This window comes from Neolamprologus brichardi, chromosome 18, assembly GCF_056152115.1.
Source record: "Neolamprologus brichardi isolate AB-2024 chromosome 18, ASM5615211v1, whole genome shotgun sequence".
Taxonomy (NCBI): domain Eukaryota; kingdom Metazoa; phylum Chordata; class Actinopteri; order Cichliformes; family Cichlidae; genus Neolamprologus; species Neolamprologus brichardi.
In genome coordinates, this window is record NC_142121.1 from 7,365,612 (window position 1) to 7,509,790 (window position 144,179).

Below are 144,179 nucleotides of genomic sequence, written 5' to 3' on the forward strand. Positions count from 1 at the left end.
AATGCTCTGACGTTTTCGGAGACGTCCATTTTTTTTTCATGCTTTGTGGCAGCTTTTGAACATCTGTGGCATCTATTAATGTCAAATCTAGCCTTTATTTAACAACATAAGCAATCTCTATGTTACAATAATTGCACAGCCATTAAGGATAAAATCAGTTTCTGAAAACTGTTCTGCTTTTTCTCCCTCTGCTTGCTTCTTACTGTCTTTGAGGATCGGGATCAGCACTCCTGTTGTTGGACAGAAAGACATCAACTCAGTGGTAAGTATTTCGGTTTTCCAATATATTAGCAACTGTCAGTGACATTTATATTAATCAGGCTGAACTTTAATCATACTTTAGATCAGCCTGTTTTACTTATCGTTTTATTCGTGCTTTGGTTTGGGGAAGTTGTTTCTTTACTGATCTTTTCCTGTCTTCTGTTATTAGACTTGAGATATGACTGCACTATGCTGTTGCTGGTGACTCCAGTTAATTCTACAAGACATGCTGTGTAAGTAAACAAACAACAACAGTTTGGTCTGCATTTCTTGAAAGATCACATCCCCCAAACTTAGTTTAGAGGGTCTACACTGTATATAGTGAAGTCTGCAAGTTTTCTAACAGCAACATTTGTTTTGTTCCCAAATCATTTTGCACATCATTAGAATGAAAGTTATTGGCCATGTTTGCATAGCCCTTTTTAAAATGATGCTTTCATGGCATTATTGTGTGTCGGGTGGGGGTCAGGGCTGTCCAGACTGACAATTGGGACATTGAATGTCACCTCTCTGGTGGGGAGGGAGCCTGAGATTGTGTAAATTGGAGTCTGTTTTATACCAAATGCAGGAAAAAAATGTTTTAAGAAAGCAATTAAGTTCATGTTCCAAAAAATATGATTGTTTGCTCGCAGGACACCAGGAGAGATGAGTCCTCCGTCACAGATGGTGTGGTCAGTGAAGATGGTCGCCTGCAGGTTCAAGCTCATTGCATCTCCAACCCACATCCACTGCCACTGTACTTAAGGGAAGTTAAAGACCTTCTTCTGCACTTACATTTGGATCACCTCGATCCATGACAGTCATTCGGGCAGTAATGCCTGGACTGGAAACAAGCCATCCTTAAAACATTACAACATTCCAGCTCCTGTGTTGGAATGAAAAACAAATGTGTTGTTTAAATCAGAGACTGCACTTGTGACAGAACAATAAATATTTTATTTTGATTATATAAGTAATGTAAGTACAAAACAAACTTGTGGTAGGCCTAAACTTCTTTTCAGAATAATTACATCTGAGACTTTGTTTCATTGTAAGATTATAACAGTGATGGCAATATAATTGTTTGTTGTTCAGCAGAACAGTGTCCAGTATGTTGGCTGTTATACTTTGTTGTGTTTGAAAATAAAAGTTGGGCTGATTTTAACATCATTACAAAAAGTGTTGTTAATTATTTTTAATCATATTCAGGTTACCACAAATAGTTTTTTCATTTAGTTGAACTTGAAATGTTTGTCAGTAGGTAAACGATTAAAATTGTACAGTCAGAAATATCAAGTTATTCTTAATACTGCAGACTTGCAATGTGTAAGTTGTCCTAACAGTCATCTTAAGTAAGCTTTACTTAGTTTTTTTGAGGCAACGAGTTTCCTCAATTTTTTTCGAGTTCTGGGAACTAACAAGGCTGTACAGTGTACTCAAAATGAGCCAGGTACAGCGTGTGGTGGTGGTGCACATGCATAGACCATGGTGTGGTGGCAGGTTGAAAGGTTGTGGTGGTGGATGCATGACTTGTCTTAGCAGTAAAAATCCATCTGCAACTGAACTTGTCTCTCAAGAGTGACTTATAATTTACTGTGATGTTCAGAAGCTGGCCTCTCAGATGACTCCATCATATCCAGAATTCTTTTCTTCATCTGTATGTCCACCTCTGCAACATTACGCAAATGTGTTTCAGTTGAAAGTCTTCTTTTAAGTCTGTCCTGTCTGTAGCCCTTGAGTTTTGCCTTGACAAAAGGTAGAATAATGAAAAAGAAATGAACCACAATAAATGTTAAAAATAAATGAGTGGTGGAATGCCAAGATGAATATTTCCTTAAGTGCTCCACTTAAATATTTTAGGTTAAGTGTTGTCTTTTCCTATACTTTTAAGTGTACAAGATTGTTGAGGTAGGGATTGAAGAGCAACACAGTTACACTGCAGATTGAGATGAATATAAATGTGTGATTATGATGAGTTGGTATAGGTTAAGCTACACAGTAGTTAAAGAAATGAAGGCGAGCTGTATGATTACTAGGTGAAAGCTAAAGGAAACGCTTGTATGCGTCTCCCGGTCCCCCAAGCAAGGGCCGTGGCAAGTGAGTTCGTGAGGGATTCGAACTGGCGGCCCTCTGTACCAGAGACTTCCGCCACATGTCATACGCCAAGCGGCCGGCCGAGAGATCGATTGAAAAAAAGGACATTTATCTTTTCGTCTTCAGACAGCTTCTTTTCTCATCGTTTTTACAAACTACACATTAAGCTTCTTCTGCAATATTCTTACACACTAATTACACATGGAAACCTACACTGTACAATGGAATATTCTGTTTCATTTTAAATATTAAATAGGCTCAACTCAATTTTTAACTATTTCTTATTAGAACTACATTTAAATAACTTACCAGTACTTTTTATGCAAAAATGCTGACAAACTCAATTTATTTCACTTGTCTTAACTTACAAAAACTAACTAAGCTGCAAGTTTTGCTTCACAGGGCGGAAGGATGAAAGATGTGTTTTGAAAATGCCACGTCACTACCGTCCTCCTCCCTCTCGGATCAGTCCGCATGTTCACGGTGCCAGCATTTGTTATGGAATATGTTGAGCAAACCTGGAGAAGCCTCAGCTCAACATATTATTGTCATTGCTGTGGATCTTTAGCTGATACACTGACTTGGTGAGTAAATGTTTACTCTTATTCAAACTGATTTTGTGGCTTCTCTTAGTTTAGCACCAGGATTATAATCTTGCTAGCTAGTTAGTGTTAGCCTAGCGTTGCTGCTGCCGCTGGGCTCATGTTACTTAAAAATTAACACCACAGCCTTAAAAACCTTACATAAAACTATGTCTGTGAAATTTTCTGTTGATTGTTTGAAATAAAAAAGTGAGATAAGAGCCCAGACAAAATTCTTCGGGAGGTGTAAACGGACAACATTTATAGAATGACTATTAAAAGTCAGCGAGTGTCAATAATGTTAATGTGGTTATGTTAGTAATACACCGAGTGCTAATATAACAGCTTTAAGATGCATTTGTAGATATTATTACGTGTTTTACCGTCTTTATGGTGCTAGCTTAAAGTTACGGTGTAAACGTTAGCTTATATTGGAGTAAAGCTGTTACTGTTTAAACGATGTTAGCACAGAAATATTAGCTTCTGTCATAACGGATGAAGTTACTAGTTAGTAAAGTTTCCAGTAAAGTGTTTAATCGCAGCCACAGATTGACAGCAAATATCTCGATTAGCTTCAGTGCATCTGTAATAAATATGTGCAAGTTTCAGTGCTTCGTTTAAACTGTATGATACTTATACTGACCCAGGGTCAGTGTAAAATACAATCCTAGCTGTGTGAACAAAGCCTGGCTCCTTTAATCCTGCATGACAAACCTCAGGATGCAGGTTATTATTACTCTTTCCTGCTGGCACACCTGTCTCACCTGAGAGTCAGCTAGAAACGTACAGTGACGTGGACATCATGCAAAGACTGCCAGACTCTGTAATACTGTAAATGATCAGTGACTCAGGTTAACACTAAACTTTAAACAGTCCCTCTGTGTCTCTGTGTGCTGAACATTTAGGATTGAGTCAGGCTGCATTGACTTTATTTATTGGGACTTTAATGTGTTAAAAGCAGGTTGAAGACGGCTCAGAAACATTTGAAGATTAAAATTTAGCATTATGGCTGCTGGTGGTTTGTAAAGCCTCTACTCAGCTGTATTTTTGTTACTAATTTATGTTTGTTGTTGTTTAACACAGATTTCAGAAGAGCAAATATGCTTAATAGTTTAACTAGATTTCATTTGTCAGTGTGGGACTGCTGAGTCACCTGAAGAACTCATGTCCTTCATTCTCCACATGATGTTCATTTACAGAAATGTTTCACAGGAACTGATTCCTCCCAAAAGGGTGAACTAGTGTGTTTCCATAGATTATCTCTGTATGAATGTACTTCTTAAATGAAGGCAAGTGTTTGTCCTTTTTTGTTCTTCAGTTACAGTACGTGATATCAAGGGCAGGCGGTCAACACTGGGGGAAGACAAGAAGCAGACGTACTTCCAAGAGGGAGCTGCAGTGAGGACACAGCCAGGTCACTGAGGTCAGAGGTCAGAATCTGAAACAGCTCGTGTTTATATTTTAGTTTGATTTATAAAAAATCAAAATGTATTCATGAAGAAACCTTTAAATAATAGTCATAATTATGATTATTATAAGAAATATCCAACATTTAAGTGGATTTTCTGTTACACATATTGTGTTAGCCCTGCAATAAACTGGCAGCCTGTCCTGTCTTTGTCCTGTATCAGCTGGGATAGGCTTCATCCTCCCGCAACTCTGAATTGGATACATTGTATTCCAATTATGTAATCTGATCATTTACAAACTCAAGGTATCTAATCAAAATGTAAGTAATAATTATAAAATGGGAAAGCAGAAATAAGTGTGACATAAATGTAAATGTGTGAGCTGACATAGAGGACAGCTACATGCAGTCTGAAAAACCTTTGTTGTCAAGTTTGCAGGTCTATCAGCACGAGACATTCTTACATAGAAGAGACTGTTAAAGTCTCTAACTCAGTGAAGCATTATTGGTCCAGTCTGTTTGGATAAATATAGTAAGTTGATGTTTGTCCATTTATTGACACATTTTCTTAAGTGCTTATCCAGTTCAGGATCACAGTGGAGCTGCAGCTGGATATGTTCACTAAATAAACCTTACAAACGTTAACAATAAACCTGCATCCCTGTATGTTGTTGTCCACAGGATGAGAAAATCAAACTGGAACACTGTGGAACATGTTAATAAATGTTTGTGTTTATCCCTGTGTCTTTCACAGGAGGCGCTGGACGGTTTCCCTAATAGTTCCTGGTGAATCAAAGCAGAACCATAAAGGTTGCTGGATTGCATGATGGCCTTACCCCTGAGCAGTCATCCTGTTAAAGGAGGAACCAGTTAGAAGCTGTTTTCCAAGTAGCTGAGCAGATTTCATCTCAAGTAAGCGATTAACTGTTTGTTCATCTGTTCTGCCACTTAAAGAGCATTTAAGGACGTCTTTTGAGTGTCCAGTTGAATTAATTCTACTGGCTCTCATGGTCATTTGTTATTATAGACATATTTTTCATGTTCATCCAGCTATATAGTAAATTCTATCTATTTAGTAATATCCGTCAGCTATAAAATGTAATATAAATATAAAAAATATCTAAATATCTCCTGCCCTTTATATTTTAATGATGTAAGTCTGTTATCGTGTTACATTAGCATTCCTCACATATCAATGAGATGCTGTACAGTACAATCCTACTGACACAGCAGAGGGATAACGACGGCTATTCAACATCGTTACACGACACATTCGAGCGGCATGACACAGACAAAGTGACTAAATCATCTTTTTTGTGGTTTATTGTCTTCAAACCAGCAGACAAAGCTGATGGCAGAAGATGTCGGAGAAGAACTTCAGGCCGTGTACTCTATAGGTATTTTTTTCTTGTTATCAAAAGACATTTGGAGTGACGGCTTCTACAACTGGTTGTGCTAAAGTAAAGCTTACAGTCTAAGAAATCACAGTGTTGATATTCAGCACAAAGAGAAAAGCTCACTTGTTTGAATTTATTTACAATCATAGTTTTATAAATGCTGACTGTAAACATCTTCTACAGCTTTGATATTGTTTGACACTAGATATCAGGTTTCATTTAAAGGTTTCTGTGTCCCAATGAGCCATTTACACTGACCAGTGTTTGCATTTAACTGGAACACATTCATTATTTAGTTCCAACATTTCTAAGAGAAATAACTGAATGTAAAAAAATGGCAGCACTCAGGCCAGGTTTATAGAGATATATGCATGCATTATGAAATTTATGTATCCCAGATAATTGTTATTCATCTAGTCATGGCAGACCCACCCCTTCCTCCCAAGTTAACTGCAACCCAAAAGAACTAGTGGGGCTATTTACACACTCACAACCAGTGTGGGGTAAAAAGAGCCACCAAAAAGCTGTCAGCCACAGATGTGCTAGAAGAGTTAGAAACTCTACTTATGGAGAAACTTTCTAAGTCTAACAGGGGACAGGTACTCCTGCCCAAATAACATGATATAACCCCACATACAGCCCAGCCATAAAATGAACCAAGTCATTTAGTTAAAGACAGCATGGGACCAAATGCATGTAACCAGCCTGCACCAACCTGGCATTTCTTCCTCCTGAATTAAAGGAATGAATGGATGAAAGTTAAATGACTACAAACCTAAAGCCACTAGTTCCCACACTGGAGTTCCCTGACACTGTGTGCTAACCGTATTTAGCTTGTATCAACAGTTGTAACAGGCTAAGCCACCTGAGACACTGCATTGAATGATTGTTCCTGTCTTAAAGATTTCAGCTGACTGGTTTCAGCTCAGATGTTCTGCTTTTTCCTTTCAGTAGATCAAAGCAGCTCGTGCTCCTTCTGCTTCTATTTTAATGGCAAGAAGAAGAAGAAGAAGAAGAAGAAGAAGACTGCTTCAGCGAAGCTGCGTTCATGGTCTCAATGAACAGTCATGGTCACACACTGCATGTGGTTTTAAAAGCAACATGTCTGTTCACCACAACAATGGAGATGTGTAATATTAGTGCAGCTACGGTTTGTTCTTGAACATCAGTTCTGTTTTCTACTTTGATCACTTAGACCAAAAAAGTGTTGTTTTCAGATTCTTTCTTTTAAATCTATAAAGCACCTGTTCATTTTTATTACAATTAGTTTCACATAAATGTTAGTGTTTCCTTTATGATCTTTTAATGCTTACACTACACTGTACATGTCTACATTAGAGACATTTCTGTTACCTGTTTCTGTTGACTCAGAGTTGTGAAATGTTCTTTTATTTGATGCACAATATGAAGTTCATAATTTGCTTACAAATAAAACTATAATGACAAACATGAACAGCTGTGCTTATTTCTGAGACATGATTTTGTTTTTTGAATGTGTTCATATTTAGACAGTGTGCATTTGTATGCTGAAACTGTAATGGTGAACCTGAGGTGATGGTCAACAGAAGGCAAATATATATCAATATAAAACAATATTGAAGTAACGTCTTTACCCTGTGCAGCGTGTGGACGCGCTGTGCACACAATCACCTTATTTACTGTAGTAAACGTGCGCCGCTAGCTCACGTGACTGACTGTCTCCATGGTTACATCGTATATTATTAGCTATGTAAACAGTTTCCAAAGATACTGCCATAGCTCTCTACAGCTGTAACACTTTCACACTTTGCAAATCATTTCACGTTTTTGATAGTTATGAAGACAGAATATGTTTTTAAGGTCATGCTAGGTGGTTGCTATGGTGGTTGCTGTGGACTTGGGTGGACCGCGTCCGATTCCTGTTATTAGCTGTCCGCCGTAGGAAGGCTGCGTTCCATTTACAAGTAGTGACAGTCTGCCGCAACTCGAACTCAAACCCCGCTTTGTTCTTTAATTATAGGCCTTTTATAGCCGTTCATGACACGCACACACACACATAAAGCACTTTGCCTCACAATGACAGTGCAACTTTACCTAACCTAACCTTTAAAGTATCTGATATAGGATAGAAAAATGAAGCAACCAGAGATTTAATGATGAAGACTCTGGGTTCTGTAGTTCACGTTTTACAGTCCTGAATGACTCTTTGCATATAATTTATTGAAGAGGACTTTAGAATGCACTTTACATTTAGACTGTTGCTGTTTAATTTTTTACATTGTTGCCGTGTTATGTCATGCATAAGGTTCACCTGCTGGGGGTTTGATGGATCAGCTGGACAATACAGTCAAAGACAGACTTCATTCATCATATGCAAGAATCCTAGTTGGATTTTTGTTTTCACTCATATTTTTGAACCAAATATTGAAAACAATTCTGACAGACTGGACACCTGGTCATGTGTACATTACCTTGTACTCAAGCATCCCAGGACAGAGCCCTGCCCCACCATGAGCCTGGGTGGATACGTGGTTATAATAATATAATACAAATTAGTAATAAGGGTTTCTCTGCGCCCTTATCTACCCCATACTCAAAGAGCTGCGGGCAGAGAGGGTGACAGGAGAGGATGGCACTGAAGAGAAGATGCTCGGTTTCTGGAGTCTCCTGGTCCTGTCAGTATTAGTAGGATGCATCTGCTGTGTCGTCTCGTGGATGCTCACCTACCTTGACTCGTTCCAGCCTGGTATGGATTTCCCAACACTGCGGACAGTGGCCCACGTCAGAGACGTTTAATATTGATTACATATGTCTGAATTGCTAACCCTAACCCTAGCTCAACAGACCACAATGCCCTGTCAGTATTATTACATGCTGTGAACATAAGTAGCTTTGATCACAGTTTATGTTGTAAAAGAGAAGGAATGTTGAAAAAAGATCAACATTGTGATATTATTTCTTCCAAACTGACCAGAAACATGCTTGTCAGACTCTCACAGCAAAGGATCAGACTCACTGTGCATGACGGCTCGGGCCAATGATGTCTGTTAGATTGTCAGTTGTTTAGTGTGCTTCTGTACAGTTAGGGTCACCGTCTCTATTTCAGAATAATTAATATGCGGAAAACACTAAAAGTTGACTGCCTTCCAATATTCTAGCATAATTAAAAAAATTAGACTTTGTAAGTACATATTGTTACAGTCCTAATTCCAATATGATTCCTCATAACTCCTGCTTTGAAATACTGAACTTTAAAATTTACCTGATGAAAGATAATTTACAATGGCACTCTGTCAGGATCATTCTGACTATAAGATCACTGTATTAATCTGAATCCTTCTGAAATGTGCTGTGAATGAATGCTGATGCAACTCACTGTGGGAAAGCTGTTAATAAAATGAATCTGTGACACATGCAACACATTCACAGAGGAAGAGGACACAAAGGGAGGACACGCAGAGGCTGTGTTAAAGTCAGAAATCCAAATCTTTAGTCAAAAACAGGCGGCGGTTACAAACAGGAAGACAAGCAGTCCATCAAACAGTCTACAGGGTCAAACATACAGAGAATTCAAACAGCAGTAAAAAATAACTGGACTCTGAAAAACTTAAAGCAATGTGTGACGCAATAAAAGTATATTCACTGTATTATCATCAATTACAAAAGAGAAAAAGAGAAAAGGAGAAAAACGATGATTTCTAAGAAAATAAACCTTGATGGAAACATACAGAATGTAAACTGTGTGAGTTTGGTGAACTTTGTTAGTAACAAATGAGGAAAAACAAGAGAGAGACAAAAACTCAGTATTCATTAATAATTAGAAAACATCTAAACATTCTGGTCGTGGATTTTTACAGTCTTAGTTCTGCTCGCTGTCATCATTATAATCATCATGATCAATGGCGAGGTCCTGAGGTGGGCGGGGCTGTCTCTGATGATGTCACCATGAAGGAACAGCATCTGGCACGTGTTGCTGAAACATCCCAGTACACTGGTGTAGTTTCCTCTCCAGCTGTTTGACACTTCAACATTAAGGGGAAGAAGAAGAAACCGTGTTAGGTCAGGTGACCACATGGTTTCTAAAATAACTGACAGGAAGTAACCAGGCCATTGGAAATGGATGGCATGTGTTTAGAGTTACTGTAGTTGGGTAACTCTACTTACCAAAAGCAGAAGCACACAGATGACAGATCAGATGCTGAATGTTGCAGGAACATGCTCACGTGTGGTGATCATCCAGTGCTGCTCCGGCAGGTTACACAGTCCAAGACTGAGATGCTGCCCATCTGAGAGTTTGAAAACACACATGCAAAGATTTATTTTGTATTACAGTCAAAGTTGGATGTTCATTTTTGTCCTTTAAAAATGTTTGTGTATTTGAAAGCACTAACATTTAAGGATGACTTGGATCGTCTCCTTTAAAGGGGAGACAAGTGTATCCACTGATCTACGTCACTTTACCTGGATGATGACTCCTCTCTCCCTCACTCAGAAACACTCCTAATATAACCAAGCAAATATATAATAGTCAAGATTTACTTACATCATTACAAAAACAGCAAAAACATCTCCCTTTGATTCTATTTCTCCATTCCTGCTGAACATCAGGCAAGAAATATCTCAGTAAATCACAGTAAAATGTAAAGCACATATTTTCTCTGCTTTGTCTAAACTCTGCAGAGCCTCTGTCAAGAAAAACATATCTGTAAGCATAAAACAAATATACATTTCATAACACTGCACTGGACAAACCTCGGTCAGTTGATTTCCTCTGTGTAGTGCAGACGAGCATCAGTCAGCAAGTCCAGATGGTGAGATGGACTGGTGTCCTTTGTGACTCTGCTGGTTTTTCTGAGGAAACACCACCGTCTCTCCACACCGTCACCATCTGTGAGCACAAACTGCCGCTCTGCCAGCATGTAGGAAATCACATATCACACACACAGGGGTGAAGAACCATTAGAGCTCAACTTTGAATACTTTAGATCTAAACAGATCAAACTAGCTCTTAGTTTCAACAATCAGTGAACAGACAAACAATGATACTGATTCTGTATGAATACAATACGGTATTTTCAATTCAGGTGTCAAATTAATTTATTAAAACTAATACAGATATATGTACATATATATATTTTTTTTGATAAATTAGTTTGCTAAATTATAAGAATACATTTTATTTTTTTTCATTTAACAATTGCAACTGAAAGAAATTAAATATTGAACAAAAATATATTGTCACATTCTGAGCATGCTCAGCATGCTGACAGACTTGAAGTTGCTACAGATTTTAAGAAGTGATAATTTTATTTTTCATCTGTTTAATCAAACATTTGATGCCTCAGCTGTCTCAGTCCTATAGCGTTCTGCAACTACAACTAACCTGAGGCTTGGATTTGGCTGCAGGTGCCCCTGTACATCCTTCTCAGCAGCACACATGTGGGTACCATTTAATCACACTTCTTCCTGAGCTTTGCTTCATCACAAGACCAAAGGTGGCATCCCGTGTCACGGTCTTATCATCATCCAGAAGAAACATTTGAAGAAACATCATGGAGAAGAAACATTTACACGCCTCCTGGTTTTGTTTTCTGATCCTGCAAAAAGACTGAGGACAACAAAGCCCAGAGAACACGAGATACACAACATCCAACATTCAGACTCAACAGCCTCCATCAATGAAGAGCACCAGGTTGGTTCAGTTATAGTAGATATAAGCATACTTCACATTACTGGGTATGAATAATAATGAGGAGGTAAACTTTGAAGATGCAGAGCATGATGTCCCATCATCAGACTGTAAACAAACATCCACCAGGCTTCTTTGCTGTCAGAGGTGATGATTCTCCCATCAGGGATCAGTAGAGTGTATTAACCTGTGGTATAAGCAGCAGTCACTGAAATATTACTGTTTCAGATAAGAAATCTAGCAGATAAAAGCCAGGGTGGGAGGGATCTCTGCAAACTGACTTACCTCTGCAAGTGTGAAGCTCAACAAAAATCTGACTCTCCAGTCACAGACAAACAAAAAACTCCAGCTGGGAGATAGAAAACGCTGTCTGGGTCTTGCTGGATGTTGCTGGTCAGAGTCCACACATTAGCAGAGTGCTTCTTGGTCCCACTGACCCATGTGGACAGCGACTGTGGAGAACTGTTCTGGAAAATGGAAAAGAGAATTAAAATAACAAAAAGCCAAACAGGATTTCCACAAAGACTCTCTTGGAATCAGCAATAAAAACACTGGTTCATATTTCAATTAAATATGAACAGGTTCCTTAAATGCACGCAGTTCAGATCTGATTTCATTTAATTTCCTTCACACAGCACATTTGTCCAGGCTGACAGGTAAACATAGAATTAATCTCAGGTAACATGACTCATAGTAGAGATTCAGTAAGAAAGATTGTCAGCTCTAATATTATTACCACACAATCCAAGGACACACCAACAGCTCAGATTTCTAGAACTATTTAAACAAATGTCTTCTGAATATTCAATTCAGCTTCACAGTGGGAGGGTGGGGGGTGTCGTGGAATTTTTTAAATAAAGTCTGCAACACAGAAAGAGCTGTGATCAAGCTATTTATTACTGCGCGCAGGAGAGCCAACACACATCAAACATCACAGTTCAGTCATGTCAGCGCTGCCACAGAAGTGGTGCTCCTACTCCTTTATGCATTCCAAGGAAGTTACAAACTGATCCTACCACACTTCACGTGTCTCGTTATGAAACCTAACGGATCAATGGTTACGCTGTTTTGTGCCCTTGGCCTTATCAGCACCTGTAAAGGGATTTGTTTTCTCAAACTGCTGAAGTAAGTTCATCTAGTTTTAGAAACTTTCACTGAACAGTCTATAACAGTGTCACTAAGCATATGCATAAGCACTTAAAAACTTTAAATGAGAATAACAGAACATTTCTATTACAGAGGCTAGAGCCTGTCCCAGTAGTCATAGGTAGAGCACACCTGGACAGGTCACCAGTCTGTCAGAGGACTAACACAGAGACAGACATCAGAGTAACAAATCTATTTAAAATTAATGTAAGTTTGCTGCAGCTGTATGTATGAACATGTGTTTCTGTGCTCACAGTCCACCTCTGAGGAACCTGCAGTTCATTTTAAGTCTACTTTAGACAGACCTCACAAAAGGCTGATGTGGCTGGATCAGTACTCTGATTTAAGTACGATACCTTTGGCCAGGGATTAATCTGGTGCATCGCTTCACTGCAGTCTTATGTATTTTCCCCACACCTGAATTTAAAAAAATACCGATATATACAAATAACAGCTTCAGCTGATGCAGCCTGACTCAATCCTAGATGTTCAGCACACAGAGACACAGAGGGACTGTTTAAAGTTTAGTGTTAACCTGAGTCACTGATCATTTACAGCATTACAGAGTCTGGCAGTCTTTGCATGATGTCCACGTCACTGTACGTTTCTAGCTGACTCTCAGGTGTGACAGGTGTGCCAGCAGGAAAGAGTAATAATAACCTGCATCCTGAGGTTTGTCATGCAGGATTAAAGGAGCCAGGCTTTGTTCACCCAGCTAGGATTGTATTTTACACTGACCCTGGGTCAGTATAAGTATCATACAGTTTAAACGAAGCACTGAAACTTGCACATATTTATTACAGATGCACTGAAGCTAATCGAGATATTTGCTGTCAATCTGTGGCTGCGATTAAACACTTTACTGGAAACTTTACTAACTAGTAACTTAATCCGTCATGACAGAAGCTAATATTTCTGTGCTAACATCGTTTAAACAGTAACAGCTTTACTCCAATATAAGCTAACGTTTACACCGTAACTTTAAGCTAGCACCATAAAGACGGTAAAACACGTAATAATATCTACAAATGCATCTTAAAGCTGTTATATTAGCACTCGGTGTATTACTAACATAACCACATTAACATTATTGACACTCGCTGACTTTTAATAGTCATTCTATAAATGCTGTCCGTTTAAATGGTCTTACCTGTAAACACTGCTGCATCCACCGGATTCCAGCCAGAGTGGATTCTGGAGTCTTCCCACGCTCCTGTTAGTGATCCTCCATCTGGATGGATGATAACAACCTTCTGAACAATCTAGCAGGAGATGGCCCATATCTATGGGACTGATTTGTGCTAATAACGCCCATTGTATGGACTGATAACAGCCGAAGCGGGTGAATAAAGTCACCCAGTCGCTAGCTGTGCCATTACCCAGCATACATCACTCCCTCCATAAATGCAATAAACGATACAAAAGTATCGTTTTCCTGTTTTTCAGGTAGTTGTTTACATTATATAATTTATTGTGTTCAGTATACGTCACTACAATGTGATTTCGGAAATATATAAATATACAGACAACAGGCTCTTCCGCGGCAATCTCTTGTCGTCAATAAGCAACGTTAAGGGAGCAGCATAGTATTCAACAGGGGCGATTCTAGAATCAGAGCTTTGGGGGTGCTGAGCACCCAGAGAGCTGCCCAGCCAGGCAAGATAAACCTGTCTCTGTCAGTCCCTGCATCCTTAAATGTTGTCCCGAGTTCTCTCTGACTGTCACTTTGGTGCATTTAAACCCCTGTTCCTCCCTGTCCTCATCGTCTTTTGTATTCATCTCCATTATCAGTCATCATAATTTTACCATCTCTGTGTAAGTCTGCAAATTTCTTTATTAAATCATAAGATTCTTAAATTCATCAAGTCTGTCTGTGCCTGGGTCCTCGTCACAAAACATGACATCACTGTTTTGTACATTTTAACACAATTTAATCCCCACATTTGTGAAAGAAAAGCAAAACACTTTTTTGAAAAGTCTGTAACAAAACCATCAAATCTGATAAAGGTTATTTAAATTCTGCTAAAGAAGAATGGATTCGAATAGAAAAAAAAATACATATCCTAACCTTAATTACTGGGTGAGAATAATGAATGATGCTCATAGTGAGTAAGAAGTAAACTGAGTGCATTTTTTGGACAGAGATTCACATTTAATGTGTATGTATAATACAATACAGATACATAAAAAACACTCCCAAAACAGAATAAATTGTTACAAATAAATTATTACATAATATTAATAAAAACTATAAAAATGGAGGCAACTTTGTCTGTGGTAGAATGTATACAATGTGTACAATGTATGCAGATACTAATTTTACTAATTTAATAATACTAATTTTCTGTTGTAAGATTTATGAGTTTCATGCTTTCATAGTGGTACTTAGGAGAGCTTGACATTTTCTCAGGTGGTACACACTGTAAAAAGTTTGAGAAACACTGAGAAGTGTATGTGTGCTTTTGGAAAACATTTAAAGCTGCTGTACAGAATCTTTGAAACAAGCTTAAAACATTTTTAGAATATAAACAGAGCACTCTGCTTCTCTTTACAGCTCCTCACTCCACCAGGGCTGTTTGGCACTTTCTGATAGTGAGCAAATGTGATGTACGTACTGCAGCAGTCATACAGACAACTGGACGGTCCAAAAGCTGGCCTACCTATTACTGGCTGAGGTTTTAGAAGAGTTGTGGCTGAACCACATAAAAATATATCATTAATTTTAATCTCCCCAATCAATTATAATGTTATGTTGGAATGTTGTTAAAGATGGTCAAAAATGTTTCAACCCAGTTTGTTTTGCAGATTCTGTATAACAGCTTTAATATAGGGAGGACACAACTTCCAGATTGTGTGAGTTTCTGTTGTGCCTGTCACTGTTCCCTGTCTGTTCCCTGGCAAGGTCAGGTTCTTCCTGACCTTGCCCTTTCTCCTCACATTCCCCTCTTTCCTCTCTCCCTCTTTGGACTGACAATCATACACAAATAGATTGTATTAAATTAGAAGAAAATTAAATTAATATGAAAAAATACTATTAAGATCACTAATAAAAAAGTCCTCTCTCAGTGTACTTTCAACCAAAAGGCAAACAACCAAACCACATGAACATCTAATAAAAGATATAAATATTGAAACACTGATCCAACATTATTCTTGATTGACGGATCATTTGATTTTACACTTTTACCTGAATGTGGCTCCTGTTTTTTTGAAAAAACTTCCTCATATTCATTATGAACCTGGCTGTCTCTCTGTACGCACACACGCACACACACACACACACACACACACACACACACACACACACAAACACAACAGGAGTTATAAGGTTAATGGGCATTCAGTCAGTTAGCTAGTTAGTATCCATTTAAAACAGGACAGTGGTAACAACTTTAGGCTACGGAAAATTTAAAGTTTTAGATTTTTAAATAGGCTGTATACATTTCAATGGGAGGAACAGGACGGTGAAATGTCGCTGAATTTACTACAAAGCAGGACGGATTGTAGGGTAGCAAACATTGTCGGAAAACACGTTTTCAACACTGCAGGTTACCTGGGTGTAATGTTTTTCAGTTAAAACGAAACATGGTCTGACTCCTACCTAACTATATAAAGAGTAACTGAAGGTTAAATGCAGCTAATATGTCCTGTTTTAAGCCAGGCACTCACACCTCCGCTCCGCTGTGTCTCAGCCACCATCGCTCTGGCAGCAAGAGCGCTAGAGCCAGAGCAGGAGAGAGCTGGAACAAACCATTTTGGGAGGGGGGGGGTTATCTATACTTTTGTTGTTAAAATGTTACGTCTCAAACAAGTACAGTACTGTATGCTTTTTATATTTTTAGTAGTGTGTCACACAAACAGCAAATATTGTCAAAAAAAGTAAGAAATCTTTGGGGGTGCTTTGATTCATTTTGGGGGTGCTGAAGCACCCCCAAAAATGGGCTAAAATCGCCCCTGATTTCAAGTTATAAAATAATTTAATAAAAATGTCTAGGGATTTTACAGTAAATTACTACTAGGATTTTATGTTTTTGTGTGATTTCAGATCAGTTAATCAATATGTCAATGAAAAAACCACCAAATTCAGACACATGAGGTTGTGCTGAAAAGAATGATACCAAACAAGGCCAGGAAAAAAAATTAAATGAAACAATTTAAAGGTGAAATACAAATGTAAAATGAAAAGGAGTCCAAAGTGTCCAGTTATATTTTGGACCTCAGAGGGTAAACCCAACAAATTATGAAAAATTAGGTTTCAGTTTTCGTTCATGACAGTGCAGATTTCTGACATTTTGTGTAAATTTAAGTCACAATTTGATTATTTTTCTAACAAAAAACTGTGTGAAACTTAAGTTAGACTTGTGTTTGTCAATGAACCGCCCCATGTTGTGTAGCTTTTGGATTGTATACTTATTGGGCTACATATTTATTTACTATACAGGCTATACAGCACATAAAATCAAAATTCACATGTTTTGTGTAACTGAAAATAATTAAGTTATAGACTATGTTTATATGAAACGTGTATACTTAATGCATTTGAATCATTTTAACCATATGTAACCGCCTGCATAGGTGTTTGAAAAAAAAGGCTTTGATTTTGCCACCCCATTTGATTTTCATGCCACCCTTATGCCATCCTAGGGAAATTTCTCTAGATCCGCCCCTGGCACCACTCCTCCATGTCTCAACTGGACACCCACTCAGCTATCCACTCCCTCCTCCCGAGCGTCTCTCCTCCACCTGTACGTAAGACCCATCAGTATTAGTTTCCACCCATAATCGTCTTCCCCGCTCTACCTCACCTCTCCCTCTGTTACGGTGCCTTCGCCCTGTGACTCATCCTCCGAGTCTGTCTCCTTCTTGATTACCTGTTTGCGACAGACCAAGGGTATGGAGAGCCAGGAGTGACAAAATGACTTAATTAAAGACACCATTAAACAATTAATTAAGATTTCATTAACTATTTAAAATTGCAATGAATTAATTAAATAAATATTGTAATAATTATTTAAATGCCCATTCATGTAATTTAAAACATTTAATAAATTATTTAATTATATATTTCTAATTTTGTTTAATTAATGTCACATGTAATTATTTAATTAGATATTTACACCGAAAGTAGTGAGGTCGTGTTTCCGGGTGAGCGTGCGCTGGCGTGTCTTTCTGCCGCTGCTCTCTGTGTACGTGTTCGTTTGCTTCGCTCTGTTTTAATTTTTAGCCTGGAAAACCTGGATTTTATCGTTTTTCCTGTGATCGACTCTCCTGGGGACCTGACTCACCAGGCTAACGCGAGCCCTCGCTGCCCTTCTCCGTGTACTACTGTCTGGCCGGTCACCGCATTCAAGTGTCTGCCTTCTCAAGTTGCTGACGTTATGCACAGTGCCAGGTGGGTAATCACAGCTACTTTTCTGGCACTGGGCTGTAAATCGTGGCCCTGTGGCATGCTGGGTAACGTGGTTTAAAGGCTGCATTTTAAGGCCGATTACGTCACAGCGACGCGACGAAGGCTGTCCCAATTCGAAGGCTGCTCGAAATGCGGCCCTCAAATGCGTCCTTCATTTCCCTGAATTTTAAGGATGTGGCGGTGTAGACTTCGTGGCCCAACATATCCCAGAATGCACAGCGCGGCGGTGGGTGTGGATAATTTTGCCAAAAAAAACGGCAGAAGCGGAGCGGCGAAGAGTAAACTTTTAAAAGTAAGTACTGAATATGATGTCACTTATTTATGTGTGAATGTTTAATAATGAAGAACATTAAAACATTACTGTTGGCCACATGTTGGCAAAGTTATGTGACATTAGTGACGTTTGTACTAACTTTGTTTTAAAGCCTTTGCTGTAAAATATACGCCGTTCAATAGTCGGTTTGCAGTCCTGAATATGACGGCACAAGCAGGATTCACTGCACTGTTAATGTTAGCTATGTTATATTGCTGCCTCTGTTCAGTGGTGTCGAGCCAAACGGACTTTAACGTGTGTTTGAACGAGCTGACGGTTCACTCGTTAAGCTGAAAGAAAGATGCTTTAATCACAGGAGTCACACATGTGTCCACTGTACCATCTGTTTAGCACTCGTAATAACACAAACACTAAATCCTCAGATCAGTTCCATCTAGACCAGCTGTAACAGGAAAATGCTGCTTACACTTTGATGCATCACTTTCAGTTTGTCATATAAGACAATATATCAGATTGAGGCATTATTTTCCTGCAGTGAGTAAATCTACTTTGTACTTTACTCTTTTCTTTTAGGTAAAGGGTCTAAACAGTACTTGTACACTGTGGAAATCCCATAAGAACGTCTCCTGAACTCTGAAAAATAACAAAACAAAGACTAAAAGGAGGTCATGGGTGCTGATGATGATGATGATGAGGAGGAGTAGCATGCATTTAAAAAGTGACTGATGTCCTAGAATACAACAGAACAGTGTCTCTACAAACTTATGAAAACATGACAGTCTTGCATTAGTTTGTATTCTTATGATTTCAAAAAACGAGGGAAAAATCTCCTTGAAATCCACAATTCCTTTTTGTTATTTCTTAGTGTGTGACGTATTTTATTGCCTTTATGATTGGTGCAAACAGTTTCCTGATTCATAATGGAAATAGATTTTAGACACAGGAGGAACACGCAGTGATCAGCAGGAGCAGCTTGGAGTCCAGTCTTCTTCACAATGAGGAGGGACATATATGCAGGAACAGTTGTCATAACTGTTACAACCACCAGATGGCGAAAGAGTCCCACTGCAACTTTAAGCCATGAAGGATGTGTCTTGATGTTTGCTTGTGATAAATCTGCTTTATGTGAGTCTTTTTCAGAAAGTAACAGTAATATGTCTGATTATATGTCTTTAATCAGTAAAGTCTCGCTTTGCTGGAAATAAATCAATAATAAAATTGTAAACATGCAGCTGTATGTTAGAAGTCAAAGGGTCCTTAAGTCTTCTGTAAATTGACGGGGATCAAATGAAGGAAGACATCCTCAGACAGAATTAAATACATACATAAACACAGCCTGGTGCCAATAACACAGCTAATGACACTGCTGTATCACTGGCTTTACTGATTAAAGACCATATCTGAAGGAAATCTTTGAACACAACAGAAAGTGACCTTTTAAACCTGCGACACTGATGCTGCATTCAAGGACCATTACAAACATCTGAAAGGACTTAAGAACATGAAGAAAATGTGACTTGTTTCTCTGTAATGAAGCTGTTTTAGTGGAGAAAGTTGAAAGGTCACAGAGCGACTGCTGAATCTTCTGCTCTAAACATGAACTCTGAACTTTGTGATGAAGGACACAAGTATCTGTTCTTACTCTAATAAATGCTGCTTTAATATCCAACAGACTATTTTCCTTCCTCATCAGCAGTAAACAGCTCGACTGCGTCTGTGCATTTGTGTCCTCCATACTTGTTTACACAGACATCTCAGGCTTGATGCCACGATGCAGTGTAGAAACCTGACAACCCTCTGACTCATGTTCAAATGTTCAAGGACATTTCTCAGGATCATGTATGACCCCTTTTTGACATTTGGACTTTCATTAATAATATTTGTGTTTCTGAGTCATTTTTGTGGAGACTTCTGTCCAACGTAGTGTCCAAATGAAGCCTGAAGCTTTTCTTCACCCTCTTGTCAGATGGTCAGCAACTAAACTCTGTTCCAACCAATGTCTGATAAGAGATGAGACACAGCAGCTGAGCAAATGATCATTTCATGCTGAAGACATCCTCAGACAGAATGAAATACATACATAAACACAGCCTGGTGCCAATAACACAGCTAATGACACTGCTGTATCACTGGCTTTACTGATTAAAGACCATATCTGAAGGAAATCTTTGAACACAACAGAAAGTGACCTTTTAAACCTGCGACACTGATGCTGCATTCAAGGACCATTAAAAACATCTGAAAGGACTTAAGAACATGAAGAAAATGTGACTTGTTTCTCTGTAATGAAGCTGTTTTAGTGAAGAAAGTTGAAAGGTCACAGAGCGACTGCTGAATCTTCTGCTCTAAACATGAACTCTGAACTTTGTGATGCTTCAGGAGGAAAACTGCTTCAGTTATTCTCTCAGATTAGTTTCATATTTTCTGCATCAGATTTGAGTGAGATCCTGGAATGAAGACAGAAGAAAAGACTTTGTTCAAAGTTTGATTTATAGTCAAACCTTCCAGGTTATTCACACAATAAAACATCAACACAATATATGAATTCATTCATTAAAATCACAGTTTTTCCTCATTTGTTTGATGATTTTGACAAAAACAAACACAAACACACACACATGGTCTGCCATACTCATAAAGAGAAATGTCGACATTTTTCAATACAAATATTCCAGAAACATTTAGAGGATAGAGAAGTTTACATTTTCATGTGGAGAAATATTTTAGTAAATCAAAATGATGATGAGCAGTGATAGCCTCCATAAACAGTCACAGGAAAGATCTCCTTTAAAAACTCAGAAACATCAAGAGAACAACTAGAAGATGTGGAGGTACCACCCATAATGTTTGACTGACAGCTGATCTCTGTGCAGAAATGATGGAGAGAAAATAAAATGAAACTAAAATACAGATTTAAACCCACAATATGAAAGACTTCAGTCTATTTCACTTTAATCAGCTTAGCAGTGTCTCCATAATTAAACCAAAATGTTAGTCCAGCATAGAGCGGCTGAGTGAATGTGGTCTGGACTCTGTGGAGGAGAGTCATGGTTTCAGAGACGCTGTAGAAGGACAAAATACCTGCTCTGTGATCCAGGTACACTCCTACTCTGGAGGAACGAGGACCTGAGACACGAGTTTGCATGTTGTTGTACCAAAATGTGTAACTGTTGTTGTCACAATCTAATGACCAAGATTTGTCATTATGTCCAAATCTACATTCATTACCCTCTCCTTTTCTGCTGATATTCTTGTATGCGACTGCTACATCAACTCCTTCCCCTCTCCACTCCACCTCCCAGTAACAACATCCAGTCAGACTCTCTCTACTCAGGACCTGCCACGGTCCAGTGAATCTGTCTGGATGATCAGAATAAGACTGTTGTTGTTTCATTACTTTTACTTTTCTGTTCCCCTCTGATAATAACAGCTCTTTGTTTGCTGTGTTTGGATCCAGTGTGATTTCACGTGAATATTTTAAGAATCCAGCTCTGGTCTTTGGCTCTGGTGGATCTGACAGTAAAACATCCACTTCAGTGACTGTCAGTGAGATGTTTGTCCATTCCTCTCTCAGAATGTCCTGTAGTTTATCTCTGACCTCTGACACAGCTGCTGTCACATCCTCAAAGTAGCTCAGAGGACGGATATTGATGCTGGATGAGTCTGTAGACTCACTGAGTGCTGACAGTGAGGGGTAGTTGTGTAGAAACTGGATGTGATCCTCTGTGTGTGAGAGCTGCTTCAGCTCAGCATCTTTCCTCTTCAGCTCAGTGATCTCCTGCTCCAGCTTCTCCTGAAGCTCTTTGACTCGACTCACTTCAGTTTCCTGCTGGGATCTGATCTGCTGCTTCACATCAGAGCTTCTTTTCTGGATGAGATGGATCAGCTCAGTGAAGATCTTCTCACTGTGCTCCACTGTTTGATCAGCAGACTGATTGATGGCCTCCACCTCCTGTTGAAGCAGCTTCACATCTTTCTCTCTGTCCTGGATTCTCTGCTGGATGTTTTGTCGACTCACCTCCAGCTCTCTCTGCCTCTCAGTCCTTTCTGCTGCAGCTGAGACTGTGTCGTGGCCTTTATGTTCATCCACAGAGCAGAGATAACAGATACTCTGCTGATCAGTACGGCAGAACATCTTCATCACCTCATCATGACGAGAGCAGATGTTGTCCTGGAGCTTCTTGGAGGGCTCCACCAGCTTGTGTTTCTTGAATGTAGGTGAATCATAATGAGGCTGAAGGTGTTTCTCACAGTAAGATGCCAGACAGAATAAACAGGACTTGAAGGCTTTCATTTTTCTTCCAGTGCAGACATCACAGGCCACATCTTCAGGTCCAGCATAGCAGTGATCAGCAGGAGCAGCTTGGAGTCCAGTCTTCTTCAGCTCCTCCACTAAATCTGCTAACATGGTGTTTTTCACCAGGACAGGCCTCGCTGTGAAAGTCTGTCTGCACTGAGGGCAGCTGTAGATTTTCTTCTTTTCCTCTTCATCCCAGAAGCTTTTAATACAGTTCCTGCAGTAGCTGTGTCCACAGGGAATAGTCACCGGATCCTTCAGTAGATCCAAACAGACTGAACAGCAGAATTTTGTTTGATCCATTTGATTCATGTGCTGTGCCGTTTCACCGTCTCTCAGTGACTGTCACACAGTTTCACTTCCTCTGAACAGAAACAACCTCTGTGCTCTGAAGGGAAACAGATCTCTGCTCTTTTTCACCTCCTACAGGAAATGAGGCTCACCAGCAACTGCATTTACACCATGTTGTTTAGACCCATCCTGATACAGACACATCTGTGAAGGGAGGCACTAAAGAAATATTCTTACAGAGCGACCAAGAGCCATTCAAATGATGCAGGGTGTGGTATGTTTGGTTACAACATGCAGTAAGAAGTCTGACGCAGGTAAACTGGTTTAACTGGTTTAAACTGTTAAAATTAGTTTCAACTGGTTCAGCCCAGTTTAACTTTTCTTGAGTTATGACAGTCAACACTCAGTGAGTTCATTTTATATTTTAAAAAGTTCAGCAAAGTTTAGGATGCTGTGATGAATAAAAATAAATCACACTTTATATTTTGACATTTTCTAATCTTAGTTCATTCTCACACTTACAGAATGATGCATGGAAACAACTGACTCCACTTAATCAAACATAGGTTTGATTTAGTGGAGTCAGAAAATTGCAGATTGCTGGATCCAGGGGCATCACTGGGTTTTAAGGACAGGGGGGGCTTAGCCCCCAAGAGATGCACAAAATTTCACAAACAGAAAACAAAGACTGAGAAATTGCTTTCCTACTTTTTTGGACAGATTAAACATCCTAGACCACCAATAGATCTATTGTTTTATTTCAGTCTGTTTTATAATACAGTACAACAAGAAAACAGAGGAAATGTGTTTGCTGCATCAATAACAAGAAAAAAACTGAAAATAAAGAAGTACATCATTTTTATGGCTGCAATCACCAGTTACTTGGTGGGTGGAAGCATCAAAGAATGACGTCTGTTTTTAAGAGTGGCAAATCGGTCAATCGCTCTGTTGTGACTCAGATACTGAAGCGTGTCTTTTTCAATAGACATGACTGCAAGACTGTGAAGTCTTTTCTGACCCATTGTTTGACGCAGCCTTTTGTCTTGGCACCTGGTTCAGGGATACTGTGGGTGTTACACAGGGCCTTGGTTTTCTCATACAACTCTGTAGCAAATGCATCTGAGTGTTTGTCGGGTGCATTGTGTGCCGGGTGGCGGCCAGGAGCGGAGGCCCTGGCGGACTGACCCCCGGCTGCCAAAACTGGCAATAGGGACATGGAATGTCACCTCTCTGGTGGGGAAGGAGCCTGAGTTAGTGCGTGAGGTTGAGAGGTACCGGCTAGATATAGTCGGGCTCACCTCTACGCACGGCTTGGGCTCTGGAACCAGTCTCCTGGAGAGGGGCTGGACTCTGTCTCAGTCTGGAGTTGCCCCTGGTGAGAGACGGCGGGCTGGGGTGGGTATTCTAATATCCCCTCGGCTTGCTGCCAGTACGTTGGGGTTTTTCCCGGTGGACGAGAGGGTTTGTTCCCTGCGCCTTAGGGTCGGGGAACGGGTCCTGACTGTCATCTGCGCTTATGCGCCGAGTGGCAGTTCGGAGTACCCAGCCTTCTTAGAGTCCCTGGGGGGGGGGGGGGGGGGGTGCTGGAAGGTGCTCCACCTGGAGACTCTGTTGTCCTGCTGGGAGACTTCGATGCTCACGTGGGTAACGACAGCGAGACCTGGAGGGGCGTGATTGGGAGGAACAGCCTCCCTGATCTGAACCCGAGTGGTGCTTTGTTATTGGACTTCTGTGCTAATCACAGTTTGGCCATAACGAACACCTTGTTCGAACATAAGAGTGTCCATAAGTGCACGTGGCACCAGGACGCTCTAGGCCGTAGGTCGATGATCGATTTTATAATCGTATCACCAGACCTGCGACCATATGTTCTGGACACTCGGGTAAAGAGAGGGGCTGAGCTGTCAACTGATCACCACCTGGTGGTGAGTTGGATCAGGTGGCGGGGGAGGACGCTGGACAGACCTGGTGCACCTAAACGCGTAGTCAGGGTGTGCTGGGAACGACTAGCAGAGGCCCCAGTCCGCGAGATCTTCAACGCACACCTCCGGCAGAGCTTCAACAGCATTCCGAGGGAGGCGGGGGACATCGAGTCCGAATGGACCATGTTCAGCGCCTCCATTGCCGAAGCTGCTGCATTGAGCTGCGGCCGCAAGGTGGTTGGTGCCTGCCGTGGTGGTAATCCCCGAGCCAAATGGTGGACACCAGAGGTGAAGGGAGCCACCAGGCTGAAGAAGGAGTCCTATCGGGCTTGGTTAGCCAGTGGGACTCCGGAGGCAGCCGACAGGTATCGACAGGCCAAGCGGAATGCGGCTCGGGCAGTGGCTGAAGCAAAAACTCGGGTGTGGGAGGAGTTCGGAGAGGCCATGAAAAAAGACTTTCGGACTGCCTCGAAGAGGTTCTGGCAAACCGTCAGGCGTCTCAGGAGGGGAAAGCGGTGCTCTACCTGCACTGTGTATAGTGCTGGCGGAGCGCTGCTGACGTCGACTGAGAAAATTGTCAGGCGGTGGAAGGAATACTTCGAGGACCTCCTTAATCCCACTGACGCGTCTTCCAAGGAGGAAGCAGAGTCTGGGGATGAGGGGAATGACCCGCCAATTTCTGGGGGCGAGGTCACTGAGGCAGTTAAACAACTCCTTGGTGGCAGAGCCCCTGGTGTTGATGAGGTCCGCCCCGAGTTCCTGAAGGCTCTGGACGTTGTAGGGCTGTCCTGGTTGACACGCCTCTGCAATGTTGCGTGGAGATCAGGGGCAGTACCCGTGGATTGGCAGACCGGGGTGGTGGTCCCCATCTTTAAGAAGGGGGACCGGAGGGTGTGTTCCAACTACAGGGGGATCACACTCCTCAGCCTCCCCGGGAAAGTCTATGCCAGGGTGCTGGAAAGGAGAGTTCGTCCGCTAGTCGAACCTCTGATGCAGGAGGAACAATGCGGTTTTCGTCCGGGTCGCGGAACACTGGACCAGCTCTTTATCCTCTCGAGGATACTTGAGGGTGCATGGGAGTTTGCCCAACCAGTCTACATGTGTTTTGTGGACTTGGAGAAGGCATTCGACCGTGTCCCACGGGGTGTCCCGTGGGAGGTGTTGCGGGAGTATGGGGTGTCTGGCCCATTGCTACGGGCCATTCGATCCCTATACAACCGTTGCAAGAGCTTGGTTCGCATTGCCGGCAATAAGTCGGACTCGTTCCCGGTGGGTGATGGGCTCCGCCAGGGCTGCCCTTTGTCACCGGTTCTGTTCATAATTGTTATGGACAGGATTTCTAGGCGCAGCCAAGTGGCGGAGGGCTTTCGCTTTGGTGGCCTCAGGATCTCATCTCTGATCTTTGCGGATGATGTGGTTCTGTTGGCTTCATCGGGTGAGGGCCTCCAGCTCGCACTGGAGCGGTTCGCAGCCGAGTGTGAAGCAGCGGGAATGAGGATCAGCACCTCCAAATCTGAGGCCATGGTTCTCAGCCAGAAAAGGGTGGAGTGCCCACTCCGGGTCGGGGATGAGGTCCTGCCCCAAGTGGAGGAGTTCAAGTATCTCGGGGTCTTGTTCGCGAGTGATGGGAGAAGGGAGCCGGAGATCGACAGACGGATTGGGGCTGCAGCTGCAGTAATGCAGACGCTGCACCGGTCCGTCGTGGTGAAGAGGGAGCTGAGTGTAAAAGCGAAGCTCTCAATTTACCGGTCGATCTACGTCCCTACCCTCACCTATGGCCACGAGCTGTGGGTAGTGACCGAAAGGACCAGATCGCGGATACAAGCGGCGGAAATGAGCTTCCTCCGAAGGGTGGCTGGCATCTCCCTTAGAGATAGGGTGAGAAGTTCGGCCATCCGGGAGGGGCTCAGAGTAGAGCCGCTGCTGCTCCACATCGAAAGGAGCCAGCTGAGGTGGTTTGGGCATCTGATAAGGATGCCCCCTGGGCGCCTCCTGGGTGATGTGTTCCAGGCATGTCCCACCGGGAGGAGGCCCCGGGGCAGACCCAGGACACGCTGGAGAGATTATATCTCTCGGCTGGCCTGGGAACGCCTTGGTGTTCCCCCGGATGAGCTGGAGGAGGTGGCTGGGAAGAGGGAGGTCTGGGCTTCTCTGCTTAGGCTGCTGCCCCCACGACCCGGCCCCGGATAAAGCGGATGAAGATGGATGGATGGATGGATGGATGTTTGTCCTTAAGTGTGTCGCACACAGCTTGTTTGCAGATAAAAGCTTCTGAGTCTAAAGTCTCTTTCTGCAGGAATTTGTGGAGTCCTTCGGTTACAGACAGAATCGACTGAAACATCAGTAGTGCATAGACTGCTGAGAACTTGTAGAGCTTTACTCTGAGACCAACAGCTATGGGGGATCCAATTGCAGATAGGCACTCCAAAATGGCAGGCAATGTCTCAAGAACTGCACTGATTGATCGCAAAGTGTTTGAAAGTTGCACAAGCTCAGTTTTTGTCAATCCAAGCTTTGCCTGAGTCTCCATGAACTTATGATGATTGACTAGGGAGGTGCTGAAGAAACAATTCACAAACTCCAACAAGCTGAAAAGCTCCACAGCCTCTGGGACAGCCTTGCAAGTATTGCACAAAACCAGGTTGAGTTGATGAGCATAACAATGCACATAGATAGCCTCAGGATGGAGCAGTGGCGTGTCTAGAAAATTTTTGTTGGGGGGGGGGGGGGGGGGGGGCAGGTGGGGGCACAGATTTGGAGAAGGGTGGCAGATGTAATTGGCAGATAATGTTAAAAACAATTCTACCAACCGTTAACCATAATTCAATAACCCTATAAACCTAATAACCGAATGTGCTTTTAACTCTTATTAGAATGAGATTTTAACCACTACGGTGCAAAGTTTTTAGATACTGTGTTGATAAAGTACAAGAGATACAATCAGTCAGTGTTTATTCAGCAGTCAAGGACATCAATATTTGCATAATATTTTTACTGACATATAGTGCACATATGTTTTGGGCAAAAACATTTTTGAATATTAAAATATAAACATTTTAACATACAATTGGCAAATTAGCCAATGCAAAACCAATGCCTATTAAAAAAAGAAGATAATCTTCTCTCAAACTGGTGTTTGATTTTGAAACAGGAAAAAGTGGGGAAACAAATGAAAAGACTAACATTTGAATAAAACCTGAACGCAAGTAAATACTTTCTATGCTGCCTTATGGTAAACTTTGGTAATATTGATGTATAAAGAACAACACTGGCTGATGATGAAATACAGTCAGCTGGCATGGTGACACTGCCAGTATTAACCTGCAGGGCTGGACTGGGACAGAAAATTGGGCATTTTCACTACAGACTGGCCCACCAGGTATTAAAGCCATAAAGCCTTTGAATGAAAACAAACGCTGTTGTGACAGTGATGTACAGTCTTATTGGTATATGTATGATTTCCATACATTTTACGTCAGATAAAAACTTTGTTCGCAAGATTCAGATAATTATTTAATAAAAGCTGGATATTTTAAATGAGAATAAGAAAGAAAAGTATTTCTTTGTGCCCACCTCTCCCTGTTAATGCCCTACCTGGCCCCCTGGCAACACTTTGCTAGATCCGCCCCTGCACAGCTATCAGCTGTCAGCTACTTAGAAAAGGATTCTGGTGTTATTTGTCTCTCAGAAACAGTTCATAACTTCCCTTCAACTCATTCATGTCACCTAAAAGGTAAACCTGTTTCTCCATCACCTGTTCGGCTCTGATGATTCAGTAAGGACATCTCCTGGTTTCATCTTCATGTTTCCCTCTCACCAGATAACCAAACCGACATCATGACCAGCAGCTTTACAGCTGTGGCTCCAGCAAACATCAGCTGATACTAGAAATTAATATTAAATGAATTCTAACAACAGCTGATCAAGCTTAAACGTGCTGCTGTTGTTTAGCGGGACATCCGCTGGCTTCCTGTTTCTGGCGCAAAGTGGGGGATGAATAAACAAGAGAGCCGATCAGCTGATCATTGATCAGTTTCATGATTGAAGTAGAAACAGGAGAGGGAGGGGGAGAGAATGAGAGAAGAAGAGGCAGCTGCAGCGTAAAGACAGAATAACTCCAGCTTTGTGTCTTTTTCCATTCTAGCTAAAGTACGGGACAAACTGCGTCTCTTCTCAGCTCAATACAAAACGTGTAATGTTTTCTCTGAAAGAGGGACCATTCCATTTTTAAGGAGCCGTTGGCAACTCTATTAACTAACCTTGTGAATAAAATAAAATTCACTATCAGTAACATCATAGCAACCGAACAGCTGTATAGAAACTCCGTCATGCTAGCTCACGCAGTACAAGTTATTGTAACTGACTGTAAAAAGTCAGCACAACGAAAATAAACTCCACCTAAACTTGCTTTATATCTGACCCAGATAGACTGCAGGTCATAACTTCTTACCTGAAGTTCAGTTCACCTGACACTCAGAGCGGTGTTCCAGATCTACTGGCGTTTAGATCAACTGGTCGAACAGATGTGTGGCAGTCTTGTGTTTCAGGAGCTGCTACCTACAAACCAGCAAAAAAAACGCCAAATGTGTCATCTGTGACACTTGTGAGGTTATCTCAAACACACTCCGTCAGTCTTGATGCTGTTGAACAACAAAATATTTAAAAATGTGGCGAGTTTACCTGATATCCTCATGCGCGACGCGATCGCGAAAACAGCAAACAATTAACACCACGCCGATGTTGTTCACCGGACAGCAAGAGTAAACGATCAGTAGACTCTTGCCGTCGTTATCGTTCCCCTCGCACGTTTTATTTCTCCAAATTCAGCGTTTTTGCTTCACAACTAAAGCGAGTGGTTTACTTTGTGCACTAACATGGACTCGAGTCAACCAGCGCCACCTCTGGCCAAGTGCCACAGCCTACAGCCAGATCAACTTGTTGTTCGACCAACGCCAGTTGATCTAAATGCCAGTAGATCTGGAACACCGGTCAGCTATTGCGCTGGTGGATAACAGAGCTCTCCGAAAACGTGGAAGCACTTTTGCAAATATGTGATATTTTTATAAATTAAGTAGAAATTTGAGCATTACACAGCTACATTCTCGCCTGAAAATATCTTAAAAGGTTATTTTGTGACCCAGAAAGGGTAGTCTGGGGAAAAGGAGGAGGGTGGTCATTGGAGCCTGTGCATACTTGTAAACGCAGCAATGGCAGAGGAGCGCAGCTAAAAAACTTATTACTTTTTCTGGGTCACAAAATAAACTTTTAAGATATTTTCAGGCGAGAATGTAGCTGTGTAAAGTTCAAATATCTGCTCGATTTATCAAGACATCACATATTTGCAAAAATGCTCTGACGTTTTCGGAGACGTCCATTTTTTTTTTCATGCTTTGTGGCAGCTTTTGAACATCTGTGGCATCTATTAATGTCAAATCTAGCCTTTATTTAACAACATAAGCAATCTCTATGTTACAATAATTGCACAGCCATTAAGGATAAAATCAGTTTCTGAAAACTGTTCTGCTTTTTCTCCCTCTGCTTGCTTCTTACTGTCTTTGAGGATCGGGATCAGCACTCCTGTTGTTGGACAGAAAGACATCAACTCAGTGGTAAGTATTTCGGTTTTCCAATATATTAGCAACTGTCAGTGACATTTATATTAATCAGGCTGAACTTTAATCATACTTTAGATCAGCCTGTTTTACTTATCGTTTTATTTGTGCTTTGGTTTGGGGAAGTTGTTTCTTTTCTGATCTTTTCCTGTCTTCTGTTATTAGACTTGAGATATGACTGCACTATGCTGTTGCTGGTGACTCCAGTTAATTCTACAAGACATGCTGTGTAAGTAAACAAACAACAACAGTTTGGTCTGCATTTCTTGAAAGATCACATCCCCCAAACTTAGTTTAGAGGGTCTACACTGTATATAGTGAAGTCTGCAAGTTTTCTAACAGCAAAATTTGTTTTGTTCCCAAATCATTTTGCACATCATTAGAATGAACGTTATTGGCCATGTTTGCATAGCCCTTTTTAAAATGATGCTTTCATGGCATTATTGTGTGTCGGGTGGGGGTCAGGGCTATCCAGACTGACAATTGGGACATTGAATGTCACCTCTCTGGTGGGGAGGGAGCCTGAGATTGTGTAAATTGGAGTCTGTTTTATACCAAATGCAGAAAATTTTTATTTAAGAAAGCAATTAAGTTCATGTTCCAAAAAATATGATTGTTTGCTTGCAGGACACCAGGAGAGATGAGTCCTCCGTCACAGATGGTGTGGTCAGTGAAGATGGTCGCCTGCAGGTTCAAGCTCATTGCATCTCCAACCCACATCCACTGCCACTGTACTTAAGGGAAGTTAAAGACCTTCTTCTGCACTTACATTTGGATCACCTCGATCCATGACAGTCATTCGGGCAGTAATGCCTGGACTGGAAACAAGCCATCCTTAAAACATTACAACATTCCAGCTCCTGTGTTGGAATGAAAAACAAATGTGTTGTTTAAATCAGAGACTGCACTTGTGACAGAACAATAAATATTTTATTTTGATTATATAAGTAATGTAAGTACAAAACAAACTTGTGGTAGGCCTAAACTTATTTTCAGAATAATTACATCTGAGACTTTGTTTCATTGTAAGATTATAACAGTGATGGCAATATAATTGTTTGTTGTTCAGCAGAACAGTGTCCAGTATGTTGGCTGTTATACTTTGTTGTGTTTGAAAATAAAAGTTGGGCTGATTTTAACATCATTACAAAAAGTGTTGTTAATTATTTTTAATCATATTCAGGTTACCACAAATAGTTTTTTCATTTAGTTGAACTTGAAATGTTTGTCAGTAGGTAAACAATTAAAATTGTACAGTCAGAAATATCAAGTTATTCTTAATACTGCAGACTTGCAATGTGTAAGTGTTCCTAACAGTCATCTTAAGTAAGCTTCACGTAGTTTTTTTGAGGCAACAAGTTTCCTCAATTTTTTTCGAGTTCTGGGAACTAACAAGGCTGTAAAGTGTACTCAAAATGAGCCAGGTACAGCGTGTGGTGGTGGTGCACATGCATAGACCATGGTGTGGTGGCAGGTTGAAAGGTTGTGGTGGTGGATGCATGACTTGTCTTAGCAGTAAAAATCCATCTGCAACTGAACTTGTCTCTCAAGAGTGACTTATAATTTACTGTGATGTTCAGAAGCTGGCCTCTCAGATGACTCCATCATATCCAGAATTCTTTTCTTCATCTGTATGTCCACCTCTGCAACATTACGCAAATGTGTTTCAGTTGAAAGTCTTCTTTTAAGTCTGTCCTGTCTGTAGCCCTTGAGTTTTGCCTTGACAAAAGGTAGAATAATGAAAAACAAATGAACCACAATAAATGTTAAAAATAAATGAGTGGTGGAATGCCAAGATGAATATTTCCTTAAGTGCTACACTTAAATATTTTAGGTTAAGTGTTCTCTTTTCCTATACTTTTAACTCTACAACATTCTTGAGGTAGGGATTCAACACCAACACAGTTACACTGCAGATTCAGATGAATATAAATGTGTCATTATGATGACTTGGTATAGGTTAAGCTACACAGTAGTTAAAGAAATGAAGGCGAGCTGTATCATTACTAGGTCAAACCTAAAGGTGCTAAAGGCATCTATAATTGGGCTACTGAAATACAGTAGGGCATTGGTTTATACATGTATGGTAGGCTAACCTTATTTCCCCTGACAAGTCTCCCAGTCCACGTTTTCTTGTTTTTTTTGCTGTTTCATATTCCAGTGTGATATTGAGGAATAATTCCACCTCACTGTCTGTCACATGTACGACTCCGTTCTGCTTCTATGCGATGTCTTATCAGATTTTGTGCTTTTTTCCCAAAATGTGCTATTTGGCTATACTCATGGCAAATTTTTATATTTGTTGTTATTGTTGTTCTTGAAATAAAGTTGTAAGTAAAAAAAAAGTTGCGCTGTCTAACTAAGGCATGAGTGTAAGCGTGATTGTGATTTTGTTGGGGTAATAAAAGGTAATAAGAGAGATGTAGAGCGGATGGAGGACTTGGCGAGAGCAGGAAAAAGCAAAAAGGAAACGCAAGTATGCGTCTCCCCGCCCCCCAAGCGAGGGCCGTGGCAATGAGTTCGTGGGGGATTCGAACTGGCCGCGCTCTGCACCAGAGACTTCCGCCACGTGTCATACGCCAAGCGGCCGGCCGAGAGAACACTTGAAAAAAAGGCCATTTATCTTTTCTTCTTCAGCCAGCTTTTTTTCTCATCGTTTTTACAAAGTACACATTAAGCTTCTTCTGCAATATTCTTACACACTAATTACACATGGAAACCTACACTGTACAATGGAATATTGTGTTTAATTCAAAATATTAAATAGGCTCAACTCAATTGTTAACAATTTCTTATTAGAACTCCATTTAAATAACTTACCAGTACTTTTTATGCAAAAATGCTGACAAACTCAATTTATTTCACTTGTCTTAACTTAGAAAAACTAACTAAGCTGGAAGTTTTGCTTCAGAGGGCGGAAGGATGAAAGATGTGTTTTGAAGATGCCACGTCACTACCGTCCTCCTCCCTCTCGGATCAGTCCGCATGTTCACGCCAGCATTTGTTATGGAATATGTTGAGCAAACCTGGAGAAGCGTCAGCTCAAGATATTATTGTCATTGCTGTGGATCTTTAGCTGATACACTGACTTGGTGAGTAAATGTTTACTCTTATTCAAACTGATTTTGTGGCTTCTCTTAGTTTAGCACCAGGATTATAATCTTGCTAGCTAGTTAGCGTTAGCCTAGCGTTGCTGCTGCCGCTGGGCTCATGTTACTTAAAAATTAACAGCACAGCCTTAAAAACCTTACATAAAACTATGTCTGTGAAATTTTCTGTTGATTGTTTGAAATAAAAAAGTGAGATAAGAGCCCAGACAAAATTCTTCGGGAGGTGTAAACGGACAGCATTTATAGAATGACTATTAAAAGTCAGCGAATGTCAATAATGTTAATGTGGTTATGTTAGTAATACACCGAGTGCTAATATAATAATATAACAGCTTTAAGATGCATTTGTAGATATTATTACGTGTTTTACCGTCTTTATGGTGCTAGCTTAAAGTTACGGCGTAAACGTTAGCTTATATTGGAGTAAAGTTGTTACTGTTTAAACGATGTTAGCACAGAAATATTAGCTTCTGTCATGACGGATTAAGTTACTAGTTAGTAAAGTTTCCAGTAAAGTGTTTAATCGCAGCCACAGATTGACAGCAAATATCTCGATTAGCTTCAGTGCATCTGTAATAAATATGTGCAAGTTTCAGTGCTTCGTTTAAACTGTATGATACTTATACTGACCCAGGGTCAGTGTAAAATACAATCCTAGCTGGGTGAACAAAGCCTGGCTCCTTTAATCCTGCATGACAAACCTCAGGATGCAGGTTATTATTACTCTTTCCTGCTGGCACACCTGTCACACCTGAGAGTCAGCTAGAAACTTACAGTGACGTGGACATCATGCAAAGACTGCCAGACTCTGTAATACTGTAAATGATCAGTGACTCAGGTTAACACTAAACTTTAAACAGTCCCTCTGTGTCTCTGTGTGCTGAACATTTAGGATTGAGTCAGGCTGCATTGACTTTATTTATTGGGACTTTAATGTGTTAAAAGCAGGTTGAAGACGGCTCAGAAACATTTGAGGATTAAAATTTAGCATTATGGCTGCTGGTGGTTTGTAAAGCCTCTACTCAGCTGTATTTTTGTTACTAATTTATGTTTGTTGTTGTTTAACACAGATTTCAGAAGAGCAAATATGCTTAATAGTTTAACTAGATTTCATTTGTCAGTGTGGGACTGCTGAGTCACCTGAAGAACTCATGTCCTTCATTCTCCACATGATGTTCATTTACAGAAATGTTTCACAGGAACTGATTCCTCCCCAAAGGGTGAACTAGTGTGTTTCCATAGATTATCTCTGTATGAATGTACTTCTTAAATGAAGGCAAGTGTTTGTCCTTTTTTGTTCTTCAGTTACAGTACGTGATATCAAGGGCAGGCGGTCAACACTGGGGGAAGACAAGAAGCAGACGTACTTCCAAGAGGGAGCTGCAGTGAGGACACAGCCAGGTCACTGAGGTCAGAGGTCAGAATCTGAAACAGCTCGGGTTTATATTTTAGTTTGATTTATAAAAAATCAAAATGTATTTATGAAGAAACCTTTAAATAATAGTCATAATTATGATTATTATAAGAAATATCCAACATTTAAGTGGATTTTCTGTTACACATATTGTGTTAGCCCTGCAATAAACTGGCAGCCTGTCCTGTCTTTGTCCTGTATCAGCTGGGATAGGCTTCATCCTCCCGCAACCCTGAATTGGATACATTGTATTCCAATTATGTAATCTGATCATTTACAAACTCAAGGTATCTAATCAAAATGTAAGTAATAATTATAAAATGGGAAAGCAGAAATAAGTGTGACATAAATGTAAATGTGTTAGCTGACATAGAGGACAGCTACATGCAGTCTGAAAAACCTTTGTTGTCAAGTTTGCAGGTCTATCAGCACGAGACATTCTTACATAGAAGAGACTGTTAAAGTCTCTAACTCAGTGAAGCATTATTGGTCCAGTCTGTTTGGATAAATATAGTAAGTTGATGTTTGTCCATTTATTGACACATTTTCTTAAGTGCTTATCCAGTTCAGGATCACAGTGGAGCTGCAGCTGGATGTGTTCACTAAATAAACCTTACAAACGTTAACAATAAACCTGCATCCCTGTATGTTGTTGTCCACAGGATGAGAAAATCAAACTGGAAGACTGTGGAACATGTTAATAAATGTTTGTGTTTATCCCTGTGTCTTTCACAGGAGGCGCTGGACGGTTTCCCTAATAGTTCCTGGTGAATCAAAGCAGAACCATAAAGGTTGCTGGATTTCATGATGGCCTTACCCCTGAGCAGTCATCCTGTTAAAGGAGGAACCAGTTAGAAGCTGTTTTCCAAGTAGCTGAGCAGATTTCATCTCAAGTAAGCGATTAACTGTTTGTTCATCTGTTCTGCCACTTAAAGAGCATTTAAGGACGTCTTTTGAGTGTCCAGTTGAATTAATTCTACTGGCTCTCATGGTCATTTGTTATTATAGACATATTTTTCATGTTCATCCAGCTATATAGTAAATTCTATCTATTTAGTAATATCCGTCAGCTATAAAATGTAATATAAATATAAAAAATATCTAAATATCTCCTGCCCTTTATATTTTAATGATGTAAGTCTGTTATCGTGTTACATTAGCATTCCTCACATATCAATGAGATGCTGTACAGTACAATCCTACTGACACAGCAGAGGGATAACGACGGCTATTCAACATCGTTACACGACACATTCGAGCGGCATGACACAGACAAAGTGACTAAATCATCTTTTTTGTGGTTTATTGTCTTCAAACCAGCAGACAAAGCTGATGGCAGAAGATGTCGGAGAAGAACTTCAGGCCGTGTACTCTATAGGTATTTTTTTCTTGTTATCAAAAGACATTTGGAGTGACGGCTTCTACAACTGGTTGTGCTAAAGTAAAGCTTACAGTCTAAGAAATCACAGTGTTGATATTCAGCACAAAGAGAAAAGCTCACTTGTTTGAATTTATTTACAATCATAGTTTTATAAATCCTGACTGTAAACATCTTCTACAGCTTTGATATTGTTTGACACTAGATATCAGGTTTCATTTAAAGGTTTCTGTGTCCCAATGAGCCATTTACACTGACCAGTGTTTGCATTTAACTGGAACACATTCATTATTTAGTTCCAACATTTCTAAGAGAAATAACTGAATGTAAAAAAATGGCAGCACTCAGGCCAGGTTTATAGAGATATATGCATGCATTATGAAATTTATGTATCCCAGATAATTGTTATTCATCTAGTCATGGCAGACCCACCCCTTCCTCCCAAGTTAACTGCAACCCAAAAGAACTAGTGGGGCTATTTACACACTCACAACCAGTGTGGGGTAAAAAGAGCCACAAAAAAGCTGTCAGCCACAGATGTGCTAGAAGAGTTAGAAACTCTACTTATGGAGAAACTTTCTAAGTCTAACAGGGGACAGGTACTCCTGCCCAAATAACATGATATAACCCCACATACAGCCCAGCCATGAAATGAACCAAGTCATTTAGTTAAAGACAGCATGGGACCAAATGCATGTAACCAGCCTGCACCAACCTGGCATTTCTTCCTCCTGAATTAAAGGAATGAATGGATGAAAGTTAAATGACTACAAACCTAAAGCCACTAGTTCCCACACTGGAGTTCCCTGACACTGTGTGTTAACCGTATTTAGCTTGTATCAACAGTTGTAACAGGCTAAGCCACCTGAGACACTGCATTGAATGATTGTTCCTGTCTTAAAGATTTCAGCTGACTGGTTTCAGCTCAGATGTTCTGCTTTTTCCTTTCAGTAGATCAAAGCAGCTCGTGCTCCTTCTGCTTCTATTTTAATGAGAAGAAGAAGAAGAAGAAGAAGAAGAAGAAGACTGCTTCAGCGAAGTGGCGTTCATGGTCTCAATGAACAGTCATGGTCACACACTGCATGTGGTTTTAAAAGCAACATGTCTGTTCACCACAACAATGGAGATGTGTAATATTAGTGCAGCTACGGTTTGTTCTTGAACATCAGTTCTGTTTTCTACTTTGATCACTTAAACCAAAAAAGTGTTGTTTTCAGATTCTTTCTTTTAAATCTATAAAGCACCTGTTCATTTTTTATTACAATTAGTTTCACATAAATGTTAGTGTTTCCTTTATGATCTTTTAATGCTTACACTACACTGTACATGTCTACATTAGAGACATTTCTGTTACCTGTTTCTGTTGACTCAGAGTTGTGAACTGTTCTTTTATTTGATGCACAATATGAAGTTCATAATTTTCTTACAAATAAAACTATAATGACAAACATGAACAGCTGTGCTTATTTCTGAGACATGATTTTGTTTTTTGAATGTGTTCATATTTAGACAGTGTGCATTTGTATGCTGAAACTGTAATGGTGAACCTGAGGTGATGGTCAACAGAAGGCAAATATATATCAATATAAAACAATATTGAAGTAATGTCTTTACCCTGTGCAGCGTGTGGACGCGCTGTGCACACAATCACCTTATTTACTGTAGTAAACGTGCGCCGCTAGCTCACGTGACTGACTGTCTCCATGGTTACATCGTATATTATTAGCTATGTAAACAGTTTCCAAAGATACCGCCATAGCTCTCTACAGCTGTAACACTTTCACACTTTGCAAATCATTTCACGTTTTTGATAGTTATGAAGACAGAATATGTTTTTAAGGTCATGCTAGGCGGTTGCTATGGTGGTTGCTGTGGACTTGGGTGGACCGCGTCCGATTCCTGTTATTAGCTGTCCGCCGTAGGAAGGCTGCGTTCATTTACAAGTAGTGACAGTCTGCCGCAACTCGAACTCAAACCCCGCTTTGTTCTTTAATTATAGGCCTTTTATAGCCGTTCATGACACGCACACACACACATAAAGCACTTTGCCTCACAATGACAGTGCAACTTTACCTAACCTAACCTTTAAAGTATCTGATATAGGATAGAAAAATGAAGCAACCAGAGATTTAATGATGAAGACTCTGGGTTCTGTAGTTCACGTTTTACAGTCCTGAATGACTCTTTGCATATAATTTATTGAAGAGGACTTTAGAATGCACTTTACATTTAGACTGTTGCTGTTTAATTTTTTACATTGTTGCCGTGTTATGTCATGCATAAGGTTCACCTGCTGGGGGTTTGATGGATCAGCTGGACAATACAGTCAAAGACAGACTTCATTCATCATATGCAAGAATCCTAGTTGGATTTTTGTTTTCACTCATATTTTTGAACCAAATATTGAAAACAATTCTGACAGACTGGATACCTGGTCATGTGTACATTACCTTGTACTCAAGCATCCCAGGACAGAGCCCTGCCCCACCATGAGCCTGGGTGGATACGTGGTTATAATTTAAAAGGACCAATACTGAATATGAATATTTCATGAAAATTGAATTATAATACAAATTAGTAATAAGGGTTTCTCTGCGCCCTTATCTACCCCATACTCAAAGAGCTGCGGGCAGAGAGGGTGACAGGAGAGGATGGCACTGAAGAGAAGATGCTCGGTTTCTGGAGTCTCCTGGTCCTGTCAGTATTAGTAGGATGCATCTGCTGTGTCGTCTCGTGGATGCTCACCTACCTTGACTCGTTCCAGCCTGGTATGGATTTCCCAACACTGCGGACAGTGGCCCACGTCAGAGACGTTTAATATTGATTACATATGTCTGAGTTGCTAACCCTAACCCTAGCTCAACAGACCACAATGCCCTGGACTGTCAGTATTATTACATGCTGTGAACATAAGTAGCTTTGATCACAGTTTATGTTGTAAAAGAGAAGGAATGTTGAAAAAAGATCAACATTGTGATATTATTTCTTCCAAACTGACCAGAAACATGCTTGTCAGACTCTCACAGCAAAGGATCAGACTCACTGTGCATGACGGCTCGGGCCAATGATGTCTGTTAGATTGTCAGTTGTTTAGTGTGCTTCTGTACAGTTAGGGTCACCGTCTCTATTTCAGAATAATTAATATGCGGAAAACACTAAAAGTTGATTTTCTTCCAATATTCTAGCATAATTAAAAAAATTAGACTTTGTAAGTACATATTGTTACAGTCCTAATTCCAATATGATTCCTCATAACTCCTGCTTTGAAATACTGAACTTTAAAATTTACCTGATGAAAGATCATTTACAATGGCACTCTGTCAGGATAATTCTGACTATAAGATCACTGTATTAATCTGAATCCTTCTGAAATGTGCTGTGAATGAATGCTGATGCAACTCACTGTGGGAAAGCTGTTAATAAAATGAATCTGTGACACATGCAACACATTCACAGAGGAAGAGGACACAAAGGGAGGACACGCAGAGGCTGTGTTAAAGTCAGAAATCCAAATCTTTAGTCAAAAACAGGCGGCGGTTACAAACAGGAAGACAAGCAGTCCATCAAACAGTCTACAGGGTCAAACATACAGAGAATTCAAACAGCAGTAAAAAATAACTGGACTCTGAAAAACTTAAAGCAATGTGTGACGCAATAAAAGTATATTCACTGTATTATCATCAATTACAAAAGAGAAAAAGAGAAAAGGAGAAAAACGATGATTTCTAAGAAAATAAACCTTGATGGAAACATACAGAATGTAAACTGTGTGAGTTTGGTGAACTTTGTTAGTAACAAATGAGGAAAAAAAAGAGAGAGACAAAAACTCAGTATTCATTAATAATTAGAAAACATCTAAACATTCTGGTCGTGGATTTTTACAGTCTTAGTTCCGCTCGCTGTCATCATTATAATCATCATGATCAATGGCGAGGTCCTGAGGTGGGCGGGGCTGTCTCTGATGATGTCACCATGAAGGAACAGCATCTGGCACGTGTTGCTGAAACATCCCAGTACACTGGTGTAGTTTCCTCTCCAGCTGTTTGACACTTCAACATTAAGGGGAAGAAGAAGAAACAGTGTTAGGTCAGGTGACCACATGGTTTCTAAAATAACTGACAGGAAGTAACCAGGCCATTGGAAATGGATGGCATGTGTTTAGAGTTACTGTAGTTGGGTAACTCTACTTACCAAAAGCAGAAGCACACAGATGACAGATCAGATGCTGAATGTTGCAGGAACATGCTCACGTGTGGTGATCATCCAGTGCTGCTCCGGCAGGTTACACAGTCCAAGACTGAGATGCTGCCCATCTGAGAGTTTGAAAACACACATGCAAAGATTTATTTTGTATTACAGTCAAAGTTGGATGTTCATTTTTGTCCTTTAAAAATGTTTGTGTATTTGAAAGCACTAACATTTAAGGATGACTTGGATCGTCTCCTTTAAAGGGGAGACAAGTGTATCCACTGATCTACGTCACTTTACCTGGATGATGACTCCTCTCTCCCTCACTCAGAAACACTCCTAATATAACCAAGCAAATATATAATATTCAAGATTTACTTACATCATTACAAAAACAGCAAAAACATCTCCCTTTGATTCTATTTCTCCATTCCTGCTGAACATCAGGCAAGAAATATCTCAGTAAATCACAGTAAAATGTAAAGCACATATTTTCTCTGCTTTGTCTAAACTCTGCAGAGCCTCTGTCAAGAAAAACATATCTGTAAGCATAAAACAAATATACATTTCATAACACTGCACTGGACAAACCTCGGTCAGTTGATTTCCTCTGTGTAGTGCAGACGAGCATCAGTCAGCAAGTCGAGATGGTGAGATGGACTGGTGTCCTTTGTGACTCTGCTGGTTCTTCTGAGGAAACACCACCGTCTCTCCACACCGTCACCATCTGTGAGCACAAACTGCCGCTCTGCCAGCATGTAGGAAATCACATATCACACACACAGGGGTGAAGAACCATTAGAGCTCAACTTTGAATACTTTAGATCTAAACAGATCAAACTAGCTCTTAGTTTCAACAATCAGTGAACAGACAAACAATGATACTGATTCTGTATGAATACAATACGGTATTTTCAATTCAGGTGTCAAATTAATTTATTAAAACTAATACAGATATATGTATATATATATATTTTTTGATAAATTAGTTTGCTAAATTATAAGAATACATTTTTTTTTATTTTTTTTCATTTAACAATTGCAACTGAAAGAAATTAAATATTGAACAAAAATATATTGTCACATTCTGAGCATGCTCAGCACGCTGACAGACTTGAAGTTGCTACAGATTTTAAGAAGTGATAATTTTATTTTTCATCTGTTTAATCAAACATTTGATGCCTCAGCTGTCTCAGTCCTATAGCGTTCTGCAACTACAACTAACCTGAGGCTTGGATTTGGCTGCAGGTGCCCCTGTACATCCTTCTCAGCAGCACACATGTGGGTACCATTTAATCACACTTCTTCCTGAGCTTTGCTTCATCACAAGACCAAAGGTGGCATCCCGTGTCACGGTCTTATCATCATCCAGAAGAAACATTTGAAGAAACATCATGGAGAAGAAACATTTACACGCCTCCTGGTTTTGTTTTCTGATCCTGCAAAAAGACTGAGGACAACAAAGCCCAGAGAACACGAGATACACAACATCCAACATTCAGACTCAACAGCCTCCATCAATGAAGAGCACCAGGTTGGTTCAGTTATAGTAGATATAAGCATACTTCACATTACTGGGTATGAATAATAATGAGGAGGTAAACTTTGAAGATGCAGAGCATGATGTCCCATCATCAGACTGTAAACAAACATCCACCAGGCTTCTTTGCTGTCAGAGGTGATGATTCTCCCATCAGGGATCAGTAGAGTGTATTAACCTGTGGTATAAGCAGCAGTCACTGAAATATTACTGTTTCAGATAAGAAATCTAGCACATAAAAGCCAGGGTGGGAGGGATCTCTGCAAACTGACTTACCTCTGCAAGTGTGAAGCTCAACAAAAATCTGACTCTCCAGTCACAGACAAACAAAAAACTCCAGCTGGGAGATAGAAAACGCTGTCTGGGTCTTGCTGGATGTTGCTGGTCAGAGTCCACACATTAGCAGAGTGCTAACCCTAACCCAGAGAGGGTGGGGGGTGTCGTGGAATTTTTAAATAAAGTCTGCAACACAGAAAGAGCTGTGATCAAGCTATTTATTACTGCGCGCAGGAGAGCCAACACACATCAAACATCACAGTTCAGTCATGTCAGCGCTGCCACAGAAGTGGTGCTCCTACTCCTTTATGCATTCCAAGGAAGTTACAAACTGATCCTACCACACTTCACGTGTCTCGTTATGAAACCTAACGGATCAATGGTTACGCTGTTTTGTGCCCTTGGCCTTATCAGCACCTGTAAAGGGATTTGTTTTCTCAAACTGCTGAAGTAAGTTCATCTAGTTTTAGAAACTTTCACTGAACAGTCTATAACAGTGTCACTAAGCATATGCATAAGCACTTAAAAACTTTAAATGAGAATAACAGAAAATTTCTATTACAGAGGCTAGAGCCTGTCCCAGTAGTCATAGGTAGAGCACACCTGGACAGGTCACCAGTCTGTCAGAGGACTAACACAGAGACAGACATCAGAGTAACAAATCTATTTAAAATTAATGTAAGTTTGCTGCAGCTGTATGTATGAACATGTGTTTCTGTGCTCACAGTCCACCTCTGAGGAACCTGCAGTTCATTTTAAGTCTACTTTAAACAGACCTCACAAAAGGCTGATGTGGCTGGATCAGTACTCTGATTTAAGTACGATACCTTTGGCCAGGGATTAATCTGGTGCATCGCTTCACTGCAGTCTTATGTATTTTCCCCACACCTGAATTAAAAAAATACCGATATATACAAATAACAGCTTCAGCTGATGGAGCCTGACTCAATCCTAAATGTTCAGCACACAGAGACACAGAGGGACTGTTTAAAGTTTAGTGTTAACCTGAGTCACTGATCATTTACAGTATTACAGAGTCTGGCAGTCTTTGCATGATGTCCACGTCACTGTACGTTTCTAGCTGACTCTCAGGTGTGACAGGTGTGCCAGCAGGAAAGAGTAATAATAACCTGCATCCTGAGGTTTGTCATGCAGGATTAAAGGAGCCAGGCTTTGTTCACCCAGCTAGGATTGTATTTTACACTGACCCTGGGTCAGTATAAGTATCATACAGTTTAAACGAAGCACTGAAACTTGCACATATTTATTACAGATGCACTGAAGCTAATCGAGATATTTGCTGTCAATCTGTGGCTGCGATTAAACACTTTACTGGAAACTTTATTAACTAGTAACTTCATCAGTCATGACAGAAGCTAATATTTCTGTGCTAACATCGTTTAAACAGTAACAGCTTTACTCCAATGTAAGCTAACGTTTACACCGTAACTTTAAGCTAGCACCATAAAGACGGTAAAACACGTAATAATATCTACAAATGCATCTTAAAGCTGTTATATTAGCACTCGGTGTATTACTAACATAACCACATTAACATTATTGACACTCGCTGACTTTTAATAGTCATTCTATAAATGCTGTCCGTTTAAATGGTCTTACCTGTAAACACTGCTGCATCCACCGGATTCCAGCCAGAGTGGATTCTGGAGTCTTCCCACGCTCCTGTTAGTGATCCTCCATCTGGATGGATGATAACAACCTTCTGAACAATCTAGCAGGAGATGGCCCATATCTATGGGACTGATTTGTGCTAATAACGCCCATTGTATGGACTGATAACAGCCGAAGCGGGTGAATAAAGTCACCCAGTCGCTAGCTGTGCCATTACCCAGCATACATCACTCCCTCCATAAATGCAATAAACGATACAAAAGTATCGTTCTACATGTTTTTCAGGTAGTTGTTTACATTATATAATTTATTGTGTTCAGTATACGTCACTACAATGTGATTTCGGAAATATATAAATATACAGACAACAGGCTCTTCCGCGCAATCTCTTGTCGTCAATAAGCAACGTTAAGGGAGCAGCATAGTATTCAATGAGAGGACCCTGCACGTCGATAAGTGAAGCAGAGGGAGCCTGACCATGCGTCACACATTTGACGAGTTGGGAGTGAGAACGTGTTGATTAAACATCTCACACAGCCCCTCATCTGTGACCCTTAGCAAACCCACTGGATATCTACCTGTACATAAAGGAGATCAGATCAGTTCCATCTAGACCAGCTGTAACAGGAAAATGCTGCTTACACTTTGATGCATCACTTTCAGTTTGTCATATAAGACAATATATCAGATTGAGGCATTATTTTCCTGCAGTGAGTAAATCTACTTTGTACTTTACTCTTTTCTTTTAGGTAAAGGGTCTAAACAGTACTTGTACACTGTGGAAATCCCATAAGAACGTCTCCTGAACTCTGAAAAATAACAAAACAAAGACTAAAAGGAGGTCATGGGTGCTGATGATGATGATGATGAGGAGGAGGAGTAGCATGCATTTCAAAAGTGACTGATGTCCTAGAATACAACAGAACAGTGTCTCTACAAACTTATGAAAACATGACAGTCTTGCATTAGTTTGTATTCTTATGATTTCAAAAAACGAGGGAAAAATCTCCTTGAAATCCACAATTCCATTTTGTTATTTCTTAGTGTGTGACGTATTTTATTGCCTTTATGATTGGTGCAAACAGTTTCCTGATTCATAATGGAAATAGATTTTAGACACAGGAGGAACACGCAGTGATCAGCAGGAGCAGCTTGGAGTCCAGTCTTCTTCACACTGAGGAGGGACATATATGCAGGAACAGTTGTCATAACTGTTAAAACCACCAGATGGCGAAAGAGTCCCACTGCAACTTTAAGCCATGAAGGATGTGTCTTGATGTTTGCTTGTGATAAATCTGCTTTATGTGAGTCTTTTTCAGAAAGTAACAGTAATATGTCTGATTATATGTCTTTAATCAGTAAAGTCTCGCTTTGCTAGAAATAAATCAATAATAAAATTGTAAACATGCAGCAGTATGTTAGAAGTCAAAGGGTCCTTAAGTCTTCTGTAAATTGACGGGGATCAAATGAAGGACACAAGTATCTGTTCTTACTCTAATAAATGCTGCTTTAATATCCAACAGACTATTTTCCTTCCTCATCAGCAGTAAACAGCTCGACTGCGTCTGTGCATTTGTGTCCTCCATACTTGTTTACACAGACATCTCAGGCTTGATGCCACGATGCAGTGTAGAAACCTGACAACCCTCTGACTCATGTTCAAATGTTCAAGGACATTTCTCAGGATCATGTATGATCCCTTTTTGACATTTGGACTTTCATTAATAATATTTGTGTTTCTGAGTCATTTTTGTGGAGACTTCTGTCCAACGTAGTGTCCAAATGAAGCCTGAAGCTTTTCTTCACCCTCTTGTCAGATGGTCAGCAACAAAACTCTGTTCCAACCAATGTCTGATAAGAGATGAGACACAGCAGCTGAGCGAATGATCATTTCATGCTGAAGACATCCTCAGACAGAATTAAATACATACATAAACACAGCCTGGTGCCAATAACACAGCTAATGACACTGCTGTATCACTGGCTTTACTGATTAAAGACCATATCTGAAGGAAATCTTTGAACACAACAGAGAGTGACCTTTTAAACCTGCGACACTGATGCTGCATTCAAGGACCATTACAAACATCTGAAAGGACTTAAGAACATGAAGAAAATGTGACTTGTTTCTCGTTAATGAAGCTGTTTTAGTGAAGAAAGTTGAAAGGTCACAGAGCGACTGCTGAATCTTCTGCTCTAAACATGAACTCTGAACTTTGTGATGCTTCAGGAGGAAAACTGCTTCAGTTATTCTCTCAGATTAGTTTCATATTTTCTGCATCAGATTTGAGTGAGATCCTGGAATGAAGACAGAAGAAAAGACTTTGTTCAAAGTTTGATTTATAGTCAAACCTTCCAGTTTATTCACACAATAAAACATCAACACAATATATGAATTCATTCATTAAAATCACAGTTTTTCCTCATTTGTTTGATGATTTTGACAAAAACAAACACAAACACACACACATGGTCTGCCATACTCATAAAGAGAAATGTCGACATTTTTCAATACAAATATTCCAGAAACATTTAGAGGATAGAGAAGTTTACATTTTCATGTGGAGAAATATTTTAGTAAATCAAAATGATGATGAGCAGTGATAGCCTCCATAAACAGTCACAGGAAAGATCTCCTTTAAAAACTCAGAAACATCAAGAGAACAACTAGAAGATGTGGAGGTACCACCCATAATGTTTGACTGACAGCTGATCTCTGTGCAGAAATGATGGAGAGAAAATAAAATGAAACTAAAATACAGATTTAAACCCACAATATGAAAGACTTCAGTCTATTTCAATTTGATCAACTCAGCAGTGTCTCCATAACTATAGTAAAGCCAAAGTCCAGCATAGAGCGGCTGAGTGAATGTGGTCTGGACTCTGTGGAGGAGAGTCATGGTTTCAGAGACGCTGTAGAAGGACAAAATACCTGCTCTGTGATCCAGGTACACTCCTACTCTGGAGGAACGAGGACCTGAGACACGAGTTTGGATGTTGTTGTACCAAAATGTATAACTGTTGTTGTTACAATCTAATGACCAAGATTTGTCATTACATCCAAATTCAGATTCATTTCCTTTTCTGCTGATATTCTTGTATGCGACTGCTACATTAACTCCTTCCCCTCTCCACTCCACCTCCCAGTAACAACGTCCAGTCAGACTCTCTCTACTCAGGACCTGACACCTGTCAGTGAATCTGTCTGGATGATCAGAATAAGATTGTTGTTCTTCCATTAATGTTACTTTTCTGTTCCTCTCTGATAATAACAGCTCTTTGTTTGCTGTGTTTGGATCCAGTGTGATTTCACATGAATATTTTAAGAATCCAGCTCTGGTCTTTGGCTCTGGTGGATCTGACAGTAAAACATCCACTTCAGTGACTGTCAGTGAGATGTTTGTCCATCCCTCTCTCAGAATGTCCTGTAGTTTATCTCTGACCTCTGACACAGCTGCTGTCACATCCTCAAAGTAGCTCAGAGGACGGATATTGATGCTGGATGAGTCTGTAGACTCACTGAGTGCTGACAGTGAGGGGTAGTTGTGTAGAAACTGGATGTGATCCTCTGTGTGTGAGAGCTGCTTCAGCTCAGCATCTTTCCTCTTCAGCTCAGTGATCTCCTGCTCCAGCTTCTCCTGAAGCTCTTTGACTCGACTCACTTCAGTTTCCTGCTGGGATCTGATCTGCTGCTTCACATCAGAGCTTCTTTTCTGGATGAGATGGATCAGCTCAGTGAAGATCTTCTCACTGTGCTCCACTGTTTGATCAGCAGACTGATTGATGGCCTCCACCTGCTTTTGAAGCAGCTTCACATCTTTCTCTCTGTCCTGGATTCTCTGCTGGATGTTTTGTCGACTCACCTCCAGCTCTCTCTGCCTCTCAGTCCTTTCTGCTGCAGCTGAGACTGTGTCGTGGCCTTTATGTTCATCCACAGAGCAGAGATAACAGATACTCTGCTGATCAGTACGGCAGAACATCTTCATCACCTCATCATGACGAGAGCAGATGTTCTCCTGGAGCTTCTTGGAGGGCTCCACCAGCTTGTGTTTCATGAATGTAGGTGAATCATAATGAGGCTGAAGGTGTTTCTCACAGTAAGATGCCAGACAGACTAAACAGGACTTGAAGGCTTTCATTTTTCTTCCAGTGCAGACATCACAGGCCACATCTTCAGGTCCAGCATAGCAGTGATCAGCAGGAGCAGCTTGGAGTCCAGTCTTCTTCAGCTCCTCCACTAAATCTGCTAACATGGTGTTTTTCTCCAGGACAGGCCTCACTGTGAAAGTCTGTCTGCACTGAGGGCAGCTGTAGATTTTCTTCTTTTCCTCTTCATCCCAGAAGCTTTTAATACAGTTCATGCAGTAGCTGTGTCCACAGGGAATAGTCACCGGATCCTTCAGTAGATCCAAACAGACTGAACAGCAGATTGTTTGGACAATCCTGCTTTGAATGGGATGGAGCGCCACCACATTTCTGACAGGTTGGCCCTTTTTTGCCGTCTTCTCGGAATCCACGTGTTTTAGCTTGACGACTATCAGTCTGGAGCAGTTTGGTTCTAACAGGCTTACGACTGATTTTATGCACTCTATCTACTGACTTAGCATCGCTAGCCTCAGCTCTAAAGTCACCTCGCAAGGAGGATTATTGTCGCTTTACCTCTTCACTTTGCCTCGCCATGTTGATAGCCCTCTGCAAAGTCAAATCTGGGTCAAGCTGCATGCGTTCTGACAGCCGTTTGTCTGTGAGACCGACAACGAGCCTATCACGTATCAGCACATCATGTAGCACTCCATAGTTGCAATGTTCTGCTAGCGCATACAGTGGTGTCACAAAAGCATCCACTGTCTCATTTTCTCCCTGTCTGCGCATGTTGAATTTGGCGCGCTCATAGATCACATTTTTCTTCACAATGAAAAAAGCCTGGAAACCATCACGTACCCCCTCATACGTTGTCCTTTGCTCCGCTGTTAAACTCAGACCGCGAAGCACATCGTCCGCCTCGTCTCCCATGCAGTAAATCAACGTGTTGACTTGGTTTTCCTCCGAGCTGACGCTCAAATTACTGGCGAGACGGAATCTCTCGAACCTCCGTATCCATTTGGACCACTCCTGCGGTTTTGAAAAGTCGAAGGATTCCGGTGGCTGGATGCTGAATGTCGCGCTCGGCCCCGCCGGTGCTCTCTGTGCAGTCTCATCCGCCATATTTTCCCCTCGTTTTTCCGCGAGCTCCGCCAGACACAGGTTAGATAAAACTTTATTAATCCCTCGGGTGGGTTCCTCTGGGAAATTTGTTTTTCCAAAAAGCACAGCACCGACAGAAGTTACAGAGTTAGGAATATTATATATATATATATATATATACACACATATATAAATACAAAGACATATATAGATAAAATATACAAAGGGATAAATAGAATAAATAGGAATAAAAATAAAAATAAAAATAAAAATAAAAAATACAAGTGAATTGCACATTTCAAGTATGAAGTCTATTGCACTGCTGATTATTAACAAGTATTGCACAAAAGGTATTGCACAGTGAAGAGAAGAGGTACTACAGCTTAGTTGTTCCCCCCTCCTTTGTCCTCCTGTTTCCCCTCCCTCTCCCCTCCAGAGAGGAGTTAAACAGTTTGATGGCGTGTGGGACAAAGGAGTTTTTAAGTCTGTTGGTTCTTGTCTTTGGGAGAAGCAACCTGTCACTGAACAGACTCCTCTGGTTGTTTATGGCCGTGTGCAGAGGATGCCCAGCATCGTCCATAATGTCCAGCAGTTTCTTTAGTGTCCTTTTCTCTGCCACTGTCACCAGAGTGTCCAGCTTCATGCCGACCACAGAGCCAGCCTTCCTGATTAGTTTTTCCAGCCTGGATGAGTCCTTCTTTGCTGTGCTGCTCCCCCAGCACACCACAGCATAGAAGAGTACTCCAGCAACCACCGACTGGTAAAACATCCTCAGGAGCTTCCTGCAGATGTTAAAAGACCTCAGCCTCCTGAGGAAGTACAGTCGGCTTTGGGCTTTTTTGTACAGGTGCTCTGTGTTGCATGACCAGTCCAGTTTATTGTCCACCCACAGCCCGAGGTACTTGTACTTGTTGACCACCTCCACCTCCTCCCCCTCTATCTGAACCGGCAGTGGACCTGCTCTGGACCTCCCAAAGTCCACAACCAGTTCCTTAGTCTTTGAGGTGTTGAGTTGCAGGTGGTTTGTGTGACTCCATGTGACAAAGTTCCTCACCAGACTTCTGTACTCCTCTTCCTGATCATCCCAGATACACCCCATGATGGCTGTGTCGTCTGCAAACTTCTGAATGTGGCATAATTCAGAGTTGTAGCAGAAGTCAGAGGTGTACAGGGTGAAGAGAAGAGGGGACAGCACAGTTCCCTGTGGTGCTCCTGTGCTGCTGACCACAGTGTCAGACGTGATGTCCTTCAGCCTGACGTACTGTGGCCTGTCGGTGAGGTAGTCGGAGATCCAAGCCACCAGGCAGGGGTCCACCTCCATCCTGTTCAGTTTCTCCTGGAGCAGACAGGGCCGGATGGTATTAAAGGCACTGGAGAAGTCAAGAAACAGGATCCTGACTGTGCCTTTTCCCCCATCCAGGTGTGAGTGGGCTCTATGCAGGAGGTACAGGATGGCATCGTCCACTCCGACACCCGACTTGTAGGCGAACTGTAGTGGGTCCTGGGCATGTTGTACCTGTGGTCGGAGAAGGTTGAGGAAGAGCCGCTCTAGAGTCTTCATAAGATGTGATGTCAGTGCCACCGGTCGGAAGTCATTCAGCTCATTGGGCCGGTTCCTTTTGGGGACCGGGACGATGCAGGATGTCTTCCATAGGGCGGGCACTCTCCCCAGTCGCAGACTGAGATTGAAGACTCGTTGTAGCGGCTCCCCAAGTTCAGCAGCACACGCCTTTAGCATCCTCGGACACACCTTGTCCGGACCTGCTGCCTTCCTGGGGCGAAGCTTCCTCAGTTGTCTCCTGACCTGATCCACTGTGACACTGGGAGATGATTGGAAGGAGGGGGGGGAAGATGTCCTGCTGCTGAGAGAGGGATTGGAGGAGGGGGGTGTCATCATAGTGTCAGGAAGGGGGGGAAGCAAGGGAGGTAGGAGAGTGGGGAGAGGGCTCTGTAGTAAAGGTGAGGGTGAGGGTGGGGGGGTTGTGGGCTGGTCAAACCTGTTGAAGAAGTTGTTGAGTTCGTTTGCCTTCTCCACAGTCCCCCCCACTGTGCTGTTCTTGGTGTTGTGGCCTGTGATGGTTTTCACACCATTCCAGACCTCCCTCATATTGTTCCTCTCCAACTTCTGCTCCACCTTCCTCCTGTAGGTGTCCTTTGCTTCCCTCAGGCAGCGTTTCACCTCCCGCTGTGCTGCTTTCATCTCCTCCTTCACTTTGCTCCTGAAAGCCTTCTTCTTCATGTTGAGGACAGCTTTGACTTCCTGTGTTACCCACGGTTTGTTATTAGGGTAACACCGTACCGTCTTAGCAGGGGCGACCGTGTCCACACAAAAGTTGAGGTAGTCTGTAAGACAGTGTGTCGCCCCCTCTATGTCCTCACCATGTGGGCTCAGAAGCACGTCCCAGTCTGTGGTGTCATAACAGTCTCTCAGAGCATCCTCCTTTTCTGGGGTCCATCTCCTGATGGAGCGTGTTGAGACAGGCTGCCTTTGGACGAGGGGTGTGTATTGTGGCTGTAGGCAAACCAGGTTGTGGTCTGACTTCCCTAGTGGGGGGAGGGGGGTGGCTCTGTATGCATCTCTCACATTAGCATACAGTAGGTCAATTGTCCTGTTGCTCCTTGTGGGACAATTCACAAACTGGTGAAAAGCAGCCAGAGTAGAATCCAGTGTGGCATGATTAAAGTCTCCAGATATAATAATGAAAGCCTCGGGGTTTTGTGTCTGAAGTCTTGCTGTGACTGTGTGTATTTTCTCACAGGCAGCTGTTGCGTCGGCTTTCGGAGGGATGTAAACACACACACAGATCACATGACTGAACTCCCGCGGTAGATAATATGGCCGCAAGCTAACAGCTAGCAGCTCCAGGTCGGGACGGCATACCGAAACTTTAACGGAGACGTGTCCGGGGTTGCAGTATCTGTTGTTAACGTAGACAATGAGTCCCCCACCTCTGCTTTTTCCGCTGGCCTGCGTGTCCCTATCGGCTCTCACGGATGTGAAACCGCATAGGTCTACGTTAGCCTGTGGCGTTAGCTCGGTTAGCCACGTCTCCGTGAAGATAAACAAACTGCACTCACGGTATAGTCGGTGGTTGTTCAGAGCACACAGTTCGTCCATTTTATTCGGTAGCGAGTTCACGTTGCCCATTATCACTGTCGGGATTGATGGTTTGAATCGCCTCCAGTGATCCGCTTTCCTCGCTCCAGCCTTGCAGCCTCTGTAGCTCCTCTTTATCTCAGCCGGGATGTTGTGTCGCATGCCGGTCTGTCCCTTTGTTCTTAGAGCCAGCAGCTCCGCTCTCGAGTAGATGAAGGAGCTGGTTCCAGAAGTTTTAAAAAGTGCATTATCCATCTTGTATCGCTATATCTAAGAGGTAGAAGTACAGTAACTAGAGGAAGGTGAAATAAAGTTTGAAAGCCTAGTCTAAAAAAAGTTAAAAGTTAAGAAAAAGTGCGGTGTTGCAGAGCTACTTGGAAAGGCTGCCGTCACTCCAGCGCCATCTTACAGGTTTGTTCAGTCGAGGTTATATGGATAAGTACAGGACTTCTGACACCATGTCGTGTTATTCAATTATACGCGGGTCCACTTTACGATTCATAACCACGCTTTATTTTCTTGTTCTTGCTCTGCCCCCACATAACATAACATTCTATACAAAAACACACCGGTCTCGCCCTCTAGCTGCCATCAGCCTAACTACACTGACCGGCTGCATTAACATCTACTGTACAATGCAATTACACCACAGTGTGTTGTGTTGTCTTATGTAGTTAGTCTGTTGTGTAGTCATTGTTTTGTTTTTTGTGTCAGTGAGGGCACTAATGAAAGTCACAAAGGCAGACTGCATTGTAAACGCTGTCTCCTTGGTGGAAGACAGAAGGCGTGATAAACCTCCTGGTTTCAGGCCTTCATTTTTAGAATAATAGTTGTATATGTTTAAAAAATTTGTACATAAATTTGCAAAATGTCCCATTTATATTTTACGGAGCCCCGCAAGGGACATGGGAGAAAAAAAATTAAGATAAACTTTTGCGAGATCTCGCAAACGTTTTAGCCGCATTCGGAGGCCGCCAGCTCGAAGCCGACCGGGAGGTCGAGGCACGATGTGCCGAGAGAGCGGTGTTCCCCCCGGCTATAGTAGGTCTTGACCTCCCGTTAGCTTCGAGATGGTGGGTGTCAGACGTCTCCGAAAACGTCGGAGCACTTTTGCAAATATGTGATGTCTTGTAAATCGAGCAGATATTTGACGTTTACACAGCTACATTCACACCTCAAAATATCTTAAAAGTTAATTTTGTGACCCAGAAAGAGTAATATTACAACTAAGTAGCTGCCGCCATTGTTGGAATTCAACTTTTGCGAGATCCCGAGTTACCTTTGCGAGATCTCGCAAAAGTTTTTCATTTCAAGTTATAAAATAATTTAATAAAAATGTCTAGGGTTTTTACAGTAAATTACTACTAGGATTTTATGTTTTTCTGTGATTTCAGATCAGTTAATCAATATGTCAATGAAAAAACAACCAAATTCAGACACATGAGGTTGTGCTGAAAAGAATGATACCAAACAAGGCCAGGAAAAAAAATTAAAAGAAACAATTTAAAGATGAAATACAAATGTAAAATGAAAAGGAGTCCAAAGTGTCCTGTTATATTTTGGACCTCAGAGGGTAAACCCAACAAATTATGAAAAATTAGGTTTCAGTTTTCGTTCATGACAGTGCAGATTTCTGACATTTTGTGTAAATTTAAGTCACAATTTGATTTTTTTTCTAACAAAAAACAGTGTGAAACTTAAGTTAGACTTGTGTTTGTCAATGAACCGCCCCATGTTGTGTAGCTTTCTGGATTGTATACTTATTGGGCTACATATTTATTTACTATACAGGCTATACAGCACATAAAATCAAAATTCACATGTTTTGTGTAACTGAAAATAATTAAGTTATAGACTATGTTTATATGAAACATGTGTATACTTAATGCATTTGAATCATTTTAACCATATGTAACCGCCTGCATAGGTGTTTGAAAAAAAAGGCTTTGATTTTGCCACCCCATTTGATTTTCATGCCACCCTTATGCCATCCTAGGGACATTTCTCTAGATCCGCCCCTGGCACCACTCCTCCATGTCTCAACTGGACACCCACTCAGCTATCCACTCCCGAGCGTCTCTGTGCTGTCTGCGCTGTCTATCTTGCGTGCTGCACAATAGCGTTTAATATTTAGTATCTACTGTTATCTACTGCTAGCTAGTTTATTGTGATGGTGCTGTTTTTATTATGTTGCTCTTTTTTTGTTTGCTTTCTCTTCTGTTTTTTTTCTCCATACAGGTGATCCAGGTGTTTTGTTTGTTTTTCTTTCTTTCTTCCCCCCTTTCTCACCGTCTCTTCTCCCCTCTGGTTTTCTTTCTCTCCCTCTCTTTCTTTCATTCTTTCTCTCTGTCCTATCCCCCAGTCATGTCTGTCCTGTTTGTAGCAACCGAAAATAAAATAAATACATAATTATAATAAAGGTCAATCAAATGGACCAATATGGCAAGGCCATGATGATCCACTTGGTAAAATAAATCTGCTTGGCATCTTTCTTGGCCTTAAGACAACAAGGCTAGGACCGCCACTGTATTTAATACAGAAAGTAAGATCCTAAATACACAGTTAAAGTAGCCAATAATGTGTTACATATAATTTTTTATGTTTATCAAGTTTATTCAAATTTATGTTGAGTTTAAAAAATGTTCTCTGTAATAAAAGTTGTTCCTCTCTGAAAAACCATATATTATATATTACACAGTAAACAAAACCAAAAAGTTAAAGGCAGACATCTGAAAACAAGACGTCACTGAGCAACAATGTGACAGAACTGTTATGATCCTGGGTCAGTGACCCAGTGTTTTTGGTTTTTGTACTTTTACTTTTGATTTCATCATGGTTTGTGACTGTTTGTGTTTTGGGTTTCTGTCCTAGTGTTTCTAGCTCCCTAGTTTCGTGGTACTTCCTGAGTTCTGATTTTTAGCTTTTGTTATTTGACCTCCCAGTGTTACTTCTGTGCTCCCTCTGTTCTGTGTCTTCCCTGCCTGTGTATCCCCTCTAGTGTAGTCAGGTCTCTGTGTAAAGCCCGCGTCTCTGAGTCTGTGTCTTCGCGTGTGTTTTGAGTTTCCTGTTTTATTGTGAAAGTCTGTGTCTTATGCCAGTGTGTTCAGTCAGAGTTTGATCATTAACAGGGAGCAGCAGGGTACAAAAGTCACGCAGAGTAGCTGAAAGTATCCAAGTACATGTAAAACTGTCCTTTATACTTTCAGGGACTTTAATCAATAATCATTTTTTCTACTTATGTGCTGTTTTGCACTTCTTGCAGCTGAAATTGTGGCACAACCTTCAGGTTAAGTTTTAAATAAAAAACAACAACAACTTGTTTTCCCCTCTCACAAAAAGCAGCTGTTGCTCAGCGCCACTTCAGATGTAAATGAATTTTTAGAAACTCAAACAAAAATCATGACGAGAGCAGATGTTCTCCTGGAGCTTCTTGGAGGGCTCCACCAGCTTGTGTTTCTTTAATGGAGCCACATCATAATGAGGCTGAAGGTGTTTCTCACAGTAAGATGCCAGACAGACTAAACAGGACTTGAAGGCTTTCATTTTTCTCCCAGTGCAGACATCACAGGCCACATCTTCAGGTCCAGCATAGCAGTGATCAGCAGGAGCAGCTTGGAGTCCAGTCTTCTTCAGCTCCTCCACTAAATCTGCTAACATGGTGTTTTTCACCAGGACAGGCCTCGCTGTGAAAGTCTGTCTGCACTGAGGGCAGCTGTAGATTTTCTTCTTTTCCTCTTCATCCCAGAAGCTTTTAATACAGTTCCTGCAGTAGCTGTGTCCACAGGGAATAGTCACCGGATCCTTCAGTAGATCCAAACAGACTGAACAGCAGAATTTTGTTTGATCCATTTGATTCGTGTGCTGTGCTGTTTCACCGTCTCTCAGTGACTGTCAGACAGTTTCACTTCCTCTGAACAGAAACAACCTCTGTGCTCTGAAGGGAAACAGATCTCTGCTCTTTTTCACCTCCTACAGGAAATGAGGCTCACCAGCAACTGCATTTACACCATGTTGTTTAGACCCATCCTGATACAGACACATCTGTGAAGGGAGGCACTAAAGAAATATTCTTACAGAGCGACCAAGAGCCAATCACATGATGCAGGGTGTGGTATGTTTGGTTACAACATGCAGTAACAAGTCTGACCCAGTTAAAGTTTAATAGTTTAGCGAGTTCATTTTATATTTCAAAAAGTTCAGCAAAGTTTAGGATGCTGTGATGAATAAAAATAAATCACACTTTATATTTTGACATTTTCTAATCTTAGTTCATTCTCACACTTACAGAATGATGCATGGGAACAACTGACTCCACTAAATCAAACCTATGTTCAAATGAAATCACTGTACAAGACAGGCAGCAAGCTTGATTTCTTGATTATTTTTTTTAAATAGTAAAATATATGTAAAACTATTTAAAAAACAAATACAGATAGTGTTTTCCAATTCTACATTCTTTAGTAATTTTTCCTGTGTACCAACATGGATTTCAAAACAATACATTAATATGTGCTTTAAATGCAGACACTCAAATATAACTCAACATTCACACTGAAGATACACAGTAGACATAAGAATCAGTTTTCATGCCCTTTGTTTATTCTTTCATTTAAAATCTTTGTGGTAAAGATCATCATAATTACTCATTAACTTTCATGTACAGCTTAAATGTTTCACTACACTGTTGGCAGCAAAGATTACACAGCAAAGCCGATTAAACTAGAAGCTAAACGACTGTTCAGTCCAAGGGCGTAGATTTGGCATGGACGGAAGGGACCCACCAATATCCAGCGATTATTGAATTGTCCCCACCAATAATTAGAAAGAAAAACAAACCAGATAGAAAGAAAAAAACGATCTGTCAGCGTCTCATTCACCCAGCGGTGCAGAAAGAGTTAAATTACGTTCTCTACTGGAGTCCTACGTCACGTGACAAATATGGCCAATGTGATTGGAGCTCTGTTTAGTTTTAGCAGCGGCAAGCCTGCGCTGCGAGGAGGAGAGGAGGACGGCAGCAACAAGGAAGAACCTGGATATAAGAAAGTATTTTTCAAAGAAACCTGTAAGTCACTTAAAGTCAAGCTCACTCATAACATGTGTCCGTCACAATAACGTTACAGGCTATGCTAGGCTTTGGCCCACATCAGTCTAAAATTGTATGTAACCATGAATAACGTGTTTTGTAAACTAACTGCACAGCAGGCAGCACTATCAGTTCTCTCAGTCTCAGAGCAGCATTTCTCATTTTGATTGAAACTGTCAGAGAAAACGGAGCCTCGAGCGAGCCAGGATATTAGTTTACAGAGGCTGTTAAAATTATATGTCTAACGTTAAAATGTTGGTGACACAATAATTTTATCCTAATGGTACTGACATATTCATAGCGTTAATTTTTGAGACAAAATATCATGAGGTAGTCAGGATTTTGCAAATATTCCACCTTGTAGTGCAGTTTGCACAAATTGTTGTAAAAATGCACTCACACTACAAACATTACTGACGAGTCAAGATCTGCACAAATTGACAGAAACACTGAAGCAGCTCCACATTTTATTCTTATTGTCATGTATGTCCTATTTGTCAGGTGATAGAGAGTAATGGTGACACAAGATCACAGGTGAAATTGGATGATGACCTGATGGTTCATGACTGTATTTGAAGCACATGTGTGACTGCATGTATGTTGAATGTCTCACTGTTATTTATCAGGTGACAGAGGCAGCTCTGCCATGTTGTAGCTCAGACAGAGGTGAAGAGGTGAGGTCACAGGTGACTGACTGATGATTTGGTGCTATAGATTAACTAGTATTTATTATCATGACAATTGTTAGGCTTCTGATGTAAATTGATTCATTAGTGTATATTTGACAAAGAATCTGAATTGACACGTCTCACTTTTTATATGGCACGAATCCATGTGTTATTTTATCAGGTGGCAATATGTCCTAGTGCAGTCAGAGGGGAAGAGCCAAAGGTGAGGCACATCAAGCACAGAATAATAATTTTAATCTGAGGATAAAACTCATGTACTGAGGCTGAAAGAAGCTTCAGTGCTCTCAGGAGACTAAAAAGATGGCTAAGGTCAACAATGACTCAAATGAGATTAAACAATGCTGCTGTGTGTCCACCAGGAGAGACTGGACAGTATAGATGTAAAACAAACATGCCAGCAGTTTATCTCACTTAACGAGAGGAGCAGGCATGTGTTTGGCTGCTTCACATAGTGGACATTGAGTTGTTGTGTGGGTCACCAGTAGTCCATGTCTGTTGCTGTAGCAGTAGTTCATGTTTAGAATAAAACATCCCAGCTCACTGATTTGATCGGGGCAATAGTGCCTAAAATGTTGCATAATTTTGCTGAGAGATCTTTTACTTTGTGGTAATCTTAGACGAGTAGTTTTATGGACAAAACCCACCAGGTCATTCAGTGTTCCCTTAGTGCTAATGTGTCAGAGATGTTGGTGTACTATAACTGAACTAATGTTGTTAAGTCCTTAAAGTCATTTTCTTTTATTGTCATGACTGTATTTGAAGCTATTTTTATTTTTGTATGATACCTGATTTATATGGAATATGACTGAAGTAAACTAAAGTCTAAAATACTTAGTCAGTCATTTGTTTAATAGTAATTTAACATTATCTAATTCACATATAAAACGATGAATTGTAATTTTAAGTGGTTTAAAAGCATGTAGAATAGGATATGTAGGCAAGTATATTTCTCCTTTTTTTTTCTTTTATCAAGAAGCAAAGACAAGAAGGACAAAAAAAAAAGGAAACAAGGCAGGGTTCGATGGTTGAATCATCCGTCCCCACCAATGCCAAAACCAAATCTACGCCCTTGGTTCAGTCCTCTTTTGGAAGCAGTCTTTAAATGACAAGCATTAACATTTGTCATAAACTGTATAACCACCAGATGGCGATATTAGTTTGTAAGTAATAAAACGGCATCAAAACAAACCTCTAGTCCGACCTGAGACACAGCTCCTGATCGAAGGATTATTTCATGGTGAGGAGATCCTCTGACAAAATGAACTTAAATACAGATTAATAACAGTTTGCTAAAGATGGAAACTCACTGCAAGGACAGAGAACTGCGTTTTTTTTCACTTTGACATTTTTGTTTTCACATTGAACTTCAACATTTTTCTGTTATTTTGCAAATTCTCCTATTTTATATATTTCAATAGAAAACTCAGGAGAAATTCTTTGGTAAGTTCAACATTTTTTGGCAATAAAACTGTTTCTGAGGGCAAAGCCAAATATTCATCCAATTTCACCACCTGAGAAACATTCCCCACAGCAAACAGGTTTCACAAATTCTCATTTCTCAAAAATCTCCCAAAAGTCTTTACACGTCTCTTCTGTTAATCAGTGTCTAAAAGTGAATCGACACTTTTAAGGTGTATTGCTACTCTCAAGTGTCAGTGAAATATTTAATCTATTTTTACATGTTTTTGTTTTATGAAAGTATGTTTTGTGACCTTCAGTAACTCCATATTGTGGACAAAACCTCCACCAACAGCAGGGAACAGTTTCAATAATTTAACCCTGTCTTGGTCATGATGTGCTGTGCAGCAGACAGAGGCATAAACCCAATATGCAGATACTCAGATGCAGAAGTGAACCTAAAAGGCAGCTTTATTGCTGGACTTACAGGCAACCATAGTACAAAGAACTTCACTAGGAAGCTAGACTACAACACAGACAAGACACACAGCAAGGGTGAGCTCATGACAAGGGCTGTATCCCAATTCAGGGTCTGCAGCCTTAAAGTACGCAGCCTTAACGGTCCTCAAGGTCCGAGTACTCAAAGACCGCTAAGGCCAGAAGTGCGAGGCTTGTAGGCTTGTGAAATGGGACGGTCTAGCCTCCGTCGCGCTGCCCAGGTTGCCTAGCAACCATGATACAAACCGCTGGAAACGTTTCATACAGCTTCGTTTGACAGAAATGAAGGAGAACATATTTTGTTCATTTGTTTCTACATGAGCTCTGTGTGATTTAATAAGTATCTGAGGCTGTGACCACAGGACTGTAAAACATGATTGTTGGGCTTCATTTCTGTACTGAACAGTCATTTTAAGATTAGCTAGTAAATAACAATTAGCTAATGTTGTTCATGAGACTAAAGTCATCTCACTTTGGTAATGTAAATATAATATAGCCAATATTATTGTTCTGCCTTTTATAACTTAAATGGGATATTATAGTTGTAAACTGCCCTAGAGCTCCCTCTAGTGGCTGCTTTGTAATATGGGTTCGGTTACTTTGGGAAGGGAAAAAATGAGAACGTGAAGAAGAAATAAAAGATGGCGGAAAGTGATACCGTAATGTTATTGTTCTAATCTTATACAGACCTTAAAATGTTGTTGCCATGGACAAGATATGTCTGTAAGTATGAGTGTCGATAAAATAATTATTATCTTTTGTTTTGTGTAAAAATGGTTCGATAATTTGTACATTTGAAAGTTTTATCTTGTTAGCTTGCAGTAAGAGTGTAACAAGCTAGTTTACAATGTTAGTTAGCTAATACAGTATTTTGTACTTTCAGTTTTACGATGGTCAAAGAGAAGGCAATGGTCAGAGGCCATTCTTCAATAAATCAGCGCAAAAAGGAAATAAGTCTGATTATTGGAGCATCGTTATCTCGCTGTCTAGCTGGTGAAACTAAGAGACTCAGGGCGAGGACAGCATAATTATAGTTATTATATTAATCATTATTAGTTATTACAGCAGTGAGTTTGAACTCTGTGTCAAATACTGAGCTTCAGTAAAGATTCAAGTTGCAGTTATTTATATTTCCTATCACCTTAAATCTTCACTCAAAGACAAGTATCTTTGACAGTGTATATATAGATGTATCATATATAAGAGACAAATATTGTTCGTTTAATATGTTGGCATTACTAAATGTGGCTCAGCTATAGGAGACAAAAAACGAACAAAACAAAGCAGCAAGTGATGCACACTGAGACTCAGACATGTAAGCTTGATACTGGGGAATAAACAGACCTGGAGACAAAAGGACAAAACACAGATGATAGAGAGACAGAGAGACGACAACAGGAGAGACTAAAGACAACACAAAGATGAGACAAATACAGACTAGACATGAAAAGGGGACAAACATGAACAGAAACAAGAACCAAAACCTAGAAACATAAGCAACAAAACTCAGAGGCTCTCAAAACCTGAACATAACTATTTCATAATTCTGAAGAATGAATAAAATGTCCAACAAACTCAAAAACCTGGGTCAAATTCCCAGGAGCATGACAGTCAGACATTAACCTTTTTCATTGAAAGGTATTCTGTAAAGTTCAGTTTTCAGATTCCACTTGAAGAGTCTCTTAAAAGCACCTGAAGGTAACTTCAGATTATCTTCCTGTTTCTAGGGCAGAATGATGGTCTTGTGTTATCAAACCTCAGGCTGGTGCCTCCAGTGTCCATGCATGCAGAAGCTTCTTCTTCATGTGTCAAACCATCCAAAACAGGAGTTTCCAAAGCTGCCGGGGTGCAGTCTGTTCAATGTTTCATGTCATCCCTGCAGAGCCAGAGCACCAGGCCTCCTATTTTCAGTCAAGGAAGGTGAGACAAAACCAGTAACCATAGTGCTGTGTCAAATATTTTCTATTTTATTGTTTCTATTCTGTCACTGTGTGTTAACCCTTTCCAGGCAGGTAGCTCCATGCCCTCCTGAGTTTTAAACGCACCTTAAAACACACATGCATCAACACTACATATGAACGGGCGGAGGGAGGTTTGGAGTCTTCTCACACCCCCGTTCTCTGCGGCCTGTTGGAGCGGGGGGTCTGGGAGGAGGAGTTGGGTTTAATCTAATTCTTGAATGTAGGTGAATCATAATGAAGCTTAACATGTTTCTCACAGTAAGAGACCAAACACACCAGACAGGACTTGAAGGCTTTCATTTTTCTTCCAGTGCAGACATCACAGGCCACATCTTCAGGTCCAGCATAGCAGTGATCAGCAGGAGCAGCTTGGAGTCCAGTCTTCTTCAGCTCCTCCACTAAATCTGCTAACATGGTGTTTTTCACCAGGACAGGCCTCGCTGTGAAAGTCTGTCTGCACTGAGGGCAGCTGTAGATTGTCTTCTTTTCCTCTTCATCCCAGTGGGTTTTAATACAGTTCATGCAGTAGCTGTGTCCACAGGGAATAGCCACCGGATCCTTCAGTAGATCCAAACAGACTGAACAGCAGAATTTTGTTTGATCCATTTGATTCATGTGCTGTGCCGTTTCACCGTCTCTCAGTGACTGTCAGACAGTTTCACTTCCTCTGAACAGAAACAACCTCTGTGCTCTGAAGGGAAACAGATCTCTGCTCTTTTTCACCTCCTACAGGAAATGAGGCTCACCAGCAACTGCATTTACACCATGTTGTTTAGACCCATCCTGATACAGACACATCTGTGAAGGGAGGCGCTAAAGAAATGTTTTTACAGAGCGACCAAGAGCCAATCACATGATGCAGGGTGTGGTATGTTTGGTTACAACATGCAGTAACAAGTCTGACCCAGTTAAAGTTTAATAGTTTATCTTTACTTGGTGCTTTGAAATGTGACAGTCAACACTCAGCGAGTTCATTTTATATTTCAAAAAGTTCAGCAAAGTTTAGGATGCTGTGATGAATAAAAATAAATCAAACTTTATATTTTGACATTTTCTAATCTTAGTTCATTCTCACACTTACAGAATGATGCATGGGAACAACTGACTCCACTAAATCAAATCTATGTTCAAATGAAATTATGATCATTAAATAGTAACAAATATTTAAATTTAGCAATAACAAATGCAGATCGGTCCACAGTGTTTACAAAAACAAACAAACAAACAAACATTATTTTGTAGTTTTTCCTGTGTACACAGTCACTGTGGATTTTCAATGAAAACATCAAGATGTGCTTGAAATGCAAACTTTCAAGTTTAATTCAAGGTTTTAGTAAAATTTTGCCTGAACTGTTCAGTAATTTTTTCACAAAGTGTCCATGTCAGTAATTCATTCAAATGTATTTTGGTCTTAAACTGATCCAGTAACTTTTTCTCACCTACTTAATCGAGTATTTTAGTTGTTTAACTGTCATTATAACTAAACTGAACATCCAAAGCTTTTCTCACTGCAGTTTTGTTGTGCAGTTATAGCAGCACTTTGAATCATCCACAGTTTTATAGAACTGTCTGTTGAATTGTTGTTTTGTTTGTTGCAATGCTTGCTTTTATTTAAATATTGATGATAATTTGATATATTTGATTATTTATTACTGGTGCAAACAATTCATTTCTTCATGGTGCAAATATATAGTAGACTCAGGAGTTTAACTCAGTTTTCTTGGTCTTTGTTTATCGTTTCATTTAAAATCTTAATGGGTAAAGATCATCATAATTACATATGAAATTATACGTACAAATTATATGTTCCATTACACTATTAACAGCACAGATTATACAACAAACATCAGATTCATGGATGGAGCCAGAGGCTAAATGACTGTTCAGTCCTCTTTAGGAAACGATCTTCATATGACGACAAACACGACAACAATCAGCTGTCAAACTGGTCAAGAAGTTCACAGTAATGTAAAAGAAGTTATATCACTTTATTTTTAAATGTACGCACTCAGGGTCAGGACTGAAGACACTGATCGAGAAAATACTCTAAATATAAATATTCACCTAAACATTCAAAATTATTCAATTGCATGAAAAGAAATATGAAGTCTCTACAATACTGGCTTCTGATTGGTTGAAAAAGCAGGTGCTGAACTTCAGAAGAGCTAAACCTGCAAAACTGTGTAAACACAGAGTGGATGCTGCCCTCTGACCTTTCAGAAGTACGGTCTTTTTATGAAGACACAGAGGCAGAGTTATTATTCATCACTTTAAAGATGATATTTGTTATATGTTCTTCACTCGTCGTCTAGTAAAGTCCAGAGAATGAGACACATACTTTCAAAACATACAGCTGCATGTTAGAGATCACAGAGTTCTTCAGTCTTATGAGAACTCATGGAGACTAAATGTCAGACACATCAACAGTAAATGTCGTTCCTCCCCCCGTGAGTTTGTGTCCTCCACACTTGTTTACACAAACATCTGAGGTTTGAACAGTGTGCAAAACCACATGTTACAAAGCTGCTGAGCTACTGAATACTGGAATATTTCATTCAATATCACCATCTGACCGAAGGACAAACACAGAGAGGATTAGAGCGCCAAACTTTGTTTCAAACTGTTTCAGATTTCAGAGGCAAAAAGCAGAATTTCTACCTGGACAAAGAAATCAAAGCAGGAGAAAAACAAGCTTTTTACATTTATTCAAAGGCATTATGTGAATGTACTCTGAGCCACAGCCTCCTAAAGTAAAGACATTTGATCATCTAAACCAGACAGAGTCATGTTTTCAGCAGTGTCTGTATCCTCCATATAGACCATGCCATGGTCCACCTAGGGTGACCAGGTGTCTGACTTTATGTGGGACTACACAGCGCTCAGTCCTTGTTTCCCTGTGCCACACACACATTGAGCCAATGTCCAGTTTTTATTGACTCTAGTTTCTGTCGATCGGTAGGCCCACAAAAAAACCCTGTACAGGAAGTAGATTTCATCTCTCTGATAAAAGGAGTTCTAATCCCTGATCCTATGAGTCTGACCCAGTAGATAATATTTATATGATCATATTTATGCCTTTGTTGTTTCACAAAGGGTTAAAAACATTCACAGGTTGGACTGTGGTTCTCCTTTTAGCGTCTCTGCTGGAATTTGAACTGTGAACCTCTTAGATCCAAACTTCTGAACTGCTCATCTGACAGAGGACAAAAGGGAAGAACCCCGAATCTCTTCTTCACCTCACTTTTATACCTGCTCACCCTTTCTCCCCCCTTCCCTCAGTGGACGTCACATCTTCACACTTGGGCCAATCAGGTTGTTGACATTTGATCATCTGATGTCCACCCACACCTCATCTCTCTCTCTCTCTTTCTATCTAAACTTAACACAGAATAAAACAGAGTAGCCAGTAGTGGGACATGGTTCCAGCAACTCTGATGGTGACGGCCCGTTTGAAGCTGAAGCTCCGGCACATGAGTCAAAAAATCAACACACTGCTTCAGAAACGCTGCTGAGGCTTGGTTTGTCTGAACAGAGTCACGTGATCAATGACGTCTGAAGCTTCATTCAGCACGTCACTGCTTCAGTACCTGATTCAATGATTTATAAGGAATTGAATCATTGGTGGGATTTGTGCTGTGTTTTGGTGATTTTGTGAGAGCGAATCAGTGTGTGACATAATTATAGACATGGAGCCAGGAAGAGAGGACGCTCTGCCTGTTCCTGAATAAAAACCAGTTCATCAGCATTTCTGCTCCCAGGTCTAAAGTATGATACACATACTTACAAATATAGAAGTCATAGTATATAATATATCTTCCTGATGATCGAGGAAAAATGAACCTTCCCATTGAATGTTTTTGGTGATTTCCTTCCTCTTTGGAGCTAAAAGACACGACCCAAACACATGAGCTATCAATGGAAAGACAGGATGTTTTCTATGTAGTACATCAGGACTTATTATGATAGCTCAAATAAGTCAAAAGATAGAGACCAAAAATAAATGTTTATTACAGAGACCATAAATGAATAGGCTGGTTCTCAGGAGGATGTAAATGTACCTGACTGCTGGTTAATTACTTAATCAGGTGGAAGCAGGGACCTCACAGCACAAGTCATGTGCTTATGAGATTGATTATAAGATTACAAGATTTTTTTTTTATTAGCAAAAAACATCAAGAAGCCGCAGGACAACAACCCATGGCACATGTTTAACATCAGACGGCCTCTGATGTCCAAATGAAGCTTTCTGAAGCTTGCATTGAAAAAACGGTTCATTACTCAAAGCTTTTCAACACAGTCCTGTTTGGTGACATCTGGTGGACAAAACTATGAAGAGCAGCTTAAATCTGCAGCTTATAATGAACTGCTTCATTATGATAGCCCACTCTGCAGACCTGAAAAAACAATGTCATGTTTATTTCAATAATAAATCATTTAGATGAAAAAACCGGGACAGGAAACTGAACAGGTGACGCAGCTGGTGGCAACACTACAGACCAAGCTGGAACACTGAAAGGCAGAGGAGCAGGCTCAACGAAAACAGTTTGTGTGAAACTGGTTCCATGCATTGAACCAGCAGGTGCAGAACATAAGGTGATCTAAACTGCAAAAACTAACAGAAACAGACCTGATCTCGGGAAGTCCAGATTCCCGTGTGAACTTATGAAATCCGCACTAGCGAGAACGCGAGTACGGACTCACGTAGTTGAGCATTTAGAAACGGCCTAACAGTCTGCAGTTTATGAAGAAATCTCAGCTAACGTCAGCTAACAATGTTAGCTTGGTGGCAAGTAGCCTTCATAAATAGTAACAAAAATCACAGAGACATCGAAGATACTGAAGTTTCGCCCATCCCATTCTTCTTATGACGTGGTGTCAGAAATGCATTCCTGCCTGTGCACTGCTGGCTCTGTTGTGCTGGCTCCAGGTCCATTGTGTAATTGATGCCACCAACATTAACAGGACGCTTACATTAGAGCTGTTATTGTGTGTTTTGTTTCGGTTTCTGGCAATCGAAGAATCGAAGAAACTGTATTAATTACAGAGGGAAATTGAGTTTTTTAAAAAAAGGGCCACTGGTTGGACATGAACCCACGACAGCCGCCCTCAGCCATACATCATATGATTGCATGGTCATCCATCCGAGCTAAAGCTGCACCCGACTGTATTTAATCACCAAAATTGGAGAAGGGATTGAGAGGACATAGCCTAACATATGAAACAGGAAATGACCACTGTGTGTTCCATTTATTTTAACAAAGTAACTGTATTGTGAATATCACCTATTTAAATGGGAACTGTAATGGAATACACTTACTCATATTTTGCATTTTAAATACGTAACGCCAGTACATGTATTCCATTACTCCCCAACACTGCCCAATGAAACACATTTAGCACTGTGGATAAAAATGATCCAATGTGAAAATGTAATTTGACCCCCAACCCCCATCATCCAACCCTTGAAAGAGAAAGAACATGACACCAGCAGTCAAACACAGTGGTGGTGGTGTAATGGTCTTGTCGAGGTATGTAAGAACGACATGAGAGTTTGTCACATTTCACTCACTTATTCTCAGCTTAACTCAACTGGTTTCACAAGGCGGCAAACCCCCCCCCCCCAGAACCCAGAAACATTACTCTTCCCAGTTCCCCTATCGCTGAGAGTGAGTGGGGTCCCCTGGTGGTCCGCCACAAATACCACCCCCTCCCAAACACCCAGCAGGGTCCCCCACTAGTCCAGGACCCTGGGCATAAGCAAACTGCCAGAACGGCTGAACCTGGGAGGCGGGGAAATGGTAGAGGGAGTCCTAGCCTGAGTATGAGGCCGGCGTGGGCAGCCAGGAAAGGCTGAAGGAACTCGAGCTCCGGTGGTTGAGAGGCGCCGCTAGAGGAAAAACCAGAGTCCAGTAATCTTGTGAGGTGGTTGGACACGGCGGGGGACCTGGGCTAGTGTCACTTGGTTGTCCACCTGAACATTGGCCAGTTTAAGTCTGTCCACACATACAGTCTCCCTATGCCTGCCGAAACCCAAAACAAAGTGCTTCTGGCCTGATTTGAGGACCCCATATGGGCCGTGATAGAGTGGACGCAGCGGTGTCCTATGTGCATCATGCCGGACAAAAACAAACTTTGAACTGTCTGAAGTCTTCGGAACAAAAGTGTCAGGCAGGCAATGGTGCACGGGACCTGGAACACCAAATGAGTCCACTTGCTAGCGAGGGGACAACACCAGGGAATGGGAGCACGGGGAGGGGCTCTCAGGCAAGAATTCCCCGGGGACACGGAGAGGCTGACCGAGGGCCAGTTCAGCTGGAGAGATGCCAAGAACCACTGCACAGAACAGCCCCAGCAAAACCTGGGGTGGCCAACCCAGCCGCTAATAGTCAAAGAAGCGCGGAGCACAACCTTAAGCGACCTGTGAAACCTCTCGCACATCCCATTAGCCTGCGGGTGGTATGCAGTGGTGCGGTGAATCTTGACCCCCAGGCTGTCAGCCCCGAAACATAACGAGGGCCCTGTCGGATGTAATGTCAGTAGGGGGACCACAACGTGAAACCCAAGTCAAGAAAACAACTGGTACCGGCCCATGGCCCGGGGGTTGGGGACCGCTGCTTTAGTGTGCTTATGGACCTTTGTGCGCATGGAACACATGCAGCCCATTCCCTAACTGACTTGCAAAGGCCTGGCCAAACAAATGTGGAGCTGACCAGTTTGACAGAGACCCGGACCACCGGATACGATGACCCATGCACAGAGTCAAAAACACGAAGACGCCATGAAACGGGAACCACGGGTCATGAGCGACCAGTCGAAACGTTACAGACCAGAGGAGGAAAGGTCTGTGCTCCAGCATGAGGCCCGCCGGTGCAGACTGAAGTGCAAAGATGTCCGAGTCACCGCATTGCTTCAGGGCCAATCAGAATGTCCGGCCATCAGTTTGTGCCCTGAGGCTGGGCGATGCAGCAGGACAATGATCCGAAACACATCAACAAGTCTACAAAACAAACAACTACAAAATAAAAGCTTTGGAGTGTCCTAATGAAAGTTTGGACTTAAATGAGACTGAGATGCTTTGGCATGATCTTAAACATCCTGTTCATGTCTGAAAACCCTCCAGTGTTTCTAAAAGAAATAAAAAGGTTGTGGAATTGTGTAAACAAATTCTGGATTTAAATCAGATTGAGATGCTTTGCTGTGGTTCATTTTTTACATGCAGAATAGTAAAGTGAACCAGAGTCAAATTCCTTTTTTGTGCACAAACTTGGTCAAATAAAGATGATTTTGATTCTGATTCAAGAGATTCTGCAATAAGGAGTCAGCCAAAATTCCTCCTGGTAATGCAAAAGACTCATCGTCAGTAACAATAAATTCTTGATTCCTTATTTTGTTAGTACGGGAGACACAACCTGTTATTAGGTTTTGAGGGTAATTATGTTTTGATATTGAAAAGTGGAGAAAGTGTGAGAGTGAGAGCAAAGGTTTGAATACACAGGTGTGTGTGTGTGTGTGTGTGTGTGTGTGTGTGTGTGTGTGTGTGTGTGTGTGTGTGTGTAAGGGATTACAAACTCTCAAGAAAACTGATTATTTATTTTATTTAAGTTTCATTTGTTTTAGTATAATTTAAAAACAAAACAGCAACAATTGGCAGAGATGAGATTATTTTGACTTGGTAAATGTAACAAACAGATTTTGTGTTTGTTGTTAATTTTTCAAAAGTAACAATAACGAAGTTCACTTCCTCTTTAAAGACTGCAGGTGCAAATAGTTTAACGGTTAATGTAAAATATTTCTGAAGGAAATGTTCATGTTTTTTTAGGAAGGCTATAATCGTTCAAAAACAATGCCACACCACATCCTTCCAGTACATCTACAGTATAACGTCACAGAAAACATCATCACTGCAAAGCTGGTCTGTCTGCACTGTACACCTGGCACCCAATCAAAAACATCTGACACTGTTGGGAAAAACAAAAACAAGCAAACACAAAGTGCTGAGATGTTACATAACTGACTTGATGAAGCCACCTGAGAAAATATTCTTCGGACACAAATACTGTCCTCACTTTTAAAGAGCAAACTCTTAAATATTATGTTTAAAAGAAGATTTAAACCTGTTGCTGGCATAAAATTCAAAATGAGTATATATTCATATAAATAATTCATTTCTTTACAAATATATATACAGGAAGGTCTTGTATTGTCTCTGTCTCAGCCCATGAATTGGAAAACAAAAACCAAAAAAACAATAACTAAATAAAATCAAATAAATATATTCCACTTAAATACATACAAATGCAAACACATACATTTATACTTTTTTGTGGAAAAATACTTTATAGATAAAAGTCATCTAGTACAGTGCAGCAATGCTACAACAGTGATTGTGATAATTTACAGATAAAAAATAATAATAATAACGTACAGATGTGAGCCAGCTGCTGTATCAAAAACACGTCTGTTTCAGTTTAGTAAACTTAGCAGTGTTTCCAAAGCAGTGAAGCCAAAGTCCAGCATAGAGCGGCTGAGTGAATGTGGTCTGGACTCTGTGGAGGAGAGTCATGGTTTCAGAGACGCTGTAGAAGGACAAAATACCTGCTCTGTGATCCAGGTACACTCCTACTCTGGAGGAACGAGGACCTGAGACACGAGTTTGGATGTTGTTGTACTGAAATGTATAACTGTTTTTGAAGCAGTCTAGTGCCCAGGATTTTTCATTACGTCCAAATCTACATTCATTCCCACTCCCTGCTCTGCCGATATTCTTGTAAGCGACTGCTACATAAACTCCTCCCCCTCTCCACTCCACCTCCCAGTAACAACGTCCAGTCAGACTCTCTCTACTCAGAACTTGCCACATTATAGTGAATCTGTCTGAATGATCAGAATAAGACTGTTGTTGATTCATTGCTGTTACTTTTTTGTTCCCCTCTGATAATAACAGCTGTTTGTTTGCTGTGTTTGGATCCAGTGTGATTTCACGTGAATATTTTAAGAATCCAGCTCTGGTCTTTGGCTCTGGTGGATCTGACAGTAAAACATCCACTTCAGTGACTGTCAGTGAGATGTTTGTCCATTCCTCTCTCAGAATGTCCTGTGGTTTATCTCTGACCTCTGACACAGCTGCTGTCACATCCTCAAAGTAGCTCAGAGGACGGATATTGATGCTGGATGAGTCTGTAGACTCACTGAGTGCTGACAGTGAGGGGTAGTTGTGTAGAAACTGGATGTGATCCTCTGTGTGTGAGAGCTGCTTCAGCTCAGCATCTTTCCTCTTCAGCTCAGTGATCTCCTGCTCCAGCTTCTCCTGAAGCTCTTTGACTCGACTCACTTCAGTTTCCTGCTGGGATCTGATCTGCTGCTTCACATCAGAGCTTCTTTTCTGGATGAGATGGATCAGCTCAGTGAAGATCTTCTCACTGTGCTCCACTGTTTGATCAGCAGACTGATTGATGGCCTCCACCTCCTGTTGAAGCAGCTTCACATCTTTCTCTCTGTCCTGGATTCTCTGCTGGATGTTTTGTCGACTCACCTCCAGCTCTCTCTGCCTCTCAGTCCTTTCTGCTGCAGCTGAGACTGTGTCGTGGCCTTTATGTTCATCCACAGAGCAGAGATAACAGATACTCTGCTGATCAGTACGGCAGAACATCTTCATCACCTCATCATGACGAGAGCAGATGTTCTCCTGGAGCTTCTTGGAGGGCTCCACCAGCTTGTGTTTCTTTAATGGAGCCACATCATAATGACGCTGAAGGTGTTTCTCACAGTAAGATGCCAGACAGAATAAACAGGACTTGAATGCTTTCATTTGTCTTCCAGTGCAGACATCACAGGCCACATCTTCAGGTCCAGCATAGCAGTGATCATCATCAGGGGCATCTTGAAGCCTAATCCTCTTCAGCTCTTCCACCAACTCAGCTAACATGGTGTTTTTCATCAAGAAAGGCCTCGGTGTGAAAGTCTGTCTGCACTGAGGGCAGCTGTGAGCTTGCTTTGTATCTTCTGCATCCCAGTGGGCTTTGAGACATCTCATGCAGTAGTTGTGTCCACAGGGAATAGTTGTGGGATCCTTCAGTAGATCCAAACAGATCGAACAGCAGAATTTTCTTTCGTTGTTTTGAAATTCTAGCTCCGCCATTTCAGCTCTCAGTTTCATGCACAGCCAACATGTGTCTCTGTCTGCAATGTTAGAAAAGTTTGTCTGAGCTTCCAGACATATAAGCTGGTTACACCCATTCACAAATTTAAAGAACCATGAACGTGAAGAATGAGCAAATATGTACCGAGTGGGTGAAACACCCAACCCTGACGTATCATCAGGGTTGGGTGTTTTGTTTGGGTTTTTTTTAGATGCAACAGTTGTTCGAGATGCTGAAGATGTATTCATTCACAACAAACAGAGGTGTGCTATAATTACATGCTTTAATGTTGTAAATGTTAATGTGATAAGTTACTTTTGTTTTATTCCCACGTCAACACTGTGCTTTAGTAAAGGGCACACCTTTTGTAAGTCTCTGCCTCATATAATCAGGAATGTTAACAAAATAATTGCTGTAGCGTCAATATTTGGGAAACAAAAAAAGATTTTTTATAAAACAAAAACCAAATAAAAAAGACCAAGAACACAACAGAAATCTACCATCTGACTTTGCATCTGGCCCTTCTTGTTTTCTGCTGTCGCATGCTGTTGTTTGCTTGTTTGCTCACCTCTCCTCCAGACTACACCTGGTCTCTAGCTGGCAAAGGCCCAGGAACAGCAACACCATGAGTCTTTATGACGTCCTTTTAATGGGGAGGTTGGTGGAAGGGAATGTGCCACGTGTAGTATCTGTTGGTTTTAAACGCTTGCAGAATCGGGGAATTTTCTCAATATATTTGTCTCAATGTTCTCACTGTTAACTTATTATCATTATACTCGAATGGCAGATTGAGAATTGTTCATTTAATCCATAATTGTATTTAACTGCTATTTCAAGGAGTGGAAAAAGCCACTGGCTATTACGTCAGGGGCTGCAACTCCTCTGGAGGATCGGTGTGTGCCAGATTGTGATGGAGAGTCGGGGGTCCTTGTTAAAGGGGTTTTGCCCAGTGCCGAGCAGTGTTGGTCAAGTTACTTGAAAAAAGTAATCAGTAACTAATTACTGATGACTTCCCCCAAAAAGTAATCCCGTTACTTTGCTGATTACTTATTTTCAAAGGTAATTAATTACTTAGTTACTTAGTTACTTTTTAAAAACATGATTTACACCCTGAATAGGTGATAAAGTGATAGATCTTTCAGCCCAATTCTACTTTTTCTGCATAATCCATCATACAAAATGTAATCAAATGGAAAAGTCTCTTTTTAAAACATATTTTATTCGTTTTAATCTTTTAACTTTATGCATCAAGCAAAAATTTAATTATATGCAACATTCTCTGACTGGAAGAAATTTGTTTAATATTTAAACCTATTTTCTGCACATTCCAGCACATAAAATATTTTTTTGTGAGTGTTTACACTCACTCTTTCAAATAGATGCAAGTAAAACACAGCAGAAAATAAATAAAGTCAAAGACTAGCGGTCCTGTTGCTCTATTTTCACCTGTAAAGCAGGAGTGGGGTAGGCGGAGGTTTATCCTGGTGCAGGTGTGCAGCGGTCAGTGGAAGAATCCGCGAGTTTCTCTGTGAGTTTCCCATCACGTCGTAGCTACTCGGTGCTTGCTTGGAAGATTAGGGGTTTTTTTTCGCTGTAAAAAGAAGTTTTCTTCCCACGCACAACGGACACTAATGTTTTTGTCACTTTTTATGGAATCAAACTCAAAGTAAGGTCAGTACTTCCACGCTTTAAACGCTGCACGCTCATACTCTCTCCCGCACTCGATATATGATCCATTGTTGATCTGCACACAGCTGTTGTCATGAACGTCGCACTCGCTTACGTCACTGTCATGAGACATTCTCGCAAAAAATCACGGTTTTAGTAACGCAGTAACGCAGCGTTCCTACGGGAAAGTAACGGTAATCTAATTACCGTTTTTGCAATAGTAATCCCTTACTTTACTCGTTACTTGAAAAAAGTAATCGGATTACAGTAACGCGTTACTTGTAACTGCCCATCTCTGGTGCCGAGTGGTTTCTATGTAGTTAGGATTATCTTTAAATTGCACATGTTATCTTTTCTTTGTGGAGCTTTTCTAGTTTGATTTTTCTTTAGTTTGCTGCTCTGTATATATGACACATTAGATCACAACTGTAAAGGAAATAATAAAAAGGCTGGACTGTCAACCCTCCGAACAATTTATTTCTGCCTGCAGAACTCGGCCAACCCTCACACGGAGTCTCTGTGCCATGTGATGTTTGCTGATGACGTTGTGATCTTTTGTGATTGTAGGGACGATGTGGAAGCGAGTCTGGAGAGGTGTAGGTATGCTCTGGAGAGAACAGGCATAAAAAGTAGTAGCGGGAGGGTTTGTAAAGTGCGCTTATTAGGGTTCAATCATCAAAAGAAACAGACAGTGCACAAGGGAGGTGAAGAAGCGAGAGCACACAGGGTGTAGTGGTTCGAGATGAGCGTTGGGGTGATTTATGACTGAAGAATAAGACCAAGAGATAGTAGTGACACCTGCCTGAGGTGTGGTTTGGAGATGGTGGTGCTGACAAAAACACAGGAGGCTGAGCTGGAGGCCGCAGATGAAGACACAAAGGTTTTCATTGGAAATGATCAAAATGGACATGATTAGATTAGTACTGGCAGCAGGAGGGATATCGCTGCATTTAATATTAAAAACACTGTATGTGTTGAGTCTGTGTTTCCACAGGCCCCGCTAGTTGAGAGACTTATTCCTCATGAAGAACACAAGACAAAACAGAAGATCTTCAACTGGTCTTTAACTCGCTAACGAGGGAAGCCTTGGTCAGAACCAGGCGGTGGAGCATACTGCTCATCACCTGTCTCTAGCCCAAATCCTTCAAAGAGCAGCTCTCCTCGTAGCCTTTTTATTGACAAACTGTTACAGTACACATCACAGCACCTCCCTCCGTAAAACCCCCCAATGGTTCTAAGATAAGGCACTGTGTGTGTGTGTGTTTGTGTGTGTTTGTGTGTGTGTGTGTGTGTTTGTGTGTCATCGGGGTGCGTTTATGTGACCTCCTGCTCACCACAAGGATCATAAAAGCAGGAAGCAACATTAAACAGACCCTTCACAGGGATGTGCTTGTGATAAAACACTACAGCCTCCTCCCAGAACCTCGAGAGGCTGGGGAGGGGGACAAAGGGATGTCTTCAATCCTATAGTTTGAACTAAGACTTTACAAATTTAAGAAACACAAAGACAACATTTGACAATTTGACTGAACAGTATGCTTTAAGCGAGGTCAGTACTAATGCACTACAAAATGCAGATCGTGTAATTTAGTAAACTTGGCAATATCAAAACTCTATCATCAGGACAAAGTTAAACTGATGGAATATAACTGAGTATTATATTAATGTTTGACAGATGGTTTTAGTTTTTATTCCTCCAGCTGCAGCTCTGATTTGAGATCAACTAAAAAATTAATATTAAAAACAGCATTCAAATGTAGGCTTAATCTACGTGCAAATTTGATCAATTTGATGTTTGATTGATAAAGTTAGTATGTACAAATCGTGGCTCTGTTTCATATGATTGTAACAGAACAATAAAATTGTAAAATTGTTTGCAAGCAATACTGAAAAACATTGAAGAATAAAGTGTCGTCTAAAAATCCATATTTATTACGATAAACACTGATGAAAAAGACTCTTGACTGTCAGAGGTGCTCTCTCTCTCTCTCTCTCTCTCTCTCTCTCTCTCTCTCTCTCTATATATATATATATATATATATATATATATATATATATATATATATATATATATAATAAAGGCTTTATTCAGCCTAAAAACATGTCAGAATGTAAAACATGTGGACAAACTGAGCTGAGGTGCTTTAACCTCCTCTACATCCCTGTTAGCAGGATGAAGGCGCCCTCTTGTGTTGTGCATCACTTTCAGATTTCACTTGTTAACCTGCAGGAAGACAAAACTTCACTGAGCCTTCAGCAGCTTCAACATCATCAGTAAAGACAGATTTAAATATGTGTAATATCACACTGTGTCAGTTTGTTCACAGGAGTCACAACCTGTAACACTGATGCTGCATTCAAGGACCATTAAAAACATCTGAAAGGACTTAAGAACATGAAGAAAATGTGACTTGTTTCTCTGTAATGAAGCTGTTTTAGTGAAGAAAGTTGAAAGGTCACAGAGCGACTGCTGAATCTTCTGCTCTAAACATGAACTCTGAACTTTGTGATGCTTCAGGAGGAAAACTGCTTCAGTTATTCTCTCAGATTAGTTTCATATTTTCTGCATCAGGTTTGAGTGAGATCCTGGAATGAAGACAGAAGAAAAGACTTTGTTCAAAGTTTGATTTATAGTCAAACCTTCCAGTTTATTCACACAATAAAACATCAACACAATATATGAATTCATTCATTAAAATCACAGTTTTTCCTCATTTGTTTGATGATTTTGACAAAAACAAACACAAACACACACACATGGTCTGCCATACTCATAAAGAGAAATGTGGACATTTTTCAATACAAATATTCCAGAAACATTTAGAGGATAGAGAAGTTTACATTTTCATGTGGAGAAATATTTTAGTAAATCAAAATGATGATGAGCAGTGATAGCCTCCATAAACAGTCACAGGAAAGATCTCCTTTAAAAACTCAGAAACATCAAGAGAACAACTAGAAGATGTGGAGGTACCACCCATAATGTTTGACTGACAGCTGATCTCTGTGCAGAAATGATGGAGAGAAAATAAAATGAAACTCAAATACAGATTTAAACCCACAATATGAAAGACTTCAGTCTATTTCACTTTAATCAACTCAGCAGTGTCTCCAACATTATTGTAGTAAAACCTCAGTCCAGCATAGAGCGGCTGAGTGAATGTGGTCTGGACTCTGTGGAGGAGAGTCATGGTTTCAGAGACGCTGTAGAAGGACAAAATACCTGCTCTGTGATCCAGGTACACTCCTACTCTGGAGGAACGAGGACCTGAGACAGGAGTTTGGATGTTGTTGTACCAAAATGTATAACTGTTGTTGTTACAATCTAATGACCAAGATTTGTCATTACGTCCAAATCGACATTCATTACCCCGTCCTGTTCTGCTGATATTCTTGTATGCGACTGCTACATAAACTACTATCCCTCTCCACTCCACCTCCCAGTAACAACGTCCAGTCAGACTCTCTCTACTCAGGACCTGACACCATCCAGTGAATCTGTCTGGATGATCAAAATAAGACTGTTGTTGATTCATTGCTGTTACTTTTCTGTTCCCCTCTGATAATAACAGCTGTTTGTTTGCTGTGTTTGGATCCAGTGTGATTTCACGTGAATATTTTAAGAATCCAGCTCTGGTCTTTGGCCCTGGTTGTGACAGTAAAACATCCACTTCAGTGACTGTCAGTGAGATGTTTGTCCATTCCTCTCTCAGAATGTCCTGTAGTTTATCTCTGACCTCTGACACAGCTGCTGTCACATCCTCAAAGTAGCTCAGAGGACGGATATTGATGCTGGATGAGTCTGTAGACTCACTGAGTGCTGACAGTGAGGGGTAGTTGTGTAGAAACTGGATGTGATCCTCTGTGTGTGAGAGCTGCTTCAGCTCAGCATCTTTCCTCTTCAGCTCAGTGATCTCCTGCTCCAGCTTCTCCTGAAGCTCTTTGACTCGACTCACTTCAGTTTCCTGCTGGGATCTGATCTGCTGCTTCACATCAGAGCTTCTTTTCTGGATGAGATGGATCAGCTCAGTGAAGATCTTCTCACTGTGCTCCACTGTTTGATCAGCAGACTGATTGATGGCCTCCACCTCCTGTTGAAGCAGCTTCACATCTTTCTCTCTGTCCTGGATTCTCTGCTGGATGTTTTGTCGACTCACCTCCAGCTCTCTCTGCCTCTCAGTCCTTTCTGCTGCAGCTGAGACTGTGTCGTGGCCTTTATGTTCATCCACAGAGCAGAGATAACAGATACTCTGCTGATCAGTACGGCAGAACATCTTCATCACCTCATCATGACGAGAGCAGATGTTCTCCTGGAGCTTCTTGGAGGGCTCCACCAGCTTGTGTTTCTTTAACTGAGCTGCTACATAATGAGGTTGAAGGTGTTTCTCACAGTAAGATGTCAAGCACACAAAACAGGACTTGAAGGCTTTCATTTTTCTTACAGTGCAGACATCACAGGCCACATCTTCAGGTCCAGCATAGCAGTGATCAGCAGGAGCAGCTTGGAGTCCAGTCTTCTTCAGCTCCTCCACTAAATCTGCTAACATGGTGTTTTTCTCCAGGACAGGCCTCGCTGTGAAAGTCTGTCTGCACTGAGGGCAGCTGTAGATTTTCTTCTTTTCCTCTTCATCCCAGAAGCTTTTAATACAGTTCCTGCAGTAGCTGTGTCCACAGGGAATAGTCACCGGATCCTTCAGTAGATCCAAACAGACTGAACAGCAGAATTTTGTTTGATCCATTTGATTCATGTGCTGTGCCGTTTCACCGTCTCTCAGTGACTGTCAGACAGTTTCACTTCCTCTGAACAGAAACAACCTCTGTGCTCTGAAGGGAAACAGATCTCTGCTCTTTTTCACCTCCTACAGGAAATGAGGCTCACCAGCAACTGCATTTACACCATGTTGTTTAGACCCATCCTGATACAGACACATCTGTGAAGGGAGGCAACCACGAGTCATAAAATGCTTAATGTATGAGTGCCAGGGTGTGTTATGTTTGATTTACAGTATGCAATAAAAACTTTGACCTAGCTAAACTTGTTAACTTGTAACTCGGTTTCTACTAAATACCTTTTAAAAAAGCATACTTGACGATCAGTTATATTTATAAGGAATGAATTTTTCTTTCAGCACATGGACAACGTACAAGGACCCTGACAGTATGGTGTAAAAGGTGGCAACTGGTCAGAAGCAAAAAAAAAAAAATTACACAAACTTGGAAGAGTTAGCCTTATTGTACAAAATTAAATGACAATGCACAGACGCAAGGATAACCATGGCTACATCCTTCTGGATTAAAGAGGATTTTGTATTTTGCATCACAAAACAGGATAAGACGGCTGATCAACTCTTCTAAATTAGGCATTTTGTTGAGGGTTTAACTCTCAGTTCACTCCAAACTCCTCAGTCACTGCTCTGTCTCGACACTGGTCATCACTACAAAGTTTACATTCTCCTCCTACAACCGTCTTTTTGGATTCAGTCATCACTCTGCTCCGACCTTCTGCCCGCTGTTCTCTGGAAACTCTGGAGCTCAGCACAGACAGATATGTAAAGGGACGCACTAAAGCAATATCCTGGCAGTGACAAGAGCCAGGGTGTGGTTTGTTTATTACAAAGTATTAGAGCCTCCTTAAGATAAAACTACTTATTTTGAGGTTTAAGTTCAATTTTTTTTCCAGGAAATAGTTGAAGTATATTGAGATTACAGTTGTTGTTTCAAGATAAACTACCACGGCTACTGTACCCTCAACAAAATGCTTTATATAGATGAGTTAATGAAAGCATACTTCTCGATCTATTTTAGTTATAAGAAAATCATTTTTCTTTCGCCACATGAACATGTAAAGAGTTTTATTAAATTCAGTTCTTTGTATTCTTTTGGCGGTGAAGAAAGACTCACAGCTCAAAGTGGTCTAACTCAAAAATGATCTTTATTTTGCATTCCTGGGAATGGGGAGCTGTTAGGCGCTCTCATGCACCCACAGCTCTGAGAAAAAATCACAAGATGACTCTGTATGTCTTGTTCAGCTACGTCACACACACACCCTCAGTTTACTCAGTTCCTCTTTCTTTGTGTCAGATTTCCGGTGTAGCTCTGCACTAAACTTCCTCTTTTCTTTACTTCTCCTTTCTAAAGTCTGTTGCCAGGGAAACTTGTCACCCTTTGACCTAGTTCTTCTGGTGTATAAAGGCCGGTAGAAAACATGGACGACTTGACAGCTCCCCAAAAATGAAGCCAAAACGTCTCTATCGCCCCCTGGTGTCTGGCTGCAGTATAGGTCATAAACCCCGCCTCCTCCATGTTAGCGGATGGGACTGGGGTCAGACTAAAATAAATTGATTCTCCTTAGATAATTTTTTTCCAAAGATTCTTTCTTTTGTTTTCAATAGTTCTCATCACGCTGATTGATGTTCAAGGGGTCTCCTTTCCCATAAGTTTGATTCTAATTCCTACCGCGGTGATGTTAAATTGGGGTGAAACGTCATCATAAGAGCTTTGACTGACAGCTGCAGTCACGGAGAAACTTGCGTATCTCTGTTCGCGAATAGCAGATAGAGCGTAGGCTCTGAGAGGAGGGCCAGCGTTTACGCTACGAAAACACGACCGAGTGTTTTAACCTGACAGCCTGAGGTGTTCTTCAGTAAACTGGACTACCCGACAGAAGGACCCGAGGCCCTGCTGCACTTTTTCAGTAAGTTAAACGTGTTTGTAAGCTAATCCGTAACTACCGTCCTTAGCTAGTTCCTGAGACCTAGCTAGCTAAAATGAGCACTCGGCTGTCAGGGTTCGTTTAGCTGTGCAGGGGAATGAATTTACTAAAGAAATCAAGAGAAACGCTCCGGGCTGCTCAGTCACTAATTACTGTTACTGTACTTTTATTACAAGTATTATACTGTAAAAGCAACAGGCTGCACCCTGCTTCAGCTCCTGTGCAGAGCTGAATATTAAATATGTGCAAACAACAGCATGTTTTCAGTCTCTTGCCACATCTGTAAAGACAGTAGCAATTTTTTTAAAAGCTTATACTTCAGTAACTCCTCATTAATCAGGAACTATGGATTAAAGTACTGTAGTGTACTGTAATACTGAAAAAAATGTAAGAGAAGAACTTCAGATCCTGAGTGTGTGAGGACAGAAGAATCAGCTTTATTTCAATTTTGAGGGATAAAATTTATATCTGAGTTTGATGGTTCTGTTGTCTTTGTGATTACAGGAGCTGCCCTCAGATTCAGACCTCAGCACCACCCAGTGACAGCAGACAGATCATCCAACATGTTCACATGTTAACTGCAAAATGAACTGATGAAAACAGTACAAAGGTTAAAGTACCACACGTGCTGTAGTGAAAGCTGCAGCTGTTTTATTGATAAAGTTAAAGACAAAAAAACAAAAGGATTAATCACTCATGTAACTGTGTCACTATATATCAGCATTAACAGGACCTCAGTTTGGTGTTTCAGAGAGCTGCTGATCTCAGACCTGCACAGCTTCCGTTTTAAACACTTGATGTACTCAGCTGCATGAAGAGCATATGAGATTTTCTCTAACATAATTAAATAAAACCTGATGAAGGTCAAAGGTCGTCACTTGTATGTTGAACTACAAACTTGTCATCTGGAATTTTTTCAGTTTTTTTTTTTTTTGTTTTTTTTTATTTTTTATTTTTTTACACACAGTGTGTTATTTACCATAAAGTGATTCAGAGTTATTCATACCAGAGTAACCAGAGAGGATCACATTTTTAAATATATAACTTTCTACAGGACTGAATATAATATCTTTATGTAAAAGTCTGGAGCCTCTGGGGAGTATCTGAGTATTTATAACATTACACAAACCAAAGGTCTCATCACAGTGTTGATGAAATGCTGGGTTTATCCATCTCCTGGGGAGGAGTGCTGAAGATTTCCCTGTGAGGGAGCTGCTGGTGAAGATCATGAGTCCTGCTTGATCAATGCGATGAGCTTCAGTCTTCCTGGTGTTTCTTAAATGATGCCTCTTACAGCGGGTCAACAGAACTTCTGGCACAGGACAGCTGTGATGAAAGAAAGGGAAGAAGTTTCTCCAAACCTCTGGACCCAGGAAACCCAGCTTGGTCCTGATGGTCTCCCTCACTAGTTTCTCTCCAGGGTGAATGTAGCTGTTGATATAATATGGACTCTATTATTAAATGAAAAGAACAAATTAGACTACACTACTGAAACGTTCTGCTGATGTATTTAAAGTCTCCATGTTACCAGGCTGTAGAGATTTAAACAGTTTTAGATCCATTACACTCACAGTCTTATGTTAAAATCTCAAAGGACAGCATTATATTTTTGATATTAACAGTAACTCTGGGCCTCCGTGGAGTGTGCAGCTGATCTCATCGCTGTCTAAAAATACATAAAAAAACATAAGTGTTGAAGACTATTAAGAGTAGCAGGTGTGTAGCATCGCTAACTAGCTAGCAACAAGCCTCCAACACAGTGCGTATGCTAGCGGCTAATCCACAGGTGTCGGACTCCAGGCCTCGAGGGCCGGTGTCCTGCAGGTTTTAGATGTGTCCTTGATCCAACACAGCTGATTTAAAGGCTAAATGACCTCCTCAACATGTCTTGAAGTTCTCCAGAGGCCTGGTAATGAAGTAATCATTTGATTCAGGTGTGTTGACCCAGGGTGAGATCTAAAACCTGCAGGACACCGGCCCTCGAGGCCTGGAGTCCGACACCCCTGGGCTAATCTAACTAACGAATTAACAACAGAGTGATTTTAGATGTTTTAGAAGTATAAGATGATGAGCTGTGTGTCTTTTTTATAACAGTGACATGGTTGTATTTACCTTAATTAAACGAGTCGTCAGTCGCGGTAAACCAGCAAACAAACTCGAGCAGCCGGGCTACGTAAAAAGTGTAGGGCGGCGTGTTTGCGGTCAAGTCCAGTGGGTGTGTGGGCCGGAGCGTTACACAGTCGCTCCACCTCAAGTCACTCCTGCGCAGACTCTGGCTCCAAATTTGCAAGATGGCAACCTCCACAAGCGGGGTATTTTGGCTTCATTTTTGCACAATTGTTGCACACTTGGATTAAAATGAATTGAAACCAGTGTGGCTTTGTGAGTTCGCCTTTACTGCATCTGCAAATATATACATTAACATAGCACAACGTTACACACTTTTGCAGTCTCACACAACTCTTATAGGCGCACTGCCTTATGGTTAGTCTTTAAACTCAAATCACTAATATTTCTCACAGTGCAACAATGAAATAAACATAAACAAAAGATAGTGTGATCCACCAGTCTATATCTGCTGTGATTACAGCCCGGTACAGGTATAAATCCACAAAAGCGCCACGAGGGTTCCACACAAGCTAATGAATTAGATCGAGCTGCTAATCGTTAGCGTCACGGCTAATTCACATGGCTACCAATAACTTATATACTAATGACATATAGTGGGGATTAACGGCCAACTTTCCCACATTCTCTGCAACCCCGTGTACTCATCTGTAGATACATTTTAAGTTATTTACCATCTTGTATCTGCTTACCTGCAAATATATACATTAACATAGCACAACGTTACACACTTTTGCAGTCTCACACAACTCTTATAGGCGCACTGCCTTATGGGTAGTGGCTGGGCTTATTTACTCCCGCTAGAGCTGCTCATTTTAGGGGATACTCCCTCTTGTGGTGTAACGGAGGAATAACTACCCTTCCTGCACTATGTCATTTTTGGAGACTGGGGCACACCTTATTTTACCACAATCAAAGAAAATACATATTTGAACAATCAGACCATCTAACCAACTATAATATTGTAACTAAAGATTATGGGGGGTGTCCTGTTTTGTCCACAATGTCTTTCTTGTCCTTACACAATGGTAGGAGGCGGGGTCGCGTCGTCCATGTTTTCTACAGTCAATGGACTGAACATACACACACCCACAACCACCTACACACACAATGGACAACTGTACCCTCAAACACACAATAATAACATGGACTGAACCACCACTCACAACCACTAGCACTTTATAGCCTCTGTAGAAATTATCCACATATCTCACTGATCTTAACTGTTCTGTGTAAATAATCATTCTGTACATACGATAATTTTTAATCCTACAACTGTTTATAACTTACATAGTTCACATTTCTGTATAACTGTATATCTCAGATTTCTGTATAGTTTTTTATTTCATATTTATATCCTGTTCATAGCCTGTACATACTTATAGTTATAGAATATTCATAACATACTTCATACCGTGTACATTATAACATACCATAATAGACCCATCTCTGTAATATACTTACATATCTATATTATTGCTAATATATATTGTAATATATCTATATCACGGCTAAAGCACTTCTGGATGGATGCAAACTGCATTTCGTTGCCCTGTACCTGTGCATGTGCAATGACAATAAAGTTGAATTCTATTCTATTCTATATGGATATAATTCACTTCATCCAGTTTCTGTAAGTCTACTTCAGTTAGATTTGTCTTCTTCTTTTCACATGAACATTAATTGTTTCCAATTCAAATACAGAGAAATACTTTCTTTGACTTTATAACTGTGTTTGTTAATTACTATTTATTCATTTTTATTTATTTTGTGCAGCTTCTTTTATTAAATCTTACATTTTGTAAGTCAGACACTCTCTGAGATTAGTGGCTCCAGTGTGTTGCTTCATGTTAGGATGCCCTGTAGCAGCTGGGTTCAAACAGGAGGATTGAGGCAGAGATGAGGTGCAGACCAACCATGTGTTTATTAACCAACATTAAAAATCCAAAAAAATAACAAAGCATAAAACAACTCCTATAGCCCAATCAACATTCAGTCTGACAACATTAACCAGCTGATCATACTTCTTGTGCCAGAGTATAGTGACACCACCAGAAATTATCCCACAAACCACCCTAGAGCTCAGATTAGTGGTGGATTCACCAACTCCATGAAAGTCGTTGTGCAAACAGTTCAGTTCTTCCAGATCTTGCTTAGGTAAAAAAGTTTATTGAACACACAATATACCACAGGAGGTCAAACGTTTATCAACAGTTAAACAGCGTGATTGGTCAAATTCACTGTGCCCAACAGATAATCCTCGGGCATTAAAGGAGACAATATTGATGCTCACTTATCCCAACGTGTCATGGGCCCCCCGCTGCTTATCTGCATACAGTTGATAGTGAAGAACAATCCCATACTGGGTTTGTAATGGGGAAGTCTAAACTTGCACCCCGCCCCGCACACACACCACGCCTGGAATTCTGAATCTATCTTTGCAGGATCTTCACCAGTAATGTTGTGAACAAGCAGAAATAACGCAGACAACAACTCATGTACATGCTAAATGTACCCTACACGCTTGTGCCTTAGGAGACTTTCATCTTTGTGACTATTAATGCGTTCAGAAAGAACTTGGATGTGTGTTTGGCACAACATTTTAGTCCATGTAATGTAGTGTGCATGTGTTTAAGCTAGGCTAATCATTAAGTCTGGCATTAAGATGTGTGTATTAGCTATTAATTTATTTTTTATTTTCATAAATTTCACTTACAAGACAAAAACCAAAGCAAGAAAAGTTTTAAAAAGATCTTCAGTAAAATCAAGAAAAGCCTTGTGTGGACTTATTTTGTTCACTGGCCTTCTGGCTTCACATAGTCATGTGTTGTGACAACAGCACATGAAATTATGTTATTCATATATATGTGTAAATATAATGTGGGGTTGGGGTGCTTGGACCAAAAATGCAGATTTTTTTTGTGTCCCAGTCCAGCCCAGTAGTGGGACATGGTTCCAGCAACTCTGATGGTGACGGCCCGTTTGAAGCTGAAGCTCCGGCACATGAGTCAAAAAACTCAACACACTGCTTCAGAAACGCTGCTGAGGTTTGGTTTGTCTGAACAGAGTCACGTGATCAATGACGTCTGAAGCTTCATTCAGCACGTCACTGCTTCAGTACCTGATTCAATGATTTATAAGGAATTGAATCATTGGTGGGATTTGTGCTGTGTTTTGGTGATTTTGTGAGCGAATCAGTGTGTGACATAATTATAGACATGGAGCCAGGAAGAGAGGACGCTCTGCCTGTTCCTGAATAAAAACCTGTTCATCAGCATTTCTGCTCCCAGGTCTAAAATGTGCATAAGAAATATGATGTACACATAATTATAATGATATAACTTATAGTATATTATATATAAACGTACCTGTCTGCTGGTTAATTACATAATCAGGTGGAGGCAGTGACCTCACAACCTCCTATAAGCTTTAAGTTAAGGTTACTTTATTTATACCCACAGGTAAATTTGCTTTACAGAACAATGATAGCATTTGGCCTCCCTTCACAAACACACACACCTAATGAAACCTGACAAAACACATATTTAGTAATTAAACAAAATGAATCAAATCAAAAACCATTCTTATTGAGTTCAGTGACAGCAGCAGGGACAAAGCTGTTTTTATAATGCTTTGTCCTGCATCTTGGAACTAGAAACCTCCGTCCTGAAGAAAGAAGCTAAATCCACCCCGTAGAGGATGGGAACCATTTTTAAGGATTGATTAAGCCATCTGTGGTACCTGTTTAGAGTACAGGGAGTCTAAACAGGCCTGTGACTCATCTATCAGACGACTGGACCATCTCACTCACTAATTCAGTGAATTTGTCTCTGTGACAGAGGACTGACTGAACCATGCCACCAAACAAAAAGATAAAACAGACTCAATAAAAGAACAATAAAACAAAGTTAAAATCTTTCGCTCAATGTGGAAATGAGCAAGTTTCCTGAGGCAGTAAAGGCACTGGTGACCCTTTTTACAGACCGATTTGCAATAAAAGTTCAGTTTTTCATTGATTATGGTCCCAAGATATTTATATGATTGCACTTGCTCTATTTTCTGACCTTTAATTAAAGTGACTCTGTGCCCATTTTGTTGTTTCCTAAAATCAATAACCATATCTTTTGTTTTAGATATGTTCAATTGGAGATAAGACTCCTCCCACCACTGAACAAAGTCATCAATGATTGGACCGTGGTGAGTTTCACCCTCTTTCAGTAAGCTGACAATAACAAAGTCATCTGTAAATTTAATGATGGCCCTGTTTTCATATCTGCTCTGACACATGTTTGTAAAGAGAATGAATAATAAGGGCGATAAGAGACACCCTGGAGGAGAAGCTGTGGAGGAGAACACTGGGTCAGACAGAACCCCATTTATTCTCACTCTTTGTCACCTGTCAGTTAAAAGATCTAAAATCCAGCAAACCAGGTTTTTCCTGATTTCAAACTCTTCTAAAAGTCTTTTCATTAAAATATGGGGCTGTATTGTATTAAAAGCAGAAGAAAAATCAATGAAAAGAAGTCTTGCAAAAGTCCCTTTACTCTCTACATGTTTAAGAATCAGATTTAGTCGAGTCAAAAGCGCGTCCTGCACTCCTCTGTTGGGCCTGGACGCAAATTGCATTGGATCCAGCTGATATTCAATCTCTTCCATAATCACATTTCTGATGATTTTTTCAAAGACTTTCATGACAACTCAGGTGAGGCAACAGGCCTGAAGTCATTCAGGACGTTTGGACGACTAGATTTAGGGACATGAACGACGACAGCTTCCTTCCAAAGCGAGGGCACATTTTGTATTTGAAAGGATTTATTAAAAATAACCTGAAATTTAGGACTGAGCTCTTTAGCACAAGATTGAATTAGGCGGCACTAATGTTATCAGGGCCCTGGCTCTTGTTCACATTAACTGTATGAAAGGCCTTTTGGACATCGCTGAGTTCAGTGATGAAGTGTTGAGTATCTTTCAGTTTCTGTTTCAGTTCAGAAGAACTAAAACGAGCATAAAGCATATTCAAATCTCTGTCTAACTTAAAACCGTCTACAATGATCTGACTGCTGCTCTGGGGATTTTGAAACCCTGATATGGTTTTCATACAAGTCCAGGCAGACCCAAAATGTTTTGCAGCAAATTTGCTTTCAAGAAGGTTTTTGTAGATCTGTTCTGCTTTCAAGAGCTCGATTTTCAAGTCTTTGGTGACTGCCTGAAAGTCAGTAACAGCCCCCTCTTTAAAAGCCTGTCTCTTTTTCCTTAAACAGGATTTGATGCATTTGGTGACCCATGGCTTATTGTTAGGGTACACTTTAGCACGCTTAAGGGGTATAATCATGTCTTTACAAAAAACTGCATATGAGCTAACATCCACCAAAGCATCAAGACTGAATAAAAACTTCCCAATCTGTAAATTTAAAACATTCCTGCAAGGTAAGCACAGATTCTTCTGACCACATGATTGATTGATGATAACATCATTTTTTCACCCCCCAAAAATTCACGTTCAAAGCAACATATCAGCCCGATATCACACAGAACTGTCACATGAAATCAAACACAAGCTGTCAGCTCTGCAGAGTGGGCAATCATAATGAAGCAGTTCATTATAAGCTGCAGACTCAAGCTGCTCTTCATATATTTGTCCACCAGATGTCACCAAAGAGGACTGTGATGAAAGCTTCGAGTAATGAACCGTTTTTCATTACAAGCTTGGCCAACTGACTACAATCTACAATAAACTAATATGGCTTTTCAATCCTCTCTTCAATCACTTGGTACCACCAGGAACCTTTAAATGGGCCTCAAGCTGCCTGGAGACTGTTTTGTCGTGCACATCAGAGAAACCACAGGTAAGACAATCTTATCCAAAAGGTCAGTGTAACAGTATTGTTTTCCACCAGCTTAACCAAACTTCCCACACTAACTGAAATTTCTTTTCCCAGGCAAACATTAAACAGCAGCAGCTGGAAAACTGGAAAACCTAAAGCCAAACAATCAATAAAACATAACAAACTTTTGTATGAGTGAGTATTGATAAACTGAGCATAATTAAACCTCAGTGAAACCACATATAAGTTCTGGTAACTGGGACATATTTATGTTTAATATGTTGTTTTATATTTTGATCAGTTTCAGGTGTTTGTGCGACTGTGTTAACCATCAGTAAAACCACATATAAATCACACTTCTGTGTTTAACAATTACAACACTTGATGCTGTTTTTCTGATTCAGGATTATGTGTGTGATGAGTTGGCCACACAGTTCTTATCTTTCTGCTTCAGACACTCACAAAACTGCCGAGGTTGAAGCTGGCTTCAGTCTCTTTCTACCCCAGGTCTCAGCACATTTCCAAAATGTAAACTCTGAGTCTCATAAGAAATGTGATTCAAAAAGATGTGCTGATCTATGAATGCATCCTTACTGAAAGCTAAAGATGTCCAGCAGACAAAAACAGCAGCTGAATGAACAGTTATCATGAGCGAGTGTACAAACACTATCACAGGAAATAACAGAAATAAACTGTAGTTTCCATTTATACCTGTAGTATTTTTTCAGCTCCATGTCATCTTCCAATATGTTACAATATGATTTCATTGTATCTTAAACAAATACAAACTTCTTTCTTCCCCCAGAGAGCCAACAGTTTACTATCAGAACTGAGGCTGATCATTAACAGGGAGCAGCAGGTAACAAGGTCATCAGCAGTGGAGGAAAGTATGGAAGTAATACTCATATTTGAGTATACTCGAGTATCTTAGCTGCAGGTCTGGAACAATGGTTTTATTTCCTTTCCCATTAAACATCTCACACAGCCCCTCATCTGTGACCCTTAGCAAACCCACTGGATATCTACCTGTACATAAAGGAGATCAGATCAGTTCCATCTAGACCAGCTGTAACAGGAAAATGCTGCTTACACTTTGATGCATCACTTTCAGTTTGTCATATAAGACAATATATCAGATTGAGGCATTATTTTCCTGCAGTGAGTAAATCTACTTTGTACTTTACTCTTTTCTTTTAGGTAAAGGGTCTAAACAGTACTTGTACACTGTGGAAATCCCATAAGAACGTCTCCTGAACTCTGAAAAATAACAAAACAAAGACTAAAAGGAGGTCATGGGTGCTGATGATGATGATGATGATGATGAGGAGGAGTAGCATGCATTTAAAAAGTGACTGATGTCCTAGAATACAACAGAACAGTGTCTCTACAAACTTATGAAAACATGACAGTCTTGCATTAGTTTGTATTCTTATGATTTCAAAAAACGAGGGAAAAATCTCCTTGAAATCCACAATTCCTTTTTGTTATTTCTTAGTGTGTGACGTATTTTATTGCCTTTATGATTGGTGCAAACAGTTTCCTGATTCATAATGGAAATAGATTTTAGACACAGGAGGAACACGCAGTGATCAGCAGGAGCAGCTTGGAGTCCAGTCTTCTTCACACTGAGGAGGGACATATATGCAGGAACAGTTGTCATAACTGTTACAACCACCAGATGGCGAAAGAGTCCCACTGCAACTTTAAGCCATGAAGGATGTGTCTTGATGTTTGCTTGTGATAAATCTGCTTTATGTGAGTCTTTTTCAGAAAGTAACAGTAATATGTCTGATTATATGTCTTTAATCAGTAAAGTCTCGCTTTGCTAGTAATCAATCAATAATAAAATTGTAAACATGCAGCTGTATGTTAGAAGTCAAAGGGTCCTTAAGTCTTCTGTAAATTGACGGGGATCAAATGAAGGACACAAGTATCTGTTCTTACTCTAATAAATGCTGCTTTAATATCCAACAGACTATTTTCCTTCCTCATCAGCAGTAAACAGCTCGACTGCGTCTGTGCATTTGTGTCCTCCATACTTGTTTACACAGACATCTCAGGCTTGATGCCACGATGCAGTGTAGAAACCTGACAACCCTCTGACTCATGTTCAAATGTTCAAGGACATTTCTCAGGATCATGTATGACCCCTTTTTGACATTTGGACTTTCATTAATAATATTTGTGTTTCTGAGTCATTTTTGTGGAGACTTCTGTCCAACGTAGTGTCCAAATGAAGCCTGAAGCTTTTCTTCACCCTCTTGTCAGATGGTCAGCAACAAAACTCTGTTCCAACCAATGTCTGATAAGAGATGAGACACAGCAGCTGAGCAAATGATCATTTCATGCTGAAGACATCCTCAGACAGAATTAAATACATACATAAACACAGCCTGGTGCCAATAACACAGCTAATGACACTGCTGTATCACTGGCTTTACTGATTAAAGACCATATCTGAAGGAAATCTTTGAACACAACAGAAAGTGACCTTTTAAACCTGCGACACTGATGCTGCATTCAAGGACCATTAAAAACATCTGAAAGGACTTAAGAACATGAAGAAAATGTGACTTGTTTCTCTGTAATGAAGCTGTTTTAGTGAAGAAAGTTGAAAGGTCACAGAGCGACTGCTGAATCTTCTGCTCTAAACATGAACTCTGAACTTTGTGATGCTTCAGGAGGAAAACTGCTTCAGTTATTCTCTCAGATTAGTTTCATATTTTCTGCATCAGATTTGAGTGAGATCCTGGAATGAAGACAGAAGAAAAGACTTTGTTCAAAGTTTGATTTATAGTCAAACCTTCCAGTTTATTCACACAATAAAACATCAACACAATATATGAATTCATTCATTAAAATCACCGTTTTTCCTCATTTGTTTGATGATTTTGACAAAAACAAACACAAACACACACACATGGTCTGCCATACTCATAAAGAGAAATGTCGACATTGTTCAATACAAATATTCCAGAAACATTTAGAGGATAGAGAAGTTTACATTTTCATGTGGAGAAATATTTTAGTAAATCAAAATGATGATGAGCAGTGATAGCCTCCATAAACAGTCACAGGAAAAATCTCCTTTAAAAACTCAGAAACATCAAGAGAACAACTAGAAGATGTGGAGGTACCACCCATAATGTTTGACTGACAGCTGATCTCTGTGCAGAAATGATGGAGAGAAAATAAAATGAAACTAAAATACAGATTTAAACCCACAATATGAAAGACTTCAGTCTATTTCACTTTAATCAACTCAGCTGTGGCTCCATATTTATAGTAAACACTCAGTCCAGCATAGAGCGGCTGAGTGAATGTGGTCTGGACTCTGTGGAGGAGAGTCATGGTTTCAGAGACGCTGTAGAAGGACAAAATACCTGCTCTGTGATCCAGGTACACTCCTACTCTGGAGGAACGAGGACCTGAGACAGGAGTTTGGATGTTGTTGTACCAAAATGTATAACTGTTGTTGTTACAAATTAATGCCCAAGATTTGTCATTAAATCCAAATACACATTCACTCCCTGCTCTGCTGATATTCTTGTATGCGACTGCTACACGAACTCCTTCCCCTCTCCACTCCACCTCCCAGTAACAACGTCCAGTCAGACTCTCTCTACTCAGGATCTGCAACCTGTTAGTGAATCTGTCTGGATGTTCAGAATAAGACTGTTGTTGATTCACATATGTTACTTTTCTGTTCCCCTCTGATAATAACAGCTGTTTGTTTGCTGTGTTTGGATCCACTGTGATTTCACATGAATATTTTAAGAATCCAGCTCTGGTCTTTGGCTCTGGTGGATCTGACAGTGAAACATCCACTTCAGTGACTGTCAGTGAGATGTTTGTCCATTCCTCTCTCAGAATGTCCTGTAGTTTATCTCTGACCTCTGACACAGCTGCTGTCACATCCTCAAAGTAGCTCAGAGGACGGATATTGATGCTGGATGAGTCTGTAGACTCACTGAGTGCTGACAGTGAGGGGTAGTTGTGTAGAAACTGGATGTGATCCTCTGTGTGTGAGAGCTGCTTCAGCTCAGCATCTTTCCTCTTCAGCTCAGTGATCTCCTGCTCCAGCTTCTCCTGAAGCTCTTTGACTCGACTCACTTCAGTTTCCTGCTGGGATCTGATCTGCTGCTTCACATCAGAGCTTCTTTTCTGGATGAGATGGATCAGCTCAGTGAAGATCTTCTCACTGTGCTCCACTGTTTGATCAGCAGACTGATTGATGGCCTCCACCTCCTGTTGAAGCAGCTTCACATCTTTCTCTCTGTCCTGGATTCTCTGCTGGATGATTTGTCGACTCACCTCCAGCTCTCTCTGCCTCTCAGTCCTTTCTGCTGCAGCTGAGACTGTGTCGTGGCCTTTATGTTCATCCACAGAGCAGAGATAACAGATACTCTGCTGATCAGTACGGCAGAACATCTTCATCACCTCATCATGACGAGAGCAGATCTTCTCCTGGAGCTTCTTGGAGGGCTCCACCAGCTTGTGTTTCTTGAATGTAGGTGAATCATAATGAGTCTGAAGGTGTTTCTCACAGTAAGATGCCAGACAGACTAAACAGGACTTGAAGGCTTTCATTTTTCTCCCAGTGCAGACATCACAGGCCACATCTTCAGGTCCAGCATAGCAGTGATCAGCAGGAGCAGCTTTGAGTCCAGTCTTCTTCAGCTCCTCCACTAAATCTGCTAACATGGTGTTTTTCACCAGGACAGGCCTCGCTGTGAAAGTCTGTCTGCACTGAGGGCAGCTGTAGATTTTCTTCTTTTCCTCTTCATCCCAGAAGCTTTTAATACAGTTCATGCAGTAGCTGTGTCCACAGGGAATAGTCACCGGATCCTTCAGTAGATCCAAACAGACTGAACAGCAGATTTTTGTTTGATCCACTTGATTCATGTGCTGTGCCGTTTCACCGTCTCTCAGTGACTGTCAGACAGTTTCACTTCCTCTGAACAGAAACAACCTCTGTGCTCTGAAGGGAAACAGATCTCTGCTCTTTTTCACCTCCTACAGGAAATGAGGCTCACCAGCAACTGCATTTACACCATGTTGTTTAGACCCATCCTGATACAGACACATCTGTGAAGGGAGGCACTAAAGAAATGTTTTTACACAGCGACCAAGAGCCAATCACATGATGCAGGGTGTGGTATGTTTGGTTACAGCATGCAGTAACAAGTCTGACCCAGGTAAACTGGTTTAACTGGTTTAAACTGTTCAAATTAGTTTCAACTGGGTCAGCCCAGTTTAACTTTTCTTGAGTTATGACAGTCAACACTCAGCGAGTTCATTTTATATTTCAAAAAGTTCAGCAAAGTTTAGGATGCTGTGATGAATAAAAATAAATCACACTTTATATTTTGACATTTTCTAATCTTAGTTCATTCTCACACTTACAGAATGATGCATGGGAACAACTGACTCCACTAAATCAAACCTATGTTCAAATGAAATTACTGTACAAGACAGGCAGCAAGCTTGATTTCTTGATTATTTTTTTAAATAGTAAAATATATGTAAAACTATTTAAAAGACAAATACAGATAGCGTTCTAATTCTTCATTCTTTAGTAATTTTTCCTGTGTACCACCATGGATTTTGAAACAATACATTAACAGTGTTGGGAAGGTTACTTTTAAAATGTATTCCATTACAGAATACAGAATACATGCCCTGTTCTGCCTTTTATAACTTAAATTGGATATTCTAGTTGTAAACTGCCCTAGAGCTCCCTCTAGTGGCCGCTTTGTAATATGGGTTCGGTTACTTTGGGAAGGAAAAAAATGAGAAGGTGAAGAAGGAAAAAAAGATGGCGGAAAGTGATACCGTAAGGTTATTGTTCTAAGCTAATACGGACCTTAAAATGTTGTTGCCTTGGACAAGATATGTCTGTAAGTATGAGTGTCGATAAAATAATTATTATCTTTTGTTTTGTGTAAAAATGGTTCGATAATTTGTACATTTGAAAGTTTTATCTTGTTAGCTTGTTGTAAGAGTGTAACAAGCTAGTTTTCAATGTTAGTTAGCTAATACAGTATTTTGTACTTTCAGTTTTACGATGGTCAAAGAGAAGGCAATGGTCAGAGGCCATTCTTCAATAAATCAGCGCAAAAAGGAAATAAGTCTGGTTATTGAAGCATCGTTATCTCGCTGTCTAGCTGGTGAAACTAAGAGACTCAGGGCGAGGACGACATAGTAAAAAGACATTAGCGCAGCGGGCACAACCACGAGGAGCTATTTTCAGCACATCAGTTATGAGTCTACGGTCAGGAAAGCAATATCAACTGGATCTTCCAGAAGAGGAAGAAACAGCAGACCAAAGAGAAACAGAACAAGTGCACAACGCAGAGAATATGGAGAACAAGGATAATGCAAGCAACGCAGACACACAAGGGGAGTCTAGACGCTCGCGTACATCCAAGCGTTCATCCACAAGTTCTGCAGCACTTAAAGCACGAGCAAAAGCAGAGGCTGCACGTGCACAGCTGGCGTATTCAGAAAGAGAAGCAGCTATAATGAAACAAAAAACTGAACTTGAGGCTAATTTGCATGTTTTGAGTTGTCAAAAGGCTGTTGCAGTTGCAGAAGCAGAGGTTGCAGTTTATGAAGAAGAAGAGGAGGGACTCTCAAAAAGTGAACTGCGCTATCCATTGGTGGGACCACCCGCCAGTCCAAAACAACGCACAGCAGAGTATGTACAAAAACACTCAGATATTTGCCTTGAAGGTTTCAAATTAAAAGTAGATCCACTTGCCTGTCACAAAGCTGCACGTGAACAATGCGAAATGGCTATGAATGCAGATATAGACAATGACGGCTCACACAGTGCTCAAAAGGCTAATGTTAAAGTGGAACTCCAAACACAACAGAGAGAGAGACTGGATTCCCCCAAACCTTATCCATACAACACTCTTCGAACATCAACAGAGACACAGGGTGTCCAGGATATTACAAGGTACCTGACACGGAGGGAAATGTTAAGTACTGGACTTTTGCAGTTTGATGACCACCCAGAAAACTACTGGGCGTGGAAGGCGTCATTTCAAAGTGCTATTAAAGACTTGCATGTTACAGCTCAAGAGGAGCTAGATTTAATGGTCAAATGGCTTGGAGTTGAGTCTGGTCACCAGGCCAAAAGAATTCGATCAGTCCATGTCTTTAATCCAGCTGCAGCTCTCAACCTTGTGTGGCAAAGACTCGAGGAATGTTATGGATCTCCAGAAGTGGTAGAAAATGCACTGTTAAAAAAGATTGAACAGTTTCCCAAACTAAACAACAGAGACAACACAAAGTTAAGAGAGCTGGGTGATGTTCTGCAGGAAATAGAATGTGCAAAAGATGGAGGATACCTACCAGGCCTCTCATATTTGGACACAGCTCGCGGAGTCAACCCCATTGTGGAAAAGTTACCATATGGACTGCAGGAAAAATGGATTGCAACAGGAGCAAAGTACAAAGAAGAACATAAAGTTGTTTTCCCCCCTTTCAGTGTCTTTTCAAAGTTTGTAAGACAACAAGCCAAAATAAGAAACGACCCAAGCTTTGTCATCACACCTCCTGCCGACACAAGCTTCAAGAAGGAGAAAAGCTTCAGAGGCAGTAACAGGCAAGTGATTAGTGTACACAAAACAGACATTCCTACAGACACTAGTTCACCTCAAAATAGTTACAGCAAGCCTATAGAAAGCCCTGACAAGGTATGCCCAATACATAAGAAGCCTCACCCTCTTAAAAGGTGCAAGAGTTTTAGAGCAAAGCCCATAGATGAGCGCAAGTCATTTTTAAAAGAGAACAGAATCTGTTTTAAATGCTGTGGCTCTACTCAACATCTAGCAAGGGACTGCAGGGCTCAAATAAAATGCATGGACTGTGGTAGCGACAGGCATTTAGCAGTGCTACATCCAGGTCCACCCCCTGCTCCAGCTGAGAGCTCTGGAGCTGATAAAGACGATGGCGGGGAGACACAGGATAGTGCAAATGCCTCAGTTGTTTCCAAATGCACAGAAGTCTGTGGTGATGAAGATAGCCCACATTCATGCTCAAAAATAAGTCCTGTGTTAGTCTATCCAGAAGGCGAAAAAGAACAGGCTAGAAAGATGTATGCAGTGCTTGATGAGCAAAGTAACAAGTCACTAGCTAAGTCTCAGTTTTTTGAGCTCTTTAATATTAAGACACGCTCAGAGACTTACAAGCTCAGAACATGCTCAGGACTGTCAGATAATGTCGGCAGAACAGCAGTAAACTTCATGATTGAGTCAATGGATGGTAAAGTAAAGCTCCCACTCCCAAACCTGATTGAATGTGACATGATTCCAGACGACAGGAGAGAGATTCCCTCTCCACAAGTGGCCATGAAGTTCCCACACTTACAGAAGATAGCTGAAAAAGTACCTCCTGTAGAAGAACAAGTACCTATTCTGATGCTTTTGGGAAGAGACATTATACAGGTACACAAAGTCAGAGAGAGAATCAATGGGCCACACAATACACCTTATGCGCAGCGTTTGGATTTAGGCTGGGTTATAGTTGGGGAAGCCTGCATGGGGAAGACGCATAAGCCCCCTAGTGTGAGTGTTCTCAAAACACATATTCTTCAGAATGGCCGTGCTTCTTACCTCTGCCCATGTCCTAACACGTTTCAAATCAAAGACCAGTTAAACACCACACACAACCCCAAAAAGGACAGGGGAAACACAAACACCAATCAACTGGGAGAAACTGTTTTTGACAGGACAAAAGATGATGACAAACCAGCACTGTCAGTAGAGGACAAAGACTTCATTGACATCATGGAGAAGGAGGTGTATCAAAATGAATGTAACAGCTGGGTGGCGCCTTTGCCATTCCGCTCTCCAAGACCAGAGCTTCGAGTAACAGAGAGCAAGCATTCAAGCGCCTCCAATCTCTCAGAAAGACACTGGACCGGAACCCTGAAATGAAAAGACAATATATTGAATTCATTCAAAACATGCTGGACAATGACCATGCAGAAGTCGCTCCACCTTTGGACTCAAACCAAGAACACTGGTACTTGCCATCCTTCGGTGTGTACCACCCACAAAAACCTAATCAGCTGAGAGTAGTCTTTGACTCAAGTGCAGAATTTGAAGGACAGTCCATTAACAAAGTCTTATTAAGTGGACCCGACCTAAATAACACACTACTGGGTGTCCTTATGCGTTTTAGGAAAGAGCCTGTAGCATTTTCAGCTGATGTGCAACAAATGTTTTATTGTTTTGAAGTGAGAGAGGATCATAGGGATTATCTGAGATTCCTTTGGTATGAAGATAATGATCCCGACCAAGGTATTTGTGACTATAGAATGAGGGTTCATGTTTTTGGGAATAGCCCTTCCCCAGCTGTGGCTATTTATTGTATGAGGCGTGCTGCAGTCGAGGGAGAAGAAGAGCACGGACATGATGCAAAGCAGTTTGTAATGAGACATTTTTATGTTGATGATGGTCTCGCATCCACAGCAACAGTGGAAGAAGCTGTTGAGACACTCACAAGCGCTCAAAAGATGCTGGCACAGTCAAACTTAAGGCTACATAAAATAGCCTCTAATCACCACAAAGTAGTGGAAGCGTTTCCTGCTGCCGAGAGAGCCAAGGATCTAAAAGACTTGGATTTAGAGTTGGACGACATACCCCTGCAAAGGAGCTTGGGGGTACTGTGGAATCTTAAGAAGGACTGTTTTACCTTTCACGTCATCACTGAACAAAAGCCGTTCACCAGGAGAGGTGTCTTAGCCACTGTTAACAGTCTGTATGACCCGCTGGGTTTCGTGTCACCCATCACAATGCAGGGAAAAGCTCTTCTCCGTGAATTGACCTCAGAGCAAAAGGACTGGGATGAATCACTTCCTGCAGAAAGAGAAGATGAATGGAGCAGATGGAGAAGTTCATTGAAGGATCTTGAGCGGCTACAGGTACCGAGGTGCTACTTCCCGTTCTCCCAGGCCATTGCTGTGAAAAAAAGAACTGTGCATATTTTCAGATGCCTCCACCATGGCTATAGGAGCAGTGGCATATCTGAGAGCTATTGATGGTGAAGGTCAGTGGCACACAGGTTTCATCATGGGCAAGTCCAAAGTAGCCCCAACACCCGCCCACACTGTTCCTAGATTGGAGTTATGTGCAGCAGTGTTAGCTGTAGAGATGTACGAACTCATTAGAGATGAGATTGACATTGAAGTAGACACTGTCAGATTTTTCACAGACAGTAAAATTGTTCTTGGTTACATACACAACAACACAAAGAGGTTCTACACTTACGTGGCTAACCGAGTGATTAGAATCAGAAAGACTACACATCCAGCACAGTGGTTTTACATAGCCACTAGTGACAATCCAGCAGACACAGCCACTAGACCGATTGCAGTTTCTGCATTGGCTTCTACAAACTGGTTTAGTGGTCCTTCCTTTTTGACACAACACGACATAGAGAAGTCTCACTGTGATAGTTTCACACTGATCGATCCTGACACAGATGCAGAGATCAGACCTGATATAACAAGTTTTGTTACCAAAGCCTCAGTAACACAACTAGAGCCATGCCGTTTTGAAAGATTCTCTCATTGGATGAGATTGTGTCGCACTATTGCATCACTAAAGCGTGTGGCAGCATCATTCAAGAAAACAAACACAGAAGGTAAAGGCTGGAAGTGTTTCAGTGAAACTAACACCGCAGATGAAGCGTCTAAAGCAGCAAAGTTCATAATTCACACAGTACAAAGTGAAACGTTCAAAGAAGAGTACAGATGCATAAAAGAAAATCAGCCACTTCCAAAACAAAGCTGTCTTCAAAGATTAAATCCAGTTATTGATGAAGATGGGCTCCTCAGACTAGGAGGTCGATTGGCACCTGCTAACCTAACAAAAGATGAGAAACATCCACTCATTATCCCAAATGCGCATCATATAGCCATCCTTCTTATTAGATACTATCATGAGAAGGTAGCACATCAGGGGCGTCACCAAACAGACGGAGCGCTCAGAGGTGCTGGATTTTGGATTATTGGCAGTAAACGGCTCGTCTCTTCTGTTATTTACAAGTGTGTTCTTTGTCGAAAGCTTCGAGGACGACTTCAGACCCAAAAAATGGCAGATTTACCCGTGGACAGGCTGACACCAATGCCACCGTTCACTAGTGTAGGACTGGATGTCTTTGGACCCTGGATGGTCACCACACGTCGCACCAGAGGAGGGAGTGCAGACAGTAAACGCTGGGCTGTGCTTTTCACCTGCATGTCCACGAGAGCTGTGCACATTGAGCTCATTGAAACAATGTCAACATCCAGCTTCATCAATGCGCTGAGGAGATTTTTCTGCATCCGTGGACCTGCTCAAATACTCAGATCTGATAGAGGTACAAATTTTGTTGGAGCATGCAATGAGTTGCAAATTGATCACAAGGACACAGAACTAAACTCATACCTGCAAGAGAAAGGATGCACATGGCTGTTTAATCCCCCACACTCGTCACACATGGGTGGATCGTGGGAGAGACTTATTGGAGTAGCAAGGCGCATCCTAGATGGTATTCTGTTGAAAGCCGTACATGTCCAACTAACGCATGAAGTGTTAAGTACATTCATGGCAGAAGTAATGGCAATAATGAATGCAAGACCACTTGTACCAGTCTCAACAGATCCAGACAAACCAAACCTTCTCACTCCAGCAATGCTCCTTACACAAAAGGTCAATGCATTATCTGCACCAACAGGAAGCTTTGGACCGCCAGACCTCTACTCAAAGCAATGGAAGCAAGTACAGTGTTTGGCAGACTCTTTTTGGAAACAGTGGAAAAGTGAATATCTTTCAACACTACAGCAAAGGAGAAAATGGACTGATGATAAAACAAACATAAAAGTTGGTGATGTTGTGTTATTGAAAGATGCTCTCGCACACAGAAATGACTGGTCCATGGGAAAAGTTGTAAGAACATTTGAGAGCAAGGACAATAAGGTTCGAAAAGCAGAAGTAAAGACTGTGAAGGATGGAAATGAAAAAGTGTTTTTGAGACCCATCGCTGATATGGTTTTGCTTTTATCAAGTGATAAATAAGTGTTTGAAATATCCCTAAACTGTTCAAAATGTTTATTAGAAAAGTTTGTTGTAGTGGCACAATTATATTGTACCAGGCGGGGAGTGTTCTGCCTTTTATAACTTAAATTGGATATTCTAGTTGTAAACTGCCCTAGAGCTCCCTCTAGTGGCCGCTTTGTAATATGGGTTCGGTTACTTTGGGAAGGGAAAAAATGAGAAGGTGAAGAAGGAAAAAAAGATGGCGGAAAGTGATACCGTAATGTTATTGTTCTAAGCTAATACGGACCTTAAAATGTTGTTGCCTTGGACAAGATATGTCTGTAAGTATGAGTGTCGATAAAATAATTATTATCTTTTGTTTTGTGTAAAAATGGTTCGATAATTTGTACATTTGAAAGTTTTATCTTGTTAGCTTGTTGTAAGAGTGTAACAAGCTAGTTTTCAATGTTAGTTAGCTAATACAGTATTTTGTACTTTCAGTTTTACGATGGTCAAAGAGAAGGCAATGGTCAGAGGCCATTCTTCAATAAATCAGCGCAAAAAGGAAATAAGTCTGGTTATTGAAGCATCGTTATCTCGCTGTCTAGCTGGTGAAACTAAGAGACTCAGGGCGAGGACGGCATATGCCCCAAAATGTATTCTGTAACGTATTCCGTTACGTTACTCAATGAGAGTAACGTATTCTGAATACTTTGGATTACTTAATATATTATCATGCTGTTTACAACTACATGAATGTACTATTGCTGTGATTTATTACTGTTACTGAAGGTCCGCTGCTCCGAACCGTAGTAAAGGGACCTCTGGCTAATACGGTGGGTTCTGTGTCGGCTCGTAGCTGAAAACTAGCTTTACTTTGTTGTCTGGGTCAACTTTGCTAGCGAGAGACAGAGAGAGACGTTGAAAAGCTGCTCCAACAGAACTTATTGTTTTTGGAGGAAAACACGACCACGGTGTACAGTCGAGTCTTAATAGCTTACTTACAACTGGGCTCGTCAGGCTCTCTTCTTGGCTGCAGTGGTTATTATTATATTTACATGCTTCCAGCTCCCGTTTTTGCTTGATAACAACTCGTACTTTTCCTTTTTCTCCCTCCTCTTGCTCACAGACACAACGGGTATGGCAGTCCATTCTCCCTGCAGCACGGACTACACTGCCCATGATGCTACATTCTTTAGAGCTATACCTGTAGCATTCTGCCTGTTAGCTTAGCACAACAACAACAACAGGCGCTCTCTCACCCAGGAAACACGCAGAGAGAGAGCGTCACCCTGTAACCATGGCAACCGTAACGCTGCCACCTGGAACAACAGAACGTAGCTGTCAAACAAAACCCAAACAGTCCTGACCCGCCACAATATGAAACAGGGAAGTACTGCCGTGTAATCCATTTATTTCAACAAAGTAACTGTATTCTAAATACCACCTTTTTAAACGGTAACTGTAACGGAGTACAGTTACTCATATTTTGTATTTTAAATACGTAACGGCGGTACATTTATTCCGTTACTCCCCAACACTGTACATTAATATGTGCTTTAAATGCAGACACTCAAATATAACTCAACATTCACACTGAAGATACACAGTAGACATAAGAATCAGTTTTCATGCCCTTTGTTTATTCTTTCATTTAAAATCTTTGTGGTAAAGATCATCATAATTACCCATTAACTTTCATGTACAGCTTAAATGTTTCACTACACTGTTGGCAGCAAAGATTACACAGCAAAGCCGATTAAACTAGAAGCTAAACGACTCTTCAGTCCTCTTTTGGAAGCAGTCTTTAAATGGGGACAAGCATTAACTTTTGTCATAAACTGTATAACCACCAGATGGCGATATTAGCTTGTAAGTAATAAAACGGCATCAAAACAAACCTCTAGTCCGACCTGAGACACAGCTCCTGATCGAATGATTATTTCATGGTGAGGAGATCCTCAGACAAAATGAACTTAAATACAGATTAATAACAGTTAATAATTTAACCCTGTCTTGGTCATGATGTGCTGTGCAGCAGACAGAGGCATAAACCCAATATGCAGATACTCAGATGCAGAAGTGAACCTAAAAGGCAGCTTTATTGCTGGACTTGCAGGCAACCATAGTACAAAGAACTTCACTAGGAAGCTAGACTACAACACAGACAAGACACACAGCAAGGGTGAGCTCATGACAAGGGCTGTATCCCAATTCAGGGTCTGCAGCCTTAAAGTACGCAGCCTTAACGGACCTCAAGGTCCGCGTACTCAAAGACCGCTAAGGCCGGAAGTGCGAGGCTTGTAGGCTTGTGAAATGTGACGGTCTAGCCTCCGTCGCGCTGCCCAGGTTGCCTAGCAACCATGATACAAACCGCTGGAAACGTTTCATACAGCTTTGTTTGACAGAAATGAAGGAGAACATATTTTGTTCATTTGTTTCTACATGAGCTCTGTGTGATTTAATAAGTATCTGAGGCTGAGACCACAGGACTGTAAAACATGATTGTTGGGCTTCATTTCTGTACTGAACAGTCATTTAAGATTAGCTAGTAAATAACAATTAGCTAATGTTGTTCATGAGACTAAAGTCATCTCACTTTGGTAATGTAAATATAATATGGCCAATATTATTGTTCTGCCTTTTATAACTTAAATGGGATATTATAGTTGTAAACTGCCCTAGAGCTCCCTCTAGTGGCTGCTTTGTAATATGGGTTCGGTTACTTTGGGAAGGGAAAAAATGAGAACGTGAAGAAGAAATAAAAGATGGCGGAAAGTGATACCGTAATGTTATTGTTCTAAGCTTATACGGACCTTAAAATGTTGTTGCCATGGACAAGATATGTCTGTAAGTATGAGTGTCGATAAAATAATTATTATCTTTTGTTTTGTGTAAAAATGGTTCAATAATTTGTACATTTGAAAGTTTTATCTTGTTAGCTTGCAGTAAGAGTGTAACAAGCTAGTTTACAATGTTAGTTAGCTAATACAGTATTTTGTACTTTCAGTTTTACGATGGTCAAAGAGAAGGCAATGGTCAGAGGCCATTCTTCAATAAATCAGCGCAAAAAGGAAATAAGTCTGATTATTGGAGCATCGTTATCTCGCTGTCTAGCTGGTGAAACTAAGAGACTCAGGGCGAGGACAGCATAATTATAGTTATCATATTAATCATTATTAGTTATTACAGCAGTGAGTTTGAACTCTGTGTCAAATACTGAGCTTCAGTAAAGATTCAAGTTGCAGTTATTTATATTTCCTATCACCTTAAATCTTCACTCAAAGACAAGTATCTTTGACAGTGTATATATAGATGTATCATATATAAGAGACAAATATTGTTCGTTTAATATGTTGGCATTACTAAATGTGGCTCAGCTATAGGAGACAAAAAACGAACAAAATAAAGCAGCAAGTGATTCAAACTGAGACTCAGACATGTAAGCTTGATACTGGGGAATAAACAGAGCTGGAGACAAAAGGACAAAACACAGATGATAGAGAGACAGAGAGACGACAACAGGAGAGACTAAAGACAACACAAAGATGAGACAAATACAGACTAGACATGAAAAGGGGACAAACATGAACAGAAACAAGAACCAAAACCTAGAAACATAAGCAACAAAACTCAGAGGCTCTCAAAACCTGAACATAACTATTTCATAATTCTGAAGAATGAATAAAATGTCCAACAAACTCAAAAACCTGGGTCAAATTCCCAGGAGCATGACAGTCAGACATTAACCTTTTTCATTGAAAGGTATTCTGTAAAGTTCAGTTTTCAGATTCCACTTGAAGAGTCTCTTAAAAGCACCTGAAGGTAACTTCAGATTATCTTCCTGTTTCTAGGGCAGAATGATGGTCTTGTGTTATCAAACCTCAGGCTGGTGCCTCCAGTGTCCATGCATGCAGAAGCTTCTTCTTCATGTGTCAAACCATCCAAAACAGGAGTTTCCAAAGCTGCCGGGGTGCAGTCTGTTCAATGTTTCATGTCATCCCTGCAGAGCCAGAGCACCAGGCCTCCTATTTTCAGTCAAGGAAGGTGAGACAAAACCAGTAACCATAGTGCTCTGTGTCAAATATTTTCTATTCTATTGTTTCTATTCTGTCACTGTGTGTTAACCCTGTGCAGGGTGAACGCTGCCTTTTGCCCAGTGAAACCCGAGGTTGATGGATGTTACTGAGTATTACTAATCATGTCACAGAATCTATAAGACAAACTCATTTTACACTGTGGGCCACTTACAGGTAACTTTGATCATAAGTGGGCCGGACATGTGAAGCTGCACGATTAATGTGTAAAATTACAGAAAAGTTCTTTTAGTTGATTCCCCAGACTGTCTTTCATTAACTTAAAAATAATCTCCTATTTTTCAATGACTCCACTATGAAAAAAGACAAAGAAATAAATTACAAATTTAGTGGAAAAAAAACAGGAACTTTAATTGTTTAACTGTCACCTAATGACTTTGGTGTAGTATGAATAGCAACTAAGGGGGATTCTTTAAAATGTCAAGAAAACCTAAAATTATTATTATTATTATTATTAGTGATAAATGTTAAAATTCTATGCATTTCACATTTTCCAGTTTCTGGAGGCTGATTCTGGCCCCGAGTTTTATGTTTGAAACCTTTGTTATAAGGGATCTAAATATAATAAATGAGGAATAATCATCGCCTTTATCAGAAAAAATTATATTGCTATACAACATGTGCAGGTACAATTTAATACATTTTAAAGGATTTTTTGCAAAAATTAAGACATAAGTGAAGTGATTATATTGTATTAATAGAAAAAAATGCTTGACATAAATAGAAATTAATTACAAATATTAATTAATTAATTACAAATTCCTCCAGCCAACCTAAAAAAATACCTTGCAGATAATTTTAGGCCCCTGCAGGTCAAAAAGGATGTCGCCTTATAGGAAAGTCTTATTTGGTTAATCTGCTCTTTATTTTCTCAGTTAATCACTTCACCGGCTGGTCTAAGGAACTGATCTGTTTCATCCAGCCTTCAGTGCAGTACACACTCCAACATGCACAATGAAGCAAAGCACTAAAGAAAATCTGCAGGATTTAGATTTGAGGAAGCAGAAATAGAGAAAAACTATTCAAAACTATTCAAACAATAAACTCAGTCATTAAAATTGAAGCAGATTAATTTTCTGGCTGTAAATTAACTGATTCATCTCATAATCATTTGAGTTATTCTGATGTTTTTGTTTTTACTGAATGAACTGAGTTTGACAGAGCAGGTGGATTTAAGTAAATACTTTCCATTTTCATGTATAAGCTTTAAACTGGAGATGTGCTGATAGGACTGGAGGAGAAAAGAGCTCGTCTGTAGTCTGTGGCTTCTGACTCTGACAAACTCTTTGAGCTCCAGGAAAAAACAGATGTTTATACCTCTGGAGTCCTCAGCAGGAACTGAAAGACTGAAGATTTCTTTCATAAAACTGAGCAGGCACTGAGTCGTCTCCAGCTACGGTACATTTCTCATCTGCTCTGAGCTGCTTCTCAAAAGCCTGCTGATGGATTAAATTTCCTTTAATTGTAGCTAAAGGCGCTAACTTTTTGTTGGATGCGACAGGCGCGATCTAAAGCGACTGTTGCCGTAAACGCCTTTATTTTCCATAAACCTGCAGAGGTTGAGCTGCAGCTGTCTGCAGAGGCACGGTCATGTTAAAGCTACATCTGATAAAATGAAGCGTTCACAGCAGCAGCATGGGGATGTGCAAAAGTCTCCTCAACTTCTGCCTCAAAACTTTTAATACTCAGTGATAGTTTTATTGAGAAAGTGACAAACTGGGTCACGTTCTTTTCTTTTTTACTTTAAGTACAGCTGCATGAAAAAAGTTATTTATACTTTATTAAGTATATTTTACCGCTTTCTGATTGTAGCACAAAAAAGAGATTAAAGATAAAAAGAGTCATTTATGGGAAATGACAGAGACAGACACCTTTTTATAGGCTCACTGTATTATTATCAGTTAAAACCCAGCAGCGCTGTCACCAAAGCACTTGCTCATAAAGGTCATATGATTGTTGGGGTTTTCTCTGTTTTCTGTATTATTGTAGGTTCTTTACTTTACAATAGAAAAGGCATTGAGGCAACTGTAGTTGTGATTTGGTGCAATATCAATAAAACTGAATTGAATTGTTAAAAAAATCTCTTAAATACTTTTAAACTTACTTAAAGAACATCAATCTCTAAGTAAAAATTAAACTCCAGAAAGAAAGACAACATATTTTCAGTCGTCTGGCTCATCGTGACAGGTTTGATGAGCCCTGTGGTGTTCAGGTGTATAACGTGGTGTGGAGGTGTGTCTGCAGCAGCACCGAGGTCCTCAGCTGATATTAATTTTAAATATGTGTCTTGGGCGTAACTTTGTTTATGGCAGCCTGTGTGATTCATGCTGTATTCACCTTGCACGCTAAGGTGCTGGCCAATTAAATCACCAGGAAGGCCGATGAACACCCGCCAGGCTGCATAAAGTTGGATTAAAATCTGCTGCAGAACATAACTGTGAATTCTGACAGCCAATTTCACATGTTAGTGTTTCAGTCACTAAAGACTGGCAGTAAATGGAAATGTCAAATGATTCATTACAAGGAGCTGCCAACTTTAGAGGCTGGTTAATCGTGACAAATCTTTTCCTTCACTCAGGTTAGCTAGTAGATTGTGGCTCAAGCAGTGAACACATGTTATCTCTATTCGGACTTTCCCAAGTGTTCTTTATCTCTTTGCTCTTGCTGTTTTCTTTTATTAAGCAGCTTTAATCTTGTCCCAGCTGTGGTTCAGGTGGTACAATTGGTACCAGTCACAGGGTCAGTGGATTGGTCCACAATTCAATTCAATTCAATTCAATTTTATTTATATAGCGCCAAATCACAACAAATGTCGCCTCAAGGCGCTTCATAGATACAGAGAAAAGCCCAGCAATCATATGACCCCCTATGAGCAAGCACTTTGGCGACAGTGGGAAGGAAAAACTCCCTTTTAACAGGAAGAAACCTTCGGCAGAACCAGGCTCAGGGAGGGGCGGCCATCTGCTGCGACCGGTTGGGGTGAGAGAAGGAAGACAGGATAAAAGACATGCTGTGGAAGAGAGACTGAGATTAATAACAGATACGATTCAATGCAGAGAGGTCTGTTAATACATAGTGAGTGAGAAAGGTGACTGGAAAGGAAAAACTCAATGCATCATGGGAATCCCCCGGCAGCCTACATCTATTGCAGCATAACTAAGGGAGGATTCAGGGTCACCTGGTCCAGCCCTAACTATATGCTTTAGCAAAAAGGAAAGTTTTAAGCCTAATCTTAAAAGTAGAGATAGTGTCTGTCTCCCGAATCCAAACTGGAAGCTGGTTCCACAGAAGAGGGGCCTGAAAACTGAAGGCTCTCCCTCCCATTCTACTTTTAAATACTCTAGGAACAACAAGTAGGCCTGCAGAGCGAGAGCGAAGTGCTCTAATAGGGTGATATGGTGCTACAAGGTCATTAAGATAAGATGGGGCCTGATTATTTAAGACCTTGTATGTGAGGAGCAGGATTTTGAATTAAATTCTGGATTTAACAGGAAGCCAATGAAGGGAAGCCAAAACAGGAGAAATATGCTCTCTCTTTCTAGTCCCTGTCAGTACTCTTGCTGCAGCATTTTGGATTAACTGAAGGCTTTTCAGGGAGTTGGACATCCTGATAATAATGAATTGCAGTAGTCCAGCCTGGAAGTAATAAATGCATGAACTAGTTTTTCAGCGTCACTCTGAGACAGGATATTTCTAATTTTAGAGATGTTGCGCAAATGGAAGAACGCAGTCTTACATATTTGTTTAATATGTGCGTTGAAGGACATATCTTGGTCAAAAATGACTCCAAGGTTCCTCACAGTGTTACTGGAGGCCAAGGTAATACCATCCAGAGTAAGAATCTGGTTAGATACCATATTTCTAAGCTTTTCAGCGCCGAGTACAATGACCTCAGTTTTATCTGAGTTGAGAAGCAGAAAGTTAGTGGCCATCCAAGTCTTTATGTCTTTAAGACATTCCTGCAGTTTAACTAATTGGTGTGTGTTATCTGGCTTCATGGACAGATAGAGCTGGGTGTCATCTGCATAGCAGTGAAAATGTATGCTATGTCTTCTAATGATGCTGCCTAGGGGAAGCATGTATAATGTAAACAGAATTGGTCCTAGCACTGAACCCTGTGGAACTCCATAATTAACCTCAGTGAAGAGGACTCTCCATTTACATGCACAAATTGGAGTCTATTAGATATATATGATACAAACCACTGCAGTGCAATACCTGTAATACCTACAGCATGTTCTAATCGCTCTAATAGGATATTATGGTCAACAGTATCGAATGCTGCACTAAGGTCAAGAAGGACAAGCACAGAGATGAGTCCACTGTCAGAGGCCATAAGAAGATCATTTGTAACCTTCACTAAAGCTGTTTCTGTGCTGTGATGAACTCTGAAACCTGACTGAAACTCTTCAAACAGTTTCCTCCAGTACACATGCCAAAGTATCCTTGGACAAGACACTGAACCCCAAGTCCATCAGCGTGTGTGAATGTTGGCTAAAGCCCTCAGGCACAGATAGAAGTGCTGCATGAACGTGTGTGACTGGGTACATGAGACATGTAGCAGAAAGTGCTGTGAGTAGACAGGACCTATGCAAGTACGACATCATTTACAAACAACCAACACTTTTCATTTTCCCTTTTTTCACTTTCATTGTGTTTTTATTTTGCCAGGGTGCATGCCTTATTTTCTCTCATCCAGTGTTATGTTGATTTATTCATCATTCAGTCTTATGTGGAGTTCAGGTCCAGAGATAATAATTGAGGCCAAACGCCACTTTTAACATTGGATATAAAACTTTCTTTTTAAATAAAAAGGGCAGTGATGCTAAACCAGCCTTTAGTTATGTTGCTATCTCCTTAAATCTAGTGTTGCTAGCTATTTCCCAGGCTAACTGCTGCTCAGTTCCCCAAAACAAACAACCACTGAGGCACAACTCAAAGTTAAAAATGTGCTCTGATGAAATGATCAGTTTGGCTGGACTCTCTGCTGTTGCAATAAAGTAATAATGTCTTAACATCCATCCATCCAGGGTTTCTGGAGATGAGAGGATTTAGAAGTTAGCAGTGAAATAGCTCAATAAAGGAGAATCCATGTTCTAGTATTTCTGAAACAAACAAACAAAAACATGGAAAACCATCTAAACTTTGTATGAAATGTAAGGAAAGTTGTGTCTGGTCATTTATTTCTTTGTTGTAAAAATGCTTCTTGGCAACAAATCTTATGTCAGTTTACCTAATATGACATATGTAGTAGCAAATAATAAATAAATAATAACCTGTGGTTTGCTTACACTTGATCTACATGCAACTATACAAACATGTGAGGATTATTATATTGACTGCTTGATCTACTGCAGTGACAACACTGAGGCCTCAAACCTGTCACGATCCTGGATCATTGACCCAGCGTTTTCAGTTTTCTTGTGTTTTGATGTCATTTTGTATTATGTTTCATGTTTAAATCGTCTTTGGTTAAGTTGATTCTCTAGTGCCGAGGTTGTCCCTGTTTAGATTTGTATTAGTTAGTATTTCCCCCCTTGTGTCTTTGCCCTCTGTGTCTCCCTCTGTGTGGCTGTGATTGTCTTTGTTGTGAGTTCTTGCTTCCCTCATGTTTCCTTCTGTTCCTCTTCCTGTCATGTTATCCATGTTTCCCCAGTCATGTTCTCTGGGGCTGTGTCCAAGTTCAGGGGTAGCATGCTTCGAAGGACCCGACCTACCCGGTCCACATAGGGCGGGTCCTTCGAAGGCCGGGTAGGCCGGAAGTGAGCTGCTGTGAGATTGGACAGTCTTCTAGCCTTCAGTAAAGTCTGCACTCACTTCTGTGTTTTTCCCGTCGCTAGCGCCAAAGCGTGACAACTTTAAAATGGACCCAGAAATGTCGCAGTGACTGAATGATTGCTGGTCATTCGTGCACATTTACTATATTATATAAAATATGTAAAACAAATCTCTTTGAAACTCATAGAAGAACATTTTTTATTTCTGTTTATTTTCTATTATTCATTTGATCCTGTAACTGATTTGTCTGCATAGATGGCCCTGGAGTGTCCTCAGGGAGAGAGGGAATTAGGACAGGAAGCAAATCAATACAACACAACAACTCTTAGTAATTCATTTATTATCTTGTGTTTTTAAGGATTATCTTCTTGTTATCACACATACATACTTTGTATTTTTAAGATATCTCATTTCCTTCTGGCCCGCAGGGGGTGACTTTCCCCTGCAGGCTCATCTTCTCCAGAATTGTCCTGATCACACACAACAAATAAGAGACGAGAGAAAATTGTACAACCACCAGATGGCGAAAGAGTCCCACTGCAACTTTAAGCCATGAAGGATGTGTCTTGATGTTTGCTTGTGATAAATCTGCTTTATGTGAGTCTTTTTCAGAAAGTAACAGTAATATGTCTGATTATATGTCTTTAATCAGTAAAGTCTCGCTTTGCTAGAAATAAATCAATAATAAAATTGTAAACATTTCATGCTGGAGACATCCTCAGACAGAATTAAATACATATATAAACACAGCCTGGTGCCAATAACACAGCTAATGACACTGCTGTATCACTGGCTTTACTGATTAAAGACCATATCTGAAGGAAATCTTTGAACACAACAGAAAGTGACCTTTTAAACCTGCGACACTGATGCTGCATTCAAGGACCATTAAAAACATCTGAAAGGACTTAAGAACATGAAGAAAATGTGACTTGTTTCTCTGTAATGAAGCTGTTTTAGTGAAGAAAGTTGAAAGGTCACAGAGCGACTGCTGAATCTTCTGCTCTAAACATGAACTCTGAACTTTGTGATGCTTCAGGAGGAAAACTGCTTCAGTTATTCTCTCAGATTAGTTTCATATTTTCTGCATCAGATTTGAGTGAGATCCTGGAATGAAGACAGAAGAAAAGACTTTGTTCAAAGTTCGATTTATAGTCAAACCTTCCAGTTTATTCACACAATAAAACATCAACACAATATATGAATTCATTCATTAAAATGACAGTTTTTCCTCATTTGTTTGATGATTTTGACAAAAACAAACACAAACACACACACATGGTCTGCCATACTCATAAAGAGAAATGTCGACATTTTTCAATACAAATATTCCAGAAACATTTAGAGGATAGAGAAGTTTACATTTTCATGTGGAGAAATATTTTAGTAAATCAAAATGATGATGAGCAGTGATAGCCTCCATAAACAGTCACAGGAAAGATCTCCTTTAAAAACTCAGAAACATCAAGAGAACAACTAGAAGATGTGGAGGTACCACCCATAATGTTTGACTGACAGCTGATCTCTGTGCAGAAATGATGGAGAGAAAATAAAATGAAGCTAAAATACAAATTTAAACCCACAATATGAAAGACTTCAGTCTATTTCACTTTAATCAACTCAGCTGTGGCTCCAGTAAAGTAAACCATCAGTCCAGCATAGAGCGGCTGAGTGAATGTGGTCTGGACTCTGTGGAGGAGAGTCATGGTTTCAGAGACGCTGTAGAAGGACAAAATACCTGCTCTGTGATCCAGGTACACTCCTACTCTGGAGGAACGAGGACCTGAGACAGGAGTTTGGATGTTGTTGTAGCAAAATGTATAACTGTAGTTGTAATAATCTAATGACCAAGATTTGTCATTACGTCCAAATCCACATTCATCATTCCCTCCTTTTCTGCTGATATTCTTGTATGCGACTGCTACATTAACTTCTCTCCCTCTCCACTCCACCTCCCAGTAACAACGTCCAGTCAGACTCTCTCTACTCAGGACCTGAAACCACCATCCAGTGAATCTGTCTGGATGATCAGAATAAGACTGTTGTTGTTTCATAAATGTTACTTTTCTGTTCCCCTCTGATAATAACAGCTGTTTGTTTGCTGTGTTTGGATCCAGTGTGATTTCACATGAATATTTTAAGAATCCAGCTCTGGTCTTTGGCTCTGGTGGATCTGACAGTGAAACATCCACTTCAGTGACTGTCAGTGAGATGTTTGTCCATTCCTCTCTCAGAATGTCCTGTAGTTTATCTCTGACCTCTGACACAGCTGCTGTCACATCCTCAAAGTAGCTCAGAGGACGGATATTGATGCTGGATGAGTCTGTAGACTCACTGAGTGCTGACAGTGAGGGGTAGTTGTGTAGAAACTGGATGTGATCCTCTGTGTGTGAGAGCTGCTTCAGCTCAGCATCTTTCCTCTTCAGCTCAGTGATCTCCTGCTCCAGCTTCTCCTGAAGCTCTTTGACTCGACTCACTTCAGTTTCCTGCTGGGATCTGATCTGCTGCTTCACATCAGAGCTTCTTTTCTGGATGAGATGGATCAGCTCAGTGAAGATCTTCTCACTGTGCTCCACTGTTTGATCAGCAGACTGATTGATGGCCTCCACCTCCTGTTGAAGCAGCTTCACATCTTTCTCTCTGTCCTGGATTTTCTGCTGGATGTTTTGTCGACTCACCTCCAGCTCTCTCTGCCTCTCAGTCCTTTCTGCTGCAGCTGAGACTGTGTCGTGGCCTTTATGTTCATCCACAGAGCAGAGATAACAGATACTCTGCTGATCAGTACGACAGAACATCTTCATCACCTCATCATGACGAGAGCAGATGTTCTCCTGGAGCTTCTTGGAGGGCTCCACCAGCTTGTGTTTCTTTAATGGAGCCACGTCATAATGAGGCTGAAGGTGTTTCTCACAGTAAGATGCCAGACAGAATAAACAGGACTTGAAGGCTTTCATTTTTATTCCAGTGCAGAAATCACAGGCCACATCTTCAGGTCCAGCATAGCAGTGATCAGCAGGAGCAGCTTGGAGTCCAGTCTTCTTCAGCTCCTCCACTAAATCTGCTAACATGGTGTTTTTCACCAGGACAGGCCTCGCTGTGAAAGTCTGTCTGCACTGAGGGCAGCTGTAGATTTTCTTCTTTTCCTCTTCATCCCAGAAGCTTTTAATACAGTTCCTGCAGTAGCTGTGTCCACAGGGAATAGTCACCGGATCCTTCAGTAGATCCAAACAGACTGAACAGCAGATTTTTGTTTGATCCATTTGATTCATGTGCTGTGCCGTTTCACCGTCTCTCAGTGACTGTCAGACAGTTTCACTTCCTTTGAACAGAAACAACCTCTGTGCTCTGAAGGGAAACAGATCTCTGCTCTTTTTCACCTCCTACAGGAAATGAGGCTCACCAGCAACTGCATTTACACCATGTTGTTTAGACCCATCCTGATACAGACACATCTGTGAAGGGAGGCGCTAAAGAAATATTCTTACAGAGCGACCAAGAGCCAACCACATGATGCAGGGTGTGGTATGTTTGGTTACAACATGCAGTAACAAGTCTGACCCAGTTAAAGTTTAATAGTTTATCTTTACTTGGTGCTTTGAAATGTGACAGTCAACACTCAGCGAGTTCATTTTATATTTCAAAAAGTTCAGCAAAGTTTAGGATGCTGTGATGAATAAAAATAAATCACACTTTATATTTTGACATTTTCTAATCTTAGTTCATTCTCACACTTACAGAATGATGCATGGGAACAACTGACTCCACTAAATCAAACCTATGTTCAAATGAAATTACTGTACAAGACAGGCAGCAAGCTTGATTTCTTGATTGTTTTTTTAAATAGTAAAATATATGTAAAACTATTTAAAAAACAAATACAGATAGTGTTCTAATTCTACATTCTTTAGTAATTTTTACTGTGTACCACCATGGATTTCGAAACAATACATTAATATGTGCTTTAAATGCAGACACTCAAATATAACTCAACATTCACACTGAAGATACACAGTAGACATAAGAATCAGTTTTCATGCCCTTTGTTTATTCTTTCATTTAAAATCTTTGTGGTAAAGATCATCATAATTACACATTAACTTTCATGTACAGCTTAAATGTTTCACTACACTGTTGGCAGCAAAGATTTCACAGCAAAGCCGATTAAACTAGAAACTAAACGACTGTTCAGTCCAAGGGCGTAGATTTGGCATGGACGGAAGGGACCCACCAATATCCAGCGATTATTGAATTGTCCCCACCAATAATTTGAAAGAAAAACAAACCCGATAGAAAGAAAAAAACGATCTGTCAGCGTCTCATTCACCCAGCGGTGCAGAAAGAGTTAAATTACGTTCTCTACTGGAGTCCTACGTCACGTGACAAATATGGCCAATGTGATTGGAGCTCTGTTTAGTTTCAGCAGCGGCAAGCCTGCGCTGCGAGGAGGAGAGGAGGACGGCAGCAACAAGGAAGAACCTGGATATAAGAAAGTATTTTTCAAAGAAACCTGTAAGTCACTTAAAGTCAAGCTCACTCATAAAATGTAGTGATGGTGAGATGAAGCCTCGTGATGAAATGAAGCTTTCCATCCAACTGGTCGACTCATGGTTCGAAGCATTGTGATGATTCATTTGCTCTACTGCGCCATCAAGTGGACGATTCAAGTGAAACGGGCTCAATGATTATAATGATGTGATGTGTAAACCTCTAAACTGAATAAATAAATTGTTTTTATGGTTATTTATCCCGAATATTGTCTCAGTATGTCTGATACAAAAGAGAAAGTGGAAACTATCAGTACAGAGTTTTTGGGATGATTGTGTAACTGTGTAATCATGCTTATGTACATCTCAATAATGACACAAACTAGTGTGTGGCGCTTCAAGTTGAATGAATAAAGAAATTACTTTTGTTCATGACACCAATAACTAAACTCTAAATATTAGTTATATTTAATATTATACTAATTTTATATTATTTTAATTTAATTAATGTTTGTGTATAATAAATTGGCAGCTTAACACAGGAATGTACATGGAAACAAAAAGGGAGGGAGTTGTGATGTGAATGTGGTTGTGACTTTATAACAGTGCTCATGACACTAGGGAAAAGTTTTCATTTGTTTTTATTCAAAAATAGCAGCTTTTCCACAGTGCTGGGCTTAAGACGGTTCCTCTTTTTTGAGAGGATTTCTCCTGCTTTTGAAAATATCCTCTCACAGGGCACAGATGAAGCAGGGGTTGCAAGAAAAACCACAGCAAGTTTATACAAGTTTGGATAAAGAAATTTGTGTCCAGCCCAGTACTCCAGCGGATTCTCCAGTCTGCCCATATTTGGTTCATGGAGGTATTTCTGTACTTCAGCTGTTGCATCAGCAGTAGCATTTGGGGTCTTTGTCTCCAGAACAGTGGTGTCCAAACGATGCCACAGTTTGCTACCTAAAACAAACAGAATGTAAATAACTAAATACAATATAATAATCGAAATGTGCTCATATACCTTGAGTCACAGGCTGAGAAGCTTTAGATGATGAGGCTGCTGATGAGAAGGCCACGTGCCGCAAAATAGCAGCACATTCAAAAATAAGTCTCTTCTCAGCATCCATTGCTTTATTTGGGCTAAAGAAGCCTATTTTTTTTTTTAACCTTGGATCCAGCAATGTTGCCAGTGACATGATGCTCATTGACTGCAATGTGTAGAGCTTCTCCTTTAATTGTCCCCTTAGACACTCAACCATGGTGGAGCTCTCTGGAGTTAGGACAACTCCCATTTCCTCTTCATTTAGTGCATGGTGCAACATTGTTAGAAGTGGAATTACTTTGGATCCAGACACTCGCTTTTCCTCTGACAGCTCAGTGGTGGCATCATTAAATGGGGAGAGTATTTTAAGACATTCTGCCATAAGGTCATACTGTTCAGAGGATAGTGGGCAAATATCAGTGTGCAGGCCAGCTAACGATGCTCCAATAGGTTCCCTGAGTTCATGAACACGTTGAAGCATTTGGAATGTGCTGTTCCAACGTGTATCCACCTCTTGAATTAACTTCAGTGCAGGCCGGCCCATTTGCTCCTGCACCTCTGTCAGCCTCTCCTAGAAAAACAGCCAACACAAACTGATTAATTCAAGCTGTGTTACTGCAGCAGCACCTCAAAGCAGTAATGAAATAATGGAACAAACCTTAGCAGTTGTGCTGCTCTTGAAATATCCCACTATCCTCCTACAGGTAGTCCGGATGTCAGACAGCGTCGTGTGTTGATCAAGAGCTTTTTTGACCATTAGGTTTAATGTATGTGCCACACAATTACTGTGACGCAAACGAAGCTCCTTAGCACAAGCACCCATGTTTGCTGCTCCATCAGTCACATAACATGTAACTTTGTCTGTAATGCCCCACTCTGACATGAGCGCTGCTGTTACTTGTGACAAATTGACAGCAGTATGTGCTTGAGGGAAGTGCTGAACACCTAACACTACAGAATGCAATGCAGTGTTAGAGTCAATGAAATGGCAGGTGACGGCTAGGTAAGCCTCTGTGTTAATGGAGGTCCACATATCAGATGTCAAACTAACTGCAGAAACCTTGGCCACAGTCAGTTTTTCTTTTTGTTTGGACTCTTTGTATCTTTGGTCCACCATAGCTTTCAAAGCCTAAACAAAAGAAGGTACAGTACTTAATATGTAAATAAAGGCAAAATGGAAACATGCTTCATATTTTAAGATACACACCTGCCTTGTGGGGAGAACATAGTTAGGGTTCAAAACTTTAACAAGCTTCCTAAACCCACTGTCCTCCACAATAGTGAAGGGCTGGGAATCCTCTATCACCATGTTGACCAAGGCCTCATCCACATCATTCCTCTCCCCTGATACAACAAAAAAACATTAAGAAATTACATATTTCAGTAAATAGAACCCAAATATTAATGAATTACATGGGGAATATAAATGTATCAAATGACTGTATCCTTAAAACCTACAAAAACTCACCTGAGCTTGGTCCACCTTGGTTAGTCTCCTTGTTCTCATGCAGGGCTCTGTAATGCCTCAGCATAGATGAGGTGTTGTTGCTGTATCCAAGTTCTTTAGAGCACAGCAAACACTTCACCTTTTAATAAACAAAAAGACAGAAATCTGATTATAGGATCTGTGGTGTGGTTTATTTATATTATGGTACTTATCATTTCTTTATTACAGTGTGTATACCTTATTAGGAGACATGACATCAAAATGTTGCCAGACAGGGGAAAATTTTCTTTTCCTTGCTGGTTCCATCGAGGGAAGAAATGCTCAAGTAACTATGTAACACGTACGTAATCCAATTCCACAACACAATGTGATGGGGGAATCAGCTGTGTTTTGCTGCCCATTTTATTTCGAATTTGGCGCGAACCGGTGAACCAGTTCCCGAATCAGTCACGTGGTACGGACTGCCCGCGAGGCCTCGAACGTCACTGCATACGTAATCAAAGCAAGCCTCGATACGCGCTTCAGAAAAACGCCCCCGAGATTACCCGACGCACGATTCGGAGCTTCGACACAATAACGTTACAGGCTATGCTAGGCTTTGGCCCACATCAGTCTAAAATTGTATGTAACCATGAATAACGTGTTTTGTAAACTAACTGCACAGCAGGCAGCACTATCAGTTCTCTCAGTCTCAGAGCAGCATTTCTCATTTTGATTGAAACTGTCAGAGAAAACGGAGCCTCGAGCGAGCCAGGATATTAGTTTACAGAGGCTGTTAAAATTATATGTCTAAGGTTAAAATGTTGGTGACACAATAATTTTATCCTAATGGTACTGACATATTCATAGCGTTAATTTTTGAGACAAAATATCATGAGGTAGTCATGATTTTGCAAATATTCCACCTTGTAGTGCAGTTTGCACAAATTGTTTTAAAAATGCACTCACACTACAAACATTACTGACGAGTCAAGATCTGCACAAATTGACAGAAACACTGAAGCAGCTCCACATTTTATTCTTATTGTCATGTATGTCCTATTTGTCAGGTGATAGAAAGTAATGGTGATACAAGATCACAGGTGAAATTGGATGATGACTTGATGGTTCATGACTGTATTTGAAGCACATGTGTGACTGCATGTATGTTGAATGTCTCACTGTTATTTATCAGGTGACAGAGGCAGCTCTGCCATGTTGTAGCTCAGACAGAGGTGAAGAGGTGAGGTCACAGGTGACTGACTGATGATTTGGTGCTATAGATTAACTAGTATTTATTATCATGACAGTTGTTAGGCTGCTGATGTAAATTGATTCATTAGTGTATATTTGACAAAGAATCTGAATTGACACGTCTCACTTTTTATATGGCACGAATCCATGTGTTATTTTATCAGGTGGCAACATGTCCCAGTGCAGTCAGAGGGGAAGAGCCAAAGGTGAGGCACATCAAGCACAGAATAATCATTTTAATCTGAGGATAAAACTCATGTACTGAGGCTGAAAGAAGCTTCAGTGCTCTCAGAAGACTAAAAAGATGGCTAAGGTCAACAATGACTCAAATGAGATTAAACAATGCTGCTGTGTGTCCACCAGGAGAGACTGGACAGTATAGATGTAAAACAAACATGCCAGCAGTTTATCTCAGTTAGCGAGAGGAGCAGGCATGTGTTTGGCTGCTTCACATAGTGGACATTGAGTTGTTGTGTGGGTCACCAGTAGTCCATGTCTGTTGCTGTAACAGTAGTTCATGTTTAGAATAAAACATCCCAGCTCACTGATTTGATCGGGGCAATAGTGCCTAAAATGTTGCATAATTTTGCTGAGAGATCTTTTACTTTGTGGTAATCTTAGACGAGTAGTTTTATGGACAAAACCCAGCAGGTCATTCAGTGTTCCCTTAGTGCTAATGTATCAGAGATGTTGGTGTACTATAACTGAAGTAATGTTGTTAATTTCTTAAAGTCATATTTTTTTATTGTCATGACTGTATTTGAAACTATTTTTATTTTTGTATGATACCTGATTTATATGGAATATGACTGAAGTAAACTAAAGTCTAAAATACTTAGTCAGTCATTTGTTTAATACTAATTTAACATTATCTAATTTACATATAAAACTATGAATTGTAATTTTAAGTGGTTTAAAAGCATGCAGAATAGGATATGTAGGCAAGTATATTTCTCCTTTTTTTTTTTTTTTATCAAGAAGCAAAGACAAAAAGGAAAAAAAAAAGAAACAAGGCAGGGTTCGATGGTTGAATCATCCGTCCCCACCAATGCCAAAACCAAATCTACGCCCTTGGTTCAGTCCTCTTTTGGAAGCAGTCTTTAAATGGGGACAAGCATTAACTTTTGTCATAAACTGTATGACCACCAGATGGCGATATTAGTTTGTAAGTAATAAAACGGCATCAAAACAAACCTCTAGTCCGACCTGAGACACAGCTCCTGATCGAAGGATTATTTCATGGTGAGGAGATCCTCAGACAAAATGAACTTAAATACAGATTAATAACAGTTTGCTAAAGATGGAAACTCACTGCAAGGACAGAGAACTGCGTTTTTTTCACTTTGACATTTTTGTTTTCACATTGAACATTTTTCTGTTATTTTGCAAATTCTCCTATTTTATATATTTCAATAGAAAACTCAGGAGAAATTCTTTGGTAAGTTAAACATTTTTTGGCAATAAAACTGTTTCTGAGGGCAAAGCCAAATATTCATCCAATTTCACCACCTGAGAAACATTCCCCATAGCAAACAGGTTTCACAAATTCTTATTTCTCAAAAATCTCCCAAAAGTCTTTACACGTCTCTTCTGTTAATCAGTGTCTAAAAGTGAATCGACACTTTTAAGGTGTATTGCTACTCTCAAGTGTCAGTGAAATATTTAATCTACATGTTTTTGTTTTATGAAAGTATGTTTTGTGACCTTCAGTAACTCCATATTTTGGACAAAACCTCCACCAACAGCAGGGAACAGTTTCAATAATTTAACCCTGTCTTGGTCATGATGTGCTGTGCAGCAGACAGAGGCATAAACCCAATATGCAGATACTCAGATGCAGAAGTGAACCTAAAAGGCAGCTTTATTGCTGGACTTGCAGGCAACCATAGTACAAAGAACTTCACTAGGAAGCTAGACTACAACACAGACAAGACACACAGCAAGGGTGAGCTCATGACAAGGGCTGTATCCCAATTCAGGGTCTGCAGCCTTAAAGTACGCAGCCTTAACGGTCCTCAAGGTCCGCGTACTCAAAGACCGCTAAGACCGGAAGTGCGAGGCTTGTAGGCAGTGGTGGTCCTAGCCTGTTTGACACCCCCCCCCCCCCCCCCCCCTCCACACACACACACACACACATATAAAACATATTAAGGATTGTACATGAACATAAAACTGTTGTCGGAACCATACTGAATTTCACCAGAGAAACAGACACACATATGAAGAGAGAGGGAGAGTATGCATAGTATGGAAACAGCTACTAAACAGCCATCATACAATGAGAACAGGACAAATCAACAATGACTACTTAATATTAAAATCTGTAACATAATGTATTGTTTGGAGTTTAGTCTGTTACTGTTACTATTTTTACCATTTCTTTTTGGAGCAACTGTAACCCACATTATTTCCTTAGGGATTAATAAAGTATTCTGATTCTGATAGTTTCAGGATGACCTGCCATTATCCAATCACACACCTGCTTACCTGTATCTTTTGCTCATTTCTCCTCCTCTTCTTTTCTATTTTTTCTAAACTGAGCACCTGATGGCTTTGAACTTTTCTTGTCCATCTTCCATTGGTTTTAATTTTGCTCTCCAGTATGAACACAAATCCCCAACTCGAGGATCGCCACAACATAACCTAATAGACCAACACCTTAGTTCACAGATTCACTTTGTCTAGGGTTCTGGGATTTCCCACAACCCAGGATTCAGATCATGAATACATAATGGGCTTGGATTTACAACATTATGAATGAAATGTGCTCTATTTGGAAGCAGCCGGCCCCTCCCCTTTCGACGGCTTTAAATCATCAAACTATAAAATATAAACTGTAAATTTTAAATTGTTATTGATCCCTTTACCCCGAGTCCTAAAGTGGATATTTATTTTCTTACTCTTCTTATATTTATTGTTTGTTTACTTGCACTGCTGTAACTGAAGCCTCCTCGTCTCGTCTCTCTATATACTGGACTTGTAAAGCACTTTACTAGTCCCTAAGGACCCCAAAGCACTTTACACATCCAGTCATTCACCCAGTCACACACACATTCACGCACTGGTGATGGCAGCTACATTGTAGCCACAGCCACCCTGGGGTGCACTGACAGAGGCGAGGCTGCCGAACACTGGGGCCACCGGGCCCTCTGACCACCACCAGTGCCCAAGGTCACAACGACCGAGACTGTTCAAGCCGGGGCTCGAACCTTCCGATTACAAGGCGAACTCACAACTCTTGAGCCACGATCGCCCCTATGTAGCGGAGATGACAAAAAAACCACAACATCAGTGCAAATTATAAGCCTGTATCATAATATCTGGTGTTTTCGTGTTTGTTGTTTTGTTTTATTTTGCGAGTTGGTTATTAGACGCTGCTCCAGCCAGCCAGCGAAGCCCCCGCCTCCCCGCCCTCTCCTCCCTGTGCCGCAAGCAGCAGACGCACCTCGCAAACAGAGGGCGCCCTTACTCCCAGCAAATGGGCGATAGAAAACTGATCGGTGCTTGTACCATTCCCAGTATGCGCTGGCTGATGTCGGGGCAGCACGAGTACGAGGAATTTCTTTTTTTTTTTTTTTGCCGATGCCCGTGATGCCGCCCCCCACCACGATGCCGCCCTGGGCAACCGCCCGTGTCGCCCGTATCTAAAACCGCTACTGCCTGCCACACACCTGTTGGTGATCAGGGCTCGTCGGGGGAGCTACTTAGGAGAGTGTTGGAGCTCCCACAGGCGTGGGATCATTAAGCTAAGACTCCAAGTCAGTGTGTAGTATTAGGAAGTGCAGATCATGTGTGCGCGCGGGTTCAGTGTTTAACGGCTGCTTCTGTTATTGTCCTGCAGGTGGAACGAGGGACCAGAAGGGCAGCACGCACAGGCAGTGGCGTGTCCAGAAAATGTTTGTTGGGGGGGCCAGGTAGGGGCACAGATTTGGAGAAGGGTGGCAGATGTAATTGGCAGATAATGTTAAAAACAATTCTACCAACCGTTAACCATAATTCAATAACCCTATAAACCTAATAACCGAATGTGCTTTTAACTCTTATTAGAATGAGATTTTAACCACTACGGTGCAAAGTTTTTAGATACTGTGTTGATAAAGTACAAGAGATACAATCAGTCAGTGTTTATTCAGCAGTCAAGGACATCAATATTTGCATAGTATTTTCACTGACATGTAGTGCACATATGTTTTGGGCAAAAACATTTTTGAATATTAAAATACGAACATTTTTAACATACAACTGGCAAATTAGCCAATGCAAAACCAATGCCTATTAAAAAAAGAAGATAATCTTCTCACAAACTGGTGTTTGATTTTGAAACAGGAAAAAAGTGGGGAAACAACTGAAAAGACTAACATTTGAATAAAACCTGAAAGCAAGTAAATACTTTCTATGCTGCCTTATGGTAAACTTTGGTAATATTGATGTATAAAGAACAACACTGGCTGATGATGAAATACAGTCAGCTGGCATTGTGACACTGCCAGTATTAACCTGCAGGGCTGGACTGGGACAAACAAACGCTGTTGTGACAGTGATGTACAGTCTTGTTGGTATATGTATGATTTCTATACATTTTATGTCAGATAAAAACTTTGTTCGCAAGATTCAGATAATTATTTAATAAAAGCTAAATATTTTAAATGAGAATAAGAAAGAAAGAGAGAGAGAAAAGCCGATCAGCTGATCATTGATCAGTTTCATGATTGAAGTAGAAACAGGAGAGGGAGGGGAGAGAATGAGAGAAGAAGAGGCAGCTGCAGCGTAAAGACAGAATAACTCCAGCTTTGTGTCTTTTTCCATTCTAGCTAAAGTACGGGACAAACTGCGTCTCTTCTCAGCTCAATACAAAACGTGTAATATTTTCTCTGAATGAGGGACCATTCCATTTTTAAGGAGCCGTTGGCAACTCTATTAACTAACCTTGTGAATAAAATAAAGTTCACTATCAGTAACATCATAGCAACCGAACAGCTGTATAGAAACTCCGTCATGCTAGCTCACGCAGTACAAGTTATTGTAACTGACTGTAAAAAGTCAGCACAACGAAAATAAACTCCACCTAAACTTGCTTTATATCTGACCCAGATAGACTGCAGGTCATAACTTCTTACCTGAAGTTCAGTTCACCTTACACTCGGACCGGTGTTCCAGATCTACTGGCGTTTAGATCAACTGGCGTTTAGATTAACTGGCGTTTAGATCAACTGGCGTTTAGATCAACTGGCGTTTAGATCAACTGGCGTTGGTCGAACAGATGTGTGGCAGACTTGCGTTTCAGGAGCTGCTACCTACAAACCAGCAAAAAAAACGCCAAATGTGTCACCTGTGACACTTGTGAGGTTATCTCAAACACACTCTGTCAGTCTTGATGCTGTTGAACAACAAAATGTTTAAAAATGTGGCGAGTTTACCTGGTGATATCCTCATGCGCGACGCGATCGCGAAAACAGCAAACAATTAACACCACGCTGATGTTGTTCACCGGACAGCAAGAGTAAACGATCGGGAGACTCTTGTCGTCGTTATCGTTCACCTCGCACGTTTTATTTCTCCAAATTCAGCGTAAGTAGATATTTGAGCATTACACAGCTACATTCTCGCCTGGAAATATCTTAAAAGGTTATTTTGTGACCCAGAAAGGGTAGTCTGGGGAAAAGGAGGAGGGTGGTCATTGGAGCCTGGGCCAAAAAACTTATTACTTTTTCTGGGTCACAAAATAAACTTTTAAGATATTTTCAGGCGAGAATGTAGCTGTGTAAAGTTCAAATATCTGCTCGATTTATCAAGACATCACATATTTGCAAAAATGCTCTGACGTTTTCGGAGACGTCCATTTTTTTTTCATGCTTTGTGGCAGCTTTTGAACATCTGTGGCATCTATTAATGTCAAATCTAGCCTTTATTTAACAACATAAGCAATCTCTATGTTACAATAATTGCACAGCCATTAAGGATAAAATCAGTTTCTGAAAACTGTTCTGCTTTTTCTCCCTCTGCTTGCTTCTTACTGTCTTTGAGGATCGGGATCAGCACTCCTGTTGTTGGACACAAAGACATCAACTCAGTGGTAAGTATTTCGGTTTTCCAATATATTAGCAACTGTCAGTGACATTTATATTAATCAGGCTGAACTTTAATCATACTTTAGATCAGCCTGTTTTACTTATCGTTTTATTCGTGCTTTGGTTTGGGGAAGTTGTTTCTTTACTGATCTTTTCCTGTCTTCTGTTATTAGACTTGAGATATGACTGCACTATGCTGTTGCTGGTGACTCCAGTTAATTCTACAAGACATGCTGTGTAAGTAAACAAACAACAACAGTTTGGTCTGCATTTCTTGAAAGATCACATCCCCCAAACTTAGTTTAGAGGGTCTACACTGTATATAGTGAAGTCTGCAAGTTTTCTAACAGCAAAATTTGTTTTGTTCCCAAATCATTTTGCACATCATTAGAATGAAAGTTATTGGCCATGTTTGCATAGCCCTTTTTAAAATGATGCTTTCATGGCATTATTGTGTGTCGGGTGGGGGTCACGGCTATCCAGACTGACAATTGGGACATTGAATGTCACCTCTCTGGTGGGGAGGGAGCCTGAGATTGTGTAAATTGGAGTCTGTTTTATACCAAATGCAGGAAAAAATGTTTTAAGAAAGCAATTAAGTTCATGTTCCAAAAAATATGATTGTTTGCTCGCAGGACACCAGGAGAGATGAGTCCTCCGTCACAGATGGTGTGGTCAGTGAAGATGGTCGCCTGCAGGTTCAAGCTCATTGCATCTCCAACCCACATCCACTGCCACTGTACTTAAGGGACGTTAAAGACCTTCTTCTGCACTTACATTTGGATCACCTCGATCCATGACAGTCATTCAGGCAGTAATGCCTGGACTGGAAACAAGCCATCCTTAAAACATTACAACATTCCAGCTCCTGTGTTGGAATGAAAAACAAATGTGTTGTTTAAATCAGAGACTGCACTTGTGACAGAACAATAAATATTTTATTTTGATTATATAAGTAATGTAAGTACAAAACAAACTTGTGGTAGGCCTAAACTTCTTTTCAGAATAATTACATCTGAGACTTTGTTTCATTGTAAGATTATAACAGTGATGGCAATATAATTGTTTGTTGTTCAGCAGAACAGTGTCCAGTATGTTGGCTGTTATACTTTGTTGTGTTTGAAAATAAAAGTTGGGCTGATTTTAACATCATTACAAAAAGTGTTGTTAATTATTTTTAATCATATTCAGGTTACCACAAATAGTTTTTTCATTTAGTTGAACTTGAAATGTTTGTCAGTAGGTAAACAATTAAAATTGTACAGTCAGAAATATCAAGTTATTCTTAATACTGCAGACTTGCAATGTGTAAGTTGTCCTAACAGTCATCTTAAGTAAGCTTTACTTAGTTTTTTTGAGGCAACGAGTTTCCTCAATTTTTTTCGAGTTCTGGGAACTAACAAGGCTGCACAGTGTACTCAAAATGAGCCAGGTACAGCGTGTGGTGGTGGTGCACACGCATAGACCATGGTGTGGTGGCAGGTTGAAAGGTTGTGGTGGTGGATGCATGACTTGTCTTAGCAGTAAAAATCCATCTGCAACTGAACTTGTCTCTCAAGAGTGACTTATAATTTAGTGTGATGTTCAGAAGCTGGCCTCTCAGATGACTCCATCATATCCAGAATTCTTTTCTTCATCTGTATGTCCACCTCTGCAACATTACGCAAATGTGTTTCAGTTGAAAGTCTTCTTTTAAGTCTGTCCTGTCTGTAGCCCTTGAGTTTTGCCTTGACAAAAGGTAGAATAATGAAAAACAAATGAACCACAATAAATGTTCAAAATAAATGAGTGGTGGAATGGCAAGATGAATATTTCCTTAAGTGCTACACTTAAATATTTTAGGTTAAGTGTTGTCTTTTCCTATACTTTTAACTCTACAACATTGTTGAGGTAGGGATTCAACACCAACACAGTTACACTGCAGATTCAGATGAATATAAATGTGTCATTATGATGACTTGGTATAGGTTAAGCTACACAGTAGTTAAAGAAATGAAGCCGAGCTGTATCATTACTAGGTCAAACCTAAAGGTGCTAAAGGCGTCTATAATTGGGCTACTGAAATACAGTAGGGCATTGGTTTATACATGTATGGTAGGCTAACCTTATTTCCCCTGACAAGTCTCCCAGTCCAAGTTTTCTTGTTTTTTTTTGCTGTTTCATATTCCAGTGTGATATTGAGGAATAATTCCACCTCACTGTCTGTCACATGTACGACTCAGTTCTGCTTCTATGCATGTCTTATCAGATTTTGTGCTTTTTTACCAAAATGTGCTATTTGGCTATACTGATGCTAAATTTTTATATTTGTTGTTATTGTTCGTCTTGAAATAAAGTTGTAAGTAAAAAAAAAGTTGCGCTGTCTAACTAAGGCATGAGTGTAAGCGTGATTGTGATTTTGTTCGGGTAATAAAAGGTAATAAGAGAGATGTAGAGCGGACGGAGGACTTGGCGAGAGCAGGAAAAAAGCAAAAAGGAAACGCGAGTATGCGTCTCCCCGCCCCCCAAGCGAGGGCCGTGGCAATGAGTTCGTGAGGGGTTCGAACTGGCGGCGCTCTGCACCAGAGCCTTCCGCCACATGTCACACGCCAAGCGGCTGGCCGAGAAATTAATTGAAAAAAAGGACATTTATCTTTTCTTGTGTACAAAGTACACATTAAGCTTCTTCTGCAATATTCTTACACACTAATTACACATGGAAACCTACACTGTACAATGGAATATTGTGTTTCATTTAAAATATTAAATAGGCCCAACTCAATTTTTAACTATTTGTTATTAGAACTAAATAACTTACCAGTACTTTTTATGCAAAAATGCTGAGAAACTCAATTTATTTCACTTGTCTTAACTTAGAAAAACTAACTAAGCTGGAAGTTTTGCTTCAGAGGGCGGAAGGATGAAAGATGTGTTTTGAAAATGCCACGTCACTACCGTCCTCCTCCCTCTCGGATCAGTCCGCATGTTCACGGTGCCAGCATTTGTTATGGAATATGTTGAGCAAACCTGGAGAAGCCTCAGCTCAAGATATTATTTTCATTGCTGTGGATCTTTAGCTGATACACTGACTTGGTGAGTAAATGTTTACTCTTATTCAAACTGATTTTGTGGCTTCTCTTAGTTTAGCACCAGGATTATAATCTTGCTAGCTAGTTAGTGTTAGCCTAGCGTTGCTGCTGCCGCTGGGCTCATGTTACTTAAAAATTAACACCACAGCCTTAAAAACCTTACATAAAACTATGTCTGTGAAATTTTCTTTTGATTGTTTGAAATAAAAAAGTGAGATAAGAGCCCAGACAAAATTCTTCGGGAGGTGTAAACGGACAGCATTTATAGAATGACTATTAAAAGTCAGCGAGTATCAATAATGTTAATGTGGTTATGTTAGTAATACACCGAGTGCTAATATAACAGCTTTAAGATGCATTTGTAGATATTATTACGTGTTTTACCGTCTTTATGGTGCTAGCTTAAAGTTACGGTGTAAACGTTAGCTTATATTGGAGTAAAGCTGTTACTGTTTAAACGATGTTAGCACAGAAATATTAGCTTCTGTCATAACGGATTAAGTTACTAGTTAGTAAAGTTTCCAGTAAAGTGTTTAATCGCAGCCACAGATTGACAGCAAATATCTCGATTAGCTTCAGTGCATCTGTAATAAATATGTGCAAGTTTCAGTGCTTCGTTTAAACTGTATGATACTTATACTGACCCAGGGTCAGTGTAAAATACAATCCTAGCTGGGTGAACAAAGCCTGGCTCCTTTAATCCTGCATGACAAACCTCAGGATGCAGGTTATTATTACTCTTTCCTGCTGGCACACCTGTCACACCTGAGAGTCAGCTAGAAACGTACAGCGACGTGGACATCATGCAAAGACTGCCAGACTCTGTAATACTGTAAATGATCAGTGACTCAGGTTAACACTAAACTTTAAACAGTCCCTCTGTGTCTCTGTGTGCTGAACATTTAGGATTGAGTCAGGCTGCATTGACTTTATTTATTGGGACTTTAATGTGTTAAAAGCAGGTTGAAGACGGCTCAGAAACATTTGAAGATTAAAATTTAGCATTATGGCTGCTGGTGGTTTGTAAAGCCTCTACTCAGCTGTATTTTTGTTACTAATTTATGTTTGTTGTTGTTTAACACAGATTTCAGAAGAGCAAATATGCTTAATAGTTTAACTAGATTTCATTTGTCAGTGTGGGACTGCTGAGTCACCTGAAGAACTCATGTCCTTCATTCTCCACATGATGTTTATTTACAGAAATGTTTCACAGGAACTGATTCCTCCCAAAAGGGTGAACTAGTGTGTTTCCATAGATTATCTCTGTATGAATGTACTTCTTAAATGAAGGCAAGTGTTTGTCCTTTTTTGTTCTTCAGTTACAGTACGTGATATCAAGGGCAGGCGGTCAACACTGGGGGAAGACAAGAAGCAGACGTACTTCCAAGAGGGAGCTGCAGTGAGGACACAGCCAGGTCACTGAGGTCAGAGGTCAGAATCTGAAACAGCTCGGGTTTATATTTTAGTTTGATTTATAAAAAATCAAAATGTATTCATGAAGAAACCTTTAAATAATAGTCATAATTATGATTATTATAAGAAATATCCAACATTTAAGTGGATTTTCTGTTACACATATTGTGTTAGCCCTGCAATAAACTGGCAGCCTGTCCTGTCTTTGTCCTGTATCAGCTGGGATAGGCTTCATCCTCCCGCAACCCTGAATTGGATACATTGTATTCCAATTATGTAATCTGATCATTTACAAACTCAAGGTATCTAATCAAAATGTAAGTAATAATTATAAAATGGGAAAGCAGAAATAAGTGTGACATAAATGTAAATGTGTGAGCTGACATAGAGGACAGCTACATGCAGTCTGAAAAACCTTTGTTGTCAAGTTTGCAGGTCTATCAGCACGAGACATTCTTACATAGAAGAGACTGTTAAAGTCTCTAACTCAGTGAAGCATTATTGGTCCAGTCTGTTTGGATAAATATAGTAAGTTGATGTTTGTCCATTTATTGACACATTTTCTTAAGTGCTTATCCAGTTCAGGATCACAGTGGAGCTGCAGCTGGATATGTTCACTAAATAAACCTTACAAACGTTAACAATAAACCTGCATCCCTGTATGTTGTTGTCCACAGGATGAGAAAATCAAACTGGAACACTGTGGAACATGTTAATAAATGTTTGTGTTTATCCCTGTGTCTTTCACAGGAGGCGCTGGACGGTTTCCCTAATAGTTCCTGGTGAATCAAAGCAGAACCATAAAGGTTGCTGGATTGCATGATGGCCTTACCCCTGAGCAGTCATCCTGTTAAAGGAGGAACCAGTTAGAAGCTGTTTTCCAAGTAGCTGAGCAGATTTCATCTCAAGTAAGCGATTAACTGTTTGTTCATCTGTTCTGCCACTTAAAGAGCATTTAAGGACGTCTTTTGAGCGTCCAGTTGAATTAATTCTACTGGCTCTCATGGTCATTTGTTATTATAGACATATTTTTCATGTTCATCCAGCTATATAGTAAATTCTATCTATTTAGTAATATCCGTCAGCTATAAAATGTAATATAAATATAAAAAATATCTAAATATCTCCTGCCCTTTATATTTTAATGATGTAAGTCTGTTATCGTGTTACATTAGCATTCCTCACATATCAATGAGATGCTGTACAGTACAATCCTACTGACTCAGCAGAGGGATAACGACGGCTATTCAACATCGTTACACGACACATTCGAGCGGCATGACACAGACAAAGTGACTAAATCATCTTTTTTGTGGTTTATTGTCTTCAAACCAGCAGACAAAGCTGATGGCAGAAGATGTCGGAGAAGAACTTCAGGCCGTGTACTCTATAGGTATTTTTTTCTTGTTATCAAAAGACATTTGGAGTGACGGCTTCTACAACTGGTTGTGCTAAAGTAAAGCTTACAGTCTAAGAAATCACAGTGTTGATATTCAGCACAAAGAGAAAAGCTCACTTGTTTGAATTTATTTACAATCATAGTTTTATAAATCCTGACTGTAAACATCTTCTACAGCTTTGATATTGTTTGACACTAGATATCAGGTTTCATTTAAAGGTTTCTGTGTCCCAATGAGCCATTTACACTGACCAGTGTTTGCATTTAACTGTAACACATTCATTATTTAGTTCCAACATTTCTAAGAGAAATAACTGAATGTAAAAAAATGGCAGCACTCAGGCCAGGTTTATAGAGATATATGCATGCATTATGAAATTTATGTATCCCAGATAATTGTTATTCATCTAGTCATGGCAGACCCACCCCTTCCTCCCAAGTTAACTGCAACCCAAAAGAACTAGTGGGGCTATTTACACACTCACAACCAGTGTGGGGTAAAAAGAGCCACCAAAAAGCTGTCAGCCACAGATGTGCTAGAAGAGTTAGAAACTCTACTTATGGAGAAACTTTCTAAGTCTAACAGGGGACAGGTACTCCTGCCCAAATAACATGATATAACCCCACATACAGCCCAGCCATAAAATGAACCAAGTCATTTAGTTAAAGACAGCATGGGACCAAATGCATGTAACCAGCCTGCACCAACCTGGCATTTCTTCCTCCTGAATTAAAGGAATGAATGGATGAAAGTTAAATGACTACAAACCTAAAGCCACTAGTTCCCACACTGGAGTTCCCTGACACTGTGTGTTAACCGTATTTAGCTTGTATCAACAGTTGTAACAGGCTAAGCCACCTGAGACACTGCATTGAATGATTGTTCCTGTCTTAAAGATTTCAGCTGACTGGTTTCAGCTCAGATGTTCTGCTTTTTCCTTTCAGTAGATCAAAGCAGCTCGTGCTCCTTCTGCTTCTATTTTAATGAGAAGAAGAAGAAGAAGAAGAAGAAGAAGAAGACTGCTTCAGCGAGGTGGCGTTCATGGCCTCAATGAACAGTCATGGTCACACACCGCATGTGGTTTTAAAAGCAACATGTCTGTTCACCACAACAATGGAGATGTGTAATATTAGTGCAGCTACGGTTTGTTCTTGAACATCAGTTCTGTTTTCTACTTTGATCACTTAGACCAAAAAAGTGTTGTTTTCAGATTCTTTCTTTTAAATCTATAAAGCACCTGTTCATTTTTATTACAATTAGTTTCACATAAATGTTAGTGTTTCCTTTATGATCTTTTAATGCTTACACTACACTGTACATGTCTACATTAGAGACATTTCTGTTACCTGTTTCTGTTGACTCAGACTTGTGAAATGTTCTTTTATTTGATGCACAATATGAAGTTCATAATTTTCTTACAAATAAAACTATAATGACAAACATGAACAGCTGTGCTTATTTCTGAGACATGATTTTGTTTTTTGAATGTGTTCATATTTAGACAGTGTGCATTTGTATGCTGAAACTGTAATGGTGAACCTGAGGTGATGGTCAACAGAAGGCAAATATATATCAATATAAAACAATATTGAAGTAACGTCTTTACCCTGTGCAGCGTGTGGACGCGCTGTGCACACAATCACCTTATTTACTGTAGTAAACGTGCGCCGCTAGCTCACGTGACTGACTGTCTCCATGGTTACATCGTATATTATTAGCTATGTAAACAGTTTCCAAAGATACCGCCATAGCTCTCTACAGCTGTAACACTTTCACACTTTGCAAATCATTTCACGTTTTTGATAGTTATGAAGACAGAATATGTTTTTAAGGTCATGCTAGGCGGTTGCTATGGTGGTTGCTGTGGACTTGGGTGGACCGCGTCCGATTCCTGTTATTAGCTGTCCGCCGTAGGAAGGCTGCGTTCCATTTAGAAGTAGTGACAGTCTGCCGCAACTCGAACTCAAACCCCGCTTTGTTCTTTAATTATAGGCCTTTTATAGCCGTTCATGACACGCACACACACACATAAAGCACTTTGCCTTACAATGACAGTGCAACTTTACCTAACCTAACCTTTAAAGTATCTGATATAGGATAGAAAAATGAAGCAACCAGAGATTTAATGATGAAGACTCTGGGTTCTGTAGTTCACGTTTTACAGTCCTGAATGACTCTTTGCATATAATTTATTGAAGAGGACTTTAGAATGCACTTTACATTTAGACTGTTGCTGTTTAATTTTTTACATTGTTGCCGTGTTATGTCATGCATAAGGTTCACCTGCTGGGGGTTTGATGGATCAGCTGGACAATACAGTCAAAGACAGACTTCATTCATCATATGCAAGAATCCTAGTTGGATTTTTGTTTTCACTCATATTTTTGAACCAAATATTGAAAACAATTCTGACAGACTGGATACCTGGTCATGTGTACATTACCTTGTACTCAAGCATCCCAGGACAGAGCCCTGCCCCACCATGAGCCTGGGTGGATACGTGGTTATAATTTAAAAGGACCGATACTGAATATGAATATTTCATGAAAATTGAATTATAATACAAATTAGTAATAAGGGTTTCTCTGCGCCCTTATCTACCCCATACTCAAAGAGCTGCGGGCAGAGAGGGTGACAGGAGAGGATGGCACTGAAGAGAAGATGCTCGGTTTCTGGAGTCTCCTGGTCCTGTCAGTATTAGTAGGATGCATCTGCTGTGTCGTCTCGTGGATGCTCACCTACCTTGACTCGTTCCAGCCTGGTATGGATTTCCCAACACTGCGGACAGTGGCCCACGTCAGAGACGTTTAATATTGATTACATATGTCTGAGTTGCTAACCCTAACCCTAGCTCAACAGACCACAATGCCCTGTCAGTATTATTACATGCTGTGAACATAAGTAGCTTTGATCACAGTTTATGTTGTAAAAGAGAAGGAATGTTGAAAAAAGATCAACATTGTGATATTATTTCTTCCAAACTGACCAGAAACATGCTTGTCAGACTCTCACAGCAAAGGATCAGACTCACTGTGCATGACGGCTCGGGCCAATGATGTCTGTTAGATTGTCAGTTGTTTAGTGTGCTTCTGTACAGTTAGGCTCACCGTCTCTATTTCAGAATAATTAATATGCAGAAAACACTAAAAGTTGATTGCCTTCCAATATTCTAGCATAATTAAAAAAATTAGACTTTGTAAGTACATATTGTTACAGTCCTAATTCCAATATGATTCCTCATAACTCCTGCTTTGAAATACTGAACTTTAAAATTTACCTGATGAAAGATCATTTACAATGGCACTCTGTCAGGATCATTCTGACTATAAGATCACTGTATTAATCTGAATCCTTCTGAAATGTGCTGTGAATGAATGCTGATGCAACTCACTGTGGGAAAGCTGTTAATAAAATGAATCTGTGACACATGCAACACATTCACAGAGGAAGAGGACACAAAGGGAGGACACGCAGAGGCTGTGTTAAAGTCAGAAATCCAAATCTTTAGTCAAAAACAGGCGGCGGTTACAAACAGGAAGACAAGCAGTCCATCAAACAGTCTACAGGGTCAAACATACAGAGAATTCAAACAGCAGTAAAAAATAACTGGACTCTGAAAAACTTAAAGCAATGTGTGACGCAATAAAAGTATATTCACTGTATTATCATCAATTACAAAAGAGAAAAAGAGAAAAGGAGAAAAACGATGATTTCTAAGAAAATAAACCTTGATGGAAACATACAGAATGTAAACCGTGTGAGTTTGGTGAACTTTGTTAGTAACAAATGAGGAAAAAAAAGAGAGAGACAAAAACTCAGTATTCATTAATAATTAGAAAACATCGAAACATTCTGGTCGTGGATTTTTACAGTCTTAGTTCCGCTCGCTGTCATCATTATAATCATCATGATCAATGGCGAGGTCCTGAGGTGGGCGGGGCTGTCTCTGATGATGTCACCATGAAGGAACAGCATCTGGCACGTGTTGCTGAAACATCCCAGTACACTGGTGTAGTTTCCTCTCCAGCTGTTTGACACTTCAACATTAAGGGGAAGAAGAAGAAACAGTGTTAGGTCAGGTGACCACATGGTTTCTAAAATAACTGACAGGAAGTAACCAGGCCATTGGAAATGGATGGCATGTGTTTAGAGTTACTGTAGTTGGGTAACTCTACTTACCAAAAGCAGAAGCACACAGATGACAGATCAGATGCTGAATGTTGCAGGAACATGCTCACGTGTGGTGATCATCCAGTGCTGCTCCGGCAGGTTACACAGTCCAAGACTGATATGCTGCCCATCTGAGAGTTTGAAAACACACATGCAAAGATTTATTTTGTATTACAGTCAAAGTTGGATGTTCATTTTTGTCCTTTAAAAATGTTTGTGTATTTGAAAGCACTAACATTTAAGGATGACTTGGATCGTCTCCTTTAAAGGGGAGACAAGTGTATCCACTGATCTACGTCACTTTACCTGGATGATGACTCCTCTCTCCCTCACTCAGAAACACTCCTAATATAACCAAGCAAATATATAATATTCAAGATTTACTTACATCATTACAAAAACAGCAAAAACATCTCCCTTTGATTCTATTTCTCCATTCCTGCTGAACATCAGGCAAGAAATATCTCAGTAAATCACAGTAAAATGTAAAGCACATATTTTCTCTGCTTTGTCTAAACTCTGCAGAGCCTCTGTCAAGAAAAACATATCTGTAAGCATAAAACAAATATACATTTCATAACACTGCACTGGACAAACCTCGGTCAGTTGATTTCCTCTGTGTAGTGCAGACGAGCATCAGTCAGCAAGTCGAGATGGTGAGATGGACTGGTGTCCTTTGTGACTCTGCTGGTTCTTCTGAGGAAACACCACCGTCTCTCCACACCGTCACCATCTGTGAGCACAAACTGCCGCTCTGCCAGCATGTAGGAAATCACATATCACACACACAGGGGTGAAGAACCATTAGAGCTCAACTTTGAATACTTTAGATCTAAACAGATCAAACTAGCTCTTAGTTTCAACAATCAGTGAACAGACAAACAATGATACTGATTCTGTATGAATACAATATGGTATTTTCAATTCAGGTGTCAAATTAATTTATTAAAACTAATACAGATATATGTATATATATATATTTTTTGATAAATTCGTTTGCTAAATTATAAGAATACATTTTTTTTCTTTTTTTTCATTAACAATTGCAACTGAAAGAAATTAAATATTGAACAAAAATATATTGTCACATTCTGAGCATGCTCAGCATGACATACTTGAAGTTGCTACAGATTTTAAGAAGTGATCATTTTATTTTTCATCTGTTTAATCAAACATTTGATGCCTCAGCTGTCTCAGTCCTATAGCGTTCTGCAACTACAACTAACCTGAGGCTTGGATTTGGCTGCAGGTGCCCCTGTACATCCTTCTCAGCAGCACACATGTGGGTACCATTTAATCACACTTCTTCCTGAGCTTTGCTTCATCACAAGACCAAAGGTGGCATCCCGTGTCACGGTCTTATCATCATCCAGAAGAAACATTTGAAGAAACATCATGGAGAAGAAACATTTACACGCCTCCTGGTTTTGTTTTCTGATCCTGCAAAAAGACTGAGGACAACAAAGCCCAGAGAACACGAGATACACAACATCCAACATTCAGACTCAACAGCCTCCATAAATGAAGAGCACCAGGTTGGTTCAGTTATAGTAGATATAAGCATACTTCACATTACTGGGTATGAATAATAATGAGGAGGTAAACTTTGAAGATGCAGAGCATGATGTCCCATCATCAGACTGTAAACAAACATCCACCAGGCTTCTTTGCTGTCAGAGGTGATGATTCTCCCATCAGGGATCAGTAGAGTGTATTAACCTGTGGTATAAGCAGCAGTCACTGAAATATTACTGTTTCAGATAAGAAATCTAGCACATAAAAGCCAGGGTGGGAGGGATCTCTGCAAACTGACTTACCTCTGCAAGTGTGAAGCTCAACAAAAATCTGACTCTCCAGTCACAGACAAACAAAAAACTCCAGCTGGGAGATAGAAAACGCTGTCTGGGTCTTGCTGGATGTTGCTGGTCAGAGTCCACACATTAGCAGAGTGCTTCTTGGTCCCACTGACCCATGTGGACAGCGACTGTGGAGAACTGTTCTGGAAAATGGAAAAGAGAATTAAAATAACAAAAAGCCAAACAGGATTTCCACAAAGACTCTCTTGGAATCAGCAATAAAAAACACTGGTTCATATTTCAATTAAATATGAACAGGTTCCTTAAATGCACGCAGTTCAGATCTGATTTCATTTAATTTCCTTCACACAGCACATTTGTCCAGGCTGACAGGTAAACATAGAATTAATCTCAGGTAACATGACTCATAGTAGAGATTCAGTAAGAAAGATTGTCAGCTCTAATATTATTACCACACAATCCAAGGACACACCAACAGCTCAGATTTCTAGAACTATTTAAACAAATGTCTTCTGAATATTCAATTCAGGTTCACAGTGGGAGGGTGGGGGGTGTCGTGGAATTTTTTAAATAAAGTCTGCAACACAGAAAGAGCTGTGATCAAGCTATTTATTACTGCGCGCAGGAGAGCCAACACACATCAAACATCACAGTTCAGTCATGTCAGCGCTGCCACAGAAGTGGTGCTCCTACTCCTTTATGCATTCAAGGAAGTTACAAACTGATCCTACCACACTTCACGTGTCTCGTTATGAAACCTAACGGATCAATGGTTACGCTGTTTTGTGCCCTTGGCCTTATCAGCACCTGTAAAGGGATTTGTTTTCTCAAACTGCTGAAGTAAGTTCATCTAGTTTTAGAAACTTTCACTGAACAGTCTATAACAGTGTCACTAAGCATATGCATAAGCACTTAAATACTTTAAATGAGAATAACAGAAAATTTCTATTACAGAGGCTAGAGCCTGTCCCAGTAGTCATAGGTAGAGCACACCTGGACAGGTCACCAGTCTGTCAGAGGACTAACACAGAGACAGACGTCAGAGTAACAAATCTATTTAAAATTAATGTAAGTTTGCTGCAGCTGTATGTATGAACATGTGTTTCTGTGCTCACAGTCCACCTCTGAGGAACCTGCAGTTCATTTTAAGTCTACTTTAAACAGACCTCACAAAAGGCTGATGTGGCTGGATCAGTACTCTGATTTAAGTACGATACCTTTGGCCAGGGATTAATCTGGTGCATCGCTTCACTGCAGTCTTATGTATTTTCCCCACACCTGAATTTAAAAAAATACCGATATATACAAATAACAGCTTCAGCTGATGCAGCCTGACTCAATCCTAAATGTTCAGCACACAGAGACACAGAGGGACTGTTTAAAGTTTAGTGTTAACCTGAGTCACTGATCATTTACAGTATTACAGAGTCTGGCAGTCTTTGCATGATGTCCACGTCACTGTACGTTTCTAGCTGACTCTCAGGTGTGACAGGTGTGCCAGCAGGAAAGAGTAATAATAACCTGCATCCTGAGGTTTGTCATGCAGGATTAAAGGAGCCAGGCTTTGTTCACCCAGCTAGGATTGTATTTTACACTGACCCTGGGTCAGTATAAGTATCATACAGTTTAAACGAAGCACTGAAACTTGCACATATTTATTACAGATGCACTGAAGCTAATCGAGATATTTGCTGTCAATCTGTGGCTGCGATTAAACACTTTACTGGAAACTTTACTAACTAGTAACTTAATCCGTCATGACAGAAGCTAATATTTCTGTGCTAACATCGTTTAAACAGTAACAGCTTTACTCCAATATAAGCTAACGTTTACACCGTAACTTTAAGCTAGCACCATAAAGACGGTAAAACACGTAATAATATCTACAAATGCATCTTAAAGCTGTTATATTAGCACTCGGTGTATTACTAACATAACCACATTAACATTATTGACACTCGCTGACTTTTAATAGTCATTCTATAAATGCTGTCCGTTTAAATGGTCTTACCTGTAAACACTGCTGCATCCACCGGATTCCAGCCAGAGTGGATTCTGGAGTCTTCCCACGCTCCTGTTAGTGATCCTCCATCTGGATGGATGATAACAACCTTCTGAACAATCTAGCAGGAGATGGCCCATATCTATGGGACTGATTTGTGCTAATAACGCCCATTGTATGGACTGATAACAGCCGAAGCGGGTGAATAAAGTCACCCAGTCGCTAGCTGTGCCATTACCCAGCATACATCACTCCCTCCATAAATGCAATAAACGATACAAAAGTTCTACATGTTTTTCAGGTAGTTGTTTACATTATATAATTTATTGTGTTCAGTATACGTCACTACAATGTGATTTCGGAAATATATAAATATACAGACAACAGGCTCTTCCGCGCAATCTCTTGTCGTCAATAAGCAACGTTAAGGGAGCAGCATAGCATTCAATGAGAGGACCCTGCACGTCGATAAGTGAAGCAGAGGGAGCCTGACCATGCGTCACACATTTGACGAGTTGGGAGTGAGAACGTGTTGATTAAACATCTCACACAGCCCTTCATCTGTGACCCTTAGCAAACCCACTGGATATCTACCTGTACATAAAGGAGATCAGATCAGTTCCATCTAGACCAGCTGTAACAGGAAAATGCTGCTTACACTTTGATGCATCACTTTCAGTTTGTCATATAAGACAATATATCAGATTGAGGCATTATTTTCCTGCAGTGAGTAAATCTACTTTGTACTTTACTCTTTTCTTTTAGGTAAAGGGTCTAAACAGTACTTGTACACTGTGGAAATCCCATAAGAACGTCTCCTGAACTCTGAAAAATAACAAAACAAAGACTAAAAGGAGGTCATGGGTGCTGCTGATGATGATGATGATGAGGAGGAGTAGCATGCATTTAAAAAGTGACTGATGTCCTAGAATACAACAGAACAGTGTCTCTACAAACTTATGAAAACATGACAGTCTTGCATTAGTTTGTATTCTTATGATTTCAAAAAACGAGGGAAAAATCTCCTTGAAATCCACAATTCCTTTTTGTTATTTCTTAGTGTGTGACGTATTTTATTGCCTTTATGATTGGTGCAAACAGTTTCCTGATTCATAATGGAAATAGATTTTAGACACAGGAGGAACACGCAGTGATCAGCAGGAGCAGCTTGGAGTCCAGTCTTCTTCACACTGAGGAGGGACATATATGCAGGAACAGTTGTCATAACTGTTACAACCACCAGATGGCGAAAGAGTCCCACTGCAACTTTAAGCCATGAAGGATGTGTCTTGATGTTTGCTTGTGATAAATCTGCTTTATGTGAGTCTTTTTCAGAAAGTAACAGTAATATGTCTGATTATATGTCTTTAATCAGTAAAGTCTCGCTTTGCTAGAAATAAATCAATAATAAAATTGTAAACATGCAGCTGTATGTTAGAAGTCAAAGGGTCCTTAAGTCTTCTGTAAATTGACGGGGATCAAATGAAGGACACAAGTATCTGTTCTTACTCTAATAAATGCTGCTTTAATATCCAACAGACTATTTTCCTTCCTCATCAGCAGTAAACAGCTCGACTGCGTCTGTGCATTTGTGTCCTCCATACTTGTTTACACAGACATCTCAGGCTTGATGCCACGATGCAGTGTAGAAACCTGACAACCCTCTGACTCATGTTCAAATGTTCAAGGACATTTCTCAGGATCGTGTATGACCCCTTTTTGACATTTGGACTTTCATTAATAATATTTGTGTTTCTGAGTCATTTTTGTGGAGACTTCTGTCCAACGTAGTGTCCAAATGAAGCCTGAAGCTTTTCTTCACCCTCTTGTCAGATGGTCAGCAACAAAACTCTGTTCCAACCAATGTCTGATAAGAGATGAGACACAGCAGCTGAGCAAATGATCATTTCATGCTGAAGACATCCTCAGACACAATTAAATACATACATAAACACAGCCTGGTGCCAATAACACAGCTAATGACACTGCTGTATCACTGGCTTTACTGATTAAAGACCATATCTGAAGGAAATCTTTGAACACAACAGAAAGTGACCTTTTAAACCTGCGACACTGATGCTGCATTCAAGGACCATTAAAAACATCTGAAAGGACTTAAGAACATGAAGAAAATGTGACTTGTTTCTCTGTAATGAAGCTGTTTTAGTGAAGAAAGTTGAAAGGTCACAGAGCGACTGCTGAATCTTCTGCTCTAAACATGAACTCTGAACTTTGTGATGCTTCAGGAGGAAAACTGCTTTAGTTATTCTCTCAGATTAGTTTCATATTTTCTGCATCAGATTTGAGTGAGATCCTGGAATGAAGACAGAAGAAAAGACTTTGTTCAAAGTTTGATTTATAGTCAAACCTTCCAGTTTATTCACACAATAAAACATCAACACAATATATGAATTCATTCATTAAAATCACAGTTTTTCCTCATTTGTTTGATGATTTTGACAAAAACAAACACACACACACACACATGGTCTGCCATACTCATAAAGAGAAATGTGGACATTTTTCAATACAAATATTCCAGAAACATTTAGAGGATAGAGAAGTTTACATTTTCATGTGGAGAAATATTTTAGTAAATCAAAATGATGATGAGCAGTGATAGCCTCCATAAACAGTCACAGGAAAGATCTCCTTTAAAAACTCAGAAACATCAAGAGAACAACTAGAAGATGTGGAGGTACCACCCATAATGTTTGACTGACAGCTGATCTCTGTGCAGAAATGATGGAGAGAAAATAAAATGAAACTAAAATACAGATTTAAACCCACAATATGAAAGACTTCAGTCTATTTCACTTTAATCAACTCAGCAGAGTCTCCAACATTATTGTAGTAAAGCCTCAGTCCAGCATAGAGCGGCTGAGTGAATGTGGTCTGGACTCTGTGGAGGAGAGTCATGGTTTCAGAGACGCTGTAGAAGGACAAAATACCTGCTCTGTGATCCAGGTACACTCCTACTCTGGAGGAACGAGGACCTGAGACACGAGTTTGGATGTTGTTGTACCGAAATGTATAACTGTAGTTGTTACAATCTAATGACCAAGATTTGTCATTACGTCCAAAAACACATTCAATACCCCGTCCATTTCTGCTGATATTCTTGTATGCGACTGCTACACAAACTCCTTCCCCTCTCCACTCCACCTCCCAGTAACAACGTCCAGTCAGACTCTCTCTACTCAGGACCTGAAGCCAGTCAGTGAATCTGTCTGGATGATCAGAATAAAACTGTTGATTCATAAATGTTACTTTTCTGTTCCCCTCTGATAATAACAGGTTTTTCTTTGCTGTGTTTGGATCCAGTGTGATTTCACATGAATATTTTAAGAATCCAGCTCTGGTCTTTGGCTCTGGTGGATCTGACAGTGAAACATCCACTTCAGTGACTGTCAGTGAGATGTTTGTCCATTGCTCTCTCAGAATGTCCTGTAGTTTATCTCTGACCTCTGACACAGCTGCTGTCACATCCTCAAAGTAGCTCAGAGGACGGATATTGATGCTGGATGAGTCTGTAGACTCACTGAGTGCTGACAGTGAGGGGTAGTTGTGTAGAAACTGGATGTGATCCTCTGTGTGTGAGAGCTGCTTCAGCTCAGCATCTTTCCTCTTCAGCTCAGTGATCTCCTGCTCCAGCTTCTCCTGAAGCTCTTTGACTCGACTCACTTCAGTTTCCTGCTGGGATCTGATCTGCTGCTTCACATCAGAGCTTCTTTTCTGGATGAGATGGATCAGCTCAGTGAAGATCTTCTCACTGTGCTCCACTGTTTGATCAGCAGACTGATTGATGGCCTCCACCTCCTGTTGAAGCAGCTTCACATCTTTCTCTCTGTCCTGGATTCTCTGCTGGATGTTTTGTCGACTCACCTCCAGCTCTCTCTGCCTCTCAGTCCTTTCTGCTGCAGCTGAGACTGTGTCGTGGCCTTTATGTTCATCCACAGAGCAGAGATAACAGATACTCTGCTGATCAGTACGGCAGAACATCTTCATCACCTCATCATGACGAGAGCAGATGTTCTCCTGGAGCTTCTTGGAGGGCTCCACCAGCTTGTGTTTCTTTAATTGAACCACATCATAATGAGGCTGAAGGTGTTTCTCACAGTAAGAGACCAAACACACCAGACAGGACTTGAAGGCTTTCATTTTTCTCCCAGTGCAGACATCACAGGCCACATCTTCAGGTCCAGCATAGCAGTGATCAGCAGGAGCAGCTTGGAGTCCAGTCTTCTTCAGCTCCTCCACTAAATCTGCCACTAATATGTTTTTCACCAGGACAGGCCTCGCTGTGAAAGTCTGTCTGCACTGAGGGCAGCTGTAGATTTTCTTCTTTTCCTCTTCATCCCAGAAGCTTTTAATACAGTTCATGCAGTAGCTGTGTCCACAGGGAATAGTCACCGGATCCTTCAGTAGATCCAAACAGACTGAACAGCAGAATTTTGTTTGATCCATTTGATTCATGTGCTGTGCCGTTTCACCGTCTCTCAGTGACTGTCAGACAGTTTCACTTCCTCTGAACAGAAACAACCTCTGTGCTCTGAAGGGAAACAGATCTCTGCTCTTTTTCACCTCCTACAGGAAATGAGGCTCACCAGCAACTGCATTTACACCATGTTGTTTAGACCCATCCTGATACAGACACATCTGTGAAGGGAGGCACTAAAGAAATATTCTTACAGGGCGACCAAGAGCCAATCACATGATGCAGGGTGTGGTATGTTTGGTTACAACATGCAGTAACAAGTCTGACCCAGTTAAAGTTTAATAGTTTATCTTTACTTGGTGCTTTGAAATGTGACAGTCAACACTCAGCGAGTTCATTTTATATTTCAAAAAGTTCAGCAAAGTTTAGGATGCTGTGATGAATAAAAATAAATCACACTTTATATTTTGACATTTTCTAATCTTAGTTCATTCTCACACTTACAGAATGATGCATGGGAACAACTGACTCCACTAAATCAAACCTATGTTCAAATGAAATTATGATCATTAAATAGTAACAACTTGTTATGCTGAGTGAACGGACTCTATGGCAGAATACACAGAAGCGCAGAAAATGCAGGGAGTGCTCTTTATTTGCTGTGTCAAACTTATTTACACGGGATGAGATTATACTGAGGAATAAACAGAGGGAAACCAGGGGAGGAGGCTGACACGCATTCGGAGGGAAAGGGGTTACCCGCGCACGCAGCGTGGATCTATAAGAAAAAGAAAACGAAACTTTAGGGGGAGATGCCAAACCACCGGTAAGAACCAGCAATAAACATGGGGAGAGTTGGAGAGCTCACTTGTCACACTGGCTGTACGGGCTCGGGCGAGGATTCTCGGGATGTGGGAGAAACGCTGTAATTGATCTCCGTAGTGATCCCGGAAATGCGGCTTCACAAACAGCTGACAGGTAAGCGGGTGATGGATCCGGCTGAGGATACAGGACAACAGGTAAGCAAACAAAATCCAAGACATAGGTTGGCCGTGATGCACACCGCGGAGAATTACACACGTTACCCACGAGGAGGTGGCAATACTCCGACACCAGACGTCAGTCGCGCTGCTCCTAAGTAACGCTCCATCAAATGACGTCTGATGCACCGCCGGTGTGTCAGCATCCCGTGACACACCACCCCGCCTACCTGAGCTGAGAACAGAAGCAGAGCCCGTGACACCACACCAGAGAAACCCCACCAACTCCTAACACAAATATTTAAATTCAGCAATAACAAATGCAGATCGCTCCACAGTGTTTACAAAAACAAACAAACAAACATATTTTTGTCGTTTTTCCTGTGTACACAGTCACAGTGGAGTTTAAAAGAAAACATCAAGATGTGCTTGAAAGCAAAACTTTGAAGTTTAA

The 144,179-nt window shown here is 40.5% G+C and overlaps 8 protein-coding genes and 1 long non-coding RNA gene across 16 annotated transcripts in view; all 9 read right to left on the minus strand.

The window, feature by feature from the left end:
* Window positions 1-10,456: 10,456 nt before the first annotated feature.
* On the minus strand, window positions 10,457-22,818 carry LOC148097561 (tripartite motif-containing protein 16-like). The gene is made up of 2 exons (XM_087832440.1): window positions 21,447-22,818; window positions 10,457-10,608 (listed from the first exon to the last, which is right to left on the minus strand). Exons 1-2 carry the CDS (start codon window positions 22,816-22,818, stop codon window positions 10,457-10,459), a joined length of 1,524 nt encoding a protein of 507 aa, XP_087688566.1.
* A 23,852-nt stretch (window positions 22,819-46,670) lies between these two features.
* On the minus strand, window positions 46,671-62,403 carry LOC148097562 (tripartite motif-containing protein 16-like). 7 transcript variants are annotated; one of them, XM_087832038.1, is made up of 2 exons: window positions 62,381-62,403; window positions 46,671-48,309 (listed from the first exon to the last, which is right to left on the minus strand). In XM_087832038.1, the coding sequence occupies exons 1-2, from the start codon at window positions 62,401-62,403 to the stop codon at window positions 46,671-46,673; spliced, it is 1,662 nt and encodes a 553-aa protein (XP_087688164.1). The 7 variants fall into 7 exon arrangements, with proteins under 7 accessions (XP_087688164.1, XP_087688165.1, XP_087688166.1 ...); XM_087832039.1 differs by lacking the exon at window positions 62,381-62,403 and adding an exon at window positions 55,675-56,020 and having other exon boundaries at window positions 46,671-47,992; XM_087832040.1 differs by lacking the exon at window positions 62,381-62,403 and adding an exon at window positions 55,574-56,020 and having other exon boundaries at window positions 46,671-47,888.
* Window positions 62,404-70,234: 7,831 nt separating this feature from the next.
* On the minus strand, window positions 70,235-71,941 carry LOC148097563 (tripartite motif-containing protein 16-like). Its single transcript, XM_087831426.1, has one exon. It carries the CDS (start codon window positions 71,924-71,926, stop codon window positions 70,235-70,237), a length of 1,692 nt encoding a protein of 563 aa, XP_087687552.1. The 5' UTR covers window positions 71,927-71,941.
* A 4,734-nt stretch (window positions 71,942-76,675) lies between these two features.
* LOC148097564 (tripartite motif-containing protein 16-like) lies at window positions 76,676-78,364 on the minus strand. Its single transcript, XM_087831428.1, has one exon. It carries the CDS (start codon window positions 78,341-78,343, stop codon window positions 76,676-76,678), a length of 1,668 nt encoding a protein of 555 aa, XP_087687554.1. The 5' UTR covers window positions 78,344-78,364.
* An 8,934-nt stretch (window positions 78,365-87,298) lies between these two features.
* On the minus strand, window positions 87,299-93,185 carry LOC148097565 (tripartite motif-containing protein 16-like). Its single transcript, XM_087832441.1, has 2 exons — window positions 91,824-93,185; window positions 87,299-87,409 (listed from the first exon to the last, which is right to left on the minus strand). The coding sequence occupies exons 1-2, from the start codon at window positions 93,162-93,164 to the stop codon at window positions 87,299-87,301; spliced, it is 1,452 nt and encodes a 483-aa protein (XP_087688567.1). The 5' UTR covers window positions 93,165-93,185.
* Window positions 93,186-110,566: 17,381 nt separating this feature from the next.
* On the minus strand, window positions 110,567-113,429 carry LOC148097566 (tripartite motif-containing protein 16-like). Its single transcript, XM_087832442.1, has 2 exons — window positions 112,174-113,429; window positions 110,567-110,639 (listed from the first exon to the last, which is right to left on the minus strand). Exons 1-2 carry the CDS (start codon window positions 113,427-113,429, stop codon window positions 110,567-110,569), a joined length of 1,329 nt encoding a protein of 442 aa, XP_087688568.1.
* Window positions 113,430-114,162: 733 nt separating this feature from the next.
* Window positions 114,163-117,682, minus strand: LOC148097567 (zinc finger BED domain-containing protein 4-like). The gene is made up of 7 exons (XM_087832443.1): window positions 117,374-117,682; window positions 117,158-117,275; window positions 116,897-117,033; window positions 116,588-116,818; window positions 116,191-116,260; window positions 115,389-115,607; window positions 114,163-114,167 (listed from the first exon to the last, which is right to left on the minus strand). The coding sequence occupies exons 1-7, from the start codon at window positions 117,440-117,442 to the stop codon at window positions 114,163-114,165; spliced, it is 849 nt and encodes a 282-aa protein (XP_087688569.1). The 5' UTR covers window positions 117,443-117,682.
* A 23,390-nt stretch (window positions 117,683-141,072) lies between these two features.
* On the minus strand, window positions 141,073-142,835 carry LOC148097568 (tripartite motif-containing protein 16-like). Its single transcript, XM_087831444.1, has one exon. It carries the CDS (start codon window positions 142,781-142,783, stop codon window positions 141,116-141,118), a length of 1,668 nt encoding a protein of 555 aa, XP_087687570.1. The 5' UTR covers window positions 142,784-142,835; the 3' UTR covers window positions 141,073-141,115.
* A 502-nt stretch (window positions 142,836-143,337) lies between these two features.
* The window catches only part of LOC148097569 (uncharacterized), a 3,993-nt gene continuing 3,151 nt past the window's right edge, over window positions 143,338-144,179 (minus strand). The window contains exons 4-6 of one of the 2 annotated variants that reach the window (XR_015716798.1): window positions 143,835-143,960; window positions 143,614-143,744; window positions 143,338-143,523 (exon numbers count right to left, since the gene is read on the minus strand). This is a non-coding gene — a long non-coding RNA (uncharacterized LOC148097569). Of the gene's footprint in view, window positions 143,524-143,613; window positions 143,745-143,830; window positions 143,961-144,179 lie in introns of both variants that reach the window. The other variant, XR_015716799.1, reaches the window with a different exon arrangement.

What these genes read in the sequence shown, in the direction of transcription:
- LOC148097561 (XM_087832440.1), bottom strand. Translation starts at nt 22,818, where the DNA reads ATGGATCAAACAAAATTCTGCTGTTCAGTCTGTTTGGATCTACTGAAG. An exon ending in TATCAGCAGAAAAGGAGAGG is followed by an intron (nt 10,609 to 21,446) that starts GTAATGAATGTA and finishes ACATGCTGGCAG; the next exon opens with AGCGGCAGTTTGTGCTCACA.
- LOC148097562 (XM_087832038.1), bottom strand. Translation starts at nt 62,403, where the DNA reads ATGAATCAAATGGATCAAACAAA. An exon ending in AATCAAATGGATCAAACAAA is followed by an intron (nt 48,310 to 62,380) that starts ATTCTGCTGTTC and finishes GATTGTCCAAAC; the next exon opens with AATCTGCTGTTCAGTCTGTT.
- LOC148097563 (XM_087831426.1), bottom strand. Translation starts at nt 71,926, where the DNA reads ATGGCGGAGCTAGAATTTCAAAACAACGAAAGAAAATTCTGCTGTTCG.
- LOC148097564 (XM_087831428.1), bottom strand. Translation starts at nt 78,343, where the DNA reads ATGAATCAAATGGATCAAACAAAATTCTGCTGTTCAGTCTGTTTGGAT.
- LOC148097565 (XM_087832441.1), bottom strand. Translation starts at nt 93,164, where the DNA reads ATGAATCAAGTGGATCAAACAAAAATCTGCTGTTCAGTCTGTTTGGAT. An exon ending in GGAGAGGGGAAGGAGTTCGT is followed by an intron (nt 87,410 to 91,823) that starts GTAGCAGTCGCA and finishes GAACTGAAACAG; the next exon opens with AAACTGAAAGATACTCAACA.
- LOC148097566 (XM_087832442.1), bottom strand. Translation starts at nt 113,429, where the DNA reads ATGGATCAAACAAAAATCTGCTGTTCAGTCTGTTTGGATCTACTGAAG. An exon ending in CCAGACAGATTCACTGGATG is followed by an intron (nt 110,640 to 112,173) that starts GTGGTTTCAGGT and finishes GTGTGTGATCAG; the next exon opens with GACAATTCTGGAGAAGATGA.
- LOC148097567 (XM_087832443.1), bottom strand. Translation starts at nt 117,442, where the DNA reads ATGGAACCAGCAAGGAAAAGAAAATTTTCCCCTGTCTGGCAACATTTT. An exon ending in CCAAGGTGGACCAAGCTCAG is followed by an intron (nt 117,034 to 117,157) that starts GTGAGTTTTTGT and finishes TTGTTGTATCAG; the next exon opens with GGGAGAGGAATGATGTGGAT. An exon ending in ATGTTCTCCCCACAAGGCAG is followed by an intron (nt 116,819 to 116,896) that starts GTGTGTATCTTA and finishes TCTTTTGTTTAG; the next exon opens with GCTTTGAAAGCTATGGTGGA.
- LOC148097568 (XM_087831444.1), bottom strand. Translation starts at nt 142,783, where the DNA reads ATGAATCAAATGGATCAAACAAAATTCTGCTGTTCAGTCTGTTTGGAT.